The sequence below is a fragment of the Triturus cristatus genome, chromosome 10, assembly GCF_964204655.1.
Source record: "Triturus cristatus chromosome 10, aTriCri1.1, whole genome shotgun sequence".
In the NCBI taxonomy this organism is placed as follows: domain Eukaryota; kingdom Metazoa; phylum Chordata; class Amphibia; order Caudata; family Salamandridae; genus Triturus; species Triturus cristatus.
The window spans coordinates 1,051,478,167-1,051,622,345 of record NC_140593.1 but is presented as its reverse complement, the minus strand read 5'-3'; positions in this window follow the sequence as shown (position 1 = coordinate 1,051,622,345).

The following is a 144,179-nucleotide window of genomic DNA, read 5'->3' as shown; positions in this document are numbered from 1 at the left end:
TATCAATCAATTACCTCTATCATGGGTAACAAGTTTTGCAAACACTAAGGGGCATATCAGCAACAGACGGCGATAAATATCGCAAAGCGCGCTTAGCGCTTTCATATTTATCGCTGCCTATCGCTGTAATTTATCGCCTGGATAATGCGTTATTAACAACACGTTACTCCAGGGCGATAAATTTTACATCAAAAGTGGCGTTATGCGGGAATATCGCTGGTAAACCAGCGATATTCCCGCAGCGATAGAAGAAACCTTGATGATAGGGAGATGTGGATTCAGCCACTGAATCCACCTCCCATGTCATAGATAGGGTAGTCATGAAAATTAGCAGACGTAAAATACCAGCGATAACAGTGGTTAACGCTGTATTTTACATCGCTAAGGGTGTCCTGGGCCGTATTGTAAATACGGAGTAGGGCAGTTAAAGATAATTTTCCCTTAGTTTTTGCAGGGAACGCCTACTTTGCATCTCATTAGAGATGCAAAGTGAGGCGTGAACTAAACAGGAGCTTATTCAAGGAAACACGCGATAGCGTGCCCTTGTAAATAATGCGATAAAATTATCGCCGCTTTTCGGCCGAAAACGGCCGCAAAAGCGGCGATAATTGTGTATCGCCTCGTTATTAATATGCCCCTATGTTCAGTAAGAAATCATTAACCCAGCTCTGTGTAGATGATGAGAGGCGTTGAAGTACTATGGGGCATATCAACAACAACCGGCGATAATTATCGCTCAGCGCTCTTAGCGTGAGGATAATTATCGCCGGCTAGCGTGAATTTTTATCGCTGAGATAGCGTGCTATTAGCAACGCTTATCTCAATAGAGATAAAAATCTACACGCTAACAGGCTAAGGTGTGATTATCGCTGGAAACCCAGCGATAATCACACGTTACCTTGTTGATAGGGACAGGAAAACTTAGCCATGATATCCTCCTTCCATAGGATATCATGGCTAAGTCTGAAAATTAGCAGACGTAAAAAAGCAGCGTTAACCGCGGTTAGCGCTGCTTTTTTTGTCTCTAACAGGGTTAGCGACATTCTTGATAATAGGAGAAATGTCGCTTAGCGACATTTCTCCTATTATTTTACTCTGGAACGCCCCCTTTGCATCTCATTAGAGATGCAAGGGGAAGCGTAGAGTAAAAGGGTGCTAACATGCAAATTTGCGTGTTAGCACCCTGTTGTTGATAGGGCGCTAGTTTTATCTCTGCTTTTTTGGCTTTTAAAGCCAAAAAAGCAGAGATAAATCCCTTGTTGATATGCCCCTTAATCTCTGGAGTGAGGAGCACAGTGTCGTTGTTAGTTGCTTCTTACCAAATTAGGGGACGTTTATCAGTGTTGCAATTTACTCATGTGACTGTTGCTTTCAGCACAAGTTGTAGCACTCCCACAGACCTTTCCTCATCTGTTAGTTAGACCGGATATTCATGTGTGGGTCTACAGCACCAGGTCATGTGCTGCAACTGGCCGGCTAGCATGATCCACGGACAGTGCTCTCTCGTGTATATGCAGTCGCACAGATATGTGCCCCTGGGACTTTCAAAGATGCTCGAGTCTTCCGCTACTGAGGAGGTCAGCAGTACATCCACAGTGCAGGTGACGCTTGGCGTGAGGCTTTGCAGCGATGACACCAGTACTACGCGAAACATGCAAGTGGAATCAACATGAGCAAGGTTGCCACAGGTCTGTATTGAGACTTGCATTCTTGGCGGCCATGTTAGATTTATTGAGGAGAAATCTCCTTGTGTTCAGGGCATTCCTTGCTAGGCAATCGTGAAACTGAGTTGCTGCAGCTGGTATCCTGTTAACAGAAAATTGGAATTAATTGCCCTTTCCTCAAGAGGTGTTCAAGGACCTTGTCCTCAGGAAAGTATACTTTCTAGGATTATACAGTTATTGCACCTTTTCATGGGACGAACAGGGAATCCTCCAATTTTCTTTAGCATATGCTTTTCACAATAAATAGGTACAACCTTGCTTCTGGCTTTTCATAATAAACAGATGAGACTTGTGGCATCCAACTAAATTTTCCAAATGAGCCAATCGGACTTTGCCATTGGTTTGCAATCATAATCATCTCAGGCCAGAGCGTAAATATTCCCACAAGGCAGCCATTATACGTACAGTAAAATTTACAAACGTGTGTAAATTACAGCTGGCAAACCAATGTATGTCCTCTTCTAAGAGAGTCTAAGAGGACTATCACACTGCAAAAGTACTACCCTCAGGGTTTGTTAGAGGAGGAAACTAACTCTAAACCCTTTGTCTACCACGTAACAAAATAAATGTCTATGAACGTTAACATGGCGTAATCACAATTCATTCTTAAAGACCTTTTGCTTTACACGTGATGCTCACAGTCAATAAGTTAATTCCATTGTTGTAGTTTTTCATAAGAAACAGAACAATACTAGGGAATAACCGATAATTTTCCCCATTATATTTCATGGGTTTTCATTGGCTTTTCAAAATTACCAACTCAGGACTGTTAGAAGGTGGTTCTGACACTATGGGCCGCCCGGATTTTTCGCTTTTTGAGCACCTAATTGTTGAGCTTTTACTGTGGGGGAGCCTCATAAGGTGGGACTCACCCACAGTGAACTCAGGATGTAAGAGACTGCATGGGGATTTTACTGGTGTTCCCCTGGCTTGACCAGGCCCCTGTGCAGCAGCTGGAGTAAGGGACACCAGGCTGGTTACATGCAGACACATGTGTACATGCATGTGCACATGTGTACGGGCTGCGCAGGGGAGATTCCTAGCGTGCGCAGTCCAGGAGCAGCTACAAAGTGAATGGTGTGGCAGGACTTATGCAGCATAGGGTGGTGACATGGAATAGGCTTTATACACTGGAAAGAAACATGCCAGGGAAAGTCAGTGTGTTTTACTGTGTTTTCACTTCATTATTCCCCTATAGGAATGTGGAGCCAAGGGCTAGATTAACTTCCATTAGGCCTACAGATTCCAGACACGCACTTAAGTCCAATGTAGCAAATGTGAAAATAAGTATTCTGCAGAGTCCAAAGTCATATTTGAACTGCTTTTGGGTCATCCAGAACTGTCATATTTCTCTGAGCCAGCCATGACCAGACCCAGGCTGAGGGCTGACCTCAGCTGGATGGATTGATAACCTTTCTTCCACAGGCTAGGGCCTCCTCTCCACGAAGAGAAGATGGGTGGGGCTACAGGCCAATCCATCAACTGCTGTCGCTGGGTGCCAGGCACCAGGCTGCACCAAGGAGGGAAGGCAGCGTGGGCGGAAGGGGCTTCAGAGACATGTGGCCAGAGATACTGGACGACGCCATTTTTAACAAACCCAGAGGCTGGAAAAGAAGGAGGGAGCAGGGGCAGGGACTTGAGGTGTCGCGGTTTGATAGGACCAACAGAGACTTCCTTCCAGCCCCCTACTCAATTTTTAAAAAGTGCTTGCACAGGAAGAGAAGCTCTCTCTGGGGTGTGGTCTGCTGAGGCTGAAGGTGCTGGAGCCTGGCGCAATGGGCAGTTGGAAGGAGAGACCCCCTGACTGCCCCCAGAACCCTAACAGCACCAGATGAAGAGCCCAGGACCGGTGCGCAAGAGCAGTGGCCTCTGTGCAGGGAGAGGAGAGGCCAAGGAGGAGAGCCAGGCGAAAGGCTGGCGCAGGGAGCCAGTGAAGACAACTCCCTGCTGAATCCACCCTCTCAGAGACCCTGAGGGCAGAGGAGGGTGTTCCCAGTGGCTGAGGCTGAAGGTGCTGGAGCCTGGCGAAAGGGGCAGTTGGAAGGAGAGACCCCCTGACTGCCCCTAGGACCCTAACAGCACCAGAAGAAGAGCCCAGGACCGGTGCGCAGGAGCAGTGGCCTCTGCGCAGGGAGAGGAGAGGCCAAGGAGGAGAGCCAGGCGAAAGGCTGGCGCAGGGAGCCAGTGAAGACAACTCCCTCGTGAATCCACCCTCTCAGAGACTCCGAAGGCGGGGGGGGGGGGAGTGTTCCCAGTGGCTGGAGCTGGTAAAGAGGAGCATGAAGCGCCCCATAAAGCCTCGCCAGGCATTTGGAAATCTGCCGTTTTGGTGCTTTGTGGCCCTCAGAGGAGGGGGGTCACCCTCACTTGTGAAAAGGTGCTGGGGGGAGCTGCTGGAGAAGCGCAGTCTCCCCCCCCCCCCCCCCCCCAGCACGAAGAAAAGTCCCACCCACAGTGTCATGGGGACCTAAAGGAAACTACCCCTCAAGGGCTCAGCTAGCATTTAAACACCTTCTAGGCTGGAACTTTTGTTCTACAGCTGAGGGTGTGTGGAGAAGTGCATCATGAAGTGAAGGGCTGAGTTGGGGATGTGTGGAGAAGTGCATCCCCTGGAGGTGAAGTGGTGTAATTGCACCGAAATGCATTTACTAGTGGTTATTTCTTTTTAGGTGGACTGAAAGTCACATGTGTAAAGTGAATTACCTGTGTAAGGTGATGTTAAGCTAAATTGACTTATGTTGCTGTACCTTCCTGCTAGGGGGTCTGGCTGTATTTATGTAATCCCATGCTTTTACTTGTGATTCCTTTTAAAGTGAAGAGGCGCACTGCAGGAGAAGTGTAGTTGCCAGGAGTACTTCTTTTGAAGGGACTGTAAGTCACATGTGTAAGGAGATGTCATAAGCCAAGTGGGTTTATGTTGCCAGACAGTCTTGCTAGGGTGTCTGGCTGTATATGCGTAATCCTGTGATTTTATCTGTTACGTCGTTAGGGGCTGTAATTGCAATGCATTCAAATGATCAACCAAGGTGATGAGTACTGTCATTCTAAAGTGTGCGTAAACATGGATTCTTGCTGCTGCGCTTAGGTGAAGACCCCAGACTGCTAGCCCTTAAGATATAGAGGTGCATACTTTATGGTCAGTAGGAGATGATCAGTCAGGGTCATGTGTCACCAAGGCAGGTTTACCCATTTTTAATGCTTGTTGAGGTAATGGGGTGGGTCGCCACTGGGATGGTTGCAGTGCGCAAGGGCCCTCGCTCCAGGTTAGGTTCAACTATCTGCATTGGGGGCAAGTTGATGTGCATACATGGGAGTGGTGGTACTAGACCCCCCCCCTGCGGGAGGGGTGAAGATGTTATGCAATGTCACAAAGTAATTCCAACAGCTTATGTATATTTGTAAATTGGTGCATAGTATTGAGTAGTATGTGTGTTTAATAAATGTACTCTTACTTTTATAAAGCAAAGTACAGACTGGACAATCAATTATTGAGTGTTATTTTTGTGCACCTGCAAATGGCGATTACTAGCCCACACTACCTCCCTTGAGTAAGCCTCAGACTGCTCTGCAACGCTACCCTCTGAGAGTCAGGCGCTACAACTGGGTGTTTGGTTCCCAGTGAAGGACAAATGTAGTCATGTTATTTGTGCAGGCCTCACAGACGCTGCCTCATTTTCCAACAAGGACTACTGAGCATAAGGGTCTCTACAAGGCAACCATCAGGGATTCAATATACAGATATATGCAAAACTACAGTGGGAAAACATTATGCAACACCTACAAAAATGGGCCTAGCAAGGAGTATAACAGCACAAATATTCTGCCCCATTGGTTTTTAGAGAGGGGTAAAGCCACCAAAGCCGTTTCGTATTATAGTGCTCTCTAAGATCCCATGTAAAGCAATACCTGCCTACAGGCTTTATCACAGTGAAATAACAATCCATCCCTAAATTACTATTTTTTGTAACATGTGCTTTTCACAATACGTATGCCATGCCTACTGCCTTTGTCATTATTTTTCATGCAAAAGAGACCAGATTTATGGCATCTGACATTGGCTTTGCCAATGAGCTAATAAGACTGATAGCCTTAAGCACAGGCTTATCACCATTGCTGTCAAGATCTAGTCACTGAAAACCAGGATTTCTGAAGTAGCAACATAAATCCATCAACCCTCCTCTCTTCCCTTCCCCCCAGAGAATTCTTTTCAGATTTAGGCTTCAGCAACTGTTCTCTAAAGAATGGGGAGTGGGGGGGTTGAGAGAGAGCAAGAGAAGAACTTAGGCATTGTGTTGATTACTGGTAAGTTTCCTCTTCTAACAACAGGAATTCCTTTTCATAATCTCCTGGGACTGATATATTCTTTTAGTTCTACCTGATTTTTGGAAGAAAACAAGGTTAAATTAAACAAGCACATGATTAAAACATAATAAAGCCATGCACTTCTGTTACATCAACTGCGATTAACTCTTGCTCACCTCTTTTACATCACATATGGGTCAAGATATTTGTGTCTCTTCTCGCTCTATTCATATCACAGAGCTTTCTTTCTCAAAATGTGGTTTTAAGTTCTTTCAATTTTTTATGACTGGACGATCATCAAATGTCAAAAAGGTTTTCTCATTAAAAAGTACCAAGTGAAAAGTCTAATCCAATGTCTTTCTTTTTGATACTTTACTGTTCTAGTGTAAAAAAAAAAATGTATGTTGATTTGGTGAATCAACCTTGTCCTTGGCGCTATTCGGCGCTTTCTTTTTACTAATACTTTTCTTTGTTTTGCAGGTTCATAGATGGTGGTGGCTTCTTTTCTGGATGTAGATGGTCTTGAAATATTTAAGGGGCGCTCTCGCTGGTACTGAAATGAGGATTGGGGATAGAGAACACAAAGGGGAGCGCTGGAAACACGGGGCACAATGGGGAGCACTGGAAATACAGAGGTAGCGGTGAGGGAAAGGTAAGGGAAGCACCCAGAGGGTAGGGAACTCAGAGAATGAGGGAGGCACAGAGGATTGAAGACAATTGCCGCACAAGTTATGAGAATAACCAATTAAGGCCTACTGAATATAAACTTTCTCACAAGTTAATCATAAGCTGTTCAGCCAAACAAATACGAATATATACAATATTACAGTTGACAAAAAATATACTTCTAAAATGGCCTAACAAGGATTAGTGCAGTGCACACTCTTCTATTCCAGTTGTTTGTCAGAGGAGCAACCAGAATCAAAAGGTTTGCTACTATGTCTACTTGTGCGTTGCTATTGAGCTTAAAGACCTGTTGACCCTACCATATATTATTTTATTATTTTCATTTAAGAGTTTTATATAGCGCTGGCCAGAATTGAATGTATCGGAGCGCTTTACAACATTATCACAGCGCTGACAGACAACAATTAGTTCAGCAAACAGCAGTGTCCGAGTCAAATCAGATGATGCCCTAGAGGGGGACCCAGAAGGAGGAACAAAAGTAACGGGCTGTTGAACCCATCTTGGGCTGGGTGATTGTTAACCATCTGAATGAGAAGCCTGTTGCAAATAAACCCTATCGCACTGGGCAGTTGCTATTCAGCTGGTTGAGGTGCCGATTGAGAGGAGATCCTTTAGCTGTCTTTTGAAGTTAAAGAAGTATGGGTTAGGCCACATATATACTGGGATGGAGCTCCAGATGTTATGGGCATTGCCCAAGAAGGAGCGTGCTAGGGTTCTTTGTTTGCGATTTTTTTTTTTCTTTATTCTTTTTATTGAGAGTTCATAAAAACAGAATAAACGATACAAAGTACAATTGTAATAGAATTAATACAGTACAAGGCACGTAGGTACAAAGACATTTTCAAATTTCATCAATTTGGAGCTTGATTATAGAGTGCAAAATAAACCAAACATTTCAATAAATAAAAAAATAAAAAAATAAAAATAAATAAACACAAACAAGTTTCAACAATTCAAATCTTAATTATAAAGTGCACTGTGCAATTGTAAAGCGCAAAATGCATAATGGGAGGCAGTCTAGCACACTATTAGTTAAGATAATATAGTTAAAATTGAATGCTGTCAGAAGATACACCAAAAAAAGACTGCATTTCAAACACACTCCAAAACTTCTCATATTTCTTGAGTGCCCCGATCTCAATGCGTATTTTCTTTCCCTGCCCTGCATTCGTAGTAATTTTGCCTTCCAAGCCTGAAAAGTTGGTACTTGATCGGTTTTCCAGAGGCTATGAAAAGGGACTCGTCATATGGAGTATGGTTCACAGAGCAACCTAGTACAGGGACTAAGTCGTCAAATATTATAATGGCTTTGAGCTCAAGGGAGAGATATTTTTCAATTTCCTTCCAAAATGGCCGAATTTTAGGACATTCCCAGACAATATGTTTCCAGTTCCCTTTCTCCTCACACCGGAAACATTTATCAACAACTAGAGGGAAGATACTATGGAGATAGGAGGGGGTTCTATAAATCAACCATTTATTGTAAAATTGCATACGTCTAAAATTCGCGCCACGGAAAATTGTTTTATTAAATTTATTTATCTTATCCCATACAAGCTTATTAATTTCAATATTTTCCCTCTTTTGCCACCTCTCAATGATTCTATTAGAGAATACCTGCCCTTTGTCCTCTTTTAATAATTTAATCCAGATACTCATCTTTTTTGGAATTTTATTATTCAAAGCTGTCGAGATATTTTCTTTGTGGTATAGATTTCCTATATCCAACTCTCTAAGCCTTGGATTGAACATACAGAAGGACCAATTCAAGGTGGAATAAGAATGATGTACCTGCCTGGAGATTTCATCCCATGATTTCCACCTTTTTCCAGTGAGGAAGTCTTCAATCTTCACAAAGCCATTTTCTTTCCAGGGATTTAATATTTTACTATCCATACCTCCCTCTTCTCCAGAGTTAAAGTTGTTCAAATCCGTTGTATTACTTATTCTAGGAATAGAGTAAAATTTCAAAAACTGAGTTTTCTGTTTGAAAATCCACTGAAGGAACTTGTAACGAACTTTCTTTGGGTCTTTTGTGGTTCTAATCGGATCAATTATTTTTACTTCTGACAGCATCTTCTTCATAAAAAAATTGTCTGCCTCGTTAGTGTCTGAAGAAAAAAAAAATCTAAAACTATGGTGTGCAAAGAATGCAAAATAATATTCTCTAATATTTGGAAGGGACAACCCTCCTTGTGCAAAAGGAAGGTATAAAGTGTCATGTGCAAGCCTAGGAGATTTTTTAGCCCAGAGAAAGGAGGAGATCAGGGCGTCCACTTTATTAAAAAAAGAGACCTGGATTGCACAAGGTGCGGCGTCAAACAAAAAATTAAAAAGAGGTAAAACCGACATTCGTATTAATGCTGCTCGCCCCATTAAGGACAGGGGTAATAGATTCCAACGATCTAAAAGAGACCCAACCTTTTTTAACAGAGGTGGGAAGTTCAATAAAAACAGATCTTCCAGATTATCCGATATAAATATTCCCAAATACCTCTTTGGGGATGGGTTATATATTTGCCTGACTTCTGGTATTAAAGTGTCTACAGTGCAGTTTACTAAAATAATTTCCGTCTTGTTAACATTAATTTTATAACCCCCTAGTTTTTGGAAATCCGAGAATATTTTTAAAATTTTCAATTGACTAGAGGGTTTAGAGTCTAAAAAAAGGGCAATATCATCGGCGTATAATTTTATATTAGTCATACCAGCTACTGGGACTATGTCGGTCCGTATTTTCCTGATCGCAATCGCCAAAGGTTCGATAAATAACGCAAATAAAATTGGCGACAGGGGGCAACCTTGTCGCGTGCCTCTAGTGACCAGACATGTCCCAATATGAGAACTGTTGATGATAATCTGTGCCCTAGAATCCCTATATAGATGTTTTAAAAGAATGATAAAAACCTCCGGGAAATTAAAGCTGTGCAAAATAGCAAAAAGGCAGTTCCATGACACTAGATTGAAGGCCTTCTCCGCGTCTAAAAGCCATATTTGAGCCTTCACTTTATTAGTTTAAAAAAAATCTAGTGCCTCCAATACAAACTTTGTGTTTGAATGGAGGTGCCTGCCTGCAATAAAACCACACTGGTCATTAACTACCAGACATCCCACTATGACATCCCACTATTTTATTCAATCGGTTTGCTAAAAGTTTTGTAAAAATTTTATAATCTGTATTTAGGAGACTTATGGGTCTATATGAATTTATATTCTCCTTGTCCTTTCCTTTTTTTCAAATGCTAACCACCACAGCTGAATGGAAAGAGTCTGGCGGGAAGCCTCCTTGGAGTAGGTCATTTAGTAAAAGTAACATTTCTTTATGTAGGGTTCCTTCAAATTTTTTTAAAAATTCAATCGGAAGACCATCGTCACCGTTAGCCTTACCGTTGGGGAGGGAGCTAATTACCTCATCTAATTCTAACAGTGAGAAGTCCTCTGTGAGGCATTTATTGCCCCCATCATCTAATTTCGGTATTATCAGTTGCTCTAAGAACTCCCCAATGGAGACAGATGAGGCCCCTTCGGTCGCTTGATAGATTCCCTCATAGTGTTTTATAACAACTCACCAATAGAGGCTGTGGTCTTAGCATACAATTTAGTGATGGGATTGATTAATTGATCTATTCTATTACGAGCCTGATTTTCTTTAGCTTGTCAGGCCAAGAGCTTTCCTGTGTATTCGCTCTCCTCATAGATCTTCTGGGCATAGAGATTACTATTAGTTTCACCTAAAACATAATAAAAATCCCTCATCCTGCTCTTAGCCTCGTAAAGTTTTTGCCCAGAGTGCATTGATCTGACTCTGTAGTGTTCTTGGGTTTGCTTCGTGAGATCAGTTTGAAGTTTTATTTTCTCCTCCTTTCTTGCCTTCTGCTTTGGTATTTCTTTAGATGTTATTAGCCTTGAATGCGTCCCAAATCGTATTTAATGGGGCAGTACCTCTATTCTGTGTAAAAAACTGCTCGATAAATTCTTCAATGTCTGTACACCATTTAGGGTCAAGAAGGTTGAGATTATTAAAAAACCATCTTCTAGAAGGGCTTATGTCTTGTAATCCCAACTTTACCTCCATGCAGACTGCCGCGTGATCGGAGAAAGCATTAAACAGATGTACATAATTATATAGCTCTAAATCATGAGAGGTTATAAAAAAATCTAGTCTGGATGCAGAATTATACTTTGCTGAATGGCATGAATATTCTCGTTTAACTGGGTTGGAGAATCGCCAATGATCCATAATGTCAAGATCTAATTTACAAGTTTGGATAGCCAAAGCAGTTTGGGGTTTATTTTGCCGGCGATCTTTTTTGGAGGAGTCCAATAAAGGATTCTGGAGGAAATTAAAATCTCCCCCCCATAGGATTAACCCAGGGAGCCCTGTTATGGCGTTCTTTAACTGTAGGAATGGCAAAGAGTTATCTAAAATTGGTGCATACATTGTAGCAAGAATTATGTCTATATTGTTTAATTTACTGTGTGCGATTGCCCATCTACCTTTGTGGTCTATGGCTGTACCAGCCAGAGTAAAACCTACGTGTTTTCCTATTAATATGCATATTCCTCTCTGAGCCAGTCCAGCTGATGAGGATATCCTTTGGCCGGCCCAGTTCTTCAAAATTTTATCTGAGTCATCCTGATCTTTATAATGGGTCTCTTGTAAATAGATAATATCCGGGTTTAGATTTTTAAGCCAACATTCAATAGCATTTTTTTTTCGAACATTATTAAGATCATTTGTATTAAAAGAAACAAACTTCAACATATTATTCATTCTTTGAGAGGAGAATGATAAAACATGCGATTTGTGGGCGTAATGATAAGCAGGGTGTTGGTGCTCATTAGGTTTCTCGTCTGGGCTGCCTTTTTGAGTTTGGATCTAAGGTAAGTTGGTTTGCTGCTGTGAAGGACTTTGTGAGTGAGACATGCAGTTCTGAAGCTGGAGCGAGCTTCAATCAGGAGCAGCTTTGATTCTTTCAGTGAGGGTGAGATGTGGTCATATTTTTTGACTCCTGTGACCATCCTTGCAGCTGCATTTAGAGCGTGTCTTAGGGGGGCTAAGTGGGATTTTGCTGTGCCTGTGAGGGTGGTATCCCATAGTCCAATCTGGACAGAACCAGAGCTGTGTGGCAGATTTAAGATCATTTGGAGGGAGGAAGGGGTTGATTTTGTTGAGGAATTTTAGGTAGTAGAAAGCGCTCTTCGCAGTGTTCTTTATATGTTCGCTCATGTTCAATCGTGGGTCTAGAGTGATTCCCAGAACTTTTGCGGAGTCGACAAGGGTTAGGTTTTAGTTTAGAGCATGGGTACTCGCAAACTTTCTGTCAGGGGCCAAAATTACAGTGTGCTTTGTGACCGAGGGCCGCACCGGTAGGGATGTGGTCAGTGGGGGGCAGGGTCAATTGGGGGGGCAGCGCTAGAGTAAAATAAATCAACCCCGTTTTAAACCATTAGACAATGCGTGTGTACAGTATCCATGCACCATTGTCATTACTAACTATGAGCAATGACTTGGTATGGCGACACTTTGAAGAGCACTAATATCAACATGAGCTTTGTCACTCACTTGGCGATTTATGTAGTTATACAATTGTACATAACTGTCATAAGATTTCTTTCTGTTTGTCTTGTCTTGTAGATTGATCCACCTTTTAAAAATTGTTTGGAGGTGCAACGAGAACCGTAAGTCATTCGGTCCCTCTGTGTTACTGCCTCAGGTTAGGGTGCACCTTAGCGTGCGCATACCACCGTGGCTGTTGGTCCTGATGAAAGTCTCACAAGTAGCTCAAGGAGGCTGAAACATGTAGACCACTGTTATCTGTTATACCACAGGATGTAACTGGTCAATTTACCCAGTCTGCAACATCCACATCACTGTTTTTATTCCTTACCTTATTCACCCACTATTAAATTCTCTTTGGGTGAATAAAGGTAATTTTAAACACAAATTCTTTTTTGCACCTTCACTTTTTCACACTCACGAAAAACCCAGCTCTGCTGTAACCAGGCGTTGTAGCACACCAGAGGGGCACTCAGCCTCTCTGGTGGGAACCCTATGATGAAGCATGTCACCAACTAGGTTGGTGAGTGAGGGTTCTTCTATAAAACATGAGTGACTTCTCTTGCCAGCTCGTGAATCTTTGGCCTCACTCTTTTATTTTTATTTGTTGCCAGTGGTTTTGAGAAAGGATGTAAACCATTATAGGACCACCCCGTCTGTTCCATTCTTTTTTTAAAAGGGAGTTCAGGAGAAGCATGTGATTAACCCTGTCAAAGGCTGTCGATAGGTCCTGAAGTAGGAGTAGGCAGCATCCGTCTGCATCGAGGGATTTGTATATGTCATCAATAACATTCAGGATAGTTGTTTACCGTGCTGCATCCTTTTCTGAAGGCCGATTGGTGGGGGTCCAGGAGGTTGTTGCTGTCAATGTGTTGGTTGAGTTGTAGGAGAACACATCTTTCGAGGATTTTTGCTAGGAAGGAGAGGTTGGAAACACAGGCCTGAAGTTATTGAGGTCATTCGGGTTTCTTCCCATTTTTGTTTAGTAGTGGAGTGACTTGACCGAGTTTGAGGCAATCTGGCATAACTCCGGTTCTCAGGGAGCAGTTTATAATCTTGGACCAGAGAGGGGTTAGGGCGTGATTAAGCTTATACTTTTCACAACAACTAAGTAAAGCTTAATGCATTTAACATGACTTTTTAGGACAGACCTATGGCATCAGACACAACTGAGGCATATAGACTTCATAATTTGGTTTGTCAAAATAACCTTTTCAGGCTGACTGTACTGAGCAGAAGTCGTGCCACATGGCAACCATTGGGTATCAGCCAAATTACAAACATGTACAAAATTAATTCAAGTTAACAAAAAACAACCCCTCCTAAGTAGACCTGACAAGGATGACCAAAGTAGAGAATTCTTTTCATTAGATCTACTCGTTGGGTGATCATCCTTATAAGTATGATCGAGATTGATTGAGCTTCTAAATCGTTATCTGGGAGTTTATAATCTTCCCCAGACCTTGATTTTTTACATATCGTCGCCCTCTTGACCATACTAGGACCCTGTCCCAAAGGTTCTTCGGGACCACCATCCTGGCTTAATCCCTCACAAATGTCCCCCCTGACGGGTGTACCAGCAGGCATGCAGTCTATCTTAGACCTATTCAGGGAAATGTGAGGCTGGTTCTGTTTGACGACGAAGGCATCCATAACCGTATTTAAGTTAAGTTAAGTTAAGTTAAAAAGATTTATACAGCGCATGGCTGGCCCAGCAACGGGGCGTCCCAGCGCTAAAACCCAGGTATAGGAGGTATAGATTAGCTTGGGAAAAGCCAGGTTTTTATGGCCTTTCTGTAAGCCAGATGATTCTGGATGCTTCTGATGGACACAGGTAGAGAGTTCCAGAGTGCTGCTGCCTGCGAACACCCTAAAAGAGCGCCCCTCAGCTCTTGCTCTTTTAACTCGGGGGATACATGGTAGTGCAGATCCGCAGAACGCAGCATGCGTTGTAGTGAATATGGCACTAGCAGATCGGAGGCCAAAGATGCGTCGGAGGGTTGCCGAACAAGGCCATCCTGGGGACCTTCATTTATGTAAGTCCGGTTCCCAGCAGGGATACAAAAGCCCCCCCTGAGATTCCACAAGGTCTGAAGGAGAGGGCGCTACTAGATTGGAGTTGGGGACCAATCCCTCTGGGACAACTGCTGCCATCTCAGGTATGATCCGGGACATCTCCGGAAGAAATCGGTGATGACTGGATGGGATTTATAACGAAGTTGCTGTAATTACCTAGTACCGCTGTGCGATCTCCTTGTTTTATGGGATTGTCTTGGTGGCGAGGAAATCAAATGCCCTGAGTGTAATTTCCTTGAGGTCATCTCACTCAGGCTTGCTTGCCTGCCTGACTGGCCAGAGTAGAAATCTTCATCCCCCAGGGTTTATCAGAGGGGGTAACCAAGATCAAAACCCTCGCCAACTACGATAACCTGTGAGATTCAATGTAACGAAGTATCTTGCTAGAGGCTAGAACACCGTGAAATAGCAATCCAGATGTTTCAATTGACATATGCTCCGCAAAATAAATAATTCAGATCTACAGCAGTTGTCATATCGTTTCATAATAAATCAAATCATACAATTAGCCAAGCATGCCAACAGCCTTTATCGTTGGCTTGTCACCATAATTAAACCCTCACCACTTTTTTATTGAGCGTAAACTTTTCCACAAGGCAGCCATCAGGCATACAGTCATAAATAAGGAAATATGCACAAAAGTACAGTTGGAAAAATTATATAGACCAGTCGTGCCTGCTGCCAAATCTACGTGGTGGAGCAGTGTGGGGGCAGCGTGGAGAAAAATAAACAAATATACACTTACCTTCTGCTCCCGCGCCACGCGTCGCTGCTCCTCTGCTCCTGGAACTGTAGTTCCCATGAGCACAGGCTCCCAGCTCACCACGCATTCTCAGCGCTTCTCTCAGGCTACTAATACCGGCATGAGAGAAGCGCTGTGATTGGGTGGAGTGGGCTGGTTTCATGCTCCAACAGGGACTGGGAGCCTGTGCTCCTGAGCCCTGCAGACATCTCCAAGGAATAGCCTAGAGATATCCAAGTGAGCGTGTTGGCTTGGCGGGCCGTGGCCGGCCGGCCAAAACCGACATGCTCACTTTCAATGCCCACTACTACTCCTCCCCCTGCTGGTGGCGCCGTGACCTAGCATTGCCCCAGACTCGGCAGACTCAGCAGATTCTGCCGAATCAATGAAAAATAGAATGATAATAAAAGTGTTTTATTATAGCCTTATAGCCCGCCGTAGCGGGCTATACCGGCTGTTAAAGGCCTGCTGCAGCGTTAAAGGCCCGAGCCGAAGGCGAGGGACTTTAACAACAGCAGTGGGACTTTAAAAGCCGGTATAGCCCTGCTACGAAGGGCTATAAGAACATTCTGCCACTAGAGGGCAGAATGTTCTAACAAAACGAAGCCTTCAGGGAGTGCGAGGGGATTCAAATCCCCTCCGGCTCCCTGAAGTCTTTGTTCACAGCCAGAGCTGTGAACAAAGACACATTGGAATGTTGGCGCTCCGGGCTTATACCAGCCATTATAAGCCCGGAGCACTCCATTGTTTTCAATGGAGCTCCCAACATTCCAATGTTCTAATATACAGTTCAGACCTAATGCATCCAACATATCTTTTTACGACAGACCAACCATGCATACAGTTTTTATCACCTCAACCCTTCACTCAGAGTTACTGCAAATAAAAAGAAAATTGTATGGAGAATATTCTGAGAAAGCCAAGATGGCCGTTTGACGTTTCTCTACGGAGGCCTACAGCGGCTTGAGGAAAATCCATAGCATGCACTCTGTAATGTAATGTTGAACGTAGACAATTTATACAGAGGGGAGAGCAGGTTTGTAAGGGAGATGAAAGCAATCCAATTAATGACTAGCCCTCAAGAAGTCTCACTATTAATCCTGAATAATGCATATGATAAAATATAATACGCCTGCATATTTTAATAGAGAAATACAACATGATTGAATAAAACATATGATACCGCAAAAGATCGTGATTTGCAAATAAGCTGAATAAATCTCCAAAATTGTGTCAGAGAAGCAGGGGAAGTACAAAGTAGAACCAGTGCAGCAACATTCATCCGCGGGATTGTTTAGTTGGAATTTTTGAGACATCCCAGAATTCTCACAATACAGCTTGAAGTGCCATCGGCTGATAAAATCCAGTTTGTATGCTTGCTGTTTAGAGGTGTGTCCAAGGGTATTCGAGGATATCTGTGCAGGCAGTGCCATTGATTTTCTCAGTTTCACAGTTTCCATCTTGGTTTCTACTCAAACTGGTTTTGTTGTGGCTTTGGTTGCCATTTGGAAACACAAGGCAAGTGTCCTTGTTTCAGAAGACTTCGGAGTGCTGGATCAGAGACATAAGACCGATTGCTGGCCAATAGAATTAATGCTTGGGAATTTCCTTTCTGCTAGGTGTGGCTGGGGTAGACATGATATCTGTCTTAGAGGTGTCCATGTAGGTCTACAATGCCAGATCCTACCAACTCAGAGGGAGTGAAGTACATTTGCATTCTGGTCTAGACAATGATAATAGTTGCACTTTCCTGCATTTTAAGCTATTTGTATCATAATTAATTATGTTATATCTTTGCAGCTGACCCTGGTGATTGGTCATGGTTATCAAAAGATATGTTGATTTTCTTCAATATTAGTGATCCCAGGCATTTTGAGTATGCCGAGCTCTCTTAATGTATGTCTTTCTCTGATAGATACACTTGGTATTCTCATCAGGATTATAATAAACATGCATTTTTCTGAAATCCAGGTGTGGTTCTGTGAAGCATGTGATTTTCTCAATTCAGGAAATTATATGAAAGGAAGGGACAACTGGAGTAAAACGCAAGGCATGTATTCATATGTTTTTATTCCAACCATTCTCCCAGGAGTATGTGGCGAACCAGATTATATAATGTTGGGAATTAATAAAAATAAACTATTTTGCTGATTTTCAAACAAAGAATATAAAATAAAGAAACATTGATTGGGTCTTTCCGAAACATCAGTACAAAAGGGATAAAATGCAAATCAATAACACTATGTGTAATACATTTTATGTCAATAGTGTACTGAAAGGAACTGTCACAAGTCAGTATCGAGAGAATCAAAGAACAGTGACCCACAGTGCCTTTCAGATTCAGTTTATTTATGACTTTTGGTTCCCATCGGATCTCAGTCCATAATGTGAGCTTCATTAACCATATGTTGTTTAGATTCCCCAGAGCAGCCCTTAGCTTTGTGAATTGATGTTCATCCATTGGCTAGCACCAATCCATTCTGGTGCACAATGGTCCCACTTTCAGTACTTCCCAGCACCTCCAGAGTCAAACAACATCACTACAAGAAACCACCCATTCCAAGCTCCACAAAAGTCTGACATATTTGAGAGCAGAGAGGTTTCCTCATGGACCCCAAAACATGGATTTCAGCTCTAGCGGTATGGGTACCCAGTGACCCCTTCACATTATTTTGAACACATCTATAGAAACATACAAATCTCAGGCATAATGAACGCAAGTAGTATAATGTGTCTACCCTCATTTTCCTAAGGCATATGTCTTTGTCTACTATCCAAATATTTCCTGTTGCAGTTGTTTGTAGTAGATTATGTGTAGAATTGTATATTGCACAAGTCTCAACTCAGATTTGATAGCAACATCTCCCGGGCAGGCTAATGCCTCCTCTCAGACCCAATCCTGTCTTCCAAAGTATTAGATGCTCTGGGTTATGTGGGGAATTGCAAATGAGGGATATATATATTTGAAACCTCACCTTGATCTTCATCAGATGCTATAGAATCTTGTGTTCAAGAGGTGAACTGTCCTGTATATCTTGAGTAATGTCTAAGGATAAGTACAAACTGCACATTATGGAATATTCAATCTTGGGTAGATCAAATTTTGATTGCATCTGGGAAAATATCATCAAGCCATTTGTACACCGAATCTCTCCCAGTGGTCTGATAACAATTCTGTCCCAAGAAGATAAGCCCAACGGACACTCAACATCATGTACCATTATACTCCTCTGAGACTGTCTAGGAACTACCCAACCAGGCACAGCCAGGAACGTGCAGATTTCTTGCATATGACATGGACCTGTGGCCGGCTGCAGTTCTACTTTGCTGATGTGATAGCGATTTTATGTGGGGTCACTGGGCTGTTCATCGATCGGTTGCCACACTAGAGTGTGTTGGGCACCGTTACGTTTCCCAAAGGAAGGAGGATACAGTATAGTTTTGCATTGCTGGAGTTGGTGCTGGCGAAAAGGCGCAAAGCTCCTAGGTGGATGCCGACGACAGGTCCAGATAGTACACACTGGAAGAGAGATCTGATGGGCCGTAGTAGAGAAAATAAGGATGGAAATGGTCCACACGGATGAGTATTTGGCTGATGACTTGGAGGATTGGGCAGCAATGTGCAAGGATTTGACAGTGGTGGTAAGACTGAGGATGCTACTGAGGGTGCGCATGTGTAGCAACTGTGCGGCCTATATGAGTCATGGTGGTCCATGCTGTGTACTTTGTCATGATGCTTGTTGCAATATTTTTGTTTTCTGTTTTATGTCAAAACTATAAATAAAAATATTTAAAAACGTAAAAGTTTGGTATACCATAATGGAGTCTTTTTTTGTGGTGCTAGCCCTCCATTGCATATTCTGTGGTTAGATTTACATACCTACACTACAGTTCTTGCTAGTGTTAGCTTGGTATACCCCGGACCTTCATTGTAGAGAGCCCACACCTCACCCTTTGCTCCCATAATGTGTCAGTCCACGGTAAGTGGCTTGACTCTTGGAGGAATGCAAATGTCAACTTGTTAACCATAAGAAACTGAGAGGCCCAACAATATTCCCCTTCCGATAGGCTATTTTCCCTTTATATAACCCTTTTGCAATGTGGTTAGTAATACACAAGTGGATCCCCAATCCCATTTAAGGGTACACACAGCTGTTGTTATTTGTCATAAAAATGTATTCTCAACCCAGTATGGTGTATAATTGATTCTTGTAAGAAATTGAGCTATAAACCAAAGGGGGTAAGTATACACCTAAATTAATCATCACAGTCCTTGCAAGGGTGAACCCTTAAACTCACTATATTACCCTGACCTCACACCCCTGGTAGCTGTGGGACAGAGCAAGCCAGACAGGCATAACTTAGAGGCAATGCCTAAAGTTTTTATGCAGCGCTAAAACAGTAAAGAAGTCGAAAAGCAAAACAATAAAAATTCCAAATAGAGTTAGAAAAATCGAGTACATTTTAATAAACAAAATGACACTAAACTGACGGCCGAAGACATGAATTGTTAAAGTTTCAAGTAAAATAGCTCGAAAAATCACAAAGCGCTAATGATTGTGACACAGCATTTTCTGGGCCCACTTGCTTACTATTGGTCCTCTGATGGACCTTTTTAACCCGACTGAGCGGTGATGTGAGTTAGCATTTACATTCAATCAAATTTCAATCAACAGTGCAGCCATTTGGCTACACAATGAGGACCAGGAATCAGTAGCCAACTTCAAGAAGGTTCATTAAATATGTAGAATTAAGTTCAAATACGTGACTCTTAAGACCATGCTGTAGAGGTACAGAATAACAACGGGAAGTCCCAACTTCCTAAAATTATTGAGGCGGACTAATATTAGACAAAGAAGCAGTTTGGTAACAGCGATTCAAAAGAGCAGCATTAATATTTGGTGCTCAGAAAATATTCTAAGACTCTCTTGCGTATACATTAATAATCTGAATCTCCTAAATCCAGTCAAAGTTAAGGGGATGGTTCTGTAACCTAAAATCTCTCCATCAAGGAAGTTCCATGAAGGAATTTAGGACAAGTCAAAATAAATCAAGGAGGAAAGTGTTAGCATCTCAGAAGCTTGGTCAAGAGTCTTCAATAGGTCAGGAATAAGCCACACTTAGGACAGAATCAAGGGAAAACACTGAGGTCTAAACCTCTCAAAGTCCATTCAGGTGGTAAGGAATCAGGGAAGGTGTCTGGAAGGAATCCACAACAGAGAACTGCATAGGGTCTGACTAAGAGTTCAGTAAAGCAGTTCTGAAGTAAGGAAAAGTTCAGAAGGGGTTCCGAAGGAATATGAAAAATATTTACTGTTACTACGCATGCGAATACATCGCATAACATTACAACATGGTCGTTACAACGACCGCGTTGTTACCACGCATACAATTACATCGCAAGTCATTACTACGGCTTGCTGTAGGGGGCGCTCTGGGAACCGCAGGGAAGGTGTTAGATTCTAAATCCAACACCAGCGTGCCCCCTACAGCAAGTGGTAGTAATGACTTGTGATGTAATTGTATGCGTGGTAACAACGCGGTCGTTGTAACGACTGCGTTGTAATGGCACCGCATTGTGGAGACCGCGTTGTAAACAATGTTTCCCTTATGTTATATCTTGCAAAGTAACAGCATTTATCCTGCTCATATGTGCACAGCAGGATGAAAAGGAACACACTTAAGCTTTAGGCTAGCGCCCCTGAGCGTCTGGGCCACTCATTTATCTTTTTTTGCAATTGTTCCGATATCCCAAACATGTGGAAAGTACAAAAACTACTGCATGATGGCCGCGGCAGGCCTGTTAACTTTGCCAGTGCTAGTTTATCTTGGTGCGACTCTTACACTGTTATGTCTAAAATTTATAAAGAACTGATGGCGAGCATGTGCAAAAAATGTACAATGAATACAAGGAAAAACATTGAGTCGCTAAGACCACAGGCAACAAAAGTGATTAGTCAAGTGGTAAACTTTGAGGTAGCGCGTGGTGTCCTAGCAGCAAAGCCAGCGCCTTTGGTCTACACCATCATTACACATCTATCAACGCATCAGAGTAAATGTCACCTTGTATTGTGTTTGTAATCCAGTTCACAAGCATTGCACAAGGGTTGAACACAATAGTACACCAGTGGGGTTTGGTGACAACAAAGTCTTGTCATTTGTCTCCAAGGGCGGCCGTCGTTAGCTCACTGTGTACATTTTACTCTGTTGACATTAAATCATTGGTAAGAATTTGCGTCATAGCAACATGTTTTACTCGGCAGAAAGTGCTTGCTGCTGAATGTACAGCTGGTGAACATATTTTGAGTTGCTTTGATGTAACACGTTTAAGTTGCGGTTGAAATCTGGTCATGCTACAAATTTATGACAGGATTTCAGCAAGTTTCTTTGAAATCTCATTTTTTTCACTGCTAAGCGAGATGGTGCAACATCTTACACACTTTGGGCCACAACCAGAAAGAGTTTGCTGTGCACTGCTCTTTGCAGCAGGTAAGACCGGAGTGTGAAAAGTATGTCACCTCTGCTTACAGTGACATCTTTGGGAATCTCTCCCTTGCAGTCATCAAACCAAGGAAAAGCAGAACTACATCAGCAAGCAAGGAATTTTGCGTGATGCATGTCTCAAGAATCCGAATAAAATACCTGCAGCAGATCTATTTGGAATCACAGTTCTTTAAATTGTCATAAGGAAACTTAAACCATATTCAGGTTATTTTTTTAAGCTGAACACACGGAATACTTTGAAAACAGCCCCTTAACAAGATATTTTTTTTAATCAATTATATTTATGACTTTGGCTTTGTAAACAGCTGTCTTTGGAAGCGGCAGTAATTGAACAAGCATTGGCAAAGCCAATAGGTCTCGCCTATGGGAAACAGCGTTTACAATGCTGTTTCCACAACACAGTGCTATTACATCGTGGTCGTTACAGCGACCTCGTTGTTAGTAAGCAATACATTTACATCACAAGTCATTACAACGACTTGCTGTAGGGGGCGCAAAGGTATTGGATATAAAATCCAACACCTTCCCTGCTGTTGCGCAAACTGGAGTAGGAATAGTAAATAATACTATTCCTAAGTCCAGTGCGCCCCCTACAGCAAGTCGTTGTAATGACGTGCGATGTAAAGGTATTGCGTACTAACAAAGCGGTTGCAGTGGCATAGAGTGGTGCAGAGTGGAGTGGAGTTGAGTGATGCAGAGGGCAGTAGCGCAGAGCAGAGCCGAGTAACATAGAGTGCAGTGACATAAAGTGGTGCAGGGTAGAATAAGGTACCGCACAGTGCAGTGGCCTAAAGTGGAGTACTGTAGAGTGGAGTAGTGCAGTTGTGTAGATCGGAGCAGAGAGGCATAGAGAGCAGTGGTGTAGAGCATAGTAATGCAGAGTAGAGTATAGTGGCGTAGAGTGCAGTGACATGGAGTGCAGTTGTGTAGAGTGCAGTGGCACAGAGTGCAGTGGTTAAGAGTAGAGTGGTGTAGAGTGCAGTGGCATAGAGTGGAGTCACGCAGAGTGGAGTAGGGTGGCGTCGAGTGTAGTGGTGTAGAAAAGATTGTTTCAGAGTAGAGTGAAGTGGCACAGAGTGGAGTGGTGCAGGGTAGAGTGCAGTCGCGTAGAGTGGCATAGAGTGTAATGGAGTAGAGTAAATTGGTGTAGAGTGCTGTGGCATACAGTGCAGTGGTGTAGAGTAAGGTGTCGAAGAGTGTATTGGTATAGAGTAGACTGGTACAGGGTAGAGTAGAGAGGAGTAGCATGAAGTGGCATAAAGTGCAGTGGCATAGAGTGGAATGGTGCCCAGTGTAGTGGTGTAAAGTGGAATGGTGCAGAGTATAGTGGTGTGAGGTGCAGTGGTGCAGAGTGGAGTAGAGTGCAGTGGCATTGAGTGGAGTGGTGAAGAGTGGAGTAGAGTACAGTGCCACAGATTGCAGTGGCGTGGTGTAAAGTGGAGTGGCACAGAGTGGACTAGAGTGGAGTATGCATGGTGTGGTAGCGCACTGCCATTACAAACAACACATTTTCAGTTGAAATGACCATTAAATTTGCACATACACACAGTTTTACTTATAAAACTATACTGTGCACAGGCGATAATGTGTGGAAATTGCATCACCTAGAGTAATGATTTCTTTTGATCATATTAAATTATTTGTTTCCAGCACTTCGGAAATAACAAAAAATGTGCTTCATTTGTGTTCCCAATTCTCCACGTCACAAAACCTCAAAGCCAAAATTATAATCTGGTATAATCCAAATTATTGGATATCAACAGAGGGTAATTGGCAGTAATGGAATAGAGTGCAAATGGAAAAAGACAGGAACATTGTTGGTGGTGGCTGGGGAGAAAAGTCTGTGACATTGTCAGGCTCTTCCCACTGTGAGAAGAAGAGATACCGCAAACATTGGTGGGCGTTGTCCCTAATAAATAGGGAGAGAGGTCTGGGGGCACTGATGGGCTTTGTCCACAGTGAGTAGGACGAGATGGCTGGGACACCGACCGGCTTTATCCATGGTAAGTAGAAAGAGACGTTTGGGACATCGACTCACTTTGTCCACGTTGAGTAGGGGGAGATGTCTTGGAAATTGAGGGGCTTTGTCCACAGTGCGAAGGGAAGGATGTCTGGGATACTGACCACTCTTTATCCATGCTGGCTAGGGTGAAATGGGTGGGACACTGATGGGCCCTGTCCACGATGAGTAGGGAGACATGAGCTGGAATATGGAACATTGAAGGCTTTATTCATGGTCACTAAGCGCACTGACAGCATTTGTCCATGGGAAGTAGGGTGAGATGGCTGGGACATTGAAAGGTTTTGTCCACGGTGAGTTGGGGGAGCTATCTGGGAGATTGACAGGCTTTGCTCATGGGGAGTAGTGGGAGATGGCTGGGAGTACTGAGAGATGGCTGGGACACTGACAGGCATGGACTGTGGGGCAGGATTGGATCTTACATGTTGGTGTTTTCGTTAAATACCAGTCTCAAACCAGAGGCCTGCAGCTATTTTATGTACATTGCTGTTATTTGAGTAAACAGGCTTTAAAGCACCTTGACCAACTCAATTTCCATTGTGCATCGCGCAAACAATCACCTTTTTGTGGGAGTAGTGAGGATTACCGGGGCCATTATGTAGCAGTCAACATGTGCCTTCTTGAACCTGGTGATTTTATGATGGGCATCCGGTCTAGCTTGTTTTTCCTTCTCCAACTATTGTTCTTAATTGTGGCATGGGGAGACATTCTACCTTTGTGACAGAGGGAAGTAGTTAAACCCAGAAGTCCAAACATGAGAGCCGAGTAAGGTTATACTGCCTCCCCAGTGAAGGAATGTGCAAACATGAACCTGCTTGATGAGAGAATAATGAGCCCAGATTGTCAGATTTCACCTGGCAACCTACCTGGCAAGAAGGAGCATGGGGGGGGGGGGGGTCATGTGAAACATGATCATGTTTCTGGCCAGGCCTCAGTACAACAGTGTGGCACAGGAAAAGCGGGCACATAGAGTACATCCGACAGAATGTTTTTGTTGGGAAGTCCTTAGAATAAAGACTGAAAAGGCTGCATTGAAGCTACATAAAGGGCTCCTGATGGACATACGAAGGTTTCGTCAACAAGGCTTCCTAGAAATAAAAGATAAAAGAAAATAATCAGGTCTTGAGGTTCTTCTTGACCCAATTTAGGCAGGATCTCAAGACCTGGCTCTTTGAATGATCCTCCACCCAGGCCAACCAGCAGCCCCCCGCCCCCAACGCCTTGAGACCCTCACGGGTGAGTAGCAGTGCTTTACAAGCCCTTGATTGATTGATCGATTGATTGATTGATTGTAGATTTACATTTAAAAATACAAGAGGTTTGCAGAAGCATCCTATTGTGATCCCAAAAAGCATGGCGGAATGATCTTCAACCTGCAATGAAGAGTGAAATTCCTGGTCAATAGAGCACATCCAGTTTGCCTTTGGATTCTGGGAATAGTAGAACATGCACAGAGGGCCTCTCTTTAAACAAAGTAAAAGGCCTATGGGCTACCAACAGGGAGGAAGAGGAGTGGGCACAGTCATTGAAATACTACATTAATCCATACATTGCAATTAGAAATGAAAACCTAAAGAGAGGTGACTTTTAGTGGCGTCGTGAATCCCCTCTTCGGCACTTAAGAGGGGGAAGCCACTGCACCCGATGGCCTTGTTTGTAATTTAGGGACTGCTAAAGTCTTTCCACTCTTCTGTCTGCAATCTACAGAGAACGGCTGCTAAGTGAGCCAAGTTCAGTGAAGGAGACAGAAATTGGGAAAACATCTAAAAGGGGCAGACAGCAGCAAATAGAGCTATAGGTAAGAGAAAGGTAAGAAATAAGACAATGCGAGGAAAGAAACTGGGGGAAAAAAGAGTGAAGGAAGAACGGGACAAAGGTGAAAGGTAGAAAATATGGAAGAAAGGAAAGGTAAAAGGAAAAGTGAAAGCGTGGTGGGGTGAGAAGAACAAAGGAAGGGAGGTTGCAAGGCTGGATGGTAGGAAGGATGAAATAATAGATGGATTGAAGGGTGAAAGGAACAGTTAAATTTATGGAAGAAAGGGTGGAAGGATGTGTTGATAGGTAGATGAAAGGATTAACAGAAAGGTGAAAGAATGAATGGATTGAACAGTGAAACGATGGATCATCGACGTGTGGATGAAATTATCATTGGCTGAATAATTGCATATATGAGTGGATGGAAAGGTGAAAGGATGAACGGCTGGAACAGGGAAAGGATGGATGATCGACTTGTGAACTAAATAATAATTGGATGGGTGGATGGATATAAAGGGAATAAGATATATGGGTGAAAGGGTGGACGGGTGAAATGATAAATAAAGGAATGGGGGATGAAATGGTGAAGGTGACTAGTCTAGGAATAGCTGGCTTCCTTGCTTTGATTGTTTGGTGTCATCAGAAGATAAGTTCAAAGTTGGAGGTGTGTTAATTTTCCGGCTACTCCCTTAGTGAGTTTATCTATTAGCAATTGTTTTTATAGCATGGGCATAGCCACGTGTACAATGAGAGATTCATGTCCATGTCCTGAAGAAGAATCACAATAAAACAGGCCGCCACGTTCCTCTTTTCTAACCTGCAGCCTGTATTGAGAGTATGAAGTGTAGAGGAAAACTGTGCTTAAAACTACCAGTGCACAAGTCCTTATCCAGGATGCTGTTCTATTTTGAGTGTGCCCAGTGAAGTAGTGCATGGTCACTCAGGTGGATAATCCCAACCAGAGATAGCTGGATACGGGGTAATCAACCATCACTGCGATGAGCTATTCCTTTGAGATCACCTGAAGAAGCATATCAACTAGTCTTGTTCAGGATGTTAATAGTCCTCTCAGGAAGGCGAGAAGAAGGTTGCGATGATCACCTAGAGATGGTCCGTGACCCCTCTCCCCCGCCCACAGTTGAGAATGGGAAGGGTATTGTGTTAAGTAAACTGATTGTGAGGGTTAAAGTATGTCTGTGACTGAACCAGAAGTGACGCAACCAGCTTCCACAAATTTGGAGCAAAATTTTTGGACTATATGTTTGAATAAAATGTTTTTCCTTCCTGACAATTAAAAAAAAGATCGAAGCAAAAGAAACCCTCTATCAAAATGCGATTTGTGGGTGCGTCTACATGCGTGTGAGAAAACGTGTGTGTGGGAAGTGCGTGTGTATGTGAGGAAAAGCAATATTTATAGATTGACATTTAACTGAACTCTACAGTCTCTGCAGCGCCACAGCTCATTGTTAACACGCTAATCTTAGAAAAATGTCTTTGCAGCAAAAGGTAACACCCTCCATAATGTGCTTTGTGCAAACACGCTTTGAAGGTTAACCTTTCAAGATATTTGCTTGGCATATTCAGGCTGAAAAAAAATCCAGTTTGCCATAGGTTTATTCATCCTTTTTTGTAAAAAAAAAAAAACCGAAGTATCCTTATCCGAACTTGGTTAAAGAGGGCAATTGTTTTCAATCAATGAATGCAAATAGAAAACATTGTGGTACATTTTCTTTAAGGTACAAATAAATTACTTCCAACAGATAAGAAGTAAGTAGCCAGGCCAAAATACTATGCAAGTTATTTTTTTTTTCAAAAACCATCAAGCTAGCTTGTTGAATGACAATAATGGTGTATTGTGTATGAGAATGCTTTAGTAGATTGGGGTAAACTCAGTCCAGTGGCTGTGAAGGACAAGGCCTTTTGAATTCATGTATGTACTTATTTTTGCTTATGTCACATAAAGTTATTTGCTTTCCAAACACTTTAGAGCGTTTTGTTCACAAACGCAAGTGTTGTTCAGAGATACAGATTGGTGAGTTCTATGAAATAAGCGTCGCAAGAAAACTGGGCCACAAGTCCACAAAGGAGATGACAACTTTACAAGAGTAATGGCCACATGTATGAGGCTATTTTGCGTTTGCAAACAGGCCGATTCGCAGAATCAGCCCATTTTTGACAAAAAAAGGCTTTTCCGATGTACCAACCTCTATTTTGCGATTCAGTAGCCTGTTACCGAATCGCAAAATGGATTTGTGAGTCGGTATCAGGAAGGGGCATGGTTAGGGCGTCCTTTACTAATACTGAATCGCAGCGGTATGTATGAATGTTTTGTGACCAAATACCTGTCGCAAAACATTCACAGTTTACTATCAGATTCAATCTGATGGTAACCCATTCACAAATGAGAAGGGGTCCCAAGCACCCCTTCCCCTTTGAGAATGGTGGCGAAAACGTTTTTTAAGAGCAGGCAGTGGTTCCATGGACCACTGCCTGCTCTTAAAAAATGCAAAGAAACTTTTCATTTTTTCCTTTATAATGCAACCCTTTTCCTTTAAGGAAAAAAACAGGCTGTATTAAAGAAAAACATGACTGCTTTATTTAAAAGCAATCACGGACATGGTTGTCAGCTGACCCCAGCAGGCCACCATCCCCGTGATTTTAGCTAGTCCTAATGGGTCGCAAATTGTGACCACCCTCATTATAATAATAAAGTGCGCCGATTCGGGATTCCCTAGGAATCGCTAAATCAAGCTCATGGAGTTTCATACATTAGGAATAGCAATTACCTAATTGCAATTCGCAGAAAATCACAATTGGGCAATCGCTATTCCTAATATTGATACATGTGGCCCTAAATGCCTTGCAGTAGGAACCTATGGAGCAGGCGTGTGAGGTTATGAATCCCTGGAGAGACTGCAGGCAACCGAGAATGCATTCCTCTGTAAGCTTTTATTTATCCCCAAATCCACCTCTAGTTTAATTTTGCACCTTGAATTGGGTGTGTGGTTTTTGAAAGGTGTTGTTAGAAAGGCTCAACTTTTACTGTGGGTTAAAATATGGAGCACCCCTGAAGCCGAGTTTTCTAGGTGTGTGTTTAAGGACTGCTTAAATTTAAGTAATACTAGCTCCATCTCATGGCTGGCCTATGCTAGGAATACTCTGTCTAACTTCGACTTAAGAACACATTTTGATTCTCCGGACAGTATTGGACCACAAACAAAAGCCTGAGTAAAGCGATAATTCCTCTCGTATAGGGAGGAGGCGTGAAGGGGCGAGCGCTTTAGACATGGCTTCAGAATTGAATTGCATAGCAATCTCCTCCACTTCTGGAACGGAGACTTATTTAAAATGGATAGTAAACCCAGAAGATAGATTTTACTTAACAAGGATAAGATTAAATACAATCCATTTCCTAGGTGCTTTTCCTTGCACTGCACCTTGGTTGGCATCTTTACCGTGATGTCCATGTGACGCTTCTTCCACTCAAACCGCTGCACATTTTATGCTATTTTGCACCTTATACCGCACTTTGAAAGTTTGCTTTTTGCTCCCGATTTTAATGCTTGACCTTTTCACATTTTACCAAGAAGGGATAGATTTTTGTTAAACATTTATTTCTTTCTGAAATTTTGTTTTACTGTTCCTACTTATATTTCTGCTGCTATCTAATTGAGACGGAGAAATGCTTTATGAAATTTGAAATTTTCTTCACCCTGTTGACTGTATGTATTTTATTCTGTGCTTTTATGGTCAAATTAATAACGAATAAAGATTATCAAGACAAAATGACATACGCTTCATCTAATTTTTCCAATTGGCTATGTTATGTCCCAAAGAAAAAAGACCTGGAATTGTGGGATAACGTGTAAATTCCAAGTGTTAACACCAGTTTCTTCTGGCTAATTTTATTTCCTTATTGGGAAAGATGTATGTAGTCATACAGTAATTATACACCCAATAATTTTAAACACCCACAGTACAGGTAAAGCTCGGTGTGGAATTACTGCATCGCAATTATCTTGGTAACCATAATGGAGGCTAGAGTGCTCTGAATGTGCTTTTTCTTGTTATGGTACATCATGGACATCTATTTTTGTACTCTTTCTAGCTAGTTAGATGACCTTTGGGAGTTCATAGAGTTCATATTTTCATATTTTTGTACCAAATGAGATTGCTCCTGAGCATTTTGTACATTCAAGATACAGTGTAGTCAGTAATTTTCCAATGCACTGAAGGCAGACTTATTTACTTTTAACTTTAATACAAAATTACTTTAAAAAACTTTTATAGCAAGAGTTCATGTTTTAACGTAACGTTTGGAACACAGTGTTTGGTGTAAAGACGTGTTGGAGCAGTGCGCAAGATTTCCCGCGTGTTTTAAATGAATGAAAGCAGAAAATGAGAGGACATTCAGTAAAGCTTCGTATTTTGAGGTTTATTCTTCACTTGTCACGAAACCCCGGAAGAAAGGATTTTTTCCCGAAATGCATTGGGTTATTTTGAATAAAGCGTGGCATGTGGAAACATCTTTTCTCCTGCGTTTATTTGAACAGTGAATGAAAGAAAACGAAAATTAGTAAAAGGAATTGAATAACAAAGAGAAAGAAGGATGAATATATTTTTGGACAAAATTGAGGATTAACAATAATGAATTTAATTCATTGGATTCGTTGGTGATTGGCTGTGCAGCTTGATGGGGATCGGAAAGTGGTGCCCTTGTGTTCCCCTTAACGTAATATGTACCAGAGTAATCTGATGGGTTACAAATATATTCTCAAGGTGAGTGTATATACAGAAGGTCAAATTTACTATCTAAAATCCACATTTACTTCCATTGACAATATATTACTAATCGATACTGTGGAATAAGAATCTGTTGAAAAGTGTATTAAAACCACAATATAGTGGTGCAATACTCCAGAAATTGGTCACCTTCCAAGAGAGCATCATTATACAGTAAATCATCACCCTGTGAGTTCCTATTGGAATGCCAAGAACATGCTCTCCTGCAGTCACACAGAATTTGAGGAAGGGTAAAAAGAGCGCTCCTAGAGAAGCTAAACATCTCCACCATGAAACAGCTCAGATACTATAGGAGGGCAGGCGGCGGGAGAACTCCTAGTAAAACCTGGCCAACTATTACTATACTGCCTCACCTAGCTCAGCTTGACAAAAGAATGCCTAGCACATGAGAGATGTTTGAACACATTCTGAAGTGAAAGTAGGGCAAACAGCAAAAGACATCAATAGATGCCCCTCCAACGCAGTTACTGTGAATGTGAGTCCCACTCTGAAGACATTTACGCCCTCCTTTTCTATTTCTTACATGGCCACGTCATTTTGTAGGGCTCCACGATAAAGTGCTTCTTGTGTTTGCAAACATTCAGCATGCTAGGCTTTTGCACCCGCTGTTAACATACCTGGTGTATCATGATAAGCAGCTAGCCAAGCTTCTGCTATCCAGTGATGGACTCGTTCAGAATCTTACAGATCCCTATGGCACTTATCATTTAGATCCCATCGCCCATGTGGAGCTCTTGTATTTGTGAGCTGCGCTTGGCTATTCAATGTTATTATTGGGATGGTGTTTTCTTCTCCGTTGAGGATTGCTACTGTTACTGCCAGAATCATGGCAACTGATTCGAGTGAAAGAGATTGGCCCTTTTTGTCTCTTGCCTTCATTTTTTTATTTTAAATATCTTTATTGCATTTTGTCTTTTCTGTTACATAAAATCTAAACATCGGCATATATTGCACTTGTAATAACATTGTCAGTGCTGAGTTGCTATGTACATCAACCAAGATAGTTTCCATTTACAATCATAGCACAGCTTGCGTCTACATCTCAGGATTCGACGTGCACTCGTAAATTGTCTCTTGCCTTCATTGATACTTGCTTTCTAGTCTCTCCTGGTTCTAGTCTCTCCCGCCTAGCCTCCCTCAACGAGGTCCTTCATTCCATCTATGTGGGACAAGGAAGGAAGATGTGTTGTTGCTCTTCGAGTGTGCTGTGGGGTGAGTGCGAAGTGTTGCTGTTTATTTATGGATATAGGCATCCATTTTGTAACTCATGCATATGCATGGCCTGCAAAAATAGATGGTTGGATACTTTGTTTATTGAGGAAATTCCCCAGCCAGCCCAATTTGAAGTGTAATCGGAGGTTAGGATGAACCCACCTTGTTATGTGCAAATGTGCTCCCCCTGGCATCCTTGTGTTTCCCTGCTGCAGGACTGGACTGGGGACCCAAAGCAGCCCTGTCAATTTTGTCAGACCAGCACCCCCGTCTACCCCCCGGGGAAGAGGGGGTGAAAATGTGAAGCACTACTGGGGGCCAACATTGCCGCATCACTGCAAAACTGGCCCCTAACCACAAAACAACCCCCCACCGCTGCTAAACCGGCCTCCACCATTCCAACATCCAGTGGAGACACCCGAAGCCCGGTACGGCCAGTCCGGCCTTGTTCACCTGGACAGATTTGTGAACTGGGTACCAGGGCTTACACTGCATTCCTTATTTGGTTTTGTACCTTCCCTTCGACAATATATGTCAGAATCTACTCGGTCTTCTGCATTGATGTGATTCTGCAGATCAATGTTTATGGCTAGAAAACTCTGTGGGAAGCTGTCCAACATCCCCACTTCTAGATGTAAACAAAAACAGAACCGGGTAATGGAATCAACTTTTTTTGTCTGTCAGCCAGGTATGAGATGGGCACAAACCTCTTGAATTTGTGCCAGGATACTCACATCCAGAAGGGATGTGCCTCCCTGTGTAATTGAGTGATCTTTGCACATCAGGGCTAGGGTCACAGACAGCCAGGCACCTTGCCAAACTAAGACCAGACTGGGAGAATCCCAAAACTTTGGTAAAAGTGATCTTGTCTCTGCCCTTAGAGGAGGAATCCCAATGTCCGACTGCAGGAGAAAGCTGGCCAGAAACGAAAAGTGTATCCCACAAGCCCTGAATTATCAGAGCTGTAAGAAGGGAATCTATAAATAACTTTCAGTGATACTGCAGAAAACAGTGAGTACCGGCTTCATATCGACCATGGCAAGCACCAACTTTACATCCACCATGGTGCGATTCCTCTGGCCCAAAACCCTGCATCATCTGCCTGCCAGTGGCAGTCCCCGTACCTTCAGAGTACGCTAGTTATGTCTGAAAACTTCAAGCATGATTGGGAGCGGGTTCTTTCGACCTCCATCCATTTGACATGATATAAAATACCTTAGTCTACAATATGACTTGGCGGCAATGTAATGCCCTATGGTTTTACCCGTGGTATCCTACAAAAATAACTCTGAAAAAGTTATTATTGAGCATTATTGGGAATGTATGGATCTGACTCGCATATTTTCATATTCAATCAATACCTTCTGTATTAGTGAGTGCACAATTTCCAGATATTTTTAGTGGCCATTTATGTATTGAAAGCGAAATAGAGTGGACTGCTTAGGGTCGTCACAAACATAAAATCATATCAATTTCCTGAATTGGAGGTCTGTCTTTAGGGAAAAATCTAATGCTACTGATATGCTTCGAGTTTTATAGCTGGGATCGAAGGAATTGGAGTGTTTTTCTGTCTGGGAATGTCAAAGGGTACACCATGGTCATGGAAAAGACAGCGCATACGGTGTGGAAGGGCCTCCCTAAATGATTAAAGGCATTTATATAGAATAAAGGCATTTATATAGCGCACGGCTACTCAGAAGAGTGTACCGGCGCATCAAAAAGGCCTTGCCTGCCACCGCCCACACAACCCCAAAAACAAATGAGAAAGAGAATAAAAGAAGCAGCTATGGGAAACTAAATTATTGATTAAAAAGCCAAGTTTTAAGGAGCTTCCTGAAAGTAGCTAAATCCGTCACCGCTCTCAAGAGGCTGGAAGCGCGTTCCAGGCCTGTGCTCCAAGGAACCTAAAAGAAATGCCACCGATAGGGTGGCTCCTCTGATGTCATGTCCCCCCTGCGGGAGCGCAGCCAAGAGAGTTGTCCTAAAGGCAACTCACCTGGTGCTCCATCTTTGGGAGAACTGCCACCCCCTGTACTTTTAAATGATGCAGGGGATGCGAGAATGGGCCCAATGAGGTAGCAACGAATTTATGGCAGCCGCCAAGTTACCTCCCACTTTAAGCTACCACCCACTTTAAACAGTTTCTTATTTTATTTTTTAATTGCATGTGTATTACTGATGTGCAAACAATAGCCATGCCTTTTAAACTGCTGACACCCTCTAGTTCAATTTCCCACCCAGAGCTTTGACTCAAAGCCCTGCACGTGCACCCCGGCCCACAAACCATACATTATTGTAAAGGCGCAGTGCGCATTTCAGAGGCTGAAAGCCCCAGCTGTGCGCTTCGGGATCTGCGAGCTACATGTAAGGGCGTGAACCAGGCAAACACATCTATGCTGCTTACATTTCTACTTTGTTTTAGTTTGAGGCTAACACTGCACGTACACACTCACTCGTAGCACTGCGCGCTCTTTTTAGGGTGAACCATTGGGAACCAACTGTTTACACTGATTTTTTCCTACAGAAAGGATGCATACATTTATTTGCTCTGGGCATTTTAGATGTACAATCCCATTGTATAGTGTACTAATGTGATTTGAAAAAATGAGGCTCTTATTTTTTTTATTTAATTTTTTGGTCATGAAGTCCTTGGCTGCAGGGTGCTGAAGATTTATGTATTTATTTTTTAATTAAAAATGGTGAGTATTTAAATGCTGTGACATGGACGTGCTTGTTGGGACGTCTGGTAAATAAGACCCATTCTGTAGTTCCTGCTCAGGCTGGCATTAAATCCGTCTCGGATGAGTGCAAAGGTCTATGCGCTGAATCCGAATTGTCTTTTAGTTGGCCTCATGTGTGCAGCTGCTGAAGTAAAAGCTCTCCAGGAGATCTTATGCCTCCACCCCGAGGGCACTTAGACCTCGAGTAGGTTAGTGCGCTTGGTTTCTGGGGCAACCGCCAGATCAAAAATCCTCCCAGGAGAGAATTGCATCCAGCGCTTGCTGCGTTGAAGTACCAGCCCAATATTAACTCTCTCTTGCCCGGCAACCACTGCGCAAGACGCGGCAGCCACAAACCTCAGCATGCAGTGGTAGGCATTTTTGAATTACTTCATGGTCATTTTGGTACCTCTGTGATTCTACCTTGACTGGGCAACAAGTATTCAAAGTTGCGCAATTTTGTATAAGGGTGCAAATGTTGGAAATTTGGCTTCCAAAACGGTATATTCTAATATATATTTAAGAGCCTCTAAATGAACATGACCAGCAGATAATGTAAATTACATGCCACTCTGTTGAGTGTAATTACACAGGATCAAGAAATTAAGATTTTAACGCTTTCGCCCAAACATTTATATAGTAAAATATGTTGACTAGCTGGATGGCCTGGTGGCTATCAAGTAATACATCGATTACTTTCCTGTATTCTTGTTACTCTAATACTTCTTCCTTGTTCGCGCCCTTACATCATCAAGTGTGTCCACATTCTGCGGGCCGGCATCTCTCTAGTGGAAACAAGTTTCCCCGTCCATCTCCTCAATCTGTGCCTATGAAGCACTCCTCTATCCAGGATCATTCTTCATCGCCTCAAGTGATCAGCCGGGCTCACAGCTGTCCATAAGGCTTGGGACATGGAAGAGGAATCGGAGTAGTGAGATTACCAGCGAGTACTCGAAGTCATCACTTCGTCGTCTCCATCCATCAGGGTTGGACTGGCAGTAGTGGACATTGGGCATTTCTCCAGGAGGCTGGAAGGGTGGGGGCTGTTTTTGCAGGAATGGAGGCCAGTTTCCTTACCGGGTGGGCAGGTTTTGCAGCGGTAGTGCAATATCGGCCCCCAGTAACAAAAGCAGCAGTGCTTCATGCTTGCACCCCCAACCTCCCCAACCCACTGAGGGGCTGGAACGACAAAATTGCCAGGACTGCTTTGGGTTCCCAGTCAGGCCCAGCCGTCCACACATCACGAGAATCTGTCAAAGCAGGTATGACCGGCATGGATCGCCTGGTCAAGCATCCATGGAGACCACCTTTGAGGGGAGACAGACAAAAGAGGAGGATTCTGGGTGGCGGTGGTCCGCTATGGACAGGCCTAGAGGGTGAGGCGTTTAAACCTTTATTCTTTTAGGTAGGTAGTAAGGCGCCTGAGTCCAGGGTGTGGACACACCTCGTGATGTTCACAGTGGGGCAAGTAAGTGATGACGAGGTAATGTTTCTCTGTTGGTTTTCAAAGACGAAACACAGGGCGACAGGGGTGAGGGTTTGCATATTGATGGCGTGGTGAGATTTCCAGTGAATAAAGATATCCTGGAATGCTTTTTCTCTGCATGTGATTAAAAATAAAAATGAAAACAAGGATGTTAGGAGCTTTAGAACCACGGAACATTTGAGGAAATGTGAGGCTGCAAGTGGGCCCCTGTGGACCTGAGTTCTTATCGGATTATCATCCGAGCTTTCCTTCTGTTCCCAGAGCTTTAGAGGCCTTTCACATAAACGTGTTCCCACAGCACACAAGATCCATCTCCCTGTGCATATTTCGAACTGCTCTTCAGTTTCCTCTGCGTTTGTTGTATGTGGGAAAGTCTGCGGCATTGAGGAGCGAGGTGCGGTCCACGTCTCGGAAAAACACTCAGGACGGCCCAGAAAACACATCACTGTCCCAGCACGTGACGCGTCTATTTTAGTGTTTGTTTGAAGGCTGCGTGGAAAAAGATCTGGTCAGGATTCAGGGAGTAAACATTCCGCACGCAGGAGCCTTCCTCTGCAAGGCAAACGCCTGCCCACACGAGACTTGAATAGAAACGCAGAGCTTTCCACTGACGCCCTGTTGATGAGAAACGAATGAGTGCACCTAAGACTTTTTTGTTGTTGCAGTTTTAGGCAGTGTGAACTCGACCCGAATGTATTGGAGCGCTTTACATGAGCACCACTTACATTACACAAGGTCACGTACATTTCTGTGCGTTTTTAGGCACGAGGATATGAAGTGATTTGCCCAGAATCAAAGGATGTTGAGCGGACGCCAGACTCGAACCTGTTTCTCAGGTTCTAAAGTCGGTAGCTCTGGCCCTTAGGCCACGTCCTCTCCCCAGTGACTATTCATGTGTGACTCTCCGGGGCACTGCACCATATACAGTAGCAATGCTCAACTTTTCACATATCTTTCCAGCTGGGGATGTTGACGAAAATGCTGTGCTTAATATGTGCCGGTGGTTGAAGGTGGTGGGCAACGGCACTCATTATCGGGGACTGGACTTATTTTACCATCAGAAGTAATTAGAAAAAATGAGAAAGAATGAGAGAAGCCAAAGATTGGAAAAGAGTGACAAAGGAAGAAACCAGGGATGGAAATTGAACCTGCAGGAGTGAGATGTAGAGGCAGGAAGTGTATGCAGGTGGAAGGAAAAGGCATTAAATGAAGTCAGGGCTGGTCATTGTTGGTATTCGGCAACACAGGCATTTGGCAGCACCGGTGATGGGCTAATAAAAATTATTTTGGCCTGTGCACTTATTCTGTTTTTTTTACAAACATAACACTACAGGCGCAAGCCTTCATCTCCTTGTTGAGGGGTCCTTCAGTATCACCCATACCGCTGTCCTCTGAGGAGCCTGTATACCCAGGGAACTGATGCATCTCCCGAGCACGCCCTCCTTTCACTGCCTCTTGAGCTGTGATCACACAGGTCACAGTATTGGTTCAGGAGATGCCACAGAAGAGGTCCAAATGTGTGTGTGTGTTGTGGTGCAAGATGGTAATCTCCCGCCTCTTGTTCCCGCCCACGAATTTCTGAAACTGAGTATAATTTTTAACTCTGTGTTATCACCTGACTTTCTCACATTCACTCTTCACCCACCTGAATGCTTCCTCCATCCCTCTGCTGTTTCATTTCTGCCGTCTGCTGCCCCTCACCTTACCTGCTCTTGGTCCTGTTCCCTCTTTTCTACTTGCTTGTATAGTACCAGGCATAAACCTGGATACTCACAACACACCATTGCTCCACCTGTTAGCAACTAGTATTTTGGTAGTCACAGCCCTGGACCTTCTGCTACTGCACATGTTGACCTCCTGCTAGTGAACACCCTTGTGTATAGGTGAAAACTACATGTTAGACATGGCCCTTTCTGCATGGTCATCCCCAAACCTTTTCCCTTCACCCTCCTCTGTTCTGAAATAATTGTGTTGGCTTTTAGGACTGTGCAAACCTTACCACTGCTAACCAGTGCTAAAGTGCTTGTGACCTCTCCCTTAAACATGGTGGAATTGGCTTACACCCAATTGGCCTATTTAATTTACTTGTAAATCCCTAATAAAGTAGCACTACATGTATCCAGGGCCTATAAATTAAATACTACTAGTGAGCCTCCAGCACTAATTGTGCCCCCCTACTTAAAAAGCCCTTTAATCATGTATCAGTCCTGCCATTGCAGCCTGTGTGTGCAGCTGTAAACTGTCATTTCGACCTGGCATATAAACCTTTTGCCAGGCATAAAGCAACCTTTTTAATACATATGTCACCGCTAGGGTGGGCCCTAAACAGCCCATAGGACAAGGTGTAGTGTATTTAAAAAGTTGGACATATACTTTTAACTTTTACATTGTGAAAAACTCTTAAATTTGATTTTCACTACTGCAATGCCTACCTCGCCCATAATATAACATTGGGTAACCTTATAACATTTAGAAAGTGCTAACTTTCAATTAGGAGCAAGTAGGATATCATGTTTGGTGTCTAAAGAATTGTAATTTACAATCTAACGTCGGATTTTAAGTTACAATTCTGTAAATGCCACATTTAGGAAGTTGGCATACTTTTGCCCCACCATTTGGTGCCTGCAGCCTGTTTCCTGGATCACATGATTAGGTGTAGCTGGCTGTTAAATTCTGTGTATTGCTCCCAGACAGTGAGACAAAGGGGGATAGGGGGTGGCAGGATGGGCCATCTCTCACTTGATGAGAGGAGGAGCTGTTACCTACCACACTTGCACATCACATAAGATCTGCCCAGCACATTCACAAAGAGTTTTGACACAAGTCTTTTGTGACCACAGACAAGTTAGGGCCATGACAGAGAAGCAGGAAATTCCAAATCCCAATGGCGGTGGAAAGCTCCAGAACTTTCTCCTACTTCAAAGTGGGCACTAGGTACAACACAATTGACCCCAGACCCAACTCTTCAGTACACCTCTGGATTTGTGGAAGCCTCAGAAGGACTGCTCTGCTGCTCTGCAAGGATTGCTACCCTGATGCCCTGCTGCCTGAGTAAAAGCACAGGACCACCAGAGTGACTCCAAGGGATATTTAAATGGCCTCTTGATCAGAGCCTAAAGGAACAGAAAAAGAAAAGGCTCCCCCTCCTCAAACCCTGCACCTGGACTCAGTCTGCTGTGAGTCTTGCTCCCCAATTGGTGACACACCAGTCGTGGACCCTTGGAACTGGGCTGAAGGTGCTCTGCCAGCCCAGCTGTAGCCCTGTGGGCAGAACCGACACAGCGCAATGCATCTCCTCGCAGCTTTGTGTTGGAACACCTGCAGCACGCGGTAGGCACAAACTTGTTAATTTGTCCTTGCCCGGCGCGATCAGATAACCAATGTGCCTTGTGCTTCTAAGCACTATTTACACTTAAATATTTAAAATTGCATATCCCTGGTTCTACTGTTTGGATTTTTGTCATTTTCGTCTCAAATAATTTATTAAATTGTTCTCTATTTTTCTAAATTGTTGTGGTATTTTTCCTGTGTTGTGTTTTTACTTACTACTGTTTGAAGTGCTGCATTAATACTTTACACATTGTATCTATGTAAGCCTGTCTGATTTGTGCCAAGCTACTAGAGGGTTAAGAACAGGTTAATTTGGGGTTTGCGTGTGACTTCACCCTGAAAGAAATTGTGGCTGCTGCTTGAGTACCATTTCACCCCCCTCAACCAGTAGCCAATTTCCTACATTACTCTATCCACAAAACACTTTCCTCATTCATTCTTTTCTCCTTTTCTCCTTTAATTAGTTTCATATTCACATTTCTGCTTTTCCCAATGTGCTTTGATTTGACCTTCAGGTGGCATGAAATGTTATTCAAATCCCCAAGATAACACATAGGATATTCCTTTTAAATGCTCATTACTACTCATTAGTTTACTTGGAATGCAGTAGATCAGCAGGCCACATGCAATATCAACAGGGAAATGCAATAACACAATTAGCACACAACCAGGTGACGGGTGTATGTCAGACAATCGAGGACAATAATACCATGTGACCAAATAACACCTACCACAATATAATGAAGATAAGTATAGAAAGGCAAATATGGCTTTACTATCCTCACAACTTCACGTGTATTTGCATTGCATCATGTATCTTCAAGATGAATAAATGTGGAGTTATGAATAAACAATCTTCTCCTTACATAAATATGGAGTTAGAAATTGTAAGAAATGGAGGTCTCTAGTTGGCAGTGCCTTGTATCCTAAGAAGGGACCCTTATTCTCGTCATGATAAGGGTATTACTCAGCGATAACCCCTTCTCACCCCTTTGGTAGCTTGGCATGAGCTGTCAGGCTTATCTCAGAGGCAAAGTGTAAAGCATTTGTACAAAATACACGCAGTAACACAGTGACAGCACTACAAATGGACACCACACCAGTTTAGAAAAATAACCAACCTTTATCGGAATAAACCAAGACCAAAACAACAAATATCCAACATTCACAAGTAAAGTTATCACTTTTAAAAGGTTCAACATAGTTAAATCTATAGAAAACTATGTATGTGTCTCTTTTATTGCAAAGAGCGACCCTTGACCTTCCTGGTAGGTCACTCCCCCCCGATGCAGCTCCGCCGTCACCCTTGCTGTCTCTGCTGCCGCCGCCGGTGATATCGAGGCCCTCCTCCATCCGCAGGCTCCACCTGCGCCTCATCCCTGGTGGCCAGTGGTGGCCTAAGGTTCGTTTCCACTGTGCCTGTTGCTTGCGTAGCCTGTCTGCTCGCTCCTCTTCTGTGCCCCCCTGCCCCCGCTCACCGCTTGCTTCCGTGCCCCTTCTGATTTCTGTACCCCTCGCCAACCTCTGTGCCCCCTTATATTCTGTACCACTGTCCCCGGTGCCCCTCTGATTTTGTGCTTGTACTCCTGTGCCCCCTCTGATTTTGTGCTTCTTTTTCTGTGCCCCCTCCTCGAGTCCGTGCCCTGCGCCGGTCTCCTTTACCCCCGTCCCCGCCGCTGCCTCCCCTGCGGCCCCGCCCCCCTCCGCGCCCATTCGCTCCACCCGTCCCTCACCTCCCGCCTCCCAGCTGCTCCTCCCTCCCCACCTCCCCATATATGGCGGCCGCTGCGCAGTGAGGAGAGCGACCCTTGACCTTCCTGGTAGGTCGCCCCCCCGCTGAAGCTCCGCCGTCACCCCCGCTGTCTCTGCTGCTGCCGCCGGTGATATCGAGGCCCTCCTCCACCCGCAGGCTCCACCTGCGCCTCATCCCTGGTGGCCAGTGGTGGACTAAGGTTCGTTTCCACTGTGCCTGTTGCTTGCGTTGCCTGTCTGCCCGCTCCTCTTCTGCGCCCCCCTGCCCCCCGCTCACCGCTTGCTTCCGTGCCCCTTCTGATTTCTGTACCCCTCGCTAACCTCTGTGCCCTCTTATATTCTGTACCACTGTCCCCTGTGCCCCTCTGATTTTGTGCTTTGTACGTGCCCCTCTGATTTTGTGTTGCACTCCTGTGCCCCCTCTGATTTTGTGCTTCTTTTTCTGTGCCCCCTCCTCGAGTCCGTGCCCCGCGCAGGTCTCCTTTCCCCCGTCCCCGCCGCTGCCTCTCCTGTGGCCCCGCCCCCTCCGCGCCAATTCGCTCCACCCGTCCCTCGCTTCCCGCCTCCCAGCTGCTCCTCCCTCCCCACCTCCCCATATATGGCGGCCGCGCCACTGGCGCGCCTAACCCAAGCCCGTCCGCGCCTGGACCGTGCCCAGGCCCAGAACCCCTGGCCCCCGCAGCAGCCACGAAGTCTGCCTCCGCTACGACGCCAACACCCTCGTCGCTCTCAACCCAGGAAGGACCCACACCTGCTGCAAGCCGCCCCGAGGCGCACCTACGGCCCCTTCACCTGCCGGAACTGTAAGTTCTCCTGCCGCAAAAGCGCCAAGACGCCTGCCACGACGGAACCCAACCAGCTTAGATGCATCCTGATCAACACCCGCTCCGCACACAAACACGCCGTCGAACTCTGGGACCTACTCGACACCGCATCACCGGACGTCGCCTTCCTAACCGAGACCTGGATGAACGAAACCTCCTCGCCAGACATCGCCATAGCCATTCCAGACGGGTACAAGATCACCCGCAGAGACCGCACCAACAGGGCCGGAGGAGGAATCGCCATCGTCCACAAAAACACCATCAGGGTCTCAACAAACACCAACGACACCCTCAGCACCGCCGAACACATGCACTTTCAGATCCACACGGACCCCAAGACCACCCTAAGAGGCACCCTCGTCTACAGACCGCCAGAACCCCGGCCTCAATTCTGCGACTCCATCGCCGACCTCATCAGCACAAACGCGCTGACCTCCACCGACTACATCCTCCTCGGAGACCTGAACTATCACCTGGAGAACAACAACGACAGCAACTCCTCCACCCTAATCGACAACCTCGCCAACCTCGGACTGAAACAGCTCGTCAGGACGCCGACACACATCGCCGGCCACACGCTAGATGCCATCTTCTCCTCAAGCCCACACGTCACCTTCAGCCACGCCTCCAAACTCACCTGGACAGACCACCGCTGCATCTACTTCCCCTTCCGAAAACCCCTCACACACCACCTCACACTACAGACCCCTACCGCTGCTGGGGCAAAATCACCCAAGAACAACTACAGACAAGCCTCGCACTCAACCCTCCGATGAACCCCACCAACCCCGATGAGGGTACACTCACCCTCGAACACTGGATGAACGACTGCGCCAACACCGTCGCCCCGCTGAAAAATCCCACCAGCAGAGACACCAGCAGAAGAGTCAGCTGGTTCACCCCGGAACTCATCGACTCAAAACGCAACTGCCGTAAACTGGAGAACATATGGCACAGCGACAAGACGCCAGACAGCCGTGCTGCCCACAATGACGCCATCCGCAACCACCACCACCTCATCAGGACCGCCAAAAGGACCTCCTTCACTGACTGCCTTGACAACAACGCACACAACAGCAAGGAGCTCTTCACCATCGTGAAGGAACTCTCCAACCCCAGCTCCAACGCCAACAACCTCCCACCATCGCAAGCCCTGTGCGACTCCCTCGCCGCCTTCTTTCACCGGAAAATCACCGACATCCATACCAGCTTCAGACCCCGGACGACCCCTGCCGACCACACTGCACCGAACCCACCGCACCCCTCCGCCCACGACACCCTGACATCCTGGGCCAACGTGAGCATTGAGGACACAATCAAGACCATGGGAACAATCCACTCCGGATCCCCGTCCGACCCGCTCCCGCACCACATCTTCAACAAAGCCAGCAATTCCATCGCACCTCACCTGCACAAAATCATCAACCTCTCCTTCTAGACCGCCACCTTCCCTGAGAACTGGAAGCACGCAGAGATCAACGCCCTACTGAAGAAACCCAAGGCGGATCCGAGCGACCTCAAGAACTTCCGACCCATCTCCCTGCTTCCGTTCCCAGCAAAGGTCATCGAGAAGATAGTAAACACCCAGCTCACCCGTCACCTAGAAGACAACACCATCTTGGACCCGTCCCAATCAGGATTCCGCAGCAACCACAGCACCGAGACCGCCCTAATCGCCGCCACAGATGACATCAGGATCCTACTAGAATAACGGCGAGACAGCGGCCCTCATCCTCCTGGACCTCTCCGCCGCCTTCAACACTGTCTGCCACCGCACTCTACGCACACGCCTCCACGACGCAGGGATCCGAGACAAGGCCCTGGACTGGACCACCTCCTTCCTGTCCGGCAGAACTCAGAGAGTCCACCTCCCCCCGTTCTGATCCGAGGCCTCCGAGATCATCTGCGGCGTCCCTCAAGGATCTTCCCTCAGCCCGACACTATTCAACGTCTACATGGCACCACTAGCACGCATCGCCCAACAGCACGACCTCAACATAATCTCCTACGCCGACGACACTCAGCTGATCCTCTCCCTCACCAAGGACCCCCTCACTGCCAAATCCAACCTCCACCAGGGAATGAAGGCCGTCGCAGACTGGATGGAGGACAGCCGCATCAAGCTGAACACAGACAAGACAGAAATCCTCATCCTCGGGTCCAACCCCTCCGCATGGGACGACTCTTGGTGGCCCACGTCACTGGGGCCCCCACCGACCACGCACGCAACCTGGGAGTCATCCTCGACTCGATTCTCTCCATGACCAAACAAGTCAACGCAGTCTCCTCCACCTGTTTCAACACCCTCCGCATGCTCTGCAAGATCTACAGATGGGTCCCGACAAACACAAGGAAAACAGTCACCCAGGCCCTAGTCAGCAGCAGACTCGACTCCGGAAACGCCCTCTACGCCAGAGCCTCGTTCAAGCTCATCAACAGACTACAGAGAATCCAGAACGCCTCTGCACGCCTGATCCTCGACGTCCCACGCCGCGACCACATCACCCCCCACCTGAGGAACCTGCACTGGCTCCCCGTCAACAAAAGAATCTCCTTCAAGCTCCTGATCCACGCACACAAGGCACTCCACAAAACCGGTCCAGCCTATCTCAACAGGCGACTCTCCTTCTACGTACCCAACAGGAAACTCCGCTCCGCTGACCACGCCCTGGCCACGGTCCCACACACCCAGAGAACTACTTCGGGAGGCAGATCCTTCTCCCATCGCGCCGCCAGGACCTGGAACACCCTCCCCCTCTACCTACGACAAACCGAAGACCTGCTGACCTTCAGGAGACAACTCAAGACCTAGCTCTTCGACCAATAGCAGCAGCACCCCCCCCCAGCGCCTTGAAACCCTCACGGGTATGTAGTGTGCTTTACAAATTATGTGATTTCTTGATTGATTGAAAGTACCAGGGCTGCATCAGAATCAAAAACAAAAACATGCACAGGGGAGACGAGGCACCGGAAAACAAAGTGTTGCGTCGATTCTGTACTGCCAGAGGAGGTGATGCGTTGCTTCCTTGCTGCAGTGCAGAGAAGAAGTTGCGTCGATTGCTTGCTCTCTGGGGAGGTGATGCATCAATTCCTTACTGCGAGGGGAGCGGATGTGTTGAACTCTGGACACGTGGCCTGTGTTCCTTAATGCTGGGCAACGTTGATGAAGAACTTGGCACCCTGGGGCAATGCATTGCAAATCCGGACGAGCTGGGTTGATGCGGTGGCAGCGAGTCAGGCCCTGCATGGTTTTTGCCAGCGTGTGTCAGGTGATGTGTCAATTTCTTTAGCCGTACAGCCGGGCCTAAGTCAGAGAGGGTGCCCCAGACATCGGAGAATGGTGCTCATTGTAGGAGAGTAGGATCTGCTTCTTATGGTTACCCCCACTTTTTGCTGATGTTTCACTGTTTTTCGACTTCAGTCTGGCTGGGACCCTGCTATTCAGGGCCCCAGCCTAGCTGCTTCCTCTCTAAATGGATTCCATGTACTTTAGGTACACTCCAGATTGGATTGTAGGGTACCCTTATAAGTCCCTAGTATATGGCATACTAGGTACCCAGGGCATAGGTACCCCAGAGGCCTACCAGGGGCTGCAGCATGTATTATGCCACCCCTGGGAACCCGTTCAAAATGACACAACAGGTCTGCTACAGCAGCCTGTGTAAGGTGGTGTATGCACCCCTTACTCAGATATAGTTTCCCTATATCTATCCTTATCACTGCACATAGAAACCTATCAGTCACCCCTATGGCAGGCCTTATCAATCCTGAAGGCAGTGTGCTGGGTTTTATGTGAGAGGGTGCCCATGCATGAGCAGAGCCCCTCTGTAGCCTTCGGAACCTTTATTCCGGGGTTGTTTGTGATGCAGCCAAACCATATACTCTTAAGTGCATTATAACCTTGCGGTAAATGCTAACTGGCTGCATGGAAACATGTCGTGTTTGGTGTCAAACACCTTGGAATCATACCTCCACACCAGTAACTGGTGTGGGAGATATGATTCCACCCTACTAGAGGGAGAACCATGACTTCACCGGTACACCCGGCACCAGCTTCACAGGCCCTGGCATCACAAATGGATGCTGCCAGCCACAGACACGAGTATGCCCTCCTGCTGCTGGATGAAACTCTGGCAAAGGAGGCCTGGACAATAGGTTTCCTGTCACAGGGAGGTGTAAGCACCTCCCAGACAGGCTTTAGTGTATTGGGGCTGGGTGGGTGCACTCCAAGAGGGCTTTGATGTCTGCACTGGGGGCACATTTGGTGTCCCTGTGCACAGTCCAGCTCAAACCAGTTGCAGGGGCACTCAGCCCCTGCTCTGGTGCGAATCTGGACAAAGGACATGAGTGTAGCCACCCGTCTGTTCTGACCCTCCCATAGGTGGGTCCCCAGAGTTTGTCCCACCCCTTTCTTGGGTATAAAGTAGGAACCCCTGACTACAGGACTTTAGATTTACCTGGACGAAACTCTGCTACATTATCCCAGAACTTCTATTATCTACACAACGTTGGATGACCGAAGAATCTCCCTTGGAGTAAAGGAGTTACTCCCCTGCAAGGCAGGCACCAAAGACACGTCTGTCTGGTTTGCATCGACGCTGCTCCCGAGGACTCCAATCATTTTGCAACACAGGAGGTGGGTTTCCATGCTTCCCCGAGGCCGATCCATGCTCTCAGCAACTCTGAGATCCAAAGCCCTCGTGGGGACCGTGAAACCCAAACCCCTGGACACAAGGACCATTTGCAGCAGCATATGCTTCTTGACAATCCCTGAAGCTGTGCTTTAGGTTACTTGTAGTCCAGACCCCGAGCAATGATTCCACCAAAGATTGCTGGCCTACACTCCTCGAGTGACCCGTGGGCTGGTATCCAGTGATTCCTCTTGAGGTCCCTTCGCGATCCCTTGTCTGTCGACTTGTGGGTTCCCGAGAAGGGTACTTTGACTTTCAATGGGCTTACCTGGTTGCCCCAGATGTGCCCTGACTCTCCATCACTTGGGGAGTCCACAGGACCTTGTTGGTCCACACCGAAGCCGATTTTCTCTCACCGTGTGGGTTGCCGTTGCCAAGGCTTGTTGGTCTCCAATCCAGACACCGACCTCCCAGCACTCGACATCCTTTGCGGGACAGTTCACCTGCAGACTGTGGTTGTCATCGACGCTTCCTGGTCTCCGTGGCAGTGGAGTAAAGGTTCACCTCATCGCACCTGAAACACCCAACATCGGTGGGCATTCGTCTATCGTGCCCCTGGTCACTGGCAAGTGACCCAGACTCTGTCCCCTCTGCTTTCAGGTTCTTCACATCTTTGATCCAGGCTTGGATCACACTGGACACTTCTCCTTTCCATGGCAGCAGCACTTTGCGGCACACCCCTGTGTTACTCCTGTCGCTGGCGTTAAAGAAGCTGCCTTGCACAGGCGCCCGAGCGCCATTTTGCTAGGGTGCCTTCTTTGCATGGGGCAATTGTTTATGTGCCGGAAGGGACACCTTCATCTACATAAACAATCTGTACAGGCGATTTGCTCTATCTATGTGTGCTGCAGTACGGAGCACACGTGGAAAGAGCAAAATACGAGGAGAAATAAAACATTTCTCCTCATATTGCCTCGTATTAAGACCAGGTATTCCTTGGCAGTATTTTTGGCGCTGGCCCATACCTTGTAGATATGGGGCAGCATCAAAAAGCAATGGGTGTTGCGGTGGAACACTCACTGCAACACCTTTGCATGCCCCTTTAGCGCTAAGTACTGAATGAATAGGGGCATTATTTACACACAGCATTATAATACCGCCTTCTAAATAAGGCGAAGGAGTAAACCCACTAGAACATCGGAAAAAGTGACGCTCTGTTGGCGTTAACTCCTTGTAAATATGCCCCATGGTTTGCACTTTAGATGGCGTAATGGCCAGAGCTGCTGACTTTGGAACTGGCAAACCAGGTTTATGTCTCAGTTTGGGCCAACATCCTTTGACAGCTTCAAAACGTAGGGATGCGCTGTATTCACAGGAATGCAGCGCACCCATGTGTTACCCCGGTCGCTAAAAAAGATGCCTAGAGCCAGCGTGGCTGCCCTAGCACCATTTTGCTAGGGTGTCTGCTCTGCAGGGGCAATTGTTTAAATCAACGACGATTCCCAACACCATTTGACACCTATTCACCCGGCTTCCCTGGGTGAGGTAACACGAGTACTCTGGTGCTCCCGGGGGTGCTGGCACTAGAACCCTCTAAGTCTGAAAGGGTTTGCTCAAAGTCCTCTCCTAAGTGTCCTTATTCTTTGAAATTCCAACCGCGACTTTCCCATTGAATTGTATGGGGCTCGCGGCTGTGTTCTCACACTGCACATGTCCCCGTGTGTCCCCTGTGTCACTACCTTGGGTGGTTCCTTGGGGTCCCAGTGATTCTATGTGCTCTAGGCATTGTGTCTAGTCAAGTCGTGGTTCTTATACCACTTTCTTAATATATGGTTTGGTCTCCCCCTGGGTCCCATTGTATATTGTGCTATTTACTGTCATTTAATAACTGTATTATTGTGTGCCTTGCTCTCTAACTTCATAAAGAGGTTAGTAGAGAGTGTTTAGAAATAAATACATATATTTGATATATATACCTTGTGTGGTTCTCCATTTAGGTATTCAAGTGGTTATAATCGGGTAAACCAAATTGCTTTACACTCCTTCAAGACTTAGCCTGAAGCCTGCTCTCCATAGCTACCACTAGGATAGCTTTCAATAAAGTTTGTCTTAAACCTATTCATCAATAAGGGTTGTTTGGACTGGTACAAGGTGCCCACTATAACTAGTGGACAGCATATACCAGGCCAACTTCTCACACTCATGACTCAGGATGCGGTGATCTTTCAGCCGCACTAACAGTGCTGCGTCTGGAAAAACAGGCTCTGATGGGCGATGCATGGATTTGCTTCTCTTCTTTGCAGCAAAGCCACCTCAAAGGGTCCAGAATTGGAATTGGCCCCACTTGGCAGGCCACAACTCCCAGCAGAGGAGTTCAAGGGCTGCAGGTGAATTCTTTGATGGCCCTCAGACAGGGAGGTCCAGTCCTTTCACTTTCCAAGACAGAAGAAGCAAGCAGCAGGCCAGCACAACACAGCAAGAAGCGGAGTGGCAGTTCCCCTCCTACCGCTTCTCCAGCTCTTCTTCTTGCCAGTATTTCCGCTTAGTCCAGAAGTGTTCTGAAGTTATGGTGTCACAGCTGCAGTACTTATACCAGTTTCTGCCTTTGAAGTATCCAAACTTTAAAGGAAAGTCTTTGTAGTGCACAAGACCCTGCCTTTCCATGACCTGGCTCCAGACACACTGCAGAGGGGTGGAGACAGCTTTGTGTGAGGTCAGGCATAGCCCTATTCATGTGTCAGTGACAACTCCTCCCACCACTCTAGCTCAGTAAGGCCCATAAGCCAGGTGATGGGCCATCAGGATATGCAATAGGTGGTCCAACTGACCAATATGTTTCTCAAAGAGAACAAAACCTAGAACAAAACGAACAAATATTAAATTAAACAATAACAAGGTTATCTTAGTCTTGAAGCAGTTTATAGTATGAATATATTCATAAGTCACAATATCAGAAGTTGCTCCAGTGTGTAAAGGTGAATACAGAGCTCCAGGTGGTGCTTGTGAAGGGATAGGAATGTGAAGGTGAAAATAGTTACAATATTTACAATGATGAGATAGACCTGTCTAACAATGTGTCAATTGACTAACTAAACAACCCAAGTAGTGAGACGTTATGAATACGTATGGAGTTCTTCCCTTCTGGCCATAAATAGTAAGTACAGGTCAAGGTACAATTAAAGTCGACGATTCCATCTGGGCCAGGAGCCTTTTTGTGGGTCATACCACGTATTCCCCGCCTCACTTCACCTTCTGAGACAATCAGAGCCGAATTTCCATTACCTCTCCGAAATGGAGTGCCCTGAATGGTTGGACCCCGAAACATACCCTCGAAATGGCTGACCAAGTCATTCTCTGTAATGTGGGCGTCCAATGCATTGGCTGTGCCCCCTCCCCCCCATCCCCCCAATAGTGGACTATTGACTACATGGCAGTTTAAAACTGCTCACACAAACACTGCAGTGGCAGATCTGAGACTTAGTTGCAGGGCTACTTATGTGGGTGGCACAACCAGTGCTGCAGGCACACTACTAGCATTTGAATTGCAGGCACTGGGCAAACACAGTGCACTTTACCAGGGTCTTACCAGTAAACCAAATATGCCAACCACGGATAACTAATCATAATCACAATTTACACAGGGAGCACTTGCACTTTAGCACTGATCAGCAGTGGTAAAGTGCCCAGAGTTCTAAAACCAGCAAAAACAAAATGCAGCACACAGTCAAAAGCAGGAGGTCAGAAGCAAACAAAAGACAGGGGAAAAAAACGCCAAAGATGCCAAGTCTAACAGGAATAATAAATCTTTAAGATATGTGAATATCCAGTAAAGAACACATATAACTTCAAGGAACGGAGATGTTGAGTTAAGAATAATAAATCTTCAAGGTACATTGCTGGACAGTTTAAAATACATATATCTTCAAGGTACAGAGATGTGGAGGAAAAACTATTAAATAGATACTTACCCACAGATACTTACCCTCATGTTATCGTGCTAGTCAATATTTTGACTATGATAGTTTGGGAGGTTGCTATTTAAAAATTGATATTCTGATGAATAAACCGGTTAAATTGCTCTGATCCTCTGCAACTGTTTGTCCATTCCAGATTTGCCAAGATCAGAGCTGGGATAGCTATGAGGGAATTCAAGTGTAATGTCTACGGTCCAAAGCCTTTGAGAGGCCAGGAGCCCTTGGCTAGAGTAATTCATTTCAAGCTCAGCTGGGGCATAAATTGATCACCCCGTAATATTTAACAAGACTCAGAAATCCACTTTGTTAGATAAGCATGGCCTTGGATTGCTGCTTGTTGCAGAACCTGAACCTATTGTCTCTCTTCAAATCTCTATTTTCCCATTCTAGTATTTGTGAATAGGGTGCGCCAATGCAATGACCTGTTTACGCTCCTCTGTTTGCACTGTTGCAGCCCTGCTTCTGTGATTAATGACTCTAATTACCAGTAGGTGCGCATGCCCTTTTTGTGTGATTGGTCCATGTTACATTTTTCATCAGTTTATGAACATTTTATGAAGTTGTTCTTAACTGAGATTATGGTAGAAAATGTCTTGCTGTTTTTTGCATAATTCTCAGTAAGGAATACTTTCATAAAATGTGACCTAACTGATGAAACAATTAATCTGTGCTAAGCACAACAGGGGGCAGGTAATCATGCTCGTTTATCACAGAAACGTGTCTACTGGATTTCACCTATGCAATCCACTCAATGCACAGGCGCACATTGCCTATGATACGCCACCATGGGTCATACCATGATCCCATTCTGTGCCTGTGCACAGGAACAGAATGGGGCTATGCATCCCTTTCCATCATAACTGTGGTGTGTACTGAACATACTCTAACTAGGTGGTACTTCAAGATGCTGCATGAGGGCAGACAGCACAGCTCAGAAACACATTGCTGCTTATATAAGTTGAATGCATATATATTCCTACAGTTTATGTTGTGCATTATACCCTGTACAGACCATGTGCAGTGCTTTGATGCCCTCTGAGACATGGGGGCATATTTACAGGAAACTGGCGGAGTGCGGTGTTACGCCAAAATTGGTAACGCTGCACTCCGGTAGTTTCAAACGCAGGGATGAGCCGTATATTCAAGGATGCGGCACACCCCTGTGTTACCCCTGTCGCTGGTGTTAAAGAAGCAGCCTAGCACAGGCGCCCTAGCACCATTTTGCTAGGGTTCATTCTTTGCAGGGGCAGTTGTTTATGTGCCGGAAGGGACACCTTCATCTACATAAACAATCTGTACAGGCGATTTGCTTATCGGAATAGCAAAATATGAGGAGAAATAAAACATTTCTCCTCATATTGCCTCATATTAAGACCAGGTATTCCTTGACAGCATTTTTGGCGCAGCCCCATACCTTGTAGATATGGTCAGCGTCAATAAGCAATGGGTGTTGCGGCGGAACGCTCACTGCAACACCCTTTGCACGCCCCTTTCAAGCTAAGTACTGAATGAATAGGAGCATTAATTACAAGGCGGTGTTAAGCGGCTTAATGTCGCCTTCTAAATAAGGTGGAGTAAACCTCACCAGAACGTCGGAAAAGTGAAGGTCTGTTGGCGTTAACTCCTTGTATAGTTTGCACTTTAGATGGCGTGATGGCCAGAGCTGCTGACTTTGGAACTGGAGTACCAGGTTTGTGTCTTAGTGTGGGCTCAACATCCTGTGACAGTTTCAAAACGCAGGGATGCGGCGTATTCACAGGAATGCAGCGCACCCATGTATTACCCCGGTCGCTAAAAAAGATGCCTAGAGCCAGTGCAGTCGCCCTAGCACCATTTTGCTAGGGTGTCTGTTCTGCAGGGGCAATTGCTTAAGTGCAGGAAGGGCACCTTCCTGCACATAAGCAATCTTTACAGGCGATTTGCTCTATCTGTTTCTGCTGCAGAATTCAGCACATGTGGAAAAAGCAAAATCCAAGGAGAAATAAAACATTTCTCCTTGTATCGCCTGCTTAAGACCAGGTATTCCCTGGCAGTATTTTTGGCGTTGCCCCTTACTTTGTACATAATGGGCAGCGTCAAAAAGCAATGGGTGTTGCGGCGGAACGCTCACTGCAACACCCTTTGCACGCCCCTTTCACGCTAAGTACTGAATGAATTAGGGCATTATTTACAAGGCAGGTGTAAGCCACGTTAAGTGGCTTAACACCGCCTTGTAAATAAGGCGATGGAGCTAACGCCACCAGAACGTTGGAAAAAGTGACGTTCTGGTGGCGTTAACTCCTTTTAAATAGGCCCAGTGGTTTTCACTTTAGATGGCGTAATGGCCAGAGCTGCTTGTGGTGAGCCACCCGGCCACTACCATACAATGTTTGCATGCACCTCCCTGGGCCGGCGCGGACCAGGGAGTATTTAATAAAAGGTGATATCAGCGCACGTGGCTGACGGCACGGACCAAGTATCTGTGTGGATGTGCCTTATGTGTGCTCTGCTGTTAGGCTTCGGCCTGCGCACCCTTGACCCGGGGACCCGAGGTATTACATTGGCGACGAGGCGGGATCAGACTCCGCGAGCTCCCACGTGGCTGACGCGTGGGCTGGCTGTGCAAGCAGGCGAATAGCTGAAGCACAGTGGGAGACGTGGGCATCCCACTGAGAGAGGAAGCGTGGGGTGTGAACCGAGGCGGCCATGCCTGATTCACCGGAAAGGACCGCTGCGGCAGGGGCGGCTGGAGGGCGGCCGAGTCGCGCTGCCGGAAAAGCTCTTCCGGAATTTAGTCAGCTGGCAGACCCCGCGACAGCAGCATCGCGATGGAAGAAGGGGCTGGGGTCAGTTGGAAAACTATTTTGTTGCTACCCGAGAGACGGACGACACGGTGAAGAGGTCGTTGATGCTACTAATGGGGGGCGATGAACTATATGAGCTGTTCCAGGATCTGCCTGATACCGGAGACAAGGGAGATTATGACAAAGCGGTGCAGGCCTTAAACCGGTACTTTGGTCCGCAAGTAAACCCCGATTTTGAACATTTTAAGTTGCGCCAAGCCAAACAACGGGGAGAAGAGTCGATCGACGTGTACTATGCAAGATTAGGAAAGCTAGTTAGCACCTGTAGTGGGGTCGATCGAGCCTTCGAGACGAGGGCCCAACTGATCGCAGGATGCAAGTCACCGGAACTGCGCAAGCTGATTCTCCGCCAGCCGGGGATCACATTGGAAGAAATACTGGTATTGGGAAGGTCACATGAGCTGGCAGACGCACGCGCAGGTGAAATGGAAATGGCGCTTGCGAAGAAATCATCTGGGAGTCAGCCTGTATATCCAACTCCCATCAAGGAAGAAAGGGTCGAGGCACTGAAGAAGGCATATGACCGTGGGGCCGGAAATGGCGCCAAGACAGCGGAGAGGCGCCGGAGGCACGAGTGTCGAAACTGCGGCCTGGGAGCGCACGCTCCAAGAGTATGCCCTGCGCAAAGGAGACAGTGTCTGAATTGTAACAAGTATGGACATTTCACTAAAGTATGCCAGAGGGGGAAATCACAGGGCGGCAGCAGATCTCAGGAGTCGAGGCTCATCAAGTCAGCCAAGAAGGTGCAGGAAGAAGGAGAGGTGAACAGTAGGGGGCAGCAGTCGTCAACGACGGAGGAGGAAGAGGACGACGTGTTTGTGATTTCCCATATCTGAGGAGTGACCGCTACTAAGAGACCACCCCCTACCTGCCAAGTATGGATTGGTGAATCCTGCATAAGGGCGCTTATTGACACAGGGGCGTCGGTCAACATACTGGATGCGGGTCAGCACTAGAGACTTAAGTCGAGACCCTGACTGATGCCGACGGCGGCCCGGATTTTGACATATGGAGGAGTTACTCCGATTCCGCTACAAGGAGTGGTTGATGCGGAGGTGAAATACAAAGAGAGTCACAGCCACCCGGTTCTATGTCACATGTGACCGAGCAGGGTCATTATTAAGTTGCCACACTGCCGAAGAACTGGGACTAGTGACATTTGCGAGGCACATACATCAATCCCTGGCGGACCAAATCCTGGAAGAATTCCCCGAGCTGTTCAGGGGACTTGGATGCTTGAAAGGAGTGGAGGTCCAACTCCACATCGATGAGTCGGTCCAGCCTGTAGCGCTTCATCACCGGAGGGTACCGTTCCATCTCAGACCCTTGGTCGAAGCGGAGTTAGATCGGTTGGAGAGGGAATGGAGTCATCGAAAAGGTGTCGGGACCCACGCTGTGGGTCCCCCCCTTGGTGATAGCCCCCAAACCGAAGCAGCCAGGGGCTATCCAGCTGTGCGTGGATATGCGGCTGCCGAACAAAGCCATTCGCCGTGAGAGGCACATCACTCCAACCATCGATGAGATTGTGACTGACTTGAATGGGGCGCAGTGGTTTTCGAAGGTAGACTTGAACTCGGGGTACCATCAACTAATGCTGGCGGAAGAAAGCAGGTACATCACAACGTTCTCAACCCATGTAGGACTGCGTCGTTTCAAGAGACTGAGTTTTGGGGTGTCATCGGCGGCCGAGGTGTTCCAAGAGGCCGTGAGAGAAGCACTGTCCGGTCTAGTGGGAGTGATCAATGTGAGCGATGACATCTGGGTCTTCTCGAAAGTGCTAGAAGAGCACTTTGTGAGGCTGAGAGCCACTCTGAGGTGACTGGTGGAAAAAGGCCTAACGCTGCATCAAGCCAAGTGCGAGTTCTATGCCACAGAAGTTGAGTTCTTCGGATACCGATTCTCGGCTAAAGGATTACAGGTGGACCCTTCCAAGGTAGAGGCTATCAGAACAGCGGCCATCCCTCAGACACCGTCGGAAATAAGAAGCTTCTTGGGGCTGGCCAACTACTGTGGCTGATTCATTCCGCGACTGGCCACCCTTTCAGAACCTTTGCAGTAAATACCAAAAAAAGACACTACCTGGCAGTGGACGGACAAGGAGGCCCAAGCATTTGCCGATGTGAAGAAAGCCCTACTCAAAGGGGCCACGGTGGCATATTTTCGGTGTGGAGCGGCCACGGAAGTGATAGTAGATGCCAGCCCAGTAGGGTTGGGGGCCGTGCTCCTGCAGAGGTCAGACCTGGATGAGTGGGTACCCATCGCCTACACCAGTCGGTCACTCACGGCGGTGGAGACCAGATATGCGCAGATTGAGAGGGAAGCACTGGCCATCCGGTGGGCATGTCAACATTTTCACATCTACCTCTGTGTGCACCGTTTCACCATTGTGACTGACCACAAACCGCTAGTACCCCTCTTTGCGGGAATGGCACGAAGCGGACCCCCGCGTATTGAAAGGTGGGCTGTCCAGATCCAGCAGTATTAAGTTGAGGTGGTCGAGGGTGCTGAAATCTACGTGAACCAGCTGCTGGAAGATGCTCGTCCACAAGCGGTGCTACTGGAAGATATCCGGAAGGCGTCGGCCGAAGATGAGTGCCTATAAATGGTGGGCCGAACACTACAAGATCACTAATGGAAGTGGTTCCTTAGTGGGAATGAGCGAAGGTAGGCCGAGGAGAAGGAGTACTAGGAGAGTATGTGGAGGTGTCGAGGAATGCTGAGCGCTGACGGAAACGGAATAATCCTGCGGGTGTCGCAGATCGTAATACCTGCCATTCTCCGAGATCGCACCATCGAGTTGGCACACAAGGGACACCAGGTCGAGAAGACCAAGGCTCGTCTGAGGACCAAGGTATGGTTCCCGGGTGTGGATCGAATGGTGGAAGATAAGGTCCGGAGATGCCATGCATGTATCATAACGGGGGCTGATCTTCCGGAAGCTCCCGTCGTCACTGAAGGACCCAGCTTGTCACCATGGGAACGAGTGAGTTTGGACTTTGAGAGTTTCCCTGATGGCCGGCAAATGGCAGTGCTGTTGGACAGTCATTTGAAGTTCCCGATAGTGGAGTTGGTGGCATCGACGGCATTTGAATGTTTACAGCCTGCACTGGAAAAGACATATGCATTGCTGGGGTTGCCGGTGAAGATCCGCACAGATAATGGCCCGCCGAAGACTTTCAGGAATTCCTAGGACAACATGGCATCAGACACCGCAAAATAACGCCACTGTGGCCGCAGGCCAATGGGGATGCCGAAAGGTTTATTAGAACACTGAACAAGGCCCTCCTGATCGGGGTAGCTCAGGGTGTCAATCTTGAAACCTGTTTACATCAGTTACTGAGAGCCTACCACCAAACTCCTCACTGCACAACGAAATGTGCTCCCCATGACCTTCTGCTAAAGAGAGTGGTGAGGGATGGAATACCCAGCAGTGAAGCATGGACCCCGGCGGTTATAGACGTGGAACGATCCCAGGCCCGCCGCAAAAACAATAATGACCGGGCAAGCCAGAAACGAGGGGCCCGACCAGCCGACATTCAGGTTGGGGATTATGTGGTGGGAAAAGATCGACACCCGGGACCTAAGTTCCGCACACCTTTTGAGCTTGACCTTTGGAGGGTGGTGCTGGTTCAAGGGACTCTAGTAGTGGGCGAAAAGGGACACTAACGCATAACCCGCAACGTCTCCTGGTTCAAGAAGGTCCCCAGGCCGAGTGCGCCTGCGACGGAACTCGAGGTGGAAATGTGGAGAGAGGAGGAAGAAGAAGTACCGGGTGCCAGGAGCCCGACGATGGAAGCGACCCTAGAAAGATCTGTCGAGAGGGCCAAGACCAGTGAAGATGTGCCTCGAGGTGACAACTCTAAGGAAGGGGCCGAGTGCAGAGAAGGGAGGAGCCAACCCCATCGTTATGACTTCCGCGACAACCCAGTGCCGAACACCAGGCTGCAGGACTTTGTGCGCTAAGACTCATTGGAGGGAGGCTGGACAAGTATAATGCCTAATGAGAAACCCGAGTGTTGCTACCCAGCTGTTGCCCCATGACCGGCTGTATTACTGTGCGAACAGTTCATCTTCAGATTTGCCAGGTTGGATGGGATGTGGTGAGCCACCCGGCCGCTATCATACAATGTTTGCATGCACCTCCCTGGGCCGGGCGCAGACCAGGGAGTATTTAATAAAAGGTGATGTCAGCGCACGTGGCTGACGGCACGGACCGAGTATCTGTGTGGATGTGCCTTATGTGTGCTCTGCTGTTGGGCCTCCGCCTGCGCACCCTTGCCACGGGGACCTGAGGTATTACACTGCTGACTTCGGAACTGGCGAACCAGGTTTATGTCTTAGTGTGGGCTCAACATCCTGTGATTTTGGGCATTTCACTTAATCTCATCGTGCCTACAAAAATGGGTGTGTCCTTGTAACTGGTGCTCCAATTCTTTCCGATCTTGTTTGCATTATATCAAACTGTAAAAAAAAACACAAAAATATATAAAAACCTGTGCTTCCATTCAAAAAGAAGTTTCTTTTCTGAAGACGCTGTGAGAAGTCTCTGGTCTCTGTCAGATCGGATCACTCGCTGATCGATAAAGCCTTTCTGTCTACATGCTTCGAACATGTGAAGCTCCGCCCTGTGGGAGCGGTGCTGGCCTCTGAACTTCTCGATCCAATCCTAGCTGTTGATAGCTCGTAAAGCTCTGGATGGCCTGGGACCGTCTCCTGCGAGACCAACCAAGCTTGATGTGCGCGGGAGATAATTACACAATGAATTCTATTCAAGGACACGGAGGCGAGGATTATGCTTCTCTTTCTATTTATTGCTACCCACAGCAGCCAATGAAAACTTTTGTTACATGAAAAAACAACAACTTTTCTCATGATGCATATGTCACATCACTTCCTGCAGGGCCCCATAAGAGCCAGCCATACCGGAACTAGTCCTCTTTCTTTGCTGCTCACGCAGACAGTTAAGTTGAGAGCTACGATTTGGATTGATTTTGATGTACATTTGGTTTCTGCTAACGATAGCTATTGTTTATACCAAGTGCTTATGCTACGATAATGTCTATGTTCCGGCGCGCGCGCCCTGATTTGTGTGCAACCTTTGAATTGCCGGGGGTTTAAATCGCGCTGCGGCGCTTTGTGGACACCGCGGTGGAGCGCGGTTCGATCGGAGGCATATTTTGCCGGTGAGCGGGCCGAGGCGCGAAAGCGCATGTTTTCAAATTTAAGTGCCTTACACGCGGCGCTCGGCCGCGTCGCATGCCCCTGCTAGCGCGTTGCGCTTTACCGTTTTTCAGCACCAGGTACCGCCCCGCCTTCGGTGGGTTCAACATTGATGATTTATGGGCGCTGGGCTTCCCTTGTACGCCGCTGACGCCAGGAGCCGGATAGTTGTAGTTTCGTTTGTGTTTCCACGTGCATAGCCCAATCTGGTAGGTTTAGTAGGATTTGGGCTACGCACATCGAAACGACCCGATTAGTTTCGTTTTTTAGGCATTTTGGCTGTAGGTTTTACTCGAAGAGCACTGCTGACGCCTGGCTGGCTGTAATAACGACCTGGGCCTGGAGGGAGCACACCTCCTTGTATTTGATATTTGCTCTTGGCTCCACTACGCCCTGTGGGCTGGAATAATTGTTCTACAGCTGCTGCTGAGGAGCTAGGTACCGGTGCTGCTGTGCTGTGGGTTGGCTCCCCCCTTGGATTTCCTCCTTGATATTGCCTTATGAGTAATTACCGTTACAAGTGTGGTTCCACTATGGATACGTGGGTGCACTATGAGGAGGACGATACCCTGTATGAAGAGGAGGTAGGAGGACCTGCCGTTGAGGACAATATTGTTGAGGCCCTGGATGCTTCTGTCCAGGAGTCGGTCAGCAAGGCCCTAGAAAAAGCAGTTCCTGGAACTGTACAACAAGCTCTGGCGACGGCTTTAAAGCCCATCACTAAGCAGCTGGAGAGGTTTGCAAAGAAGCATGGCTTCCCTAATCAAACAGAGGGGACGTCAGGGGACTCCCGGGGTCAGCCTTGGCCGCATTCAGAGTCCTACGAGGCGCTTCCGCGCCCGAATCGAGAGCGTGAGAAGGTTCAGGACACTGACACAGAGTCTACGTCCACTTCCTCGGACACCCCGGATGACTCCCCTCCTAAAAAGAAGTCCAGGAAGACTAAGCATGCGGAGCCTTCCCCGCCGGCTCATACACCCTTTACTTTCAATCCCGCAGATATTGTGCACCCCCGATCATCGGACTGGTTACCGGCTCCGGAGGTGGCTGCGTACCTGCACGAGAACTTACGCAAGGGGTTTGACAAGGAGGTGCGCAGTAGGCTAAAATCCGAATGCCCAAGACCGGACCTCTCAGACAAAGTAGCGGAGACGCCGGACATTGACCCCAGCATGCTAACGTTTCTAAAAAAGTTCGCCAAGGATCCCAAGAAAGGGATTGATCGCGCTTGGCGGGGTTGCCAAGACAAGCTCCTAGACGTGGTCGGGCCCCTGGCAAAAATTTTGGAAATGGCCCTGGAGGCGCAGGAATCAGGGAGTACGATCGACCCCCACGTGCTAGCAGGCTGGACCCAACGAGCTATCTGCTTGTTAGGGAATGCCAACTGCGCGATATCTACAGAACGCAGGAAATCGATATTAATGCGGATGGATGCCAACCTTACTGAGCTGGCCGCGTCGGAACCTGGACCGTTGGCGGACGGGAACCTCTTTGGGGACCGGTTTGTTAAGGACGTTGCGAAGTATGTGGGCACGTTCACTACCCTGGACAAGGCTCAAGCAGGGATCAAGCGCGTGTTTCACGCCGGTGTTTTCAATAGGGCCGGACGAGGGCGGGGACGCTCGTTTGGCCGTCAGCACTCTCAAGGTCCCCAGCTAGGAGATTTCGGACGCGGCAGGGGTGACTGGGACTCCACCCGTGGTGGCACTTTCTACCCCACCAGACAGCGCTTCAACAGGCGGCGCTTTAACAAAGGCTCCTACCGTGGAGGATTCCAAGCCGCCGATTCCTCAGGTGAGCGCTCCAGATTTACTTCCTCTTCCCTTGGGGGGGCGTACTCGGTATTTCTTTCACAATTGGGCTCAGATATCACAAGACGCTTGGGTACTACAGACTGTTCAAGGGTTCCAACTAGAGTTTTTTCAGACGCCCCGTCAGGTACAGCGCCCCAGGCAGCTTTCTTTTTCCCGACTCAAGTGCGATTTCATAGATTCAGAAATAGACGCATTGCTGCAGAAAGCATAGCTCCTTGCAAAGAGGGCCCTCACGGTTTCTGCAGCAATATTTTTCTGGTACAGAAGAAAGGAGGCGGTTACAGGTTGGTACTCAATTTGAAGGATTTCAACCACTTTCTAACTTACAAACACTTCAAGATGGAGGGCATCCATCTGTTGGCAGATTTACTGAAACAAGGGGACTGGTTGGTCCGTCTGGACCTGAAGGACGCTTATCTGTCCGTTCCCATATATCGTCCCCACCGCAGATTTCTCCAATTTCAATGGCGGAACCGGTGGTACGAGTATTTGGTCCTTCCTTTTGGACTTTCCTCAGCACCGTGGTGCTTCACCAAGTTGCTGAAGCCGGTCGTGGCCTACCTCAGAGAACAAGGGGTTCGCATGATTGTCTATATGGACGACATGCTCATTATGGCGCAATCTCCAGAGCTAGTGGCTCGGCATCTGCGCATGACCATTCATATTTTGCAGAACCTGGGGTTCGTGATCAACGAACCGAAATCAGTCCTCTCTCCCACGCAGACGATAGACTTTCTGGGGTTCGTCATAAATTCTCAGACGGCCCAGCTCTGTCTCCCGAGCTCCAAGCTACGAGATATCAAGAAGGAGCTACGCTCGTTCCTGTCCAAACAGATGGTCTCGCTCAGGGGTATTGCCCGCATAGTGGGCCTCCTTGCGTCATCCATTCAAGCGATATTCCCGGGCCCCCTGCACTACAGGGCCCTTCAACGCCTAAAGATCCAGCACTTACAGAAGGGCCTTTCTTACACAGACGTAGTCCCCCTCACCCAGGAGGTGAGGGAGGAGATGCAATGGTGGTTGGCCCACGTCGAGGCGTGGAACGGCAGAGCAATCTTCGGCTCGTTGCCAGAGGTGGTCATAGAGTCCGACGCCAGCCGTTGGGGCTGGGGAGCGCGCTGCGGAAATATTTCCACAGGGGGACGGTGGTCCCTGGAAGAGTTAAATCTTCACATAAATTGTCTGGAGCTCCTCGCGGGATCCTTTGCGATCCGGACGTTGGCCCCCCGGCAGATCTCATGTTGCATCCTTCTTCGGATGGACAACGTGTCGGCAGTCCGATACATCAACAAATTGGGGGGCACGAGGTCTTCGATGCTGGTGGAGATAGCGAAAGCCTTTTGGCATTACTGCCTAACCAACCAGATATCGGTGGTAGCGGAGTACATTCCGGGTCAGTCCAACGTGGTGGCGGATTGGAACTCTCGCCACCTCAGGGACTACTGCGACTGGCAACTTTGCCCGCGAGTGGTTCAATGGTTACAGGAGGTTTGGGGTCGCTGCGAGATCGATCTATTTGCTTCCAGGCTGAACCGTCAAATGACGCAGTTTTTCAGCTGGAGGCCGGACGCGCTGGCGACAGATACCTTGGCACAGGAGTGGACTCAGCAGTTGAACTACGCGTTTCCACCGTTCATCCTCATTCCCCGAGTGTTCACTCAAGTGATGCGTCAGAGAGCGGAGGTGATACTGGTGACTCCCCTGCGGAAGTCGCAGCCTTGGTTCCCGTTGCTGATGGAGGCGAGTTGCGACTTCCCCAGGCGGATCCCTTGGTCCTCGACCATGCTCCAGGGCCCTCAGGGGGAGACACACCCGATGGTGCTATCGGGGCACCTGACCCTGATGGCCTGGAGACTTTCAGGCAGCGTTGGCAAATGCCAGGATTTTCGGACCAGGCTGCAAGCTTTATCAATCAGGCATGGGCCCCCTCTACCAAGAAACGGTATTCTTCAGCCTGGGGAGGCTGGGTTCGTTGGTGCGTGGGACAACATGTGGATCCTGTGGGGGCAGGATTACCCTATGTTGTAAATTTTCTTTCGGAGAAGGCGCCGCAGGGTTTAGCCTACCGCTCGGTTAATAACTTCCGCTCCGCCATCTCGGCAGGCCACTCTCAGATCGAGGGCAAGCCTGTCGGGATGCATCCTCTCATCTGTAAACTCCTAAAGGGCATTAGAGTAGCCAATCCTCCCAAACCAAAGTATTCCTCTTTGTGGGACGTCTCGCTGGTTCTGTCCCTCTTCAATAGTTGGCCGGACAACAATAGGTTGTCCAGGAAGCAGTTGTCGGCCAAGCTGGCCATGTTACTTTGCCTAGCGGCTTGCAGACGTTCCTCGGATGTTAAAGCGCTCGATATTACAGGTAGAGTATTTACTCCAGAGGGCGTTTCGTTTAGTATTACGTCTAGAACAAAAACCTTGTCACGTAGTGTGGATTATCATGCTTTTCCTGATAATGCTAAACTTTGTGTGGTTCAATGTCTCAAGGCTTACGAAGAATGTACCAGGTCTCTCAGGCCTGATGGTGTGGTACAACTGTTAATTGCTCTGCAAAAACCGTATAAACCTGTTACTGCGGCTACCATAGCCAGATGGCTGAAAGGTGTTATGCAAGAGGCAGGGGTGGATACCCAAGTGTTTGGTGCACATTCTGTTCGAGGCGCCATGGCCTCCAAGACTTTCATGCTGGGTTCTACGGTGCAAGATATCATGCGTTCTGCAGACTGGTCGTCTGAATCCACGTTTAAACAATTTTATTATAAACCGGTGGGTGATATATCCTCTGTTGTTTTTAATCAGCGTTAAACTAGCATAATACGAAGCCTCCGGTCCTGTAATAGAATCAAAAATTAGCTAGCATTCGCGCCAAGAATTTTCAATTCTATTAAGGACACGGAGGCGAGGATTATCCCACCCGGTTAAATTACTGTAATGTAATTTTTGCCCACCCGTGTTGTATATACTCTGTTTTGACAGAAGTTACGGGTTGTTTATTTCTATTCTTTCAGGATCTGACAAGAAGATGGATTGATCCGCTGTACGGAGTGGCGTGTTTCCCAGCTGGTCTGGTGTTCTTCCACGTTGGAAGCTGTTGTTGTTGAACTTTAATACTTTTGAACTTTAATACTTATTGGACTTCTGTTCAGAGCAAAGAAAGAGGACTAGTTCCGGTATGGCTGGCTCTTATGGGGCCCTGCAGGAAGTGATGTGACATATGCATCATGAGAAAAGTTGTTGTTTTTTCATGTAACAAAAGTTTTCATTGGCTGCTGTGGGTAGCAATAAATAGAAAGAGAAGCATAATCCTCGCCTCCGTGTCCTTAATAGAATTGAAAATTCTTGGCGCGAATGCTAGCTAATTTTTGATTCTCTGTCGGCCTGCCTACTTCCGCTAAAGATATCCCATGTATCCTTGCGCCGATTCGCATCAGGAATCTGGCTCTGTAAGCCTCCATGGCTCACACGCATCCCTTCAGCAGACTTTCTCGAGTTTTGGAAGTTTTCTCACATACTATAATAATTTGTTTTGTAATTGATTTTAAGTGCTGTGTCACGTCACGTCACGTTATGTGACATGACGTGACGTCACCTTACAATGGTCTTTTGTTTTGTGCATCTAGGCACATTAAAGATGCCCGTAAAGTGCTGGTGGTGATATAGGAGGCTTGGAAGAGATTCAAACACTCCTGGAGGCCCCTATCACCTAGGAGCAACAGCAGCAGCAGCACTGCAGTCTATGAAGGGCAGGGCCTGGCCTGCATGACCTGGCTTGGTGCTTCAATAGGACATCCTCAAACTTAAGGAGTGCAGCCCCCAGATGAGACCACTGAGGCTGTTCAATCATTGTTCAATGGATGTAGCATAGCGGCCAGAACTGCAGACTCGGGATCTGGGTTCAAGTCTCAGTGTTGGCACAACATCCTGTGATTCTGGGAAAATCACTTAATCTCCCCGTGCCCACAGACAGCGCCGCAATACCCTCATGCGTGATAAGCTGTGCTATATAAATCTACAAACTTTAATTATATTCAGTTGTGCTAAGCTGCTTTCTAATGTGTTGCGGTAAACTTTCTGAGAATTTTGCAATACACTGATTCAACAGCAGTGTGCTCTGCGGAGTAAAACCAGTGCTTAATTTGTAAAAAGCATAAGTGCCGGGGCCCTCATTAGGAGAACACTGCAGCTTGCACTTCCCATTGCCCCTGCTAGTGCTGCCAATGACAGTACCTACACAACTACAAACCATCACTACTAAAAGTCTGACAATTCTGACTATTCCGGGTGCTCAACACTATAAGAATGGTGTCGGTGGCAGTTATTAATCCTTTTTAATGTATATTGAATTAATAAACAAATGTTGTTGAGCTCACTCATTTTTAAATTAGACAGTGCCACCATGTGGCAGAAAGTCATAAGTGCTAATGTTGACAGTTAAGTGCTGGTGCCGAGCACCGGAAACCACCGGCTCAAATTAAGCACTGACTGTAAAGCATCTAGACTGAAGGTGGTCAGGTCACTGCGAGATACCCTCACGAGTTATAGTGCACTTTACAAATTAACATAACATAACATCTGCCCAGGCCAATATGAGCTGCAGGGGAATGAGCCCCTTAGTGAAGGTCTGTGTGGGCTCTGATGCTGTACAAAAAGTCTGGGAGTACCTAACCCCCCCCGAATAAAGGCCCGAGTGTTCGACCTCTGGAATAACAACATGGAAGACAGCTATTGTTACAAGGTTTATGCACTTCTAAATTACCAAATAGATGCACTTTTTTCTGTTTAGGAAAGGATGTGTATGTACTCTGTCCTTGAAGCACACTGGGTCGCACCAACCGCTAGCCACCTCACGCTTGTGCTTACAGGTTGTATCGCTGGGCTCCTTGCATGGTAGTGGGAGGTAACCACCACACATCTTATGGCCCTCTTGCCACGAAGGAGACCTGGAAGTATCAGAGAATGAACAAAAGAAAAACTCAGGACAGGTGGCAGGCCACAGCAAAGGGGGAAATATAAACATGGAGCATACCTGTAACCTTCCCACTATTGTAAAGGTAGACTTTTCAATCTTATATGCAAGGAACTTTGAACTGTAAGCGGCGTAGCTAGCCCTATGGGCGCCCGTGGTGGTCTCTGCATTTGAGAGAGCGGTTTCGACGCAGAGCAGGGCCAGCCCAGTCTTTCATCTTTCCAAAGTCGAAAACAATTGAGTGTTACTAAAATGGGCACTAATATAGTGGACTATGTTGAAAGGCTGTGCGTGTATTTCTTGAAAGGTCAGTGTATTTTATTGTAGAATGAAATCCCTAAACCCAACTTGAAATGGAATTGGAACCTGATTTTAGCATCTCGTCTTTGGTGTAAACTAGGAGAAGAGATCCGATTTTCAGTCAAGATAAACTGGTGAAGGAAGTGCTTGTTCCCAAAAAGACACTCCCCGAAACCTGTAGCTATCATGGTAGGCCTATAGTTAAAACAGTGTGGACACTATAGAAATACATATGAGGGACCTGTTAGAAACATCTCCCTCTAGATTAATTACAGCAGATGATTAATTGAATATAGATTTTCAGGGCTATAGGTGCAGGTCAAATGAAAGATCTATTTTGGTCTATGATAATTTAAAATCTGAAAAATGAACATTAATCGAGTTATAACCGTGTTTGTTCAGGCGAAGGATTGCCTTATGCTTTCTGATTGATTTAAAGGTTTACCATAATGTATTTGTGCTATTAGATTTAAATAATGCAAGAGCTAATTATGCTGCAGTTATTTATAAGATACATTTTGTAGACGCATTTCTAGAAGGGGGTAGTTATATTTGCTTCTTGAGCTGTGACTGTGTTCTCTGATGGAGGGGAATGATCTATGCATTAATCAGTAAAGATGGAAGTATTCCGTGGTGTGGGTGGATATGCATATACATTGTGAATTTTTAAAATAGCTAAATAAAGTTATCACTTCACTAGATTTTATGTTGTCATAAATTGCATAGTTCAGCAGGGACTGTGTGTACATGATGCTGACTTGAACATTGCGTCAGAGGTGGGCTTGAAGGGGTAGATTTATGTTGGACTTGCGCCACTTTTACGCCGCCGTTGCGTCACTTTTGTGACGCAGCGGCGGCGTAAACCCTCGTAAACCCTCGTAAACATCTCCATAGATGCGTCACGGTGTAAAGCCCTGCGCCACATGAAACCTGTGTCAGGTTTCATGTGGGCGTTTCCACGCAGGGGGGGGCGTTCCGTCGCAGGAACGCCCCTGAAAAGTGACTCAGTGAAACCTACAAGATTTCACGGAGTCACTTTTCCAACGCAGATGCGTCAAAACCCTGCGCCTGCTTGAAGCAGGCGTAAGGCTTGACGCACCACGTTACAGATAGGGCAAGTTGGAACAGTGCTGGAGTTGCGCGCCGCACGCAAAACTACTTCAGCACTGCGCCAACTTTACGCCCCAGATGTGACACGCATCTGTTTATTCCTGCGCCATGATGCGCCGCATTGTAAATGCGGCGCCTCATGGGTGGCGCAAGGGTAAACTTGAGTGCCGCATCTTTCCTGGCGCATCCATGCTGATTTGCAGAGATGCGTCAGGCAACATAAATCTGCCCCTCAATTTATTTCCAAGGCCATCTCTTCCTCAGAATCCCAGAGCTGATACCCTGTCTGTCCAGCATCCTTCTCTCCCACACTGACCCAATGGACCACACGCAAACAAACAATCAACATACTAGTGTTCAGTGCTGAATGGCAGTAATGCCCTCAGTCTAAATCAAGCGGTGGGGGGATCACGACCAGCAGCAAGACATTCTTGGAAATGATTAGTTTGAATAGCAAAACACTGAAGGCACAGAATTACAGGATCCATGGCAACTTGGTCTCAACCGAGGGAGGTAATGCCAGACAAATGCACTTTCATCATAAAACCAGGGAGGGAGACATTGGAGGTTGATGGATGGGGTCTGCTGGCATTTCATTTCATTTTTGGACATCACTGTACAGTTAGCAATCTAAGTAGATCAGGGCAGGGATCTACAGCAGGCAATAGTTTCTCTTAGACGTGAAATGTAGGGGGGAAGCACACATTGTGCCACAAATTAAATTCTGGAGGGGCCGCCTGCAAAGTTTCTCGTGTGTGTGCGTGAGAGTGTTTGTGTGTGTTTGCTTTAAATATTTAAATCTGCCTTTTTTTGTGTGTATGTCTAAATATGTGTATATAGATATATAAACACATACATATATAGTCAAATTTAAACATTTTAAGCAAATAAAACTGCTTTCCAATGAAAGGCAGTTGGCCGCGTTTATTGTGTGGGCAAGCTGCAGGGTCTGTTTGTTTTTCTCTGTGTTGCCTCCTGGCAAATTAAGTAGATGTGGTGGTGGCACAAAAGAAGGAGGAGCGGGGGTAGGTCAAATTGAGCAGGGGCACTGGCCCCATCTGCCCACCCTCTAGAGGTGACAAATGCAAAAACAACAGTTGATGGACAGAATGCAGAACAATGTCATACATTCACCCCAGTACAGAGATCTGGGCCTAAATCCATCGTTTTTTTGCTCACCATGTGTTGGAAGGCGAACCCCGGGGGAGTCGGAGAGACCACCCAGGGGGGCCCCCACACTGTACGAAGTAGCCGAGCGCTGCTGAGAAGCCTCCTAGGAGAGGTCCTTCTCCTATACCGTACCAGCACAGTAACACCACCACACAGGACTCGAGGATGTTTATCACGATGAGCAATTCTTTATCAGCATTTAGGAAGTTACGTTTATCGATATATACAAGGGGGGATTGAGGGATCCGCAAGAGTCTCAAAGTCTTTGGTAGGGACGTGGTAGCGGGACAGTCTTTGGTAGCAGCTGGGTACGAGGGTACCTTAGGCCCAGTTCTTGTTCCTCAAGCTGGAGGGTCTCCGTGTCCCGGAGTGGTCGAGCCGCAACGGCGTCAGCAGGGCTCTGGTGATCAGTTCGTGGAGCTTGAGCCGCGACTAGGTCAGCAGGGCTCCTAAGGTGGTTCAGTTCAGCTCGAGCCGCGACGACGTCAGCAGGGCTCTGGGGGAGGCTTCAGCGAGGTTGGGCCGCGACAGCGTCAGCAGGGCCCCGATGTTCCGTGAGGTTCCTTGTCTCAATAAGGTGGAGCCACGACGCAGTCGGCTGGGCTCGTGGTATAGGGTCAAGCAAGAGTTCTTCTCTGTAGGGTCAGCCGCGATTCCATCAGCAGGGCTCTTGACTCCGGGATACAACTGCTGTTCCATTGCGGGGTTGCCCCAGATATAGGTCTGGAGCCCTTTGATGTCCGGACCCTTGCGCCTGGGTGGGCTGGGAGAGGCCAGACGCCCAGCGGGAGAGACGCCAGGCCCGGAGAGGCCGGAGGACGATCGCACCTAGGTGTGGAGGGACGGTGGGGGTCCCATCGAAACTTTCCTCCTCCGGGAGAGGTGAAGTGGCCATGCGGTGCCCCCTGGCCAGATCTCGGTGCCTCGATGTCGGGGCTTCGCTGGGGCCGAGGCCGGGGGGAGCCGGGTCGCGTGGGCTGGTGCGTGGAGCAAGCATGGGGGGAACCCCGAAGAGATGAGGGGTTCCTGTGCGGCCTGGAAAAGGGGGCCGCTGAGGCGGGTGTAGGCAAACGGGTACAATCCAAGGGGGACCTCGAAGGGAGGAGGGGTCCCTGGCGGCCTGAAAGGGCGGCCCGTGTAGGCCGGTGCGGGGGACGAGCACAATCCAAGAGGGTTAAGACCACGCCACGAGGCCGGGTCCAACAGGCGTCCCCCCCAGCCGAAGGCAGGGAGAGTCACCCATTTCCTTGGGGGTTCTCCTCGTCGAGGCGGAAGAAGCGGGACAGGCCGTCGGCGTTGGCGTGGTCACTGCCGGGCCGGTGTTCAACAGAGAAGTCCATCCCTTGCAGCGAGATGGACCATCGCAGCAGCTTGGGGTTCTCGCCCCTCATTTGCATTAACCACCGCAAGGGCCGGTGGTCGGTCTGGACCCGGAAGTGGGTGCCGAAGAGATAGGGCCGGAGCTTTTTGAGGGCCCACACTACAGCGAAGGCCTCCCGCTCGATGGTGCTCCACCGCTGCTCCCGGGGCAGCAGCCGTCGGCTGATGAAGGCCACGGGTCTGTCGAGTCCCTCCGAATCTACCTGGGACAGGACGGCCCCAATTCCATATTCGGAGGCGTCCGTCTGCACCACGAACTCCTTGCTGTAGTCAGGGGCCTGTAGCACGGGGGCAGTGCACATTGCCGTTTTGAGAGTCTCGAAGGCCGCCTGGCAGCGGGGGGTCCAGTGCACCTTCTTGGGCTGCTTTTTTGACGTGAGCTCTGTGAGGGGTCCGACAATGCTCCCATAGTCTCTGATGAATCGCCGGTAGTACCCGGTGAGGCCCAGGAAGGCCCGGACAGCTGTCTGGGTGGTGGGGGGTTCCCACGCCTGGATGGCATCAACTTTCGGTTGGAGGGGAGCCACCTGACCGCTCCCTACTTGATGGCCCAGATAGGTCACCGATCCTTGGCCTATCTGGCATTTGCTGGCCTTGATCGTGGGTGGTCAGGACTGCTTTGAGGTGCCCCAGGTGTTCAGCCCAGTGGCTGCTGTATACGGCAATGTCATCTAAATAAGCCGCGCTGAAGGCCTCTAGCCCGGCCAGGACCTTGTTCACTAGTCTCTGGAAGGTGGCCGGGGCGTTCTTCATGCCGAAGGGCATCACCCGAAAGTGGTAGTGCCCGTCAGGGGTGGAGAAAGCGGATCTTTCTTGGGCACCGGGGGTGAGCTGGATCTGCCAGTACCCGGCGGTGAGGTCAAAAGTGCTCAGGTAGCGGGCTGCCCCTAAGTGGTCGATGAGCTCGTCGGCCCGGGGAAGAGGATGGGCATCGGTCTTGGTAACGGTGTTCAGGGCACGGTAGTCCACACAAAATCGTAGCTCCGGGGGGGTGCCTGGTGCGGCGGCTTTTGGCACCAGGACGACGGGACTGGCCCACGGGCTGTCGGAGGGCTCGATGACCCCGAGGGCCAGCATCTTTGCCACCTCCGCCTGGATGCAGGCCCGCACCCGGTCGGGTACTCTGTAGGCTCTGTGTCGCACGGGGGGACTGTCCCCAGTGTCTACGTCGTGGACACACCATGGAGTCACCCCCGGAGTGAGGGAGAAGAGGGCCGCAAAGGGCTGCAACAGTTGCTGACAGTCGTGGTGCTGTTCCGGGGTCAGGGAGGGGGCGAGTTGGACGCCTTCGATGGTCCCGTCGTGGTCGCTGGTCCGCAGGAGGTCAGGTAGGGGCTCGGAGTCGTCTTCGCCCCCGTCGTCGGTCGCTAGCAGTAGGCTTAGTTCGGTCCGGGAAAAGTGGGGTTTGAGCCGGTTAGCGTGCAGAACCCGGAGGGGGTTCCGGGGAGACTCCATGTCGATCAGGTAGGTGACAGGGCTCTTCTTTTCCACCACCTTGAAGGGCCCGGTCCATTTGTCCTGGAGGGCGCAGAGGTCAACCGGTGACATGACCCAGACTTGCTGGCCCGGCTCAAACTCGATGGTAGAGGCGTTTTGATCGTACCATCTTTTCATGTCCTCTTGGCTGGCCTCGAGGTTGGCTTCGGCCAGGGCTCGGAACCTTCGTGTCTGGTTGCGGAGGGTCAGGAGGTATCTGTAGACGTCGGGGGGGGGGGCATCTCGGGGCTTCGTCTCCCAGCCCTCCTTGACCAGGCTGAGGGGTCCTCAGACTGGATGCCCGTACAACAATTCGAAAGGGCTGAACCCCAGGGACTTCTGCGGGACCTCCCGATAGGCAATCAGGAGGCACGGCAGCAGGACATCCCATCTCCGCCGTAGGGGCTCTTCCAGGCCCTTGATCATGCCTTTTAAGGTTCTGTTGAACCGCTCGACCAGTCCGTTCCCCTGAGGGTGGTATGGGGTGGTGAACTTGTACGTGACCCCGCACTGCTGCCACAGGGACCGCATGTATTTAGAGATGAAGTTCGTACCTCGGTCGCTCACCACTTCTCGGGGGAACCCCACTCTCGAGAAGATCCCCATTAAGGCCCGGCCCACTACGGGGGCTGTCACAGTTCGAAGCGGGATGGCCTCAGGGTACCTGGTTGCGTGGTCTACGAGCACCAGGATGAAGCGGTGACCCAGGGCGGTCTGGGGGTCCAGGGGCCCTACGATGTCTATTCCGACCCGTTCGAACGGGGTGTTGACTGCTGGGATGGGCTGGAGATCAATCAATCAATCAATCAGTGACACTTGTAAAGCGCGCTACATACCCGTAGGGTCTCAAGGCGCTGGGGGGGGGTGGGAGGGGGGGGTGCCGCTACTGCTCGAACAGCCAGGTCTTCAGCTTCTTCCTGAAGGAGAGGTGGTCTTGGGTCAGGCGCAGGTCGGTCGGGAGGGAGTTCCAGGTCTTGGCGGCCAGGTAGGAGAAGGACCTTCCTCCTGTAGTCGCTCTTCGGATGCGGGGGACGGCGGCGAGGGCGTGGTTGGCTGATCGGAGGTGGCGTTTGGGAGCGTGGAAGTTGACTCGGCTGTTGAGGTAGCTCGGGCCTTGGTCGTGTAGGGCTTTGTGTGCGTGGGTGAGGAGGCGGAAGGTGATTCTTTTGTTGACGGGGAGCCAGTGAAGGTCTCTCAGATGTCCGGAGATGTGGCTGGTTCGTGGGATGTCGAGGATGAGTCTGGCTGAGGCGTTCTGGATCCGCTGGAGTCTCTTCTGGAGCTTGGCGGTGGTACCGGCGTAGAGGGCGTTGCCGTAGTCCAGTCGGCTGGTGACGAGGGCCTGGGTGACGGTCTTCCTGGTCTCGGTGGGGATCCACCAGAAGATCTTCCGTAGCATGCGTAGGATGTTGAAGCACGCCGAGGAGACGTTGTTGACTTGCCTGGTCATGGAGAGGGAGGAGTCCAGGAGGAAGCCCAGGTTGCGTGCATGGTCTGTCGGTTTGGGTGCGGTGCCCAGGGCGGGAGGCCACCAGGAGTCATCCCAGGCGGAGGGTGAGGAGCCCAGGATGAGGACCTCCGTCTTGTCCGAGTTCAGTTTCAGGCGGCTGGTCGTCATCCACTCGGCTACCTCTTTCATCCCTTCGTGCAGGTTGGATCTGGCGGCGGCGGGGTCGTTGGTCAGGGAGAGGATCAGTTGGGTGTCGTCGGCGTAGGAGATTATGCTGAGGTTGTGTTTGCGTACGATGGCCGCGAGGGGGCTCATGTAGACGTTGAAGAGGGTGGGGCTCAGAGATGATCCTTGAGGGACGCCGCAGGTGACTCCGGAGGCCTCTGACTTGTACGGTGGTAGGCGGACTCTCTGTGTTCTTCCGTCGAGGAAGGAGATGATCCAGTCCAGCGCCTTGTCCTGGATTCCGATGTTGCTGAGGCGCCGTACTAGGGTGCGGTGGCAGACCGTGTCGAATGCCGCAGAGAGGTCTAGGAGGATGAGGGCCGCTGTTTCTCCATTGTCCATCAGGGCTTGGATGTCATCGGTGGCGGCGATGAGGGCGGTCTCGGTGCTGTGATTGGCTCGGAAGCCGGACTGTGAGGGGTCGAGGGATCCGTTTGTCTCGAGGAAGGCGGCCATCTGCTTGTTGACGGTCTTCTCGATGACTTTGGCTGGAAACGGGAGGAGCGAGATGGGGCGGTAATTCTTGAGGTCGGTGGGGTCCGCTGTAGGTTTCTTTAGTAGGGCGCTGAGTTCGGCGTGCTTCCAGCTCTCAGGGAAGATGGTGGTGTCGAAGGAAGTGTTGATGATGTCTCGCAGGTGGGGTGCGATGACAGCGTCGGCCTTGTTGAAGACGTGGTGAGGGCAGGGGTCGGTCGGTGATCCGGAGTGGATGGAGTTCATCGTGCGGATGGTGTCTTCGGTGCTGATCGGGGTCCAGGCGTGGAGGGTGGTGGTGGGGGGTGGTTGTTCGGTCATGGTGTGCGTTGGTTGGTTGTTGAAGCTGTTATGTATGTCCGCGATCTTGTTGTGGAAGTATGAAGCGAGGGAGTTGCAGAGGTCTTGCGATGGGGTGATGTCGTTGTTTCCTGCGCTGGGGTTGGAAAGCTCTTTCACGATGTTGAAGAGTTCCTTGCAGTTGTGTGCGTTGTTGTCCAACCGGTCTTTGAATGCTGTTTTCTTGGCGGCGCGGATCAGCTGGTGGTGTTTCCGGGTGGCAAGTTTGAAGGAGGTCCTGTTGTCTGGTGTCGGTTCCCTTCTCCAGACTTTCTCGAGGGCTCGGCAGTTCTTCTTGGAGCTCTTGAGTTCGTCGGTGAACCATGGGGCCTTATTGCTGCCGGGTCTGCTAGGCGGGGTCCTCAGTGGGGCGAGTTCGTCCGCGCAGTTGCTGATCCACTTCGTGAGGTTGTCGGCGGCTTGGCTGGGGTTCGCTGAGCTGGCAGGAGGGTGCTGGTTCAGGGAGGTGGCGAGCTGGTCTGCTGTGATCTTGTTCCAGCTTCTGCGGGCTGCCTGTTGCTGGTGTTGGTGGGTCGTCGTTCTCTTGAAGGTGAAGTGGACGCAGCTGTGGTCCGTCCATTGAAGCTCTGTGGCGTGGCTGAAGTCTATGTCTGTGCTGGATGAGAAGACTGCGTCGAGTGTGTGTCCGGCGAGGTGGGTGGGGGTGGACACCAGTTGCTTGAGTCCCAGGTTGGCGAGGTTGTCGAGCAGGGTGCTGGTGTTGCGGTCGTTGTTGTTCTCCAGATGGAAGTTGAGGTCTCCCAGGAGGATGTAGTCGGCGGAGGGGAGGGCATGCGGGCTGACGAAGTCGGCGATGTCCTCGCTGAATTGTGTGCGTGGTCCAGGGGGTCGGTAGATCAGGGTGCCTCTGAGGGTGGTGTTCGGGTTGGTGTGGATCTGGAAATGCAGGTGTTCGGCGCTGGTCAGGGTGTTGTCGGTGCTGGTCGTGAGACGGATGGTGTTCCTGTGGATGATGGCGATGCCTCCTCCCATCTGGTTGGCGTTTCGGTCCCTCCGGACGACCTTGTAGCCCTCTGGGATAGCGATGGCGATGTCGGGAGCTGAAGAGGCGTTCATCCAGGTCTCCGTGAGGAAGGCGACGTCAGGGGCTGTGGCGTCTAGAAGGTTCCAGAGTTCGATGGCGTGTCTGTGGACGGAGCGGGTGTTGAGCAGGAGAGGGGCTTTGACCCGTCCCCCCGTCTTGCCGCTGGCTTGGCAGGTCTGGCAGGACCGGCAGTGGTTGTCCACGTCCCTCCGCATCCGGGGCCAGTAGAAGTGGGTCACCAGGCGGCTGTAGGTTTTGTCCTGCCCCAGGTGCCCAGCGAGGGGCACATCATGTGCCAGGTTAAGGAGGAACTCCCGGAATCGGAGGGGGACTACCAGCACACGACTGGCCCCTAGTTCTGCAATCTTCTGCTCGCTGTACAGTAGTCCTTCAGCCCAATAGACCCAGTGGGTTCCGGTCTGGTCACCGTTGGCCTGCGAGGCCGCTTGTTGCCGGACTCCTTCAAGGGAGGGGCAGGTCTTCTGTTCCTGCAAGAACTGTTCTCTGGTGGGGCCCCCGTCGTGGCGCCATTGGGCAAGTTCCGGGAGTGTGCCGAGAGAGGCGATCTCGTCCGGGGGGGGCACCGTGGATCTGGCATCGGTGTCCGCTTCTCCCTCGCTGGAGGCAGGTGGTGGCACGGGCCCCTCGGGCTCGACGATGTCGGCGACCATGGACGAACGGGGGGCCTGGGCGGCCATGGACCGGGTGGTGGCGCAGGCCCATTCGGGTAGTCCTAGCATTCGGAGATGCTCTCGCCGCTCCACTTGAGCCCAGGGGGAACTCTCGAGGTCGTTCCCCAGGAGGCAGTCCACCGGAGCGTCGTCGCGGACAGTCACCTTCAGTATGCCCGTCACCCCTCCCCATACGAAGGGAATCTGTGCCATCTGGCACATGCTCTCGCTGTTGTCGGCCGTCCGGACGGGGCATAGCACATTCGGCAGGATCTGTTCAGGGGCCACCAGGTGGCAGCGGACAGCAGTGACACTGGCTCCGGTGTCACGGAGGGCTTCGGCCCGTCGTCCATTGATAGTGACCCACTGTTGGTACTTCTGGGTGTTGCTCGGGATGGGTATTCGGGGCACCATTTCTCGGCTGCCAAGGCAGACCAGGGACATGGCCACCGGCTCCCACTCAGTGGACCCCCCGTTGAGGGGTTCTTCCTCTTCCTCCCCTTCTCCCAGGGCGGCAGCCACTAGTTGTCGGGGCGGGGGCCCGCTGGTCCCACTTCGTCGGTTCATGGGGCAGGCAGGGTCGCTGGCATAGTGTCCTGTTTGTTGGCAGCCGTAGCACGTTATCGTGGGCCGGGGTCCGGTTTTGGCTGGCGCCGTCCCTCTTCGGGCTAGGCTCGGGGAGGTGTGTTGCTGAGGCGGCCCCCGAGGCAGACTCCGGGGCGGCCCGGCTGGAAGGTCCCGATTCCTGTTCAACCCTCCTCCCCCGCCGTGCTGGCGGGGGGGTCCGGTGGGGTTTCGCTGGTACTCCCCCATCGAGCTCCGGGGAACTCGGGTGTTGACCCATCGATCGGCCTCGGCGGCGAGCTTCTGTGGCTCGGTCAGCTTGCTGTCGAGGAGGTGTTGTCTTAGCTCCACGAAGCAGTTGTTGGAGAGGTGTTCCCAAATAATGAGGTCGACCAGCTGCCCGTAGGTGGTGACCTTGCTCCCCTTGATCCAACCTTCTAGGGCCCTGCTGAAAAAGTCAACATACTCTACCCATGTGGTACCGGGGATTTTCTTGCAGTCTCTGAAACGCTGGCGGTACATTTCCGCGGTTAGTCCATAGCGGGTGAGCAGGGCCTCCTTCATATTGTCGTACGAGGTCATCACCTCTTCCGGGAGCTGGAGTAGGGTGTCTCGGCCCTCGCTAAGGAACCGACCCCATAGGCCGGCACCCCAATCCTTCCGGGGTACCCGATGGGAGGTCATGGCCACCTCGTACGCCTTAAACCACTGCTGGATGTCGTCGTTTTTATAGTACTCCTTGACGACATCTTTGGGAATATGGACCTTGGCTTCGGTGGGCGGCAGAGCGTCTCTATTGCTGGGGGTGCCGGTCTCCCCCTTCTGGGCCTTGAGCTCGAGTTCTTTGAGGCCCCGCTCGTGTTCGAGGGTCAGTCTTTTCTCCTCCAGCTCTCGATGCCGCTTCTTCTCCTCTATCTCCTCTTGTAGCCGTAGCTGTTCCATGGCCAATTTCTTTTCGGCCAGCAAGAGTTCGCCGTCCAGCCGAAGTCGTGCGAGCTCTAGCTCATGGGTCCGGACCTTCTCCCGCTCTCGTATTTCTTCCGCGGAGAGGCCGGTTTCCAGGCTGTTTCTCCCTCCGTTCGCGGGGGTCGGTGCTGGTGGCGTGGCTGCATTCAGGGGCAGGGGACCTTCACTCTGGGAGGGACCCGCCTCGGACTCTATCCAGGTTCTCAGGGCTTCCTGCATCTCTTCCTTGGTACCTAGGCCGGTGGTCGCAATGCCCTTGTCCTTGCAGAACTGTTTTAAGTCTTTGTGCGTGTACTCTTCCAATCGTTCTGGTTGGAACTCCATGGTCTCTGTTCGTCTGGATGGATAGCGAGTGGGTTACTTGCTTGTACGCTCTGCGTTCGGCTCGGATCCCGTCGCTGGCCACCAAATGTTGGAAGGCGAACCCCGGGGGAGTCGGAGTGACCACCCAGGGGGGCCCCCACACTGTACGAAGTAGCTGAGCGCTGTTGAGAAGCCTCCTAGGAGAGGTCCTTCTCCTATACCGTACCAGCACAGGAACACCACCACACAGGACTCGAGGATGTTTATCACGATGAGCAATTCTTTATCAGCATTTAGGAAGTTACGGTTATCGATATATACATGGGGGGATCGAGGGATCCGCAAGAGTCTCAAAGTCTTTGGTAGGGATGGGGTAACGGGACAGTCTTTGGTAGCAGCTGGGTACGAGGGTACCTTAGGCCCAGTTCTTGTTCCTCAAGCTGGAGGGTCTCCGTGTCCCGGAGTGGTCGAGCCGCGACGGCGTCAGCAGGGCTCTGGTGATCAGTTCGTGGAGCTTGAGCCGCGACTAGGTCAGCAGGGCTCTTAAGGTGGTTCAGTTCAGCTCGAGCCGCGACGACGTCAGCAGGGCTCTGGGGGAGGCTTCAGCGAGGGTGGGCCGCGACAGCGTCAGCAGGGCCCCGATGTTCCGTGAGGTTCCTTGTCTCAATAAGGTGGAGCCGTGACGCAGTCAGCTGGGCTTGTGGTATAGGGTCAAGCAAGAGTTCTTCTCCGTAGGGTCAGCCGCGATTCCATCAGCAGGGCTCTTGACTCCGGGATACAACTGCTGTTCCATTGCGGGGTTGCCCCAGATATAGGTCTGGAGCCCTTTGATGTCCGGACCCTTGCGCCTGGGGGGGGGCGGAGAGGCCGGGCTGGGAGAGGCCAGACGCCCAGCGGGAGAGGCGCCAGGCCCAGAGAGGCCGGAGGACGATCGCACCTAGGTGTGGAGGGACGGTGGCGGTCCCATCGAAACTCTCCTCCTCCGGGAGAGGTGAAGTGGCCATGCGGTGCCCCCTGGCCAGATCTCGGTGCCTCGATGTCGGGGCTTCGCTGGGGCCGAGGCCGGGGGGAGCCGGGTCGCGTGGGCTGGTGCATGGAGCAAGCATGGGGGGAACCCCGAAGAGATGAGGGGTTCCTGTGCGGCCTGGAAAAGGGGGCCGCTGAGGCGGGTGTAGGCAAACGGGTACAATCCAAGGGGGACCTCGAAGGGAGGAGGGGTCCCTGGCGGCCTGAAAGGGCGGCCCGTGTAGGCCAGTGCGGGGGACGAGCACAAACCAAGAGGGTTAAGACCACGCCACGAGGCCGGGTCCAACACCATGCCATTCCAGTTTGAACCCAGCCATATGCAAATCAGTCTTGACCCTGTGCCTCATGGGAACAGTCCAGCACGAACTGCCAAGCCAGGTCCTCCCTGGACTGGAATAAGCATCCTAGGACCGGTTTCGGGGTTTCACCCCTCTTCAGCCTGGATAGCTTGATTCCAGTGGCATGGAGAGCACGGAACTCACGTGGGGTGGCAGAGTGGGCTAACGGACGGTGATGGATCAAACCCAGATCTGTTGACTGGGTGTGAGTGTTTGATAGGTTCTGATGCTCTGTCCATCATCACCCCCTTTTGTACCGCTTTGTTCGCCAAAAGTTGGCAGGGTATGCTCAGACGTGAGTCCCTTGCTCACTTTGCCACTGGATTCAAGCAAGCCTGGCTGAAGACGGCTGAAATGCCAGAAACCGGTCCTAGGAAGTTTGTTTCCGGTCCAGGGAAGGCATGGCTTGGCAGTTCGGGATGGCCTGTTCCCGTGATGCACAGTGTCAGACTGATTTGCATATGGCAATGTCTGAACTGGGGTGGCAGAGTGGGCTAAAGAACGGTGATGGATCAAACCCAGATCTGTTGACTGGGTGTGAGTGTTTGAATGGTTCTGATGCTCTGTCCATCACCACCCCCTTTTGTACCGCTTTGTTCGCCAAAAGTTGGCAGGGTATCCTCAGACATGAGTCCCTTGCTCACTTTGCCACTGGATTCAAGCAAGCCTGGCTGAAGACGGCTGAAATGCCAGAAACCGGTCCTAGGAAGCTTGTTTCCGGTCCAGGGAAGGCATGGCTTGGCAGTTCGGGATGGCCTGTTCCCATGATGCACAGGGTCAGACTGATTTGCATATGGCCATGTCTGAACTGGGGTGGCAGAGTGGGCTAAAGAACAGTGATGGATCAAACCCAGATCTGTTGACTGGGTGTGAGTGTTTGATTGGTTCTGATGCTCTGTCCATCACCACCCCCTTTTGTACCGCTTTGTTCGCCAAATGTTGGCAGGGTATGCTCAGACGTGAGTCCCTTGCTCACTTTGCCACTGGATTCAAGCAAGCCTGGCTGAAGACGGCTGAAATGCCAGAAACCGGTCCTAGGAAGCTTGTTTCCGGTCCAGGGAAGGCATGGCTTGGCAGTTCGGGATGGCCTGTTCCCATGATGCACGGGGTCAGACTGATTTGCATATGGCCATGTCTGAACTGGGGTGGCAGAGTGGGCTAAAGAACGGTGATGGATCAAACCCAGATCTGTTGACTGGGTGTGAGTGTTTGATTGGTTCTGATGCTCTGTCCATCACCACCCCCTTTTGTACCGCTTTGTTCGCCAAAAGTTGGCAGGGTATGCTCAGACGTGAGTCCCTTGCTCACTTTGCCACTGGATTCAAGCAAGCCTGGCTGAAGACGGCTGAAATGCCAGAAATAGGTCCTAGGAAGCTTGTTTCCGGTCCAGGGAAGGCATGGCTTGGTAGTTCGGGATGGCCTGTTCCCATGATGCACAGGGTCAGACTGATTTGCATATGGCCATGTCTGAACTGGGGTGGCAGAGTGGGCTAAAGAACAGTGATGGATCAAACCCAGATCTGTTGACTGGGTGTGAGTGTTTGATTGGTTCTGATGCTCTGTCCATCACCACCCCCTTTTGTACCGCTTTGTTCGCCAAAAGTTGGCAGGGTATGCTCAGACGTGAGTCCCTTGCTCACTTTGCCCCTGGATTCAAGCAAGCCTGGCTGAAGACGGCTGAAATTCCAGAAACCGGTCCTAGGAAGCTTGTTTCCGGTCCAGGGAAGGCATGGCTTGGCAGTTCGGGATGGCCTGTTCCCATGATGCACGGGGTCAGACTGATTTGCATATGGCCATGTCTGAACTGGGGTGGCAGAGTGGGCTAAAGAACGGTGATGGATCAAACCCAGATCTGTTGACTGGGTGTGAGTGTTTGATTGGTTCTGATGCTCTGTCCATCACTACCCCCTTTTGTACCGCTTTGTTCGCCAAAAGTTGGCAGGGTATGCTCAGGCGTGAGTCCCTTGCTCACTTTGCCACTGGATTCAAGCAAGCCTGGCTGAAGACGGCTGAAATGCCAGAAACCGGTCCTAGGAAGCTTGTTTCCGGTCCAGGGAAGGCATGGCTTGGCAGTTCGGGATGGCCTGTTCCCATGATGCACAGGGTCAGACTGATTTGCATATGGCCATGTCTGAACTGGGGTGGCAGAGTGGGCTAAAGAACGGTGATGGATCAAACCCAGATCTGTTGACTGGGTGTGAGTGTTTGATTGGTTCTGATGCTCTGTCCATCACCACCCCCTTTTGTACCGCTTTGTTCGCCAAAAGTTGGCAGGGTATGGTCAGACGTGAGTCCCTTGTTCACTTTGCCACTGGATTCAAGCAAGCCTGGCTGAAGACGGCTGAAATGCCAGAAACCGGTCCTAGGAAGCTTGTTTCCGGTCCAGGGAAGGCATGGCTTGGCAGTTCGGGATGGCCTGTTCCCATGATGCACAGGGTCAGACTGATTTGCATATGGCCATGTCTGAACTGGGGTGGCAGAGTGGGCTAAAGAACGGTGATGGATCAAACCCAGATCTGTTGACTGGGTGTGAGTGTTTGATTGGTTCTGATGCTCTGTCCATCACCACCCCCTTTTGTACCGCTTTGTTCGCCAAAAGTTGGCAGGGTATGCTCAGACGTGAGTCCCTTGCTCACTTTGCCACTGGATTCAAGCAAGCCTGGCTGAAGACGGCTGAAATGCCAGTAACCGGTCCTAGGAAGCTTGTTTCCGGTCCAGGGAAGGCATGGCTTGGCAGTTCGGGATGGCCTGTTCCCATGATGCACAGGGTCAGACTGATTTGCATATGGCCATGTCTGAACTGGGGTGGCAGAGTGGGCTAAAGAACGGTGATGGATCAAACCCAGATCTGTTGACTGGGTGTGAGTGTTTGATTGGTTCTGATGCTCTGTCCATCACCACCCCCTTTTGTACTGCTTTGTTCGCCAAAAGTTGCAAGGGTATGCTCAGACGTGAGTCCCTTGCTCACTTTGCCACTGGATTCAAGCAAGCCTGGCTGAAGACGGCTGAATTGCCAGAAACCGGTCCTAGGAAGCTTGTTTCCGGTCCAGGGAAGGCATGGCTTGGCAGTTCGGGATGGCCTGTTCCCATGATGCACAGGGTCAGACTGATTTGCATATGGCCATGTCTGAACTGGGGTGGCAGAGTCGGCTAAAGAACGGTGATGGATCAAACCCAGATCTGTTGACTGGGTGTGAGTGTTTGATTGGTTCTGATGCTTTGTCCATCACCACCCCCTTCTGTACCGCTTTGTTCGCCAAAAGTTGGCAGGGTATGCTCAGACGTGAGTCTCTTGCTCGCTTTGCCACTGGATTCAAGCAAGCCTGGCTGAAGACGGCTGAAATGCCAGAAACCGGTCCTAGGAAGCTTGTTTCCGGTCCAGGGAAGGCATGGCTTGGCAGTTCGGGATGGCCTGTTCCCATGATGCACAGTGTCAGACTGATTTGCATATGGCCTGTCTGAACTGGGGTGGCAGAGTGGGTTAAAGAACGGTGATGGATCAAACCCAGATCTGTTGACTGGGTGTGATTGTTTGATTGGTTCTGATGCTCTGTCCATCACCACCCCCTTTTGTACCGCTTTGTTCGCCAAAAGTTGGCAGGGTATGCTCAGACGTGAGTCCCTTGCTCACTTTGCCACTGGATTCAAGCAAGCCTGGCTGAAGACGGCTGAAATGCCAGAAACCGGTCCTAGGAAGCTTGTTTCCGGTCCAGGGAAGGCATGGCTTGGCAGTTCGGGATGGCCTGTTCCCATGATGCACAGGGTCAGACTGATTTGCATATGGCCATGTCTGAACTGGGGTGGCAGAGTGGGCTAAAGAACGGTGATGGATCAAACCCAGATCTGTTGACTGGGTGTGAGTGTTTGATTGGTTCTGATGCTCTGTCCATCACCACCCCCTTTTGTACCGCTTTGTTCGCCAAAAGTTGGCAGGGTATGGTCAGACGTGAGTCCCTTGCTCACTTTGCCACTGGATTCAAGCAAGCCTGGCTGAAGACGGCTGAAATGCCAGAAACCGGTCCTAGGAAGCTTGTTTCCGGTACAGGGAAGGCATGGCTTGGCAGTTCGGGATGGCCTGTTCCCATGATGCACAGGGTCAGACTGATTTGCATATGGCCATGTCTGAACTGGGGTGGCAGAGTGGGCTAAAGAACGGTGATGGATCAAACCCAGATCTGTTGACTGGGTGTGAGTGTTTGATTGGTTCTGATGCTCTGTCCATCACCACCCCCTTTTGTACCGCTTTGTTCGCCAAAAGTTGGCAGGGTATGCTCAGGCGTGAGTCCCTTGCTCACTTTGCCACTGGATTCAAGCAAGCCTGGCTGAAGACGGCTGAAATGCCAGTAACCGGTCCTAGGAAGCTTGTTTCCGGTCCAGGGAAGGCATGGCTTGGCAGTTCGGGATGGCCTGTTCCAATGGTGCACAGGGTCAGACTGATTTGCATATGGCCATGTCTGAACTGGGGTGGAAGAGTGGGCTAAAGAACGGTGATGGATCAAACCCAGATCTGTTGACTGGGTGTGAGTGTTTTATTGGTTCTGATGCTCTGTCCATCACCACCCCCTTTTGTACCACTTTGTTCGCCAAAAGTTGGCAGGGTATGCTCAGGCGTGAGTCCCTTGCTCACTTTGCCACTGGATTCAAGCAAGCCTGGCTGAAGACGGCTGAAATGCCAGAAACCGGTCCTAGGAAGCTTGTTTCCGGTCCAGGGAAGGCATGGCTTGGCAGTTCAGGATGGCCTGTTCCCATGATGCACAGTGTCAGACTGATTTGCATATGGCCATGTCTGAACTGGGGTGGCAGAGTGGGCTAAAGAACGGTGATGGATCAAACCCAGATCTGTTGACTGGGTGTGCGTGTTTGATTGGTTCTGATGCTCTGTCCATCACCACCCCCTTTTGTACCGCTTTGTTCGCCAAAAGTTGGCAGGGTATGCTCAGACGTGAGTCCCTTGCTCACTTTGCCACTGGATTCAAGCAAGCCTGGCTGAAGACGGCTGAAATGCCAGAAACCGGTCCTAGAAAGCTTGTTTCTGGTCCAGGGAAGGCATGGCTTGGCAGTTCGGGATGGCCTGTTCCCATGATGCACAGGGTCAGACTGATTTGCATATGGCCATGTCTGAACTGGGGTGGCAGAGTGGGCTAAAGAACGGTGATGGATCAAACCCAGATCTGTTGACTGAGTGTGAGTGTTTGATTGGTTCTGATGCTCTGTCCATCACCACCCCCTTTTGTACCGCTTTGTTCGCCAAAAGTTGGCAGGGTATGCTCAGATGTGAGTCTCTTGCTCACTTTGCCACTGGATTCAAGCAAGCCTGACTGAAGACGGCTGAAATGCCAGAAACCGGTCCTAGGAAGCTTGTTTCCGGTCCAGGGAAGGCATGGCTTGGCAGTTCGGGATGGCCTGTTCCCATGATGCACAAGGTCAGACTGATTTGCATATGGCCATGTCTGAACTGGGGTGGCAGAGTGGGCTAAAGAACGGTGATGGATCAAACCCAGATCTGTTGACTGGGTGTGAGTGTTTGATTGGTTCTGATGCTCTGTCCATCACCACCCCCTTTTGTACCGCTTTGTTCGCCAAAAGTTGGCAGGGTATGGTCAGACGTGAGTCCCTTGCTCACTTTGCCACTGGATTCAAGCAAGCCTGGCTGAAGACGGCTGAAATGCCAGAAACCGGTCCTAGGAAGCTTGTTTCCGGTACAGGGAAGGCATGGCTTGGCAGTTCGGGATGGCCTGTTCCCATGATGCACAGGGTCAGACTGATTTGCATATGGCCATGTCTGAACTGGGGTGGAAGAGTGGGCTAAAGAACGGTGATGGATCAAACCCAGATCTGTTGACTGGGTGTGAGTGTTTTATTGGTTCTGATGCTCTGTCCATCACCACCCCCTTTTGTACCACTTTGTTCGCCAAAAGTTGGCAGGGTATGCTCAGGCGTGAGTCCCTTGCTCACTTTGCCACTGGATTCAAGCAAGCCTGGCTGAAGACGGCTGAAATGCCAGAAACCGGTCCTAGGAAGCTTGTTTCCGGTCCAGGGAAGGCATGGCTTGGCAGTTCGGGATGGCCTGTTCCCATGATGCACAGTGTCAGACTGATTTGCATATGGCCATGTCTGAACTGGGGTGGCAGAGTGGGCTAAAGAACGGTGATGGATCAAACCCAGATCTGTTGACTGGGTGTGCGTGTTTGATTGGTTCTGATGCTCTGTCCATCACCACCCCCTTTTGTACCGCTTTGTTCGCCAAAAGTTGGCAGGGTATGCTCAGACGTGAGTCCCTTGCTCACTTTGCCACTGGATTCAAGCAAGCCTGGCTGAAGACGGCTGAAATGCCAGAAACCGGTCCTAGGAAGCTTGTTTCCGGTCCAGGGAAGGCATGGCTTGGCAGTTCGGGATGGCCTGTTCCCATGATGCACAGGGTCAGACTGATTTGCATATGGCCATGTCTGAACTGGGGTGGCAGAGTGGGCTAAAGAACGGTGATGGATCAAACCCAGATCTGTTGACTGGGTGTGAGTGTTTGATTGGTTCTGATGCTCTGTCCATCACCACCCCCTTTTGTACCGCTTTGTTCGCCAAATGTTGGCAGGGTATGCTCAGACGTGAGTCCCTTGCTCACTTTGCCACTGGATTCAAGCAAGCCTGGCTGAAGACGGCTGAAATGCCAGAAACCGGTCCTAGGAAGCTTGTTTCCGGTCCAGGGAAGGCATGGCTTGGCAGTTCGGGATGGCCTGTTCCCATGATGCACAGGGTCAGACTGATTTGCATATGGCCATGTCTGAACTGGGGTGGCAGAGTCGGCTAAAGAACGGTGATGGATCAAACCCAGATCTGTTGACTGGGTGTGAGTGTTTGATTGGTTCTGATGCTTTGTCCATCACCACCCCCTTCTGTACCGCTTTGTTCGCCAAAAGTTGGCAGGGTATGCTCAGACGTGAGTCTCTTGCTTGCTTTGCCACTGGATTCAAGCAAGCCTGGCTGAAGACGGCTGAAATGCCAGAAACCGGTCCTAGGAAGCTTGTTTCCGGTCCAGGGAAGGCATGGCTTGGCAGTTCGGGATGGCCTGTTCCCATGATGCACAGGGTCAGACTGATTTGCATATGGCCATGTCTGAACTGGGGTGGCAGAGTGGGCTAAAGAACGGTGATGGATCAAACCCAGATCTGTTGACTGGGTGTGAGTGTTTGATTGGTTCTGATGCTCTGTCCATCACCACCCCCTTTTGTACCGCTTTGTTCGCCAAAAGTTGGCAGGGTATGCTCAGACGTGAGTCCCTTGCTCACTTTGCCACTTGATTCAAGCAAGCCTGGCTGAAGACGGCTGAAATGCCAGAAACCGGTCCTAGGAAGCTTGTTTCCGGTCCAGGGAAGGCATGGCTTGGCAGTTGGGGATGGCCTGTTCCCATGATGCACAGGGTCAGACTGATTTGCATATGGCCATGTCTGAACTGGGGTGGCAGAGTGGGCTAAAGAACGGTGATGGATCAAACCCAGGTCTGTTGACTGGGTGTGAGTGTTTGATTGGTTCTGATGCTCTGTCCATCACCACCCCCTTTTGTACCGCTTTGTTCGCCAAAAGTTGGCAGGGTATGCTCAGACGTGAGTCCCTTGCTCACTTTGCCACTGGATTCAAGCAAGCCTGGCTGAAGACGGCTGAAATGCCAGAAACCGGTCCTAGGAAGCTTGTTTCCGGTCCAGGGAAAGCATGGCTTGGCAGTTCAGGATGGCCTGTTCCCATGATGCACAGGGTCAGACTGATTTGCATATGGCCATGTCTGAACTGGGGTGGCAGAGTGGGCTAAAGAACGGTGATGGATCAAACCCAGATCTGTTGACTGGGTGAGTGTTTGATTGGTTCTGATGCTCTGTCCATCACCACCCCCTTTTGTACCACCCTCTAGAGGTGCCACTGACATTAGGCACCAAGCAGAGATCCTACTGACCACGAATTCTGGGCTTCATGGTTCACTTCGAGGAGACAGGGTTGATGAGCGGGGGCACCAATGATCAGTAGCAGTACCACAGCAGTGGCTGCCAAGCAGGGGCGGCTCCTCTACTAGGGCGGAGGAGCATCGCCCCACTGCTTTCGCACAGTGCTTGAAGCAGAAACTTAAAATGGTAAAACAACCATTTTATGTTTCTGCTTCTCACACTGCGAGAAAGCAGAAGTGTTTGGTTGCAGGTGGGCGGGTGGTCGGGGCTGCTCTACGAGCAGGACTGGGCAGGAGAGGAGTGGGGTGCCCACTCCTGAGTGAGCATGACTGGGTTGGTCGGTCTTCTGGGGCCGCCCAAACCAGTCATGCGCACTCTGCTCTTTCTCCATGCAGGCTGCAATGCAGCTTACATGGAGTTAATGGCCTCCCCATAGGTGCCTGGCTGGGCGCCGTCCCGACCAATCACAACGCTGCCATTGCAGCGTTGTGATTGGCTTAGGGGAGAGGTGGGAGGCTTCCTGCTTCCTGTTCCTGCAGGAGAGCAGGAGCAGGAGCCGAGAAAACGCAGGACCCGACTGGCCGTCGGACAGGTACGTTTTCTACATTTATTATTACATTTACCACCCCCTCCCCGCGTGACCCGCCCCCCGCCCTCCACCCGCGATTAATGCCAGCCGCGACTGCTGCCAAGAAAGTAATACCCAGAGTGATGAGGAGCATGGTGATAACTATAGTTTGGCGCATCCAAGGGCATTCATGGACATTCTGCCTTTTGTATTATCGAACCGCTTCAAATGTGTTGGGGCCTTGATGTGGTGTACGTAGAGTAGGTCTGGTTAATCGAAGAAAGGGCCAAAAACTATGGAAAACATTTTTAATGGTAGTAAATGTTTATTGCAATTGTATTCCATAAAACATACATTCAATAAAACATTTCATTTTATAAAATTATCTGCCACTTAATTAGTGGATTTAAATTCTAGGACCAACCAAAAAAGTGCAATGTGTAAAAATAACAGTTGATAGCATTTTGTAGCCAATCTGTGCCCCTCTTCCAAGAGAGGGAGGTATGAGTTATTTACATTTTCCTTCCAATCTGGTCAACCGTAAGATAATGCACAATGTAAACTATTTACTACCAAGATACTATGCAAATATCATAAAACCAACATACTAATCACTTAAACATTTCTCTACAGGATGAAAGCGAGCAATTTAAAAAAGGGATAGAAAGTCTAATTTCACTGCAATTTAAAAAAAGGTGCATCTGGGGCTAGCACGTATTTTCTAGACATCAAGTTAATTCATGCGTTCTTAAATTGATCAAGACAGATATACTTAATGTGGCCCACCGTGCTTTGCTAGAGTTTTTGGTTTTTTGTTTCCTTATCAGCCCCACTGTAAATAAGTATTTACTTAGAGTAGCCGCAGTATAAATAGATATATCACCCTTTGGCAGCCTTAAGGCCTCAGTATGCCTCCTGATGTTTAAATAGTCACACAATGGACAGATCCATTTACTTCTCGGTGTACTATATGCAGGGCAGAGGAACAGAATGTGGCTTATATTTTCTTTGGCTGACAGAGAGCAAATTGGACAGAGATCAGTAAGATCAGTGCTCCTGTCAGTATTCCACATAGATGTAAAATACCCTATTTTCAGTGTCCCGTAATAGAACTTCAGATGCAGAGTTTTTGCCCATTGCTGTTGAGGGATGCCTAAAAAGGCTTCGTATGAAGCACGATCTTTGAGGAGCAAGATTTGGTTTGTCAGACTACTATAACTAGAAAAATGGAAGAGATTAGCTTGAATATATTCCCAATAACAATTATTTTGCTGTTTCTTTGACGCAGCAGTCAACAATGTAGGATATGACCAAAAGGATACAAGGCCCAATTTTTCAACCCAGAGATGTACATGCTTAAACCACGGGATAGAGAGTGCTATGCCACGAGACAGCAGTGCCTTTACCCCATTCCAGTTTGGCTCAAGCTTCTCCGTGGTCCAAATCCTCACCGAATAGATAAGTGTCCTTGGCCGGGCAATTTTTCCCACCCGTTTAAGTGCCAAATCAAGGAACATTGGGATGAGGAGGTACTTTTGGGAAGATGGAGGAGCAAGCAGATCAATAAATTTTTGCTAAATCCTAGTGGGTTCTGCATTCGCATGACCCCAAATTTCAGTATCATATAAGGCAGCTGATTCCATTGCAACTTATTTGTATAACTCTATGGCCAGGAGTTGGGCTCTTGAAGTTGTCCCCTGGTATTTTTAGGTCTCGCCTGACCCAGCGCATGCGCTGGTCTGGCGAGACTTTTTGAGAGGGCTCCAAAAAGTGCTACCAGGCCAGCCTAGAGCTACAGTGCATGTGAGCGGGCGCGCGCGATTACTTTCACTTTTGATGTTTGATCGCTTGTTTCCTTTTTGTATCCCTTCCATTCATTTTTGCCTCACACCCTTCCATTTTTGCCTGCCTCCCTTCCATTTTTGCCTCCCTCCCTTCAATTTTGCGTCCTCCTACCTTTCTTCCTTTTTGACTGCTTGTCTTGCACATTACAGGCAAGGAGGAGCTTGCTCTATTTACCGCCTGTAAGTGCATGTAAACATATCAACCCATGCCTTCCTTCTTCAATATTAAAAAAAATTGCTCATAATTGCCGGTGATGTAACAGCGATGGGTTCGACAAACGATTTCCAAGAAAAGGGTGGTTGGCACTCAATTATCGTATACGGACAGAATAAGTGCTTCACTGCAGTCACATGCCCCCTAGTGCGCGCTGAGTCAAAGCACAGGGCTTTAATGAAAGTAGGCATTCGGCATTGTTCCTACTAAATCGTCCGTGTTTCGGCGAGTGGAAAAAACGCATTCTCAGTTACTCTACTCTCCGCACAGAAGCCCTTATAGAGTGTGGCCCCAGTAAGTTTGCAACGCACAAATTAGCACACCTATTACGAGTGCAAAAAAAAAGAGTAATACGTGGATTTGGATGCTTTCTGCACCAACATATGCCTGTTTGGACATTTATCGGTCATTGTTCCCCTAATAAATATCTTTCGGCTTGACCTGCCGCAATTTATACAGGGAATGTGGTTTTAGTTACAAAACTCGTAATTCTCATATATGTGTTAACAGGAGTTCATTTTGGAAAAATGGTGCATTCTACAAAATATTTTCATTATATATTCCCTTTTAGGGCACAGTAACTGATGAACTTCCTTACAGTGCACCAGGGTACGACAATCTTACTATTACCCTCTAATATTGCCTCTCATCTCTACACAGCCCCTCCTCCATGTGTTTCATTTGTTTTACAGGGCCTCTCATACCATTGTAGGGAGCTGGAGCACTTTACATCACGCACACATACAGAGATAATTAATCGTTTGTAAATAGTGTTTGGAAAATGTTGCATAAAACAAAAGGGATTACGAAATTTAGGATTTGTCATCCATACTGAGAGGCATGGTCTGGAAAAGCACAAACTCAGGATACAAAATGTTAAACAATGGCTGGATTTACTAATAAGCATGTATTTCTACCCAAACAAACCAATTTTAGCAACATTAGGACAGTGAAATGCTGGGAAAAAACACATAACTTTCGAACCTGTACCGTGCAGTTTGCATGCAGCTCTTTGATGGCAGGTTCATAGCTCACTGTACTAGATTTATTAAGATTGTAAGTTATGGATTGCAAGTATCTAAAGGATCTCTGTGACAAAAGCAGTAACCCACTGAGCTATGCACATTAAATACAGTTCTGTTGTCTGTATGGTACACATTCTCCGCAGCATGCATATTAACCCTCAGCACTACATTAGATGAGTCAAAACTGCCAATAAACAAAACTCTGGTCTCTCTCTCCTGCATGAAGACAAACCACCAGCGATATCAATCTTGACACTTGTATTGTTGCATTAAAACTGATGGGTTTACAAGGAACTCTGTAGTGAGAGTGAGAAGTGAGTCAATATGCTGGACAGCCCTGCTGATTTTGTTACTTGGGTCGATATTGCAGCACTGCTGCAAAACCGACCCCCAGTGGCAAAACCAGCCTCCAACCCCTCTAGCTTTATGGGGAAATGCCCAATTCCCGGCACAGCCAGTCTGGCCTTGACTTTGGTGCCTGGGCTTGAAGGTTTTGTAGGTTTGTTGCCAAATAAATGTCTTCAATTTCCTGAAGAAGATTACTTGATTATTAATTTATAACAGTTATGGCAGTCAGGATGTGATGTCAAAAAACATTTGAACGTTGGTTTGAGGACCAGAATGTGTGAGAAAAGGTCTGTTTGGACTTAATTGAGACCTTTTTAGGTCTCGCCTAGCGATGCAGCGCAAAGCGCTGCACGCTATGGGCGAGATCTATTGTTGTCGACTTGGGTCGGAAGGGGGACAGAGCATGTGCACACGTACGGCAAGGCCTGGACAGGAGATGTGCACGCGTATGGTGCGAGCAGGAGTTGTAATAATGCCGCAAGCCGTACGCGTGCATATCAACTGTCTGTGCCGAAGCTTAACAGACAGGAGATGTGCACGGGTACGGCTCATGGCGTTATCACAACTCCTGCTCGCACCATATGCGTGCACATCTCCTTTCCAGGCGTGGCGCGCTTGCATGCATTATCAGCCGGTATTTAATGTATTTAACCACCTGCAGGCTCTCGCTCAGCCCCACTCACCGGCTCTTGTGGGGACTCTTTGCTGCTCCCCGGCTGGTCTCCTCGATGGCAGGGGGGACTCGCCTCTTCACCCTGTCACTCTTTGAAGCACAGCAACACGCAGGGCTCCGTCCTGCTCACAGGAGCCCCGCCTGAAATCCTGCTCCGGCCGCACCATGCGGCATTCACGAAGGTGGGGTGGGCTTCTGCCGAGCTTCCTCTACTGCTGGCCAGTACGGGGTGGGCTCCTGCCACACTTCTCTTACACGCGGGCTGCAACATGCGGGGCTCCCTCAGCTCACGGGAGCCCTGGACACTTCCGGCCGCACGCTCCATGTCCCGTCCATGTCCCAGGCAAGGTTGCCTGACTTCCGGGTCGCACTGAAAGCGGCCCGGAGAAGGCTTTCAGAACAGCTCGGGCTGCAGCAGCAAAACGTGGGGTGGGCTGCCGCCTCATCCTTTTACCTTGGTGGTTACACAGTGAGTCTTGTTTAGTCTATAAGCACTATTTTATTTAAACAGTTTCTCCTACTGCAGGCACAACATGTTTTCCTGCAACATTCAGTGCGTCATGCGTGCATTCACTTTCTAAGCAGCCCGGGACAATAGCGGCCGCTTCTTTCAATAGGTCTCCCATTTATAAGAGTTTGAGCTATTGACATTGTACATGACAATGCCTTTCATGTATGATTTAATTATCAAAACATATAAATAAAAGACACTGTCATTTACAGTGCCAATAGCTTAAACTCGCGCTAAGGCGAGACCTATTGCATTGCAAATGCTTGTTTATAAAGGATTGAGGGCCGGTGTTTAAGCACCGCCCTTCTCTTCTGGATATGGGGAGACTATGAAGCCCTGTTATCGAGCATAATGCCCAAATATTCGAATCTGAAGACTCGCTCCAGATTCTCATTGCCAAGGGATAAGGCATTTTTAAACGATATATGGAGTCCAACTATCATAAATTAGTTTTTTAAGACATTGATCTCCAGAACCCTAGTCCAACAAAAGGTATTAATGTTATCCAATAATTTCAACAACCCCATAGGGGCTGTGAGATTAGGAGGATGTCGTCTGTGAATAGTAAAGCAGGGACACTATCCCCTCTAGTTTGGCGGTGTCTGTAGTTCCTTGACGGAGGGCCTCAATAACATCATTGATGAATAGGGAGACGAGAGTCGGGGCCAGCACACACCCTTGTCTCACCCCTCAACATATTGGAAGTCGGTCTGTTAGTTGCCCCTGGGACCCCATTGCACCTGGGCACATTTATCTTGATGAAGACCAACCAGTTGGCGAGAAGGGTGTCAGGAACCCCTAAAGTTTTTAGTGATGCCCAAAGGTGCCCCGAGGGACCAATTCAAAGCTGCTTTGAGGTAAACAACGGCTATATACAGATGACCTTCTTTAAGCCATGTATACTTCCAGGTTATAAGGAGCAGCCTTAAGACCTGATCTGTGGTGCTGGCTTTAGGTCTGAACCCAGCCTGGTAAGGGGTTGAAAGTTCTGCGCCCTCGATCCAGTCAATTTATTTAGCAACTGCTTCGCATAAACCTTTTGGAGACTTATCAGCCCATAATTACCAGGACTTCTCTGGTTCCCCTATTTATGGATAGGGATCATTTCCGCCCTTTCCATGTGTCGGGAATCAGAGCCCCTGCAGCTTCGGCATAGCTCAGGCAGTTGACATATGGGGCCATAACTGATGTATCATGGTGCAGTAGCTCGCCAGGTATTTTTTCTGGGCACAGGGACTTGACCAGTTTAATTGCAGTAATAGCTACCCATACTGTAAAATATAGATCTGAGGAAGTAGGGTCTGAGAGGGGCAAGCATGTGCAGTGAGCTCAATTTGGGCATGCTCATATAACCTAGTCAAGTTCTACGATTCAGGTAACAGTCAATTTTAAAGTTGGAACTCTGGCTCCCATCTCAATTATTTTCCAAAATGACCACTTGTCGCCGGACCTGGCGGCCACCACCAGGTTGTTCCAACTAGCTTCCTCCCACTTACCCCTGCGCTTCTTAGCTTCTTCTTATACAAATCTCTCGCTAAGTGAACCTCAGACAGGTTTTTGTTTTTAAAAGCATTCACCAGTGCTTTTTGGCCAATCTACAATCCCTTGTGTACCATAGATTACTATCTACACTGTGCGTCCTGATTAGGGGTTTCCTTTTTGGCAGCTGGGTCAGAATCGGTTTTAGGGATGCTACCAATTCTCAGTGGATGTCAGAGATAGGGATCTCAGAAGGATCCATAGTGTTTACTGAAGACAGGGCCATCACAAACAGATCGTATATCTTGGTTATAGCCTCCACGTTCCCCACAATTGAGGGCCACTTGATAGACCTACGATTGTTCTCCATGATTGGCATCATTAGTGGTGCTACCAGGGCAGAATGATTGTTAGAGTGACAGCCGAGGAGCTTAAGGTGTAGGGGATAATGATCAATCTCCCTTTTGTCTACTTTGAAGTCCTCCATTCTATCCCATATGGCAGCCGTGATCAGGATGTAATCGATTTTGGATCTTGATAGGCCTTCCTTAAATGTTGGTGCTCCCATCTTATGATATGCAGACCTGCCATTGCATGCCCTCAGACCATTTACTGTTGTGAAGTAGACAACTTGCGTGGCAGCCACTGAGCTCGGGACGTAGGTTCTGGAGCTAAGTAAAGGTATACCCCAGCTCTCATCCTCCACCACCATGTCATAACCATATATAGGTTTGAAATCAGTGTTAAAATCTTCTCCTGACCAGATCCTTGGAGTTAGTCAGGCTATCATAATGTTGTAAGGTGGTTAAGGTAGATGATTCCACACTCCTACTTCTGGGCCTGCAATACACATTGAACAAATACATACAAGTCCCCCCCGGAAAATAGATTTTCAACGCCCAAATACCCAACAAATTGATACTTAGAATTTCAATTAGTAGATTTAAATCAGTTTTTACTCAATTCAAGACACCCCCCAGGTGCCCTATCGCTAACAGACGGCAAAGCATTAACGTGCTGGGTAATATAGCCCGATTTAAACAAGGGTTCAATTGACCTAGTCTCTTGAAACACACATACATTACATTGATCTGTGTATTCCCTCCATTTGGGTGCAGACTCCTTGGACTTGATGGCAGCAATATTCCATAAAATAAGTCTAGTTTCTTCCGTATAGTTGTGGCTTTGGCCAGTGTGGGAAATTTCAATGGTCAGGTCTGTAGGACTTTGGGATGTATTTGATGGTGACAACAAGACTACAGGATTGTTCTGTGACTTCTCAGTTGGAGCCGGATTAGGGGTGGCTATTACAACAATGTCAAAATCACCCGGTTGGGTTCCTGTTTTTAATGAAATTCCAAGTGGGCAAGCAACACAGTTCATAGGGGAAAGGAATTCCACTCTGTGACTATGCGCCCCCTTTGTTGGAACCTGATTTGGGGTAGTGGCAATTTCAATGTTGACCTGTTGCTGTCCCACTTTTAATGATGTCCCAAAGCTACCAAGTACCAGGCTCATACACCATCAGTCTTGGGCATCCACAAGTGAAAGGGGTTCAAAATACATTGAAGAAAGTTTGGTCAAGGTGATTAATAGAACCTTCAGGTCGAAATGTGTTCTTTTTGGGAGTAAAGGGGGCAAGTGGTCTATAAAAGTACTCTAATGGGAGCGCTTTGATTCGCCCTGATGGTGGAGTCATCTTGATTAATGATAAAAGACAATTCTGCTAATCATGGAGTCTTAAAGTTGACTAATACACAGTCCCCGGAGCAGTCTTTAGGGTGAATGCCTAGCCAAGGGGCTCTTCTTACAGATATGACTTCTCGGGCTAGTTCCTGGGGCCATCTCGCATTAGTTTTGATTGAGCGGACACAGTGGAGTAGCTAGACGTTGTTCTGCCCTTGGCGGTCCCTGCATTTACCGCCCGGTGGCTGCAAATAACAGCAGGGGGAGAGAACTGGCGATTCCATGTAAGAACGGGAGCGCAGCGATTCTTGCGACGACCGCCCTGCGAAGGCTGCATGTAAGAGCGGGGGCCAAAAACTCGTGCCGCCCAGGGCGGACCTCTCCCCCTTGCTACACTACTGAGTGGACAGTTTTATATTTCAAAGCTTAGAAATGTTGAAGTGCACCAGGTGGTGTTTCAGAAACATCCTTACGAACAATCAAATAGGGAGTACACTCTGGGGGTAATTGATTGTTTTTGGTCGAGACTTTATCTAGCTCAATAGGCGATTTGAGCCTGCCTCTTCCTTCTGGATACTGCACCCCTGCATTATTTCAGGCTTGCCCCTCGGGGTTGCCCGCTAAGCCATGCACAGTTGTAGTTTTAGGCAAACAGGGCATTTGTAATATAGGGGGGGAGTTGGGCCTGACCCGCGTCTGCTGTACAGTTTGATGTATTGGGTCAGTAATGGGCAGGGATCAACTTCCTACAGCTGAAGGAGAGGGAGCTTTTAGGGCCTTTAGTTTGATATCCAACGAGACAAGGCGGGCCACCAAGGGGGCAAGCTCTATCCTTAGTATGTCCCTACATCTATCTATACAGCGCTCCATTAAATTGAACAGGAGCTGTAATAAGAACCTGTGAAGACCCTCGTTTGGCGCATGGGGCAGTGGGGGGAGGGGGATACAATCACTCCACTGTGAGGATTTGTCTAATAGAGAATTTAGTTGTTTGGTGGGGGGGGGGGGGCTTGAAGGTTCCCAAATCCTCCCTCTCTTACTAGTTGGTTTTAGACCCGTTACCCTCTTAGATTTTTTATTGGGAGCTAAGGGAGTAGTATGACCAGTGGTATGGCTGTCATCCTATAACGGATCTAATGTAGCCGTTCTGGGGTTGCACTAGGCAATGAGCCCAGCAATGAGGTGGCAACTAAGTCAAGATCTGGCTAGACCTCTAAAGAAGGATGTAGAGCCGGGGGTGGGGAGAACCTAGGCTTAGCAACAACCTCCTCTCTGATAGGGCGATCTCAGTGCTTACTACCCTATTACCATCTCGAACATTTGCTTGCGCTCTATAGATGTAAGTTTTGTGATAGGGGGTTGGGACAGAACCCCCTCTCCTGGCTTTTTGCACTCCATTCTCTACAATTGGACACAAGAGTATTGTGATATTGATGCTTGGTTCTCTATTAAACAATAGCCAAGTCTCTAGCAGAGCTAGAGTTAAGTACCTCTTTAGATGTGAAGTCAATGGGGTGGCCCAGCCTCTTAAGGGCTATGACGGGCTAAGACGGGCCCATCTTGGCCCGGTCACATGCCCGGTCATGTCCCACAAAGCGGGTCTCCTCACAGGGCTATTTAGCATGAACAGATACTGCCAGGTGTGCACCGATGTCAGGGGCCCCCTCCAGGAGCCCGACAGGATTCTGGGACTCGTGCTTCCACGACAAAAGTTAATAGTGTAGGCGTGTGCGAAAAATATGTATCGTATTGTTCATTGCTCTCCAAAAAATGTAATCCTAGTATAAATCAAGGAAAGGATAGGAGAATATTAAGGTGGCTCTGTAAATACTATGTGCTGTATACCCTGGGGCAGACTTGGCAAACTCAGTGAACAGAGAGAGGAAACTTTCTCTCTTCAAAACAGGTGACATACTAATGCTGTCCGGTGTGCTATGTTGGTCACACTGTGTTTAAGAGGGCATTCTCAGCACTGCATACATATTTGGAGTGTGGTGGTATCTGGCAATGGGGGGTTCATATCCAAATGAGTTGATATAAGCCAGAAAACCACATGGCAAACTTGGCTTACTCAAATGTTCAAGCTGTTGGTGTGAGACTCTTTGTTATCTTAAAAACATACATTTGCAATACAATTGTGGGCATCAGTTGGAAGGCCTGCTACGCTGCCAACAGGCAAGCCTACCACATTAGGAGTATAGGGCGAGGCAAATGCCTTATGAACCAGTGGTTCACAAAGCAATGTTGGCTACTGTGTATCCAGGCATTACACTGCGAGGCATTATGCCTTGTAATCAGCACTCTGTTATAATCTCTTGTCCTTGCGGTTTCTCTTCCCAGCTTTAATTGGCCAAGCTTGTGAGTTCACTGAGTGTTGGTATGTCACATTTTGGACGTGTTGGTAGCTAAAGAGCGTGTGCTGAGTAGGGGTGTTGTTGCTACTACTGGTGCACTCTACTGAGCTACTTGTGACCAGCCTTCTTCAATAAATCCCTAGATGTGCTATCATAACATGTTAGGCATGTCACTGTGTAGCTGGGTGTGAAGTAGAGGGTGCATTAGGGAGTCTCCCCTCATCCTGGGTGCAGAAGAGGGTGAGGTGCAAGGGGCATGGGCATGTGTACAGTTGAGGGTGCTGCGTGGGCATATATTGGTGTCCGTTGACGCGTGTATGTGTCGTTTCAGTGTACTGTGGCTAGGGCTGCATTTAACAGTCTGCACACGTTTTTTACCTGGCCTGATTGATGCAAAGTCTGCATTTTTGTTTTTCTCTTAGTTTTTTATTTGTTCTGAGGCAATGAGCTGTGTTATCATAGTGTGTCATTATTTTTCCAGGACCCCCTCTGCTCATCCTCTGCTCTATAATGTTATTCATGACACTATGAGTCTAGATTGCAGTTAGGAAGCGTGAGCTTAGCAGGGTGCATGCAGTTCTTCACATGTTCTGCTAAGTAACTGGTTTCTTGAAGATTTGAGCACTGGTCTGGATTCCTGCTTTATCAAGGGACGGTGCTCAGTTCGCTGTGCACAGCCTCAGGGTCGGACTGGGGAAGAAAATGGCCCCATGCATCAAAATGAATGTACCCCCTCCATTAGCAAACCAGCAGCTAAAAAAGTGGCCCATATTTGCAAATCGGGCAGTTTTGAACTTGTAAAGAAATGCTGTATAGGTGTATTTCAAGGTAGGGGAGAGTGCATGCATTTATGCCTACCACAGGCAATGTTTGTAATAATATCAAGGAAAACTCCCCCCTCCAGATTATGAACAGGACCACAAACATCCACAAATAGTTCATAAACTGACTTGCCTTACCAGCTCTCCAGCACTGACAGATTGCCCTGTAGGCCAGTCCAACCCTGCACAGCCTCCATGATTAGTCATGAAGCATTACTCCATCACTGGTACTCAGCCGCGAACACGCAGAATTAACACTAGAAGCCTTCATAGCTGTAGGGTAGAGCCAGCAGAGGATACAAAAATAAGATTCTGGTCTATAAGTAATGCCCTGAACTCGAGTCGCAAGGAAATTCAAGTAACTTGGGTTGAGGACATTTGATTCCATCAGGACTAATGTAAAGCAATGTGCAGGACATTTGCACTCAGGCCTAAGTTTCTTGCTTCTGCACTGATCATACAGTTCAGCATTGCACCGAAGTACATCAGTGATGTGACTTAACAAATGGGCAGCTTAACTCAAATGCTTCTTGACTCCTTGGACACCACATAAACCATGACATTTTGATCCAGAAAGGTTCTGATGTTGGGCCCAACAAGATCCTTTTGAAAAGATGCGCCAATCCACAATGTGCAGGTGAGATATTTTGTCAAGTTTTAGAAACATCTGGAGGAAGCTGCCAGACAGCTCCTCAACGGTTGAACATCTCCCGTTAACTGAGAATCTCTACGACGCTTGCAGCGCGGAGCATTGCCTCGCGCCGCTTGTCTCGTGAGGTAGACTCTTAAGAGTCTAAATATAACACCTTGATACCTCATCAACCCCTTTTAATGCTGTCAGAGAAAAATTGTATAATCATACAGTGATTTGAGGAGGCCCGGCAAAGGGGAATGGTAAGAGGCACATATTTATTATACTGAAAATATATAATACAAGAAACAACATTTACAGCAGTCCTGATTGTAGCAAAATTCCTTGCCAGTTGTAAAAAGGCCTTTAACTAGGTAAAAAGTCAAGAACCAAGAAAAATGGATGATGATACATTTAGATGGGCAGTGGTGAAAAGCAAAAGCGAAGCCCTACATTTGGCACACTTTCGAAAGAGAAATGCTCGCACATAGAAGGCGATGGACATGAACTAAATGAGGGATGAAAACAAGCCCATCCAAAACACATATGTTCCAGTCTTGATTTACTAGCAAACTGGCTTCTTGGGAATGACCCAAGAATCTATAAAGTCACTTTGGGGCGCATCCCTACATGCAGTGCCATCTTGCATCTGGCACTCATTCCTGTTATCTTTAGTGTAACCTATCAGCCAGTACCATATCCAAACAGGCCTCTGTCTTCCGCGTCGACATCCTGTCCAAGCCTCAGCCATCACACAAGTCCCGGTCACCAACGCTGCTGAGTCACGTGCAATGATAATCCTGGCATCAGCACTTCTGTGACTTCCAGAGACCCACCCCAACCACGCCGATGAGGATAGACGGCACTGCACTCATGGTACTGTGTATCACTTGAAAGCTGTCAATGGGTATGCAAAGTTGTGAATCTAGTCGTCTGCATTGTACAAGATCCACTGTTACCGTACACCTCCTATGTCCCCCTACCCCATGAAAAGAGACTTATTTGATGAAGGAACGTTAAAAATAAAAGAATTCTTTCAGTCATTCATTTGTGAGCTCAGGCCGGATTGCGGAAATTATTTCCTTCTTCTGGATGTCCCACCCCAGGGACATCTTGCTTCTGGAAATCACCAGTGTTCAGCTGTTGAGTGGGTATGCACATGCATTGAATGTGTCTTGGTATCCCTCAAACAGATCCCTGCCATACCTAAGAATGACCTCAAGCCGTCTTTACTTGACAATGGAGGAGCCTCCGATAAAAATACTATCTCCACCCCCAAAAAGATCCCACTTTTTCTTATGATCAATACTTATTCCCTTACAATTTCTGAGTGCCTATAGTCTGTGGACTTCCTACGTCTGTCACCATTTCTACCCCAGCTGTCAAATTTCCTCATACTAAGAATTTGGTTTCCACCATCTTTGTCCTCAGAAGTGTTGCTTTCCCCACCTTTCACATTTACACCTGACTGTATCTTTATCATACATACATTCAAAACGTCCCATGACTTACAGTGAAATGTCCGGCCTCACAACAAGATGCCTCCTATTATTCATGATGTGAGTACAGATTCCCTATTGGCACCACCCCGCGTGGCCCAATTTTTCCTTTTTTACTTTGAATGTCTCATCAACTGCAAATGCCGTTGAGGGAAAAACAACCAGAACTCTCAATGTCTGACTACATTACCCAAAAATCTTCAGGAGACGTAAGTGTCAACATTATACAGCACTATGGGCTGAGACGTGAGTGGATGCATGAGCCGGCAATACTTGAGACCGCTGGCTGTATGAAGAGAACAAGGAGCCAAGAATCAAGATCGCATTCAGTAGGTGGCATTCAGTAGGTGGTATATTGAAATGGCAACCTTGATGAAGTAAGATGCATGGATTATCAGCACAAAATATAGGGGATATTTGCCCTACCTGTTGAAATTGATAATATGGGGCATTTTTTCTTTTCTATGTCCATTGTACTTTGTGATTACAGAGGCATGTCACCATCCATTCCTGATAAATATGACGATATGAGAATAGGGTGAGATATAACTTTGACAGAAGACTATCATCATTATAGCACTTTTCATTTGCTGTGCTATGTTTCCCACCATTTGTATCGTATGCCATTTGCGGTGTTTGTGGTGTGTGTTTTTAATGCCGAAGCTAGTGCTCACCTCCTTTTGCACAATACATACCAATGAGGTAAATGAAATGAGTGGAATGATACTGAAAATATGTGTATACTTATGTCATTGGCAGGCATTATCAGATGCAACAAATCTTCTCGGTTAAGTTAGCCTGCATATTTTATATTTCCTCCCACAAGTAGATCAAACTGGTAAGAATAAGACTGAAATCAACAAATATTAGGGTTACCTTTGGCCCTGATTAAGAGTTGTGGACCCTTAGAGGTCCAGAATAACGGCTGAAACATGTTGACAAATGTTGGGATGCATGGATAATTGTATCTGGAGGTATCCACATCTTATTTTTAATTCATACCTGGGGTGTCCAAAATAAAGGGAAACTGGGGCAGCCCTCATGTATTTTCATATCTAGAATTATACCCTGAAAAGAAATATCTAAATTGCTCCCCCACTAAGAATGAGCCCATCCTGGTTTATTAGAACCAGGATGAGACCGAAAAGAATAAATATATACTTGGGTTCTACCATTCCGTTTGGTTTTTGGTTCAAGGATAACTTCTGTAAACATGAGTGATTAAAATGGCAGGGGGTGTAGATACAACATTGACAAAAATCGTCTTGTTCTCTTCCACATTGAATCGAAAAAATGCACCCATCTATTGGCACATAAATGTTATGCCCACAAGGGGCACCTAAAAACTTTACAAATTCTCATCACACTCATTGTTTGCACTTCCAAGTTGCACATGAGATATTTGTTTAAGCATTTGTTACCCTCTATTCACCAGAAGTTTAATACAATATCTTTCTTTTTCAGGCACCAGTCTTGCATCCTCAGTTGTACTTTTTCATTTTCTTTCTTCCTGCCCTACAGGCCAAAGCAGGTTCTCCTGGTGCAAGATGCACTGCTTGAAACAGAGTGAGGGTCAGGCATGCAAGTGGTGGTAAAAGAATTGCTCAAAGTCTCTGCTTCAGACGGAATGGTGATATTTCAAAATTCCCTCTTGACCTTTACGATCTGCGCTCACACCGCATTACACGATAACTCCACCTGTGTAAGAAAGTAAACATGTATGTTCATTCATGACAATACAAATTTAAAGCTGCTTCATTCAACATCTTATTCAGTAAGTCAGATAAGTATGTTTTCCACTTAAAAAAGCTCCTCACGGATAGTGCCTTTTTCATTAATGCCCATTCATTCACATGTAGGAGCTAGGATCAGCCACAGTACCTCTGTCAGTTCTCCATACCCTCCTTCATGAAGCAGTCCTCTCCAGCGGCCCGGTGGTCCCCTTGGGTTTATAACTTGGGTGCCACAAGACTAAACGCCACTACCTTCCCTGGATTCCTGCCAGTTGCTGATGCTGGACAGTGGACTTCGAGACAGAATCGACCATGCTGCATTGCACTCGCTTGTTCTGCAGTCCCACATCCTTCAGCCGATCTATGGCTCCTCGGCTCCTACTCCACGGCAACCTAATTTTAGCCTCTTGGCTATGGATTTTTCTACTCTACCTCCTCAACAGTTTCTCCTACCTTGGTTGGTTTGAGTACTCATTGGCAGAAGGATGAATGTGAACACACAAGAACGGAGTGACAAGCGGAGCAGGTAATGATATGCAGATAAAGGTTTATTCCATCAAACACCGGTACCGTGAGCTCCAACCTATGATGGCCCCAACTTCCACATACAAATGTCTGGCCAATAATACACATCCACAGGTCAATGATGCAAGAGGAGTCAACACACACAAGGGGAGTGAGAATTTCAAACATCAACCCCATAGTCAACCTCAGTTGGGAAGTCAATAAACCTTGCCTAGAGAAACCTTGCCTTTTTGTTTTCTTCCTGTCCCATTCCATTTGGCCTGAATTCCCATGGGATATCCAAATGCAAGAAATTATTTTTACCGCTGTCACGTAAGTATTGCACAAGAAGATACTTTCATCTGTATCTATGATGATGATGATGATGAATGATCTATATAGCGCGACATATACCCTGAGGTGTCTAGGCGCTTCCTTAGGTATAGGTTGCTGGAGGCACACACTGAAGTACAATTAATCTGAAAACAGCCACGTTTTAAGTCCCTTCCTAAATTTGAGGAGTCTAGGGTCTTCTTTCAGAAGGATGGGAAGAGAGTTCCACAGGCAAGCAGTTGCAGCCGTAAAGCTCTTACCGTCCCATCTGGTCATACTGACTCTAGGAATAAATACATTTCGCTGGTTGATGGACCTGAAAGCTCTGGCAGGTGTGTAGGGCTTTAAAAGATTTGCCAGCTGAGTTGGTCCCCTGTTATTAAGGGATTTATGCGCAATGCAGAGAGATTTAAATTTATATTGAATCCTCTTGGCTACAGGTAGCCAATGGAGTTGGGCCAGGGAAGGGGAAATTTAGTCAAATTTAGGTATACCCAGCAGTACTCTAGCTGCCACATTCTGTACTGTTTGTAGTTTGTTAATGCTGCGCTTAGGGGTGCTAGAGAAGAGGGCATTACAGTAATCCAATCTTAAGGCTATAAGCACTGTTACCACTGTCTTTCTTAATACTAAAGGTATTACGAGGAGTATTTTCCTCAGCATTTACAGAATGAAAAAACATGCTGAGGTGGTTGCATTGATTTGTGCCTCAAAAGACAACTTGTAAAGCTAGGAACATTTTATTTAAACAAAAAAAAAAAAAGCAGGGTTGTGCTACAATTTCTCCACTCCCCGCCGCATATACAAGATGCTATGGCGCTCTAAAAACCACCTGACAGAATATAACACAAAATAAATGTTTGACGGCACATGTACTTCTGAACGTCACTCCAGTAAAAGATTTTTCAATTAACTTGATTGAATAGAATGAACAATTTCAATACTGTGCTGTTCTCTCTCTTCAGTTAAGCACCAAAATAAAAACATGGGGGCAGATTTATGTTAGACTTGCGCCACTTTTACGCCGCCGTTGCGTCACTTTTATGACGCAGCGGCGGCGTAAACCCTGCGCCACGTTGCGCCCTATTTACATCGTGACGCATCTATGGAGATGCGTCACGGTGTAAAGTCCTGCGCCACATTAAACCTGCGTCAGGTTTAATGTATGCAGGGTGGGCGTTCCAGCGGAAAAAGCCTCGGAAAAGTGACGCAGTGAAATCTACAAGATTTCACTCAGTCACTTTTCCGACGCTGCTGCGTCAAAACCTTGCGCCTGCTTGAAGCAGGCGTAAGGAATGACGCAGCATGTTAGGTATGGGCAGCCCCTAAACATTGCTGGAGTTGCGTTGTGCTTGTGACACGACTCCAGCAATGCGCCGCCCTTACGCCATCAGATGCGTCACGCATCTGTTTATCCTTGCGCCACGATGCGCTGCATTGTAAATGCGGCGCATCTGTGGTGGCGCAAGGGTAAACTTGCGTGACGCATCTTTCCTGGCGCATCCCTGCTGATTTGCAGGGATGCGCCAGGAAACATAAATCTGCCCCCTGGAGCTGGCATGGCATCCTTCCCCAAAGTGTGAAAATATCGCCCTTACCAGCGATCTTTTCTCGTTGCCTCTGCAACAGGCAAAGCATTACTTCTAGTTCTACTAGAAACAACCAAAGTTCTTCCTGATGAACAGATTAGTTTGCTAAACTTGTGTCTGTGGATTTAGGCTGCACAAATTTAGCTCACCCAATTAAGGTAGGTGGATTTTGGCCGTAAATTTGTCCCAAGGTGGAGTGGGAATTACCCCATTCGCCCAAAAAAAGTGACATAAGAAAACGCAATTTATTACATGATAAATCATTTTTTTTTTTTTAAATTCAAAATCAAATTCATAAAAAAAAAAAAAATGAATGAATGCAGTCTTAAAAAAAGAATCAAATGTATTCTTGGAAATCCAATAGTTGTAAAAACATTAATTGGTTTGGCAAAAACGTGATCTGTGATCCAAAAACATAAATTCAGCAGAAAACTTATGGTAATTGCTTTGTGATGAATCACCAGACTTTTTTCCATTTCCCATCTGATTTGCAATTTGAGGTAAAAATATATTGCCCATTTATAACAAAAACGCAATAACAACGTTAACTCTCTCTTTAACTTTACACAAAATTGCACTCTCGCTTACGTGAAATTCTTCTCTGTTACCCTCCTCACATGGGAGTATAATAGTCATTAAGACAACAATCTGAGGTAATGTATGTGCAGGGAACAAGGGGAAAGTACGTTTAGATATTTATCAATTATGGATTTTTCCATCGATTTCACAGGAGCTTTAGTAACCAGGACCTGTAATGTTGCAAACCAAGGCCCTGAAGTATTTATTTGGGCTTCAGCTGCTTTGTAAGCCATCACTGAGGCATGGCATTAAATTTTCATGGATCAACTACAGGGGCTGTAAACACATAATGAGATGCTGAAAGTGCTTCTGTGGTTTAATTTTTAGCAGCCAAGTCCTTTGTTGCAGTTAGGGCACCACGGACGTGTCCCGGCAAGATCTCCCGCATTATCAAATATTTTAGTGGCCATTAACCGATGAAGTCATAATGAGGCAAGCGTTGTTGTTGTTCTGAGCCAATGCTTGGAATAACTCAAGCTAAAAGTGGGTGTTCCTCTGTGAGAATTTGGAAAAGCAAATATGTTTCTTGTGTTTTGATACCAGGAGTAAATAATATATTTGAACCTAGCCATGCCCTACAATGCCACCACCATTGTTTCAAGTGGAGCGCAGTGAATTCACAAGGCGCCGCTTCGCTTGTGGAACAAATATACATGGCCTGCTGTGCATTGAGATGTTTTGTATCAATCACTCTTTTTTAACTATGTATATCGCAAATGGATTTCAGATTCATAGACCAAGCACTGTTCCCTTCCCTCCTTAAGGGGGCGCGACATCCTACATGCTGGTGTTGCTTTTGGCCACACTGAAGTTGTAAACCAAATGGGCCTCATTACGATGGCCCACTGTCAGACCACCTACCACAATTGCGATGGTCCGGAGACCGCCGACAAGCATGCTGGGGGTCCGACAGCCATATAAGACCACTGGGTTGGTGGTTGCAAAGTGCACCTTAACATTGCTGCTTGTGCTGCGGCCCAGGACATGGGCTGCAGCATAAGCCACTGTGTTAATGTGTGCTTCCTGTGCAAATGCAGGCACCGTGTGCTATGCACCATTTGGTGCCTGGCACACGGTGCATGGATCTTCTTGGGGCCACTACATGTGCCCCCAGGGCCTCTTTACAGTGGACCACGGGGGACGGGGCCCTGTTTTGGGCCCCTAAAGTCTGTTTCCGACAGCCCTTTTATGTGGTCCGACCACCATGAAAAGGCTGTGGGAAAGGGACATCATAATCCCGACGGCGGTGGCTGCACAGGCATTGCTGCCATTCAAGGGATATGATTATGATCGCCTCCCCGAAGGGTTCTTAGATCCATTCAGAGGTGGCAGTCTGTTCCTTGACAGCTGACTGTCCGACAGCATGCATCATAATGCAGAGGTCGGACCCATGGTCTTTTGGCGGTGGGACCGCCACCGACGTCCTGTCAGTGGAGGTCCCACCGCTATCGTGATGACTCCCAATGTTTTTATGCAGCATTAGGCTCACCATTTTCATTGGGCCCTTTGTGATAGCAGGAGGTGATATGCCTGGTGATTTGTTTCTCCTACGTGAAGGCTGCTGCCAAGAGGAAGGTGGAGATAGTGGTTCTTTGACCTACAGGCTCAGCTCTCATCTGCGGTGATCACATTGGATGTTCCATTGTGCTCCTGCACCCTGAGAGTGACTTTCCATATTGAACTAACATGTATTTCTTGCTACTGTTGATTGACTTTTCAGGTGAGTGTGCTCTCATTCTGGCTCCATGTTTACTTGCTGTTCCAGTGTCTGCTATCTTCTAGTATTTCTAATCAACGCTGGAGTCCATGTGTTGGGCTAGTCTTGTGTTTTACCACCAACCAGTGTATGTGGAGAGGAAGGATGCATGTTGTGCAATTGGTTTTGTCACTGGGAGGTGGTGTGCAGATGAGCGGACCCTGCTCATTGATGGCGCTGACAATAGCGAAGGTGGTTTGCTTGTAGCGCCTATTTGATCTATAGAGTTTTTTATCTGTAGGTGGCAGTTTTTTCACCACCCTAGAGTTGGTGTGTTTCCTTAACATTACCCAGGAAGGTGACAGAGGCAGACAGGTCCTTCTTGCTCTTTGCCCCTGACAGATGCATTTTGAAGAAGAGTCAAGAGCTGGGAAGAGAGTTGAAGGTTAGGGGACTGGAAAGAGGAATGTGGGGTGAATACTGGTTGACACCCACAACCATCTCACACCTTTTCCCGAGAGCTTGGGCTTGTCATTGAAGAATTACATCAAAGTTCAAGTGGAAGGGCATCATCGCAGTGTTAAGTGAAAGGCCATGCCACTGTCCAATCCCAGCCTAAGCTGCCAGTGCTACAGGACTGAATGCACATTTCTCCGTTGGCTCGAGCTGTCAATGTCTGGCGTAGTCTGTGACTGAAGCGGGGTCGGACTGGCCTTTCGGGCAATCCAATAGTGCCCGAAGGGTGGTCTGACCGGTCAGTGTGTGGGTCGGTTTTCTAGTTGTTCATGGGCCTCTTTTATAGTCTGCTGGGCGATTTCTTACTGTTGATTTCCCTGAAATTAAAAGAAACTGCTTGCATCAAACTTAAATATATGGAGTTGTCCATCCCCTGCAAAACACGAATAAAGCTTGAATTTACAAGTTGAAAACTGTACATATGTGCAAACATCTACAATTTTTTTAGGTGTCTGATTCACTAATGGTGGCCAACTTTATCTTGGTGGACAGCCTGTTTTCTGTCCTAATCCGACTCTGGCTCCGCAAGATCTGTGGAAGCAACAGCAGCGCATTTTTCAATTCGGAGATGAGGCAGAACTCTCCATGTTACACTTCGCGATGTCTGAGAGAACAGACATCAGCTGCTGCAAGCTTCCAATGTCAAGGGGTAGAGACACAGATGGACAGTCAGAGTAGTATACACACATGCACAGTGTCATAGGCATTCACGCTCTCTCTCTCTCTCTCTCTCTCTCTTTCTCTTTCTTTTGTGGACGCCTCTCCTTAGTAACTGATATTCTCTAAGGCCAAGAACGCAGGACCTTGTCACGGACCGATCTACCATCACTCTACTCATTACTGAAGAAATATGACTTCACCTCCCCCACCCAGATTGAACTAGACTGACTGTCCTTACAAGCTAAACTCATCTCCAAGACCTACTGCATCTCCTATGGAGCAGTAACATTGAGATCACTGCCTTACCTAATCATTACCAAAAATACTGTACGGAAACATCATCGTACCGTACTAGGAGCACTACATCTCATCAGCAAAACTAAATATCTGGCCAACATCTCATGTTTATGCAAGCCCCACTTCCCTTCTCCTTTTGCTCTATTTCCTTGATGTTTTGGGGAACTCATATAAAGCAGATCATTCCTTTTCTTTGTGGCCTTAACAAACATGAGACGCTGGTCAGATGTTTGGTTTGGGAGAGGGGATCTGTTGAAAAAGTTTCATCTGAGGTGCCAGCTGTCCTGGGTGGCGACTGTTCAGGCGCATGTGATTGTGTTGTCCCTAGCTTCCTTCTGAGTGACAGCACTAGCATACCTAGACAATCTACCAAACAATTCAGACAGCCATAATGGCCCATAGTATCCCAAAACTTAAAATAAAAAGGTGCAAGAAATAAAAGATTGAGAGACAAGCTTTCTCAATCTGTGCTCTCAGGATTGAGAACAAGGCCCTCCCAACATGCACTTTTTACATCCTTCATGCAGTTCATAAAAGAACTTTAGTAAAGAAACATCTCTACAGAGAAAACCTCACCAGTCACTGATATGGACACTCTCAGCTCCCCTGGCCTTCTACTTCTATAACAAAGAAACTCTTCATCATTCACTATGCATCGGTCTGAGCTGTTCTACATTGCGCGTGACCCAGGACCTATAATTCTTTGCCTATCTGTTGGGCTGGAGAAAGGTCTCTTGCATGGCTCTGAAGGGCAAGCTCCTCGGCCTCAATTCCGCTATAGCAATCTTTAGCTTTTTGACCCTGCCACAGCACACATGACGATCATGCATGTACATGTACTGTGTGCGCCAAGGATCGAGACCTAGAGCAGTACTCATCGGGGTGTAGAGGAAGAACAGTTTTTCCCTGATGAATGCTAGAGAGAGCAGCCTACTGCCCTCTCACAGGTTTTCAAATTGGCTTGTGAGTCTCCTACATTGGGTCCTTTGCCCATCCATGTGGGTCATAAATGTTTCATGTGTGTACCATTTAGTGTGGGTAGAGGACTGTATGGAGCGTGTGTGACACAGGTGACCATAACCAAACTGGGGTCCATTTTGTTTTTTGCTGCATTCAAATCTAAAATGGAGTTTTAATCAGAGAGACAAAACATAAGATGTGAATTGCAAGGCTCGCCACAGAAAATTCAATGGATCCTTTGTTGTGGGTTAGACTAAGGAATGTCAATGAAAGGAGGCAGAAGGCCTTTTGTGGTCCCATTATGTCTAAAAGGACTAGCACTCCCTGGTAGTTAAGTGCAGCAAACGTTCTTGTTTTTTCAATAATGTTGTAGATGTCTCCTGAGAGGAAACTCCCAGTTCCCTTCCACCATCCTGTTCACACCTTGTGACTAAAGATTTGTCAGAACCAGTATGAGTTTAATAAGCAAAAGCGAGAAAACATCCTTTTGCAAAGTGACTATTGAAATACACGACTACTGTCTGCAACTTTAGTATAAAGATAAAGCAGACACTTTCAGAAGTATTCCAAGATTTCTCTGGTGCCCCACACCAGTGGCAACCAAGAAACACCTTAGTGCTCTATAGTTGGGGTAATGAATGTGAACTTTCCTTGCTAGGTTTGGGACCTGAACCTGCCAGGAGAAGCTGTCATGGAGCCCGTGTTGCAGGAAGGAGTTAACAGACTGCTGGAGAGGGGCATTAGCCATCTCCCTTGCAGGAAGAAGTAGCTGCCTACGAAAGAGAGGACGACGAAGGAGCTGAGATGGTGGCAACCTGCAGCGGCTGCTGTAACTTGGGGAGGACCTATACACTCTCAATGATATGTGAGGTCTGCATGACCCATGTGCGTTTGAAGTATGCACTGTTTCAAGGAAGTGTCCGAGATCAAGAGGGTTCAAGTAGACCAGCAAAGTCATTAGTGAGTAAGCCGCTATTTCTGCTGGGTCTCACCTGTCTCACCTGCTCTCCCCGTTATCCTGCCACAGGAGGACTACAACGACCAGCATTCTCTGGGGAAGGATGCGCCATAAAAGAAGGGCGCCGGCTCGCTGCGGGTCGTAGCAGAGATTTCTGCTGGGTCTCACCTGCTCTCCCCGTTAGCCTGCCACAGGAGGATTACAACGACCAGCATTCTCTGGGGAAGGACGTGCCATAAAAGAAGCGCGCTGGCTCGCGGTGCAAGACACGCGCAGGGACGTGCCCGGGCTGGACCCGGGCAAAGCCCAGGCCAAGGGCGGGCCCATCCACGCCCGCCAGAGCCCGGAAGAGGCTGGGCTGGGCCCACTCTCTAACATCCGACACATTCTGAGGGTACTGTGCTTCTTTGTGTTCCTTTTTCCCTCTTTGACTTTGGTGGGATTGTGCTGAATAATATCCCTTCCTTTAACATGAGCAAACGGAAGGGACCAAATGAAAGACCAGGGGGTGGTGTTGCAGGCACTTTGGACGCCTTTCTCACGAGGGTAGAGACCGTTTTAACTCATGAAATAGAGTTAACAGAGTGACGGCTTTCCCTTGACTCTTTTATTACACAAAAGCCTTCCTCCTTTGGCACCATTAGTACGGAACCCCCACCCGTGAGGTCTCCAAAACAGCTTGCCCCGAACCCTGTCATCGCTACATCTCCTACCTCCTCTTCCTCCCTTAGTGTAATACCGACTGGTAACATAGTGGCCCGGGCCAAGACAGATTCAGTGCCAGCCCAGACTGATCCTAGTCACAGTGGACCCCCATTCAAAAGAAAAAGAGGGGGCGGACCCACCAAGCCAAAACCTACGAAAGGGGCATGTGCTGGCAAACATATCAGGACAGACGATCTGGAAGTGGGACAACCTGAACCAGTCAGGTCTACGGACACAGATACTCTTATTTTACCCACTTATTTGGCTGAGGAGGACTTCTTGAAGCAGGTGGAGACTATGGTTTCTGTACTATTGAATCCTCTCCTGTAAAAACTATCTAGAATTGAAGAGAGGCTGTCATCAATGGAAGTTGGCTGTAGATTGCATCATACTTGTGTCAACAGAACCCAGACAAATGAATTAGAGGGGTTGCCGGCGCAGACACAGGTCTTACTATATCATCAAGTGAGGAAACGGACAGCCACGATTCTCACCAGACTCCTGGGCCAGCAGTTTCGTCAGGGGGTCAGTTCTGTCTACATGAAAGGTGAGGGACAGTGTATTGCACCAGCATCAGAACCTGGGTAATTTCAACCAGGAAGCCGCCCCTTATACTTACAATATTAATCTCCCACAAGGTGAATATCAAGGAAGTATAAGGTTCCGGGAGAATTTAACTTCTACATCAGCTCCTACTAGATCTAGCCATCCAACTAATTCCCAAACGGCCCCAAGGGGGAGCGGTGACAAAGTAGCCAATTCAAGACAACATGCCAATAACGAACACTACTCTCTCCATCTTCCCCCGGCAGCAATGCCCCTAGTGATAGTACTGAGAAATGTTCCACCTTTGAGGGAGGGTGAAGTGGAAACTACTTTTCAGCTGATGGATAAGTCCCTTTATTGGCTGAACTGTTATGCAGCGGGCTCCGGTTGCGGGGGGCCAAATCTAGCCAATCAAAACATCATGGCCAGAAGCGTAGGGTGGTTGGGCGTGTCCCCCAAAGTGACCTATGTCGCAAAATTCCTTCTAGACTACCTGCGCAGAATTCCTCCCATAGGGACACAGATCACTGCATTGTCACTGGGCTACTTCTTTAGGCCCCTCTCACCGCTGGTATTGGGATCGTCACTTTATACAAGTGAAAACCCAGGGAGCTATAATCACATGGATAACCAATGAATTCCCTTGGAGAATAGATTTGCCCCCCTTTCAGGGTTATAAATGTGCGATTGACTTTCTGAGAATAGGCAGGTGGGGCAGGCCTTATTGCCCACGGCAGTTCCCGCAAACAATACCGACAGAGAAGCGACTACTACCCCCAGTAATAACAATAGGGGGTATTCAGATGTAATAAGAATAGTATCATGGAATGTCGTAGGTATTTCAAATAAACTTAGGGATGCCCATTGGCTTACACTATGGCAATTTCAAGATATCTCTTGCCTGCAGGATACCTGGGCCACAGAAGAGACCTTTGTAAATGGTTACCACTCATATCAGACAAGAGCCCCCCGTCCCCTTCGGGAAGAGCTAAATGGGGCTTAATAACTCTGATTCCAAATACACTAGCAATAAAAGTAAAGATGCTAGAAGGAACCTCCCCATACTTTCATGTTATTATTTTAGAGTTCGCTAATTGAGATCATTGGCACTTAATAAACTTTTATAATAAAAACATTGGCCCAAATATGCATAAAGTTTTGGATGAAGTGAACTGTGCCATTGCTAAGGAGACCAATTTCATTAAACAAAAGGCTGTCTTAAACATCATCTGGCTGGGAGGCTTCAATATACATCCTTGCAACCATAACTTAGATCGGGTTTGTGGTGTGGAGGATATGAGGGGCAATCCTGTCCACCATTTCTCGCATAATACCTATGGAAACACTCTGTATATGTTAATGTCAACGAGAAATATGCTTATGGTCAACAACCTAGCCACTATTAGTGATACTTTGTCTCCAACGTTTCATCTGGAACATCAAGAAACAACTAATGACTTTATATTGGTCACAAATCCCCTAAAAACCAGGTGTAGCAAAGTAAATATTCAGTTTAACGCTTTTAGTGACCATGCGATTCTACTTTGTGAAATCCAACCTATGCAGAGGGCCGTGACAACCTCCCTGGTAATTGGTCAGCCTACATTAGCCAGGCGAAATGGAAGTGGCCCAAAATTGATAAAACAAAGGTGATACCCAAAAAAATTAGGAATGCCTTTCATAATATTAGTGACTGCCTAGATTCTGATAATCATCCCCAATTCGTGGTGTCCTCCTTCGTAGAATTTTTAGAATGCATAAGGAAGACACTCACTAGTAAAAATATCGATAAATGAAAAAAGGACAAGGGCTGGTTTGAGTTTTTGTTAAAAAAAAAGAAAGCCCTCACCAACGCTTTAGGCTGCAAACCAAGAAACACTTCCGAAATTTCCATTCTCCGTAGGTAATATAAAACGGCCAGGAAAAATAGGGAGTAGGCGCTAAGGGAAGAAACCTGGGCCAAGTTAGAGCAGGTAAATCTAAGGAGTTTTGGGGAATAATAAATGGTCCCCACATTAAAACGCCTAATGACCCAGCGCTTGATGTTAATGTAGGAGTTGAGGAGTGGGTGGCTCACTTTAAAGGTACTTTTGCCCCTACTGATTACCCAATACCTCCTGTTTGTATTACCTTTGGGAATCATCTCTCTTTTTTCAATAATGAAGTTAGGAATGGGATAGAAGCCTGCAGCTTTGGGGAAAGCCCCGGGTCCCGATGGTGTCCCAATGGATTTTTTCTTTGAGAACATGGACATATGGGTCCCCCTTTTAACCAATGTTTCAAATAAAATCGCTATAGTTGCCCCCCCCATGTCTTAGAAAACCAGTATAATGGTCCCAACTCACAAAAAGGGAGACAAAAGTAATCCTTAAAATTACCCGCCAATCTCGCTGATCGATACGACGGCCAAACTCATGGGCCGCCTTCTTTTGACGAGATTGGAGGTATAGGTGAGGAGCAAGAACATTTTAGGAGTCCCAATATGGCCCTAAGTCACTGGCGCTCCAGCTTCACTAAGAGCCCCCTTGAAGGGGCAAGGGCCAATGCACACCAGCTCTAAGACTGTCCCCCAGATTACCATGCGTATTGTTTTCAAGTAGTATATAAATGCCCTCTGATTATGTACGGTGGTTACATTGTGTGTTAGTAGCAGAGTAATTGTAGAAATGAAATTACTGACTGAGCAGTGATTTATTAGGTATTGTTAGATATTCTATTAAGCTCTGGTTCTCCAACACCATACCACCTTTGCGAGTGAGCATCGGACTGCTTGAATCCGCTACCCTCAGGGTGAAGTGCTAAAGGGATGTACTTTGTGCTCAGTTTTGTGTCCAGTTGTAAGGCTAAGCCCCAGGACAGCACAGGTAACTTTCTGAATTGGCACAATCCTAGCTAAGTAACTCCTAGTTGTCTTGGGGCTATTAAAATAGTTTCAACACTACATCTCACTACGTACAGCGTTTCTTACATTGGTTCACACTCTATAAGCACTGTAACCAAAAACAACGGTGGAAAAGATCTCCACACAGCCTCTGCACTGCCCTCAATGCAGAACAAAGTAAATAACACAGACTAGCAACAAGAAAGCCTCCTAACCTGCTACACACATGTAAAATATATTAATGAAAGTATGGTGACTATAGTGTCTGCAGGTTACATATACAACCAACTAAGGGATCGGATCCGGGACTTCCTTCGAATGATGGACACATTGCTGGACAGTAGAGTGGGACCAACAATCAAACTTAAATTCCTGATAACCAAACTTAATTACAATATCAACAGATTCAAGGGCACAGACACTGAAGCAGATTTTCTGTGCCTCAGCACACTCATAGTAATGTGACTATGTTCACATATCACAAATCATTTGAAACTCTAGCATAAGGAATCTACATCTCATCACTGGTGCCTAAACAGAGACCACCCAGGCCAGCTGGCATCCCTGTTGCAAGGTTGTAACCCAACTCTCAGCCTTTCACACCCGACATGGACACATAGCTTTCTATGGGAAACTTCAATAGCAAAACCCTTCAATGGGATCCTAATGGACTAAACTAAATGCTCAATTTAATTGAGGTTATTAATACCATAACTATCTGACAAGGCTGTGTGATTGACCCAAACTCTCAGCATCAATAATATCACCAATGACAATATTAAGAATACCAACCATGTATGGATTTGGTATTTTCTATAACCATCACTTTCATCAGTTCGAGGTGAATCTTGTCACGCGACACAAATCCACCACACAACCTCAGCTCCTTTTGGCGGGAAGGATGTATGAAAAACTATTTAAAATGCACAAACTCAGAAGGAATCAGATAATATAGATAACCCAAAGTAGGCCTGCCATATTTACCATATGCCAACAGAGCCATAGACACTTAGGGCTCTAATACAATATCGGACGGATCGCCACTGCCCGTATGGCGGTGGCGATCCGCCCGCCAAAAGTCAACGCCCGCTCTCTATTTCCCCCTCCATATTACGATGGCAGGTGGGACCCCGGCGGACGTAAAGACCATCCGCCGGTTTTCCGCCGGTTGATGAGTCGACCGGGCGGAAAAGGTGCTCAATATGGTGGCGGTGTCTGCAAAACACCGCCATCCATATTAAGATGCATGCGGACATGTGCCTTAACTCTTTTTCATAAGGCTCTTCCTCTACATTAGAATAGAAGTGAACTTAATAACTTTATCCTAATGTTTATTGATGTAAATATCACACAGAAATTGTTATGAAAATGGTAGTGACACTATGTATTGTATCAAAATATATGGTTATGATATTCAATTGTCTTTGCAGAACATACTAGGAAGGCAGTAGTCTGCCGAAACGCACATTGAGACAACATGGAAACCACCCAAAAATCATATGTTCAAATGAAATCTTTTTTATATCCTGTATAGCTGACCAAAACTTTGTATTTCTAATAAGAGAATAGAGTTTGGAAATATCAATTTATTCAGTATGAATGCTTGAAGGATGATTGAAATTAGGACACCGTATAAATGAAAACCTTGTGCAGATTTATAAAAATCATATTTATGAATATTTTTAAATTATCAGACACAATTAAATAAATGTTTTTGTATTTTTCTAAATTATTAGTGTCACTACCTTTATTTGACATGTTCTGATTTCTTTATAAAAATGAAGTTGCCCTAGATCATTTACAGAAGGCGGAGATGTGCCTTTCCATGGTGGCGATGCTGCTATGGAAAGGCATGCAGACTTAGCTGTTGGGGGCCCGTAGCGGCCCCCAGGGTGTTGGGGGTGAGGGGTGCACATGGGGGGTACCTATGGTACACCCCTGCATCTGCATGCACAACATGGCAGGCACCGCGCGGTGCCTGCCACGTTGTGCATGCATATGCACAACATGCCTTTTTTGCATTGCGGCGGGTGCTGCTGACAGCACCGCCCGCCGCAATGTAAAAAATACGGGATTCGCCCGCCAGTGTGGCGGGCACATCCTAATTCCAATCGCGGGACCGCCGCACATATGGCGGGCGGTCCCTTTTGCTGTTACGGTGTAGGACGGACTTTGTCCGCCCGCCATCGTAATAGACACCTTAAACTCTGGAAGAATAAGTTGCTTAATCAGCAGTGGCTCATGTAGGAACTCAAAGAGCTAAAAACAGAGCTCAGTAAATTTGAAAGGAACAAGAAAAAAATCTGAATAATATATTTTTAAATAGAAACTCACAAAACATTTGTGGAAATATTGGATCACAATTTTAGAAGCAACAATACATCAATACATGTCCATTGTGCAATCAGCGAACAAGTGGCTTAGCTAGACCTACTGCCCCGTGGGGTGGACCCTAAATTTGCCACCCGGCGCGGTTAAGGAGGGGGGCCCTCTAACGGACTGGATGTCTTGATCCAGGGGCGGGGGGTCTGGCGGCTGATGGACGACTTGTTCTCAGTGGCGGGGGATCGTGGTAGTCGACAGACAAGACTTGCTTACCTCTGCCGCCCCCAAAAACAGTGCTGTCCACTCCACTAGCTACGACACTGCGGCAAACATTTCTGATAAGAAAGAATTCAAGTAATCTCCACTCACCCTACACAAATACCCTACATCAGCAGAATGCAATAGCAATTACCCAAAGATAATATAAACTCTCAAGGCAAATATTACTAACTACTTCACCATAAACAATTGCATCTGTTGGCCTACCAGGTAGCCACCACTATCACCTAACTATAAAGTTTCCCAATGCTCCTTTAGTCCAAGGAACACCTAGGAGACCAGTCGAGCATCACTAGTGTGAAGCAGTGCTTAATGTGAAAGAATGAGTGATGGTGCACAAAGCCCTGCTTAGAAGCCTGTTCTAATAAACATCAGCGCACGGAATACCAGACTCTGTAGTCTGAAATCCACCTCATGCCTCTTTAATTCACTACCAACCTGTCCTTCCTCCTTTATCTCAGTCTTGCAGGGCCCTGCTATCTCCCAGTGTGAAGTTTTTTCCATATTTTTTCTTCCTCCTTTTTTCCACATTGTGAGTTTTTCTATCGCATGATCACGGTAAATGCACCAGGATTGAAAATAAATGCAGGTTCCCAACTATAAGTGCTGGTGGACCCCACCAGCAACCACTGGCTCATATTAAGCACTAATGTGAAGCCTGTGGAGCAACCAGTAGGAAAACGCCATACAAGAGTAGTGAAAACACGCACTGACACATGCGATTTCACACTGATGATGTGGCGAAGTGGCCAGATTTGCCGACTCAGGAGCTGAGGATCCGGGTTTGCGTCTCAGCACTGACTCAATAGCCCGCGATTTGGGGCAAATCTCCTAATCTCCCCCATGCCCATGGAGAGCGCCTGGATACCCTCACAGATAATAAGCCGCACTACATAAATCTACAAATAATGGAGGAATTCATGAAGCTGATCCTTCCCTTTTACCTTGAATCAAGCCTGGATCACTCCCCTCCAGAAGAAGTCTGAGCCGTACAACCATGATGCATCCTCAGAAGCTTTCTTTGTGGTCGAGGGCCTGACCATGAAAAAAGGCAGAGTGGAATTACCCCATAGGATTACGCTTCACTTGATTCTGAGTAGATTAGGTTTCTCACTCCCCGTTTTTCTCAGGTGTGGGGTAAAGTGAGTCGATGAGACTTTGGATGCTGCAGCCAAGTCTCCTGCCTGGTTTTGTTTGCAACAATGCTCCCCCATTAGTAAATACTTTCCCTTGCCTGCTTCATCTGCGCACTCACTCACCCCGCCCACGCATAACCTCGCGCGGACATTTACCATCTGTTCAGAGTAGGTGGTAAATGTATGAGTAAAACCCCATTGAATAGCGAATTCTGTGTGGCTATGTGCCTTTAAAACATGGGTCCCGCACGATAATTCCTCATTCCATTGGTTTTTATTCATAGTTGCACGGTACTGGTGCACAATTTCCACAATGCACTGCCATGCAACTTATAATCAGAGCCTAAGTGTCCAAAAGTAGGCACCAAGTAATTCACTTGTTCTTCAGTGGCGGCTGGTATCAGGGAAGAGTGGCGGGGTGAGGGGGTGCAGTAACTTTTTCTAAATAAAAATAAAACCACTTACATGCCTCTCATCGCTCACCGCATCGCCAACTCGGTGCTCTTCTGCTGCTGAATTGCAGAGGCTTTCTGGCTCCCCTGTGGCCAATCCTGATGCTGTTTTCATGTCTGAAAGCAGCATCAGGATTGGCCTGAGCTCTGTGAATTTCCACTCCCAGAGAGACTGGGAGCCTGTGCCTTTGCTGTCTCCAACCTGACAATGCAGCTGGGTTGAACACAGCTTCAGTGCGCATGTCGGTTTGGCCGTCCTGAGACGGTTGACAAAACCGACATGGGCACTGACAGCAGTGCTGTCCACCACTCCCCCTCCAGCCTGTCATCGTCTGCCCCGCCACCAAGACTTGTTTATGTTAAAAATAAAAACATAATAGACCTGTATTATTATCGTTTTATTTTTTGAGTTTTGTGGCTGCTGGCAAGGGAGCAACGCTCCTCCGCCATAGCAGAGAAGCCGCCGCTGTTCTCTCAAAGTACGGGCCTATTAGCTGATTACCATTTGGAATTTAGACCTGTATGGGGGAGAAAACAGCATTTTTGTAATGAAAAATGGATTTCCGGACACCATCAATGAGTGTAACTTGGCAATATTTGGCATAATAGCCAAATCACAGAAATGTTTCAAACCAAGGAGTAATTCTAACTAGGGTCTCACTCTTACTAACCAAGCATTACACCCTAGTGAACACGCATGCCTTCCATTTTCTCTTGAGGCAGTGTGCATGTTTCGGCCATCTTGACGAGCTAGTCTGCATTTACATAGAACTGGTGCATGACAAGACCTACACTGATTATATTGGACCGACCGGAACGATTCAACAAACACATGATGACCATTAGGATCTCCATGGGTGTTCATCTGTTGAACTTGAAATGAGATCCAGTAGCCTACAGGACTCATATTTGGGCACGCCGCAAGCGCTTATGTGAAATCACTAAGAACAATAAGAGGTCATGGATGGAAGAATTAGACTCAGGCTTTATCACAGTAATTGCTCTTGGCAGTTTTCCATTCCACTTTTTCATTTGCTTGATTTTGTTTAATGAAAACCATATCTTTCTTGCTGCAGCCCATCTCCTCAGTGAGGACACTGTAGAAGTGAATCGGCTCATTAGTGCCTTCATTAGCATCCGCTAGAGGTTAGTCAGTTTCACATTCATTATCTGCACATATTGCCTGCCTTCCAAGGGAAGCGCATCACTCGCGCCATGTGTTCCTCTGACTAGGGGGTACGCTGGAGGAGGACAAGCGCATCCACAGCCATCACCAGGGAGGTCCCCAGCGGGTGAGAAGCGCCACTCCGAGCGGCAAAGGATGTCAAGGGTTTAGGAAAATAAGCATACATCAACTGTGTGCCTGAATACCATATATCAGTGGTTCCCAACATTATGACTTCTGGGGACCCCCACTTAATCATTACTGGATCCATGGGAAACCCCACTGAATCATTATTGGAATCCGGGGACTCCCCACAAGTCATTACTGGAAGTCGGAGACCACAGCCTAAGCCGATGATTTGAACCGCAAAACAATACAGGAAAAAATCCAGAAAAAAAGCCTTCATCAAAAAAATACACAAATGACGACACAAATTATTTAATTTGCAAACACATATACATAAAAAAAATAATAGAAAGGTTGGAAGTTTTCTAAATTCAATTGAGGCCTCTCATCCATACTATATTCGGTTTGATGCACCTGCACGGCTCCCACGAATCAATCTGAGGATAGTAATTTAATTTGTTAACCTCCAATTTCTAAATTCCTTCACATTTACAGTACGCTTTAAAATTTGCTTCTTCATTTACATACACTTTATTATTCTGTTAATATAATGTAATTTTCTAAGTAGCCGCGGACCCCTTGATGAGGCTTCAGGGACCCCCAGGAGTCTTCGGACCACAGTTTGGCAACCACTGTTATATAGAATAACTGGCAAACTAGCTCTAGTTGTCAATTGCCCATGCTGTAAAGCCTTTCCAAGAAGGCTACATTGTGTTTCAGTCAACTTGATCAGCTGCCCCATGGGCATTGGCTGGCTGAGTACTTGCCACTTCCTTCGGCCCACCAGCCAGATGATCTGAAGTTCCAGTTGCCTTCCTGGGCAGTTTGCAGTCATCCAAGGCCGCAGAGAGTTTTGTGCAGGCAAGGATACTGAAATGGTACAATTTTGACCCTACAACGAAGTACCTGGTATTCTGGACCTGAATTTGTTCTGAGAACTGCATAGGTATTGGGATGGGGCAAAATCCATTTTCTGCTATTTTTCAAATATTTTCTGGCACCACCTCAGTCTTCCTCATCTCCTACTATTGTGGGACTATATATTTACTCCATTCCCTCACAATCATTTCCATGTTTGGGAACTTAGAGCCTCATTTATGGCGTTTTGGCAAGGGACGTACATCAAATAGAATGGGCATGAATGCAGTGCATTTATCCAATACTGTGCATGCCTGCAATTTCCCCCTGTTCTGGCGTCATTTCGGCAGCCTAGGGCCAATGCAGACCCCCGTAGTGCAACGATGCCTGTGTTGTCGGCAAGATTGGTTTTGTTCAGGAAGGGGCGCCTTCCTGCACAAAAGCAATTCTGGGAGGCTTTTTCCTCGTTCTATGAAAATGCAGAATGCAGCACACATAGAAAGAGGAAAAAACGAGGAGAAATAAAGTTATTTCTCCTTGTTGTGCCTCCCCTGGGGAGGTGTAAGGTTTTGGCGTATCCCCAGGTTTACATGGCTTTGTAAATCTGGGGAAACATCAAAATCCATGGGTGTGGCGTGGGAGCACCCACACAGCACCCATGGAACGCCTCCCTGGCGCAGAATAAGGCAACACAGCGATGTGTGCTTCCTTGCCGTACTCCACGTTTATGAGGCCATTCAAAGCCATGCAAAATGGCTTTGCGTGACCTCATAAATATGATTTTGTCATTTGCGCCGCTGAAGCGATACAAAAAGTGATGCTCTGGCGGTGCAAGGAGCTTATAAATATTCCCCTAGAAATGTGCCATATCTACTAAGATATGGGGCATTCCTGCACTGGTGCACTGAGTGCTGCCTAGCCCCAACATAGGCATCCTTGTGCCATGGTGCTATGGAGCCTGCATTACAGGCAGGATGGTTTTTTGCAGGAAAGGATACCTTTCTGCACAAGAACAATCCTTAGAGCCATTTGCCTCTTTCTATGTGTGCTGCAGAATGAAAGAGAAAATCTGGAAAACTGAAGATATTTCTCCTTGTTACGCCTCTGTTGGGAAGGCATACCATTTTGACATTACTATCCTTAGTAAATCTGGGATTGCATCAAAATCCATGGGTGGATGCGTGGAAACATCCATGCTTTAACCATGGAACGCCTTCCCAATGCAGAGTAACACAAAGCAGCGATTCGCGCTACCTGGCGTTACGCTGGATTTACTAAGCCACTCAGCGCCACAGAAAGTGTCCTTGCATGGCTTAATAAGACTCACTTGTGTGACGCAAGGGCAACGCAAGGGCTTTGTCAATCTGGGCCTGAAATTTTAGTTGCACCTGACACCACCTTCCGAAAGTCCTTTTAGTGCCACCCTTACCTTAGAGTATCGTCTACTTCAAAGTGAAGACTCAATTTACGTGATGCAGTAGAAAGAATACAATAAACTTGGGGGCATATTAACAAGGGCCGACGATAAATATCGCAAAGCGCACTTAGCGCTTGCATATTTATCGCCGCCTATCTCTGGAATTTATCGTCCGGTTAGTGCGTTATCAACAACGCGCATCGCCGAGGCAATACAAATTACAGAGATAGTGTGGATATCACCGTTTTCCATGGTGGAAAACGGCGATATCCTAGATGATAGGGCCTGTGGTCTTAGCCACAGAATCCACCCCCCATGTTAAGTATGCCTTAGTCAGGAATTTAACAGACATTAAATTCCTGCGTTAAGGCATACTTAACGCGATTTAAAAAATCGCTACCCTTCCTTGTGAATATCGCGTAGCTGCCTTCGCGATATTTTCCCTGGTTTGTCTCACTCCTTTGCATCTCATTAGCGATGCAAAGGTAGGCATGCTGGAAACGGGCGCTAAGTCAGCAAGACACGCGATAGCGTGTCTTTGCTGATAAGGTGATGAAATTATCACTGCTTTTCGCCCGAAAACGGACGCAAAAGCAGCGATAATTTCAAATCGCCGCCTTGTTAATATGCCCCTAAGTGTCACTCGCTGCGTGACTCACTCGAATGTGACATGATGACCTTTCCATACTGACCAATCAAATCACTGTGACATCACACAGAGGTCCATAAGCCGGTAACATGAACACACCGTGTTGTAAGTACGCATGCATTTGAACATATACTTGGCGACAGAGGTCATTCACAGTAATTTATTAGTGTCTTTGGTTTTCACAAACATTCTGAACCTAACTTCACCTAATATAATGCCTAATTTGCTATTTATATGACAGTCACATTTATTGCTGAGATACTCTTTATTTTCCTGACCTGGTGATGAGTGTGTGTTGTGCACACTTCCGGCCATCACAGACCTAGGAAATGGGAGGAATTCCCATTTTTCTTTCGGCTTGCTTATTTTCCTTCAACAAATGTGATTTACGTTTAAATGTCTCCCTGTGTAGATAGATTGTATTGCTGCGCTCGACTACATTTTCTGAGCCACTTACACCTGTTCTGTTCAGGTGTTGAAAATGTGCTGCAAAGGTTTCTGACTGAGCACCCCCAGACTAACCACTTTGTGAACACTCAGCCTTTTTGCATTGCGTTTTGCTGACCACTCATCTGACACACCTGCTAACAATCACAGGCTAAAAAACCTCCCCTCAAAAATAAAACTGCATATTGTACACACGAGGATAGCACACTACACACTGAAGCCTACACACCTACATGTACAATGTACATTTGCCACTCAAAAATCCTTTATGCTTCCCCACATTATATTTCTTATTGTTGAACATATCTCTTGTTTCTCTGCCTCCCCAATCGGTGTAATTCAGAAGCAAGCACTTATTCTCAGGTTCTTCCAGTGAACTGTGGTATTTAGAGAGCTCCCATGTTCGGTTCCGAGCACCAGTGGTTCTGAGTGACATTAGATCTTTAATGGACCTGGTAAATTATTACACCAAAGGTTGAGATAAAGACCGGTTCTGGGTTTACACCTGCTATTCTGAGTTTAAACTCGGAAATTCTGCATAACACATGGAATTGGATTTTTGTTGCGCCCAATTGCACATGTCCCCGGTACTTACTGGGCATTTTGACAGGTTTGACATTGCGAAATTGACTTGGGGAAAATGCAGAGAGGGGAGTTTACCAACCGGGTAATTACCGCATTACACTGAATTCCAACCTGTGCGCAAGCAAAGTTCTATGCAGGGGGGCATTTTGGCCCACTTTTGTTCTGGGCTCTAGGTTTGTTCCTTTCTGAAGTTTTCTGACCAGAGTCAGGCTTGCCGACATCCCCTGCGAGGATTTACCGCTGGCCACCGCACTGCGCGGCGCGATGACTTCTGGAAATGTGGCCTCGGCCCTGTATCCTCTCCAGAGCCCCTGATGAGATCATAAGAAATAGAGGCTGTTGCCTTGAACCCCCTTGGGACTCCCCTCTGATCATCTCCATTCTGAAAACTGATGTTTCAGCATACCCTCTGACATCTCCCTTGAAAGGAAATTAATTATTCACCATCCGCATTTCCCATCTAGCCCTGGAACACTTACTTTTTCATCATCTTCATATTAGGCCCGGTGTCACAAACCTTATTGAAGTTTCTAATCAAAAGCATGCGGGATAGACTTTTATTAAAAGTGCCCATCTCAATCAACCTGCACTTCTGCCCAGGCCAATGACCTCTTCTCGTGCAGGAACGAGCCCCGATCAAGGTCAAAGACAGCAGTGTGGCTCCTCCAGAGGATGGCAGCTTGGGGTTCCTAAACAAGAGCTTCATCCATCCCATTTAAATATGTAGGGTTTTATGTTATATGGCTACAATTGGCACAGGATGTGTTAAGGTGACCATCTCTTTCCAGGTCTGTACAGCTAATGAACCTGATTCACAAAGGGCCTCCGCACCTGTGGCGGGGGCCTCCGCACCTGTGGCGGCGGCCCCGGTGGCAGTCGCGGCCGCTGCGGGTAAGAGCGGTGGGGCCAGGTGAGGGGGTATTTCCAGAGACGACCACAAGGGAAAATGAAATAAATAATAAAATCCCCCCTCACCTGGCCCCCCGCCCCACCGCTCTTAACTGCAGTGGCCGCGGCTGCCTGGTGGTGTAGGCCCTGCAGGCGCGGGGCAGTGTCCACACATGGGGCGGAATCTCCGCAAAGAGAATTCCCGACTGCGGGGCCTCTGCCACGTGTGTGGAAACTCCCCCACGACTGTGGGGTCTCTCCGCCCTGCGTGTGGAGGCCCTTCGTGAATGAGGCCCAGAGGTTCCATTTCTGAAGTTTTGTGTGACCACCTAATGCATTCTGGGTGCTCTGGCCTTACTTTGCGTCCACTGAACCGATTAGAGCAACACTCCTGAAAATAATAATTTGTTGGTGAAAAGATCATGGCTGGAGATACTCACCGTAATTTCCTTGAGTGAGGTGTCACCCTAAGATGGGCATGAGGCAAGTTCGTTGATCCCACCCCGCTCAATGTGCCTGTAGGACTATCACACCGCAGCCCCTCTAAGACTGTACTACCTACCTGCCACAAACCATCTCTTTCGCTCCCTCGCATGTAATGTTAACTGTTTGTTGGCATTTTATGGTAAGTAAACGTAATATAGCACATGTTCACACAAGGTTTCTTGGCGCTAATCTTTGGCCTAGCACAAGGCCTTATTCAGTAACTAAAGAGCATTTTAGAAACCGATAATAGTTATTGAAAGTCTGCCCTCGTGGTGACTATGCAAGGTCCATCCTATACAGTTAAATATAACTGCTCAGTCCAGTATGTATTACATGAGTGTACTATGTTTCGTCTCTAACCCAATTAAAAATGATTTTTTTTAAATCCTGGTGGGATCCTCATGTGTGGGGATGCTGGCACGCCTGCTGTAGTGTGAATATGTGTCGCTATTACGCCTACAAGAGAGCTTGCTATAACTTGGACGTGCAGCTGTCCATCTGCAATGGCCTTAGTAGACGTGCAAATACTGAGCAATATCCGCACACAACAGGCGTGCATGCCACTAGCATGTGCATGTAACCAAGGGGGGAGGGGAGTGGACAAGCAGCGGAAGAGCTTATGTCGTGGGGCTAGCCTGACAGCAGAGGGAGTGCAGGAGTACTATTAGCAGGGGGACCTCTTAAGTGCTTTACTGTAAAGTAGTTTCTACTCCTGGAAGAGACTGGTACTAAGTGACACACACACATATGCATGTATGCTTGTGTCCACACACAGACAACTACGCATGCACACTACACCTACACACACAGACACCAGTTCTACACCTACCATCATGGACCTGTGGCCAATGTGGAAGAGTCTCACATGAAGGATAGGCAATTAACTGGTTTCTCCAGTACTCCTGCTGTTGCATGGCCACACTCTGGGCTCATTCGCAATCGTCTTAGAGCAGTATATGCCTACTGAAAGCCAATGATCGGGCCAAAAGAATTCTGAGATTGTGTCCGAGCTTGAAGACTCTCCTCTCCCATGTTGTCTAAGGTCTCACCATAGACTAAGCTCCTACCTGCCCCGCTCTCCATCCCTCATGTAGAATTAACTAGACCTTTTCAGAAACCCATTACAGGCCTATTACTGGATGACTTTCCATTGGTACAAAACCTTGTTGTGATCATTACTGGATTATACCATCATTCTTGTTGAAGGTTTTATCAACTTGAAGTGTTACTGCTTTCACAAGATGTCTCTGGGATGCTCACTATTTATCTACTGTTAGCCCCCCCGTTGGCCTATCGCCCAGGTCATCATCGTCTCTTACTTACCGTCCTTTCTTTCTTTGCTTTTCGAAGTGGTTGGAAAGTGCGTTTAACACTTTGCTAAATTCTAAAATAAATAAATTCATCCATGTATTAAACATTGCCAAGGACCTTCCAATGAAATAATAAATTACAAACCACTAATAAAACATGGGGTAGGAGCAACCAAGTATTTCTGTTTATGCCCACTGGAGGTATGGCCATCTGAAGCAGCTTTGGTTCTCTAGCTAGAGGTCACACAGCTTCCTGACTACAGTCAAATCAAATCAAATCAGGTGTTTGTTAAGCGCGACTACTCACCCGTAAGGGTCTCAAGGCCCTGGGGGTGTGTGGGGGTGGATTCACAGGTTCCAGTCCATCAAGGAGGGGGTCTGTCGAAGAGCCAGGTTTTGAGGTTTCTTGCGAAGATGGGGAGCAATGTTATCTGTCTGAGGTGGAGCACAAGGTCGTTCCAGGCTCTAGCCGCGGGGAAGGAGAATGAGCGGCCTCCCGATCTGGTCTTTCTGGTGCAGGGGACCACTGCGTAGGAGAGCTGGGCTGATCGTAGGGTCCTTTGGGGTGCGTGGAATTTGAGTCGGCTGTTCAGGTATGCTGGTCCGGTGTCGTGGAGGGCCTTGTGAGCGTGGGTTAGCATCTTGAAGGTGACGCTAGCTTCGATGGGGAGCCAGTGGAGTGTTTGCAGGTGCTGGGAGATGTGGCAATGTCTTGGCAGGTTGAGGACCAGTCTTTCAGCAGCGCTTTGGATGTTCTGTATCTTGCGGGTGAGGTTTTTGTTTATTCCGGCATAGAGTGCATTGCCGTAGTCAATGATTCAAACTACTCTCATTCAGTGACAACTTGACATGGACAGATTTTGTGTAGATCATGTTTAGCTCTTCTCAGCAGAGCGGACGTAGATTGATAAAATGTCTTCTTTCTAATGGAGAAAACACATCTGACCAGTTCACTCTTAAGCATCCTCAAATGTCCTGCTAAACCAATGACATGCGAATATGGGAATATTACATTTCCTGCCACCTTAAAATGTTAACCATAAAATCATAGACTCATATCCCTTCTTACAATTTGTAAATTGTTCAAAACATATCCTCAAATGACTCAATATGCAGATGCTGTGCTGCTAAAGGTACATTAAAAATGTAAGTTGAGGATCACCCTAAAAATTGATGGCACATTGTAGAAACAATTTACGAGGCTCCTGTCGCACATGGTCCTGTGATGTCCTCTACCCTAAAACTGTGAAGGCTGACTTCATGTGATTGGTTTTTCAAGCTTCACCATGCAAGTCTAGTAACCCAACCATGTTGAATCATCATTATGGGAAGCCACCATAAGTACTGGAACAGCCACATTGATGTTGACTTCCTGAATGTAAAATAACTAAGACTATAGAATATGCATATATAACACATATGGGTCTCTCAGGTAATTTATGATATAAGCAAACAGTGCTCCTTGAGGTTTAACTGTCTGTAATTTTCAGTAAAGTATGCGGTTAATAATTAATCGCATGCCGTGCTAAATACTAGTAGGTAAGACCTTCAGAATCTGGCCAATTTTAAAAGTAGAAAGAGAGACAATAAATGCTAAGAAAATAACTTTCAGTCTGTGATATATTTATATGAATAGACAAATACTTTATGTTCAACAACATCAAGGATTGCATATGAAAGTATTGTGGGCATAGTGCTCAAGTGGTACGCATGTTGACAAAACATTTGGGTGAATAACATAATAAACAAATGGAAAAAAATAAATGACTTTTTAGTCCTATGATACAAAAGCAGGGGTTCACTCAGAGGTGAAAGTTAATGACACATTAATGATTAATAGTTACACAGTCCAATTGCTTTCAACAGTCAACAATGTTTCAACCCCTTGGAGTTAATTGTGTGGGATCTTCGCCAGGATAGCATATGGACACTTTAACTACGACTACCATCCAAAAGTGTTGAGGTGTTTAATCTGAATCAATAACCTGTGATTTAAAACAGAGACTGCAAAAACCCTTGAAATGGCAGCAATAATCTTAAGTTTAAATGTTCAGGCTTGTTTTCATGGAGAATAGTCTAATGACCATTTCAGGCTTCTCCCAATAAGTATGGCAGGGTCAGGAAAAGTAGCAGCTGTCACCATCCCTGCCTTGTAATGAAGGCACATAAAGATTAGCCTGACCAATGACCTGCAGCACTGCATAACAGGTACTGTATTTACTGCAGTCCCATTCACTCATCCATTCATCCAGCATCACTCTCTCGATATTGTAAGCCAAATAAATCTGTGTGTCTCTTACTCATTCTGACTGTGGGTGAAGGCAGAAAAGAGGCATGTGGCTAGGTCACAGCCATGAAGGTGGAAATATGAAATCACGTTTTCTATAAATATTCAATATGAAGTGTACCTTGAATCCCAAAGGGGTCCCTGTGCATCTCATTCGCAGTCTTAGCAGGGGATCAATAATCAATAGTGCGTGCTACAGGGGTGTGAATTTGTAAGTAGACCAATGTGTGAGAAACAGATAGACCAGGATTTCTAAAATGTAGCCTGTATTTCTGTACCTCTGCATGATGATCTAAATCCTCTAGGGAGACTCAACTTGTCATAAGATTAGACATTCACAACTTCATTACAACCATGTTGTTCTTGGGCAATACACCCAGGAATTACCATTTACACAGAGTGTGGTAATATGCAGGAGTGCGATTTCCTCTATACTACAAACCTCCTGCTAAGGGATAATCACAAACATTAATGTTGTGCACAACTATTTCTGCAAAGTTTGCCTCATTCTGAAGACTTTACCCTGGACAAATCTTACTAGATTTTCACTGCTGAAAAAGTCCATACAAAAAAAAGGATGCAGAAGTGTTCCTGCTAGGTCTGCAATCTCAAATGTAGGCCTAAACTCCCATGGACACCTCACTTGGAATTTTCAGGTAACGGGTAATGGCAGTTTAACACTTGTGCACTCACACATAGGTGCTTGAATTGTACCATGCTATGCTGGACTCAATACAAATATGCTTGCATACAGAAGGGTCTATGCAATGAACCACATCATCATATAAAGCTAAGGCAAAGAATCAGAAACACTTATAGGCATTGGTTTGCTGGATGGATCCACTATATTTCTGCTTTAGTGCAATGCCCTAATTCCGCAATAGTGAAATGCAGAAATACTGCAGTACATCATGGAAATTCCATAGGAGGATACCACTAGCAGATGAATATTGGCAATTACACCCAATCACTGGGAAAGAAGCAATAAAATTATGATTGCAAGTTACTCCCCATTGTCAGACCAAAAACCCTTCATTCTGGTATAATACTGAACCTCCCTGGTCCGGCCAGGTGACTACTGCATCGAGGTATTACCCCTAGATTTACCACTGCCCCTTAAAGGAGGGTTTCTGCACCACTAATGAGGTCATATTCATTCATTCCTTCATTTGAACTCATTCCTTTCATAGTATAATTATGTTCTTCTGGGAGGCGGATTTAAGAGAAGGAGCTCTTTGGAGACTGAGTGCAAAGACTGAGCGGTCGGCCTCCTCGCTTGTAGGTGAATGAGTGGTTAGGTAATGGAAAAGGGGTTTAAATCTGAAATTTTAACAAGGGTAACTTAGGAAATGACCATGGTGGGAAATTGTCTCATTTCTTGCACTTTACAAGAGGAAGTGGTGGAATTCTTGCAATGCGTGACAATGAGTCAGCTAAGGACCAGCACTGAGGTGCTTGTTTCAGGTCAGTCTAGCCATTAATGGCTCAACAGGAAGAAAAAAACATTTGCTTCTCTGGTGGGAAAAAGGTGCTGAACGAGATATTGGTGTGGTTTTGTTCTCACCTTGGTTATTTTTATGCACTGTGTTCTTTTTGCAGGTTTACTGTGAATGCCTGTTCTAATCTTTTACTGGCATTAAAATGGAGAGTGTCCATTCCATAGGTCAATATCAATAGTGTCGAGTGCCTAGTTACTTCCTGGTGAGTTGAAAGCTGCGCAGCTCACGTGATGCGGTTATGAGGAAGTGGGGTGATAGTTCTAGAGTTACGCTGACTTGTATTGGCTTGTTGCAGTATTCACTTTTTACCCTATGAGGGCAATGCCCCTAGGCCCACAACTATGTAATGTAGAGTAAGCAATTCTCAATAATACTAATAAACATGTGGTTTGATATTCCTTAAGTGAAATAGTGGTCACAGATTACATACCAATCGTCACATGCGTTTATTTTAATGCGATTAAAAACAAATGAAAGTCTCTATTTAACTGTGAGGGAGCAGGAAATTTAGACCAACCAACACAGGTTTCGCCCCTCAATGGCGCGCAGGCCTAGGGCTTTTTTAAGGCTAAGATGACTTGGACGCTAAAATAGCGTTGTTGGTCCCACATGGTTTGTAGGTTAGTCGGATTAGTCTGTCCTTGTGGTCCTAATCTTATCTACAGGTACTGGATATTCATGCTTGTTTAATAGCGAAGTGGCCCTCACAATACTTTTGTAAGCACAAATATCTACTACCTGAAGATAGGATTAGAACCACAAGGACAAACTAATATGGCTAACCTACAATCCATGTTAGACCAACAATGCTCTTTTGAAAAAGCTCCAGGCCCGTGCTCCATTGAGTGGTGATACGCGTGTTGGCTGGTCTAAGTTCTCTGCTGCCTCGCAATTAAACAGAGGCCTTCATTAGTTTTCAACTTCATTAAAATAAACGGATGTGACGGTTATTATGTAATCTCCGGCCATTATTTTACTCAAGGAACATCAAACCACATGTTTATTATTATTGTTATTGAGAATTGCTGACTCTACCTTACTTGAATGTAGCCCACATGATGTTTGATTTGAAAATAAATGACCACGTCCTACTAGCTCTAAAATACTGGTTCCCAGTAAAAGAAAGAGTGACCTTTAAAAATCTATCCGTATACACCAGGACATTACTTCATAAGATAGGGAAGACTTCAACCCCCCTATGTTGTAAAAATTGTGGTGGTGAAGGCAATTTTTTCCGCACCTGGTGGGACTGTCCAGTGATACGCCAGTTCTGGGAATGGTTTCCAAACAATTGGAGGAAGCAGTGGGGAATCCCTTGGACTACTTCCCCAAAGGGCCCTGCTGGGAGCGTGGGAGCCCTCAGAACTTACCAAATACCAGAAGATATTAGAAAATATGGGCTTTATGGTGGCAAAAAGAGACATAGCACAGACATGGGGAAGTGAAGCGCCACAATCCTTCATAGGCTGGGAAAGGGGCATGGCACAGTGCAAAATCATTGAAAAAGTGATATATAAAGACCGAGGCTTTAAAAAAATATTTGAGAAGATCTGGGGGTCATGGGATGCCGGGACTGAGGGGAATTCCACGATCGGCTACTAATTACATTGGTAGAAGCAAGTACGTGAGGAGAAATACGAGTGGGATACGGAAACACTTCCTAATAAGAACACCATTACAGGGTTAATAAGGATACAGTTGACAGTAGAGCACTGTAAATTCTCAAGGTGAGATTGAGACGACGGGGTGGGTGGGATGTACGTGCATTATGTGATAAAAAGATGATGCAAATTGTGTTGTATACTAGGGTGACCAACCGTCCGTAAATTTCACGGACAGTTCGTAATTTCGTCCGTCTGTCCGTCTGTCCGTGAAGGATTCTTTAACGGACGCCATTTGTCCGTAATTTTAACCGGGCACCGCTCGCACAAACCTAGGCACAGCTTCCACCCACCTCCCTGCTTGACTCCGATGCTGTTGAGGTCGGGTGTAACAGACGCCGATGCAGTACCAAAGCTCAGATACCCAGCAGCACTGGAGAGGCACAGCGGGATGGCTACCCTCACACCTTCAGCCCTTGATGAGCTGTTAAGGGGTGCTTGAAGGTGACTGAGAGGGAGGGGCTGCAGCTTCAGGAGCAGGGGTATCTAATCAGATGCAAACAGCCCTGAATGCGTCTCTGCAATTTAGAGGGGCCTCACACATTCCCTTTCTGCCCAGGGCCCCAAAAATCGTAGAACCGGCCCTGATTACACCGAGGCAGCACGTGGTTCTCTTCACAGAGCTTAATTACTGTTACTAAATTGTAAGCAAACCTCAGTTCTTCAAACATGCAGTCTATAATGTAATAAAATAAAGAAATGGCACAATCACACCAACACTGATTAACAAAGTATGGAGGACAATCAGTTAAATCAGTACTGTACATCACAGTGGGGGATGGCAAAACTAACATTTTAGAAAGCGAGCCCGTCGTCTCTCCTTGTCTTGTCCTGGAGGGGGTGAGGAGCCCTACCCCACCATGGAAGAGACCAAGATAATACTAGAATACTGCATGCCCACCCTGGTGGATCCTGTTCCCCCTCCTGTGATGGGTCCTGGATACCCCCCCCCCCAAATGATGGCTCCTGTCCCCCCATGGGATGGCTCCTGTCCCCCCTGTGGTGGATCCTGTCTCTGCCCTGGGTGGCTTCTGTCCCAGTCCTGGAATGGCTCCTGCAGCGAGGGTGAAGTTCTTGCTGGGCTTCTTCTCAAAGGCTCAGCTCAAAATTAATATGAAAAGATGGGTGGATGGCTGGATGAATGAGTGAAAGCGTGAATGGATGAATGAAAGATTGATTAGATGGATAATGAGAGAGGATGGATGGATTGATGAGTGAGTGGAAGGATGGATGAAAGAAAAGGTAAATAGCTGGATGTATGGGTGGAAGGGTAGCTGGATGGGTAAAAGGGTGGATGGATAAGTGAAAGGATGGATGAGTGAAAAGGTGGATGATGAGTGGGTGGATGGATGAGTGAAATGATGGATGGATTGATGAATTGATAAGTGCAAGGGTGAACGGATGGACGGATGAGTGAAAGGGTGGATGTAAGGATGGATGGGTGAGTGAAAGGGAGGGTAGATGGACAAAAGGATGAATAGATGAGTGAAGGAGTGAAAGGATAAATGGATGAGAGAAAGGATGGATGAGTGATAGGGTCAATGGATGGATTCATGAGTGGATGAGTAGATGGGTGGGCGGATGGAAGGAAGGATGGCTAAGTGAAAGGGTCGATGGAGAGAGAACGCAAGGATGGAAGGATGACTGAAAGGGTGGATGGGTGGAAGGATGAGTGACTGGGTGGATGGATGGATGAGTAAGTGAAAGGATGGCTGGATGGGTGAAAGGGTAAATGGCTGGATGGATGAGTGAATGGATGGATGGGTAGAAGAGTGGATGGATGAGTGTACAGATGGATAGGGTGAAAGGGTGGATGGATACTGGATAGATGAGGAAAGGATGGATGAAGGGATGGATGAGTGAAATAATAGATGGAAGCATACATGATGGATAGGTTTGCAAATGGTTGAATATGTTTGGATATGGCTGGGCTTACTTATATACTATTGCGCGACCTCCTCTGATGTGTCTGTAAAACTTACCTATTGTCCTGAAGTTTTGTCCTGAATTTTGACCTCCTGTCCTGAATTTGTGTCCTGAATTTTGACCCTTTGTCCTGAATTTTTACACTCACCGTCCTGAATTTGCACCAATGCCAGTTGGTCACCCTAGTGTATACATGCTCCTGATTTGTTATGTTTCAAAAGAATAAAAAATAAAAATTCTATCCCTAGTACTTTTCATCCCGCTACCTACCAAACAGCAGCCTCAAGTCTGCCCACAGCTGTGTCTTGACTGCCTCTCTGACCAGACGCAAGTGATTATGGAAGAGTGCACATTTCATGATCAGGGGTTCTCTTTAGACAATTCGCTACCATTACATCTGAGAATGGAAGCAACTTTGCCTAATTGAGGAATACATAAAAATTAATCTACCCTTTTAGTATTTGGAGATCCAAATGTTTTTTCAAGATAGTTCTCTTCAACTGTTCCCCCAAAGTCCTGTTGTAAATTAAGGCAGAATGTGATTAAGCATTTACTGAAAACATTAATGCTTTCCCTTGCGATCATGTTTTCTTCGTTATGTTGACCGAAGTCCGGACTCCATTTTGTATTGACATGCTGCCATGTGTTCGTCACGAGGAGAGTCCGACCTCTGTGTTAGTTGCTCTTGTAATCTGCCTAGCAACAGTTTATAAATAGCTCCCTCCTGTCCATCTGGCGCATGCCCAGACTTGACCACATTTGTTATAATTAGCCTTGCTTGACCATGTGTTTCGCGGGCTCAAGGAGCGTGTTGGCTCCGCCCATGTATTGATTCAGTATCGAGAATGACCATAAATGGTAATGTTCTTCGGCCCTATGTTGTATCCACCCACTATGAGCCCCTCTGTTGTGTATAAAAGGGGACTGTGTACGAATGTTCTTTGTGCTACTCCATGCAATACTGAAGAGTGTTGTGTGGATTGTAGGACCACCCTTAAGGGTTAATAAACGTTGTCTTTGTACTTTGCAGTTTCCGTGCCAACTTCCTTATAGATTCCGTTACAGGAGAGCGAACCCTTGTCCTTGCGGGCCTAGCTGGGGCCTGTATTCATCAATTGGCGCCCGTCACGTGGGGCTCATCGGCGACTCGGATGCTCGAAGGACTGGTCGCGACGAAGGTGAGGAGTTTGGCCGGGGACGTGATCACTGCCAGCGGCGTCTTAGCCCTGGCATCCCGAGGTTTTTCTTCCTTCCCTTCCGAGCTGACCGTCTGGGTGGCGCCGGTCATCGACTGAGACCTCTTCTGTCGGTCCTGCCGTGAGAGCCGTTTGGGCGATTGTGGAGCTTGGCAGTTGGAACCTGGACTCTTGATTGGTAAGAACCGTTGTACGGTACTTGCTCCGAGTTTTTGAAGCCTGGGATGGCTATTTGAGTTTGATTGATGATGACTAGTCATATTTTGAATTTGTCTTTGTGAAAATATATGCGTTGCAACACATATAGGCAGGTAATGTGGAGAAATTTCTCCAGGAGCTGTGTAAACTCTGAACGGCGCAACGATTAAGCGCCATTTTCTTTATAATATTGCATATTTTGCATTATTCCTAGCATGCCTGCTTTTAGCGCACTCCGTAAGTGGTGCTGCTGTTTTGGAAACCGGTTGAACCTCGAGGAATCTGCTCCAGCTCCCCCAGAGGGGACTCCTAATAGGGACATGTACGTGAAGCATGGTCTTTCTTCCATAATGTACAGCACGTTGTGGAGGAAATACACGAAGAAGGATCCTGAGTTGCGCTGGCCTTTGTATGGATCGTTTGATATACGTAAGATTGAGTATGTGGAACAGTGTATGTGTAAGCGACGTGCTCGTCAGGATATGTTTGAATGTGTGCGATTATGGGTGAAGGAAGTGCGTGAGCGAGAGAAGCGTGAGAAAGCGCTGTTTGATAAAGAACAACGGAAGAATGATCATGTGCGAGCGCAGGAAGCGAAGCGTCGGGAGGACAAAGAGCACACGGACAGACAAGAGAAAGAGCGTAGGCTACAGGTTTCGGGTCAATATGTTGTTCGTCAGCCACTTTATCCTGTCCTTAATAATTCTGATGATGATTTTTATTTACTAGATCGCTCTCCGCCCCCTTATGTTGGCGCATCTGCTCCGCGGCCGCAAGATTCTGACCCGGTTTCGGGTAAGGTAGACACACGGTCCATGCTGTCGGCCGAGCAAATGGCTGAGCTTCGGACACTTTCCTTCCGTGCGCTTAAAGGCAAGGTATCCATGGAGGACTTATTTCAGACTTGGGGGCAGTGGCAGGAGAGAGATAAAGTGTATTTTCTGGGTCATTTCGCGGAGGAAGTGATTACTGCTTTCCGAAAATATTCTCATGTTCTTGAGCCTGGTGAAGTGTCTTCGGACGCTAGAGCAATACGTAACGGTGCTTTTTCTCCCTCTAAGGCTCCTGAGGCGGCTCGGCGGCTGTTCGCCTTGCGGGACGAGGTGCTGGCCCTTCGAGAGAAAGCACGTCAACAAGCGGAGGAGGAGAAGCAGTCGGATTCGTCTGCAGCAGGGGGCCACCCATCCGCCTCCCAGTCAGATAGGGATGACATAGTGCATGCTAAACCAATGCGAGAGGCGGCGCCTTTGTATGTTCCTCCTAAGGGAGCAGGGACTAGTTCGGATATTAACTCCGCCGATGCAAGGGGATATTTCGTATATAATTGGGTTTACACTCCATGGCATAGGGCCGATGTTATGGCACTAAAGAATGCGTTGCCTGACCCCCGCAAGAATCCAGCGGCCTTCTATGAAGAAGTCGAGGGGGCCTTGAATTCTTGCATTATGACCTTAGCGGATATAGACCTGTTCTTTGGCCTTATCCTACCGCCGGATACGTGGCGCTCTGTCCGAAAGGTAGATGATGCGGTTGCCTTCAAGGCCCGGTGGTCTGACCTTGAGGATGAGGATAGGGAACGGAAGCCCGCACAGAAACCACCCCAGAATATTTTAGATCTCCCTGCGGCTATTGTGGCTAAGTTGAAGACGATTATCCCCCCTAAAAAGATTGACTGGAATATGTTAACTGCATGTAAGCAGAAAGTTGACGAGTCAGTTGCGGACTTCTTTACGCGCTTTGAGGAGACGTTTCATGATTTTAGTGGCCAGTCGCTTACTGACGACACGGGCCGCCACCTTTTCGCGGACAAATATGTGGCTAATCTGCTACCGGCAGTTGCGGCCCGGTTAAAAGCGAGTGAAAGTTCTTGGGCCTCCGCGACACCGACGGCCCTTCTGACTATCGCTCAGTATTATGAGCGTCAGGAGCACGAGGCGAAGGGCCAGGAGGAGAAGAAATCGAAAGATCTCAAAACCAAGGTGATGTTAGCACAAGTATATGGCCCGCCCCGACGGGGTAATAATAATAGAGGAAGGGGCGGATCTTATGGTCCCCCTTCGGGCCGCTCTGATTTGAATAGGAACCAGTGTGCGTACTGCAAGCAGTTGGGCCATTGGGCCAGGGATTGCCCAGCGTTGCGTGCTTCGCGTCAGGGGCACACTCCGGGTGGCCCGAGAGGTAGAGGGGGCTTCTCGAACTTTAGAGGGAATTCTAACGATAATGTCCGTTTCGATACTGCCGGGCGGCACCGAGATGGCTCAAATGTTTTTGATCGCCAGCACCAGTATCATGTATCGGACATCGATCAATCGGGATATCATGATTCTCAGCATGCATAGGAATGCGTTGGATGGGGGTCCGAATCAGTTGAGGTGCCGGTCGATCAGACGGGTCCTTATGTATCGGCTGAGGTTTTAGGTTCTACTGATCAGTTCCTAGTGGATACAGGAGCGACACGTAGTGCATTGTCTAGGTACTTGGTTCCGGGGGCTCCCCCATCCGGCTCAATAGTTACATCGGTAGGGTTTGACGGTACACTCTCCCGAAGCCCTCTTTCACAGCCCCTTACATTTAAGGTTGATTCTTTTTCTGCGCCCTGTCCGTTTTTGCTTGCTCCGTATACACCGGATAACATTATGGGCCTTGATATGTTAAAGTATTTTAGGGCTACAATCCGCTGCTCCCCTGAGGGTGTGAGGGTGATCTTAAATGACAACTATCCCAGGTCTGGGCGGATGTGTACGATATCAGAGGATGCGTTGTTGGCTACCCTCCCCCGAGCTTTATGGGCGACTTCGGACACAGATGTGGGACAAATGGTGATTCCTCCGGTCCACATTAGTGTCCAGGAGGGGGCGGTGCTACCGCGCCTCCCGCAGTATCGTATTTCCCAGGAGGGCGAGGAAGCTCTCATACAGATTGTGCAAGATTTGATCGCAGTAGGGGTGGTGGAAGAAGTTCCCTACAATATCTGTAACAGTCCGATTCTCCCTATTCTGAAAAAGGATACGGATGCAAAGGTCTATCGGTTCATAATTGATTTGAGGGAGGTAAACAAGATCGTAATACCTCAGTACCCGGTGGTTTCCGATATCACGACGTTGCTTACCTTGGTCCCGCCTACGGCGACCATGTTTTCAGTGATTGATTTGAAGAATGCCTTCTTTTCCATTCCCATTCACCCTGATAGCCGATTTCTTTTTGGGTTCACATTAAACAATAGATTTTATCGTTTTTGTAGAATTCCCCAAGGCTATACAGAAAGCCCTAGTATTTACAGTCAGGCTTTGAAACGACAGTTGGATTCCTTTGTTTTACTCGAGGGGGTCGCCCTCATTCAATATGTCGATGACATCTTGTTGGCGGCTGACACCCTGGAATTGTGTGAGAAAAGCACGCTATCCTTACTTTCCTTTTTAGCATCCCACAATCACAAGGTCTCTAGGAAGAAATTGCAATTCTGTAGACCAAAGGTGACTTATTTAGGTCACCTTTTGTCTAAGGAGGGGCGTGCACTCACACCAGATCGTATCCAAGTAATTTTGGACACACCGAGACCATCCACACAGAAGGATGTGCGTGCATTTTTGGGTCTTGTTTCTTTTTGTAGACAGTGGATATTGGGGTTTTCACACATAACGAAGCCATTACTAGCTCTTTTGACAAAAGACACGCCTATCCCAATCCCTTGGTCAGCTGAGTGTGATGCTGCTTTTCAGCAACTGCGACAGGCCCTTTGTTCAGCACCAGTGTTAGGGACCCCTGATTATACAAAACCCTTTTCGTTGTATGTGCATGAGAAAGATGGATGTGCATTGTCAGTCTTAGTACAGATGCACGGCGACAAGCAGCGCCCTTGTGCATACTTTTCAGCTGTGCTTGATCCTGTCGCCCGAGCATTACCAGGGTGTTTTCGCTCGGTAGCGGCGACAGCTGTGTCAATACGCCAAAGTGAAGGAATTGTGCTGTCCCATAAATTGTTGGTGTTAGTTCCCCATGCTGTGGATGCCCTGCTTAATCAAACAAAGACGCAGCATTTGACCAGTGCCCGTTTGACGGGATATGAGCTGACGCTTTTGGCTCCTCATATTACGTTGAAAAGGTGCGTGACATTAAACCCGGCCACATTGTTGCCATACCCCGAGACCCAGCCTGAGGCGCAGAAAGCGCATGATTGTATTCTTGTGACTGAGGAACAAACAAAGGGTCGTATTGATCTCCAGGATACACCCTTTTCAGAGGTAGATGGAGAGTTGTGGGTAGACGGATCATGCCTGAAGCTACCAGATGGTACGACTTCAGCAGCGTATGCAATTACCACATTACACACGATAGTGGAGACAGCACGCATACCACAGAAATCAGCTCAAGCAGCGGAACTGATAGCCTTAACACGAGCATGTGAGCTCAGTACAGGATTGTGTGTGAATGTTTACACAGATAGCCGCTATGCCTTCGGAGTAGCGCACGATTTCGGCCTACTCTGGAAGGAGAGAGGGTTCTTAACGTCACATGGGGTACAGATAATGCATGGGGAGTTAGTCCACAACCTCTTAACCGCATTGACATACCCGAAGAAAATTGCCATTGTTAAGTGTAGTGCCCATAGGAAAGTAGTTGATAAAGTTGGAGAAGGGAATGCGTTAGCGGATCGAGTAGCACGGGAGACCGCGATGCAGCCTGGCGCTACTGCCATGTATGTAGTAAAGTCACAGGTGGAAAGATGGCGAGATGCGAAGGAAGAAGTGCGAGAAATACAGAGGACCGCTTCTGACAAAGAGCGGGAACGATGGGCTAGCGAAGGGGAACTGGATGATGAGGGCTGTTGGAGAAATAAGCAGATGGATAGATGGAAATTACCCACGGCCTTTGTACAACCTATGGTTCAGATGGCACATGGGCTAGCACATGTTGGAGCTTCCGCAATTGTGAAATTGCTTACCCAAGTCTGGGAGCATCCAGAGATTGCTAGCACAGCAAAGAGGGTGGTGCAGACCTGTATGATCTGCCTGAGGTATAACCCAGGGAAAGGCACTCGAACTCCAGCAGGAGGATTTGCGACGCCCACTGCACCCTTTGAGGTTCTGCAGATGGACTACATCCAGCTTGAGCGCTGTAACAATTTGAAGTATGTTCTAGTAGTGGTCTGCGCTTTCAGCAAATGGGTTGAGGCGTACCCTACGAAAGACAATACTGCAATGACTACAGCAAAGCTATTGCTGAAAGAGTTTTTCCCTCGATACGGCGTCTGTAGACTTCTGTGGAGTGATAATGGCCCTCACTTTGTAGCGGATGTTATAAAATATGTCTTGAAGGGCCTAGGCATCACCCAGAAGTTCCACGCCGTATTCCACCCCCAGTCTGCAGGACTAGTCGAGAAGTATAATGGTACACTGAAGCTTAAGATCGCCAAAATCCAAGCTTCAACATCTTTGACTTGGCCAGACGCCCTGCCACTGGCGTTATTGTCAATTAGGTCGGTGCCACACTCTCGAACTGGCCTTACGCCATATGAAGTTGTATTTGGACGCCCAATGAATATTTGGGGTCCACCGAGGCCTAAGGCTGTGTATGATGTACCTTGTGTAATGATGAGCGATTATCTGGCACAGTTAACGGATAATTTGGTTTCTATTCATCAACAGGTCCGAGAGGCGCTCCCTGATCGGTCTACCGGCGAAGGGCATGGTCTCCGACCTGGCGACCATGTGATGGTGAAGGTCTTCGACAGAACGAACAGTTTGGAGCCGAGATGGGTCGGACCTGAGCAGGTTCTCCTTGCAACAAGGACGGCAGTGCGAGTCTCGAACAGGAAGAATTGGATCCATTCCTTACACTGTCGAAAGGTACCGCCCGGATTGGTGGAGTCTGCCGTGCTGACCGATCAACGAGAAATCCTAGCAGCAGAGACAGGCCGTGCTGCGGAGCCAAACGACACTGAGGAGCTCTTTCCGGACCACGCGACTTCTGGAGGAAGGCGATATCATCTGCGACCAAGGAAGTGAGGTTTCCAGTACCGGGACATACTGTCAGAACGGCCCTTGGGTTAGTGAAACGGAGAGCCGATGAGGCAAGGGGGGGGGATCAGCCCTGCATTAGTGTAGCGACACCCGTCTTGGCCCGCTGGTGAAGAAATCAACCGCTGCCCAAGGGGAAGAGTTCTGACAGACCTTTTAGTTTCAGGAAGATATCAGGGTATTGTTTCTTTTGACATGGAGAAGAAGAAAATCCTTTGTGCGTTGGGGTTCATGCTAACAGTAGCTATCGTTGGTATAACCACATGGTTTGTGGAGGAGGCAACTCCTGCTCGAAAGACACTTGTGTTGACGACTCCAGTGCCTGCGGAGCACTACTTTTATACATTGCCATATCAAGAGTTAAAGCATCGACAATCCTATTTGAATAACACTTTCATTCAGATGCTGCATCACACCCACGTTGCTACGAATGCTACGAACTGTTGGATATGTGGGATGATGCCAGCCCATCAGAAGAAAGGAGGTACGCCATTCATACCACTTCCTTTCTCTCATAATGGCTCTTGTAGAGCATGGTACACTTTGCTGTTTGCCACTCGGAAACCGACAGTGGGACGATTGCTTTTCAGACTCAATAAAGAATGTCATCAAGATAAAAATGGATATCCACAAGCAAATGGGACAATTTGGGAATGGGAAGAGTACCGACCGGACAATGAATCCATTCCCTATATCTTCACGAACACAAGAGACACTGTGGGGAAGGACAAATTCGTAATACAAGTAGCACAAGCTCAAGCGGACCTGTGTGTCCAGAGTGTGGGTTTTATCCCTGTTGGTGTCAGTGATTGCATAACCGTATTAAACATCGACGGGTTAAATAACAGTACCTTCCTAGCGTCCCATAATACCTATTTTGTATGTGGAAATAAAGGTTATTACCGTTTGCCGGCTGGGTGGTCTGGGGTATGCTATGTATCATTCCTATTACCTCCTGTATTCCTAGCACCCGCGTCATATCATAAGGATTTAAAACTGTTGAATAATGTGACTGTAAATAGATATAAACGTACTCTATCAATTGATGATGTGGATCAAACAGATACAAGCTTGCAACAGTATATTGATTTTAACTTAGGACTGTTTTTCTTTGTTGGAGCTGCTTTGAATAGTAGGAAGATCCGAAGATTGACAAGAGTGGTAGAAGCTGTGACAAATCAGACTGCTGCCGCTCTTGGGAATCTTACGGAAGAGTTACAAATAACGAGGATTGTTGCGTTGCAGAATCGTATGGTGTTAGATGTAATGCTAGCTGATCGAGGAGGAGCCTGTAAAATTATTGGAAGTAGCTGCTGTGTGTTCATCCCTGATCATACGCCATCCGTTTATAACGCCATTAACAAGCTGCATAAAATAGCAGCTGAAATCCACACAGATACCGGCACTTGGTCCTTTTCTGGATGGTTTTGGGCGTTGGTTACTGCCTGGGGATGGAAGGTCTTAACTGGTCTCTGCATTATTATAGCAGTTCTGTTCCTTTTCTGTATGTGTATTCAATGTGGACCATTGTGCTGTTCCGTATGCATTTCATTCTGCATTCCAGATAAGAAAGCTATTGCCGATGTTGCTCGCCAGAAGGGTCTAGCTAAAGAGGTTAAGGGAATGATGATAATTGATATATATGATGATTATTCTTGGAAACCGGATGTCTTCAGTAAATGCTGAAAGGGTCGTCTGTTGTAAATTAAGGCAGAATGTGATTAAGCATTTACTGAAAACATTAATGCTTTCCCTTGCGATCATGTTTTCTTCATTATGTTGACCGAAGTCCGGACTCCATTTTGTATTGACATGCTGCCATGTGTTCGTCACGAGGAGAGTCCGACCTCTGTGTTAGTTGCTCTTGTAATCTGCCTAGCAACAGTTTATAAATAGCTCCCTCCTGTCCATCTGGCGCATGCCCAGACTTGACCACATTTATTATAATTAGCCTTGCTTGACCATGTGTTTCGCGGGCTCAAGGAGCGTGTTGGCTCCGCCCATGTATTGATTCAGTATCGAGAATGACCATAAATGGTAATGTTCTTCGGCCCTATGTTGTATCCACCCACTATGAGCCCCTCTGTTGTGTATAAAAGGGGACTGTGTACGAATGTTCTTTGTGCTACTCCATGCAATACTGAAGAGTGTTGTGTGGATTGTAGGACCACCCTTAAGGGTTAATAAACGTTGTCTTTGTACTTTGCAGTTTCCGTGCCAACTTCCTTATAGATTCCGTTACAGGAGAGCGAACCCTTGTCCTTGCGGGCCTAGCTGGGGCCTGTATTCATCAGTCCTGCTCAGACATCTAAGACTGGCATGCCTTCATCATCTTTGGCTCTCAGGAAATCAGAATCTTCTTTTTGAAGGATTTTTTTTTATCTTTGAGATGTATTCGATGGTGGGCATCCTCGCGTGCCACAACCATCGCTGACGGTCTGTGGTCCCCCTTCACCAGGATGGGTGAAGTAGTAGCCAATAAACTTCATATGTACCCACAGCCTAAGTGCACTGAGACCACTCGTGGGGCGTTAGCAATGCTCTAGCTAAACCCCTAATTAATTGTACTGGACTGAACAACACAGGTCAGATATAGTCAGGCACTTAACATTTCCTACATTACATTGCTTAATGCACCCTCATTATATGTTATGCACTGTGGCCCTGAGTACTGGGTGTTATTCAGAATCAACTTTGCCTCAGGACAGTCGTAATGATTTTTATTAATAAAGAGCTGGGGATAGTACAAGGATATGTCTTTGATCCGGATGACAAAACTAAACCCTGTTACCCGACAGGCACACCTTCATGCCCTTCGGGGAAGAAGTTATATGATATTCCCCTGGATCCCAACGGTATTGACCTCTTACGTCATTCAACGTGCTAAAGTTTGTGCTCTCCCACATGTGATTGGACACATGTTTTAGGATGTCTTAAGCGGCATCTTGTGGCATACTTTCCGTCTGCTGAACAGAGATGATGGCTGCTTATGCCTTACCTGCCTGTCATTCTTTCCACTGGATACAACAGGACAATCATTTCAATCTCTGAGTGGCTCATATCGATATTAATGTCGCTCGAGCATGCCAACCATGGAACTGGGGAACCAGGCTGGAATCTTGGCCTCGCTCAGCATCCTGAGGTGGTCCTGTAGTCTCACTTTCTGTGTTCTGATGCTTCCTGGAAGCAATATTATATTCAAATGTAATTTTATTCAAATAGGGTACTGTTCCCACCATAAGTCTTCTGCTCTTGATCATTGAATTTTGACCTGTAATATTTAAAGATTTTAAGCATTTGTGTATTTTTGACCATCCCAAGTGCTAAATAATGGGAGTGAGGTTCCTCATTCACTAAATAAGAAACTCTTGCAGAGACATGCTCTTAGGTTCCTACTAACTTCAACACCCTTGGTAAGAACTGCTGATACTATCCAGCTAAAAGTGCAGCAGGCCTGCTGAGAACTGTGTGGACGGTCTTTTTGAGGTACAGTAGGACTGCGGAGAACTGGTGTCATTGTCGATTATTGTTTTGAAGCCCTGATGAAAGTATTGGCACTTGTTCACAAAAAGGATAGCAACCCTGCTGACATTTTACATCAGCAATTGCAGCTATGTTGAGAGGTACTGGTACTGTCAAGTAGCAGTGTACTGTAGCAGTCCTACCGAGAGATGCCAGTTATGTCCCACCACACGTAAAGCAGGTCTGCGGAGAAGTGTTGGTAATTTAACATTACGCATGTGCACATACTAATGTGGTGGTGACATGATGGGTTTCTTAAGTACATTCCCTTGGGCAGCATATTAGCTGCCTGCCAATGGTGAGGCACTAGCCCCTCCAAAGCCGCACCCCCCACACATTCCCCCAAGGCATGACAGGCTCTTGCTTCCCCGTGTGCACAGGTGAGTTCCCAGAAGCATGGCTCATAACCATGTCAGGCCCACGTTTCAAAA